Raw genomic sequence first — 144,179 nt, forward strand, 5'->3', positions numbered from 1 at the left:
TGCACTTTAAGGGATTTGTAGCATTAAAGGGGAATTCTGTGTCCCTCTATCCCCGGGCCATTAGTCCATTCAAACAGGAGTCCAAAATTTACCTTGGTTTGTTTTTCCCTCAACCGTAAAGCCTAGACATCAAATGACTAAGTTACAAATAATTCACTGTAATATACAACAGCTAGGATAAATCCACCACTAATGACGCAACTTCAGTCTCAAGTAATTCTCGTTGAGCGCTTTATTGTTCAGACACACTTTTAAGGACCTCTGTCTTCCTAAATAATATTCATATAAAATCAATGCGGTTAAAATGTTCAAGGAGGATTTTAACACCATAAGGATGAATTAGACATTCAGAAACTCTATTAATTTCAGCAGTACACGCCGTCATATTTAGATTTAATAGAAAGTTTTTAATGAAGCAGATTGGAAAAGGGATCCTCTCCTCCATTACCGGATGATGGATAGCTGAGAAAGGTTAGCAGCCACTCATTAACACTCTCTTAAATTACGAAAGTACTTGCTGCTTTTTTTTTTCACCTTTCATTTTTTCCCTTAAATGAGATAAAATAATATTGAGGGGATGGGTGTTGAATCAAGTCCAACCATAATTAAATACACTGATGGGGTGAAAGTGTTCTCCGGCGACGGTCGTGTTTGAAAATGTTGCTGTGTATTAAGATCATGTGAGGCGCAGTCTGTCTGCGCGATTTGACAGATAAGTGCGAGAATGAAAGCTGCAGATCTATCCAAGTGAAACAAATTATTGAAAAAATGATTTCCCTAACGCAGGAGACACTTTTGTTGTCAATTCATTGGCAGCGGTCTCAGGTCAATAATTTATGAGAGCTAAAAATGTTTTTTTAAATATAATTGAATGTATTAGTTGGCTTATATTGTGTGGAGACAAACAGCCTTGCATTTTTAGTTAGCAAATGCAGTCCTCTGCCCTAAGAATACTATAATATGCTGAAAAAAAAAAAAAAAACTGGAATGGGGCTTTAATGTTCTCTATTTGTAGACTTTGTGGATGTATGGCTTTGCATAAATTTTCACCTGTCAGATTTATTCTCATAGCGGGTTAAGAACCAGATACAGAAGAGGGAGACAGGGGTAACAGAGCATCTGATAAAAATAGAGGTCATAAGGTATTCTTCATTTCGCTGAGTGCTACAGAATTGGAACCACTTGGGATGTTGGTATATAGGACACCCGCTGCTAAAACACTGCCATGCAACACCATGATTACGACTTGATCCTTTCTCCACTGAAAGCTCACGCTGGCGGAAATCAAGTACCCCGAGGCTTACAGCGCCCGGCCCAAGGCCTAAAAGGTAATAGCATGAAATATAGATACGGAGGTGACAGATGTTTACAGTGCGTCGTGAGATGGCATTGAGACACAACGCGGCGAGGCAACCTCCACCGGAGAGGGGCTTGATGAGTAGTATAGTAAGGAGATGGAGTGATATAGGAGGTGCTCCGGCAGTGTTTGCAGGCAGATCATTAGGGCCCCCTCTTTAACTCAACCCCCAGTGACGATCTATTGCTCTCCTCCCCTGTCAGCGAATCATTATGGTCTGATCATTAGTGACATCGCCACATGCCCATCACTCAGGCTGGTGCCATATTGGCAGATGAACAGCCTCTGCCCCAGGCCCACTAATCTGGAGACTTCAGACAGGGAGGATGAAGGAATGTTCGCCAGGCATCAGAGAGACCGGACTCACTCTTTTGAGTCAGATCAAATGGACTTCTCACCGTCAGCTTTCATTGGAGGGGAGGATCAATTGGTATAATGCTGGCAGTTTACAGTTAAAATGAGATTCACATATTGGTTTTTGAGTTTGTCCTGAATTCTCTTGCTTCACTGATCTGTGAAAAGAGACATGGCTTTAAAAACATTTTCTGTATTATTTGTGTGATATTCTGATTTTGTCACAATATGTATGTAAAGGAGCAATATGGACAACCTCCCCATCTTTCAGTATTCTAAATGAGCATGGTTTTGCTGAAAATTTAAAACATGCTGACATTGCCTGTAGAGACACATCAGTCATCCAGGTACTTGCAGGGTTACAGGTAACTGCCTGCTACTATGCTAGTCCCTCTTTATTCATGCTAGCATTATAAAGACGTTATTAACATTTTACAGAAGAGATAGTCATATGTAGAATATATATATATATATATGTAGAAGTCAACACAGCAAGCATGAGGACGGGATAACAAAAATACCAAAGACATGTAGTAATGTAATCAAAAAATGTTTTGGGTATGTATAAGCAGCCCTGCAAGCATTATTTTACCTATCCATGTACAGTATATCTATGAATGCATGGCTCACATTCATTTAGCACTGGCTAAATATGTCTGATGTTTAAATGGCTACATGACTAAAGAACCAAACCATGCATTCCAGTTTCACCTGGTATACTACTCTCAGAACATAAAAAAAACATCTGGATAACATGGAAAAAAGGGAATTATGTTTTAAACCAAATATGCATTTTATGATTGATTTTATGAGGAGGAATTCTCGAGACACACGTATCCTTTTGAGATGATGATGCAACGAGAGCAGAAATGCATGGCCTCTGCTCTGTGACCTGTAAATAATTGATAAATCAATTTTCTTGACTAGAACACCAAATAATGAAGCAATGCAATTCTTATCAATTACATTTTTGTCTTAATTGTTGACTTCACTTAGCACAAAGCAGCACAGCGAAACACCATGCCATTTTTCAATTAAAAGGTCCAGATGTTTTTGGAGGCTTCAGTAGACACAGGCAGTTGTGAGAAATGCTTTATCTGCATTGTAATAATCACTACAACATCAGCTCCAGGCTGCATTTACATACTCATGTTTTATTCCAGCCCTCTTTCTAATGCACCGCTTAATTATACTGAGCGCAGACAATGTCAGACCCCCATAGCCCCAAATTTATTATTGCACTGTGTGAAGCAGCAACCATCAAACCTAGTGCCGCTCATCGCAACATACCACACTGCTCACTGCTCCACACTCTAAAATAGATGTCTTGCTTACAGTATTGTACGCATATCAAATACTCTGATTTTATTCATACAAATCATAAATACAGTTATTACCCATAGGACGGCAAAATTCAAAATGAGATCACACTTAAATCCCATTTTTCTTCTCCTAGATGCAACTGAGATCTCTTTAAGTCTCACAAATTCTGTTACAGGATATAGGATAAATAACAACATGTAATCTCACATTGTTCTTATATGTACAGTATTGGAGATTTCTTTATTCTCAGAGATATGTCTTATTCAAGTCTCCAGTTAGGATCATTTGTCTGCATCAGCAAACATTTAAATACATTTAGGCACATGGAGAGATATTATTGTTTTGCCATGCTTCTTAGATAGTTCAGAGATGGCAGTCCCCAATTAGGACAATTTGTCTCACACATTCCTCAAACATGTTCTCGTTTATATCATTTGTATGTGTTTATGTGTAATTTTCATTTTGTTGTATTGTAGTATGTATTTGTGTTTCAAGGACCCACTTGAAAATGAGATGATTCATCTCAAGGGGTTTATCCTTTCAATAAAGTTCATATTATTTATTGACACAAACATACAAAAAGTGAGAGCTGTTTTAAATGGGGCTTGAGGCTTCTATGGGATCACCTCACCTTCCCCTACAGTTAGTGTCATAAAGTGATGGAAAGAGTACTGGAATGTCCTACTCAAGTAGAAGTACTGCAACTTTGCTGATATCTTACTTAAGTAGGAGTAAAAGTACTGGTCTAAAAGTCTATTTAAGTAAAAGTAAAAAGTTGCTCATTTAAAATGCACTCAAAGTAAAAGTTACTAAGTTGCAAAATTTGTACACTGTAATGAATCTGATCAAAAAAGAAATACTGAAGTAAAAGTAAAATTTAATACTTAAAAAAGTACACAAAAAAGCTACTCATTTACACTAACATGACGAAGTGTAATGAGTTACTTCCACTATGGTGTTATGTGAGGAACTGTGTAACAAGGCAATCTCTACAGTAACTGTGTAACTGTATGCTCACTAATGCTGAGATGTGTAAAATCATTTCCTGCTATTGAGATTTGTGTTAATTGCTTTTCACAAGAAAGATTAGCAGAGAAACACAATATCAATGAGATCCGAGGGATACAAAGATGAGATCTCATTACTTCCTTTTGATGACCAGATATTTCTCAAATAATAGTCTGTTACAAGGATTGTCTCACAGAAGCCTCAAAACTGTCTTGTCATTTATTTGGCTCATTTGCTTCTATGGAGGTTTTAGGAGAGACGATTCAGTCATCAGTGAGCGCATAGTGACACGATGCAGAGAACTTTTTGTTGTACCATTCTCCTCAGATAATTCAAATGCAATAATGTGCATCACTGCATATCACAGAAGACTGAAAAACACACTGAATGTACAAAATTAGGGACATCTCCCTGATATTGAGCTGCAGCCCTTTTTGCACAATCCATATCTCAATAGTCTCAAAGCTTAAAAATCCTTCTCTAACTGATCTGCTTCTGTTTATCTACATCTCCTCCTTTGTGATTGGTTTAGATTTAATAAGGGAAATCAATGAGGGATAATGGCTTTTACCTGGATTCACCTCACCAGTGCACTTAATGAAAAGAGTAGTGTACATTCAGTGTATTTTCTTTTTATTCACAATTTAAAAAGAGGTGAGCAACTGACTAAAAAATCTAAACTTAAAAAAGAAAAACCTCTCCTCTGGCTATACTGTACATGCACTTGAACGGTGGATTGTTGGTTTTGGTTATAGTATATGCTGGCAACTCCTATTTTGGGATAAAAGAGCCATTCTAAGTGCATAGTACACTGAAAATCACTTCTCATACAATACAAGCAGATGTCTACAGTATGGTAAGGTCACAAGTTCCGTTACAGCGAGCAGAAAGTGGAAACCCCTCGCACATCCAGCAACTCAACCCTGGCGCACTCCAATCCTTCTGAGGACAGCGAAGCATGGAAGAAATATTCTTATTTAGATGAGGGCTCTGTGAGGGGCATAGTATGGCATAGTAGAAGAAGAATACAATGTATTGTGGCGTGCATTGAGAATAACCCGAATACAGTCCGCTTTACAGAAGGCAATCAAATCTGGTAGTCATGTGTAAAGATACTTATCTGCCTGGAGAGGATTTCAACACCATATTTCTGGGAGAAATGGAAATCAATGCTGACAGCAGCTTGTCAGTGTTATATATTCAGAACATCTGATCTCAATAGAGAAACTTTGTCGGGAAAAAAAAAGGAAATAATGAAGAGACGTTTTACATTGAAAGGTCAATCCTACATTGAGGAGAAAGTTAAAACATAGTGCAGGCTCCAAAGATTTTACTCCTGCTGTAAGTATTCAATTTCTTGATAAGGATAGATATTTCCAGAAACACTGATCTTAGCAGCATGCTGTTACCTACTCTACATTCCATATTGCCTCAGGCGTGTTCTTGCTTTTGTTTGAAATTTGGCACATTACATTGCTTGAACAAATGAGATCTAACGCATTTCTGAATTCATAAACAAATAGCTTTCCTCTGATATTGTTTTTGAGCTCTGTTTTCCAAGCCTATGCTGTATTCCCTTGACATATCTATAAATTCAATGTCAATACCAGACACAATGTCACCTTCCTGGGACACATGAAATATGACAATACTCCATTAAAGGGAGAATTTGGCATGGACAAAAGCACTTTATGAGTTGGTATACCAGCAAGTGTGGAGTTATCACCCAACCAGCAAAACGAGTTCACAATTCCAGCAAGCGGTGTTAATCAGATTTTCCCACCAGAGCTGTAGTTCATTGTCATTGCTAATGGAGCCTCCTCTGCAGGTTGTTGCTCTTCAGTAAATTAGTGTGAAGTCTTCTCCCAAAAACATTGACTAATACTGCACTTAATCTTGGAAACACTCAACTCCCATGAAAAATCTCATCTGGAATGACACTGATGCATCGGAGCATTGCCCTGCATTGCATTCATCATGTTCCTGACAAAATTAATCTTGATAGACTGAAACCAAATTACACCTAAGTTCACACCCATTGCTCACCAGGAGGACTGAATAAATATTTATTGATGATATGTGTGATTTCTTCTCTGCATGGTGAGGCTGTTTAACTCTGTTGATAAGGAAAATAAAGATGAAATAAGAGTTGAAACTCTCAAAAGAAAAAAAGAGAATATTTGCTGCTGTTTGAACTCACATACAAAAGTACAAAAGCGCCAAAGGCAATTCTACTGGGTGGAAAACTGAAAAGCCTTTATTAAAGGGTTGCTATTGACACAATTAGAAACTCCAACAAATTGCAGGATGGTGCCATAAAGAGGAAGTGAAAGGTGAGAGAGTTAAAGGCACCACAGCCTGACTGAAGCAGAGTTCAAAATTATTACAAGACAGTTTGTTTGTTTGCTTTTTCATTGTTTTTCTTTTTTTTTAAATCCCTAAGATTTGCTTTGATGAACCAACCATTTTTTCAGTATCTGAAAAAATTGGGAAAAACCTAAGAACATTTTAAAAACATTTCAGAAGAAACCTTCTGAAATGTTTTTAAAATGTTCTTAGGTTTTTCCCAATTTTTTCAGATACTGAAAGCGCAAACTAACAAACACACTTCCCATTGATAAATGCAGCTCAATGGCAATACAAAAGTCAGCAAAATGTCTACAGTCTGACATTTTCATATCACTCTGAGGGGAGCCATTAATTAACATTTTAATCAAGTAGCATAGCACATGATTACAGTGCACACATTGAGAATTGTTTTGATAAATCCCATCTACAAACATTACTATTTTATTAATTGTTCACTGTATAGATGAATATTATTTGAAAGGATTATCAAGCCATCATAAGCTTGATTTTGCTATCACTGAAAAAACAAAAAAAAACAACAACATTTGCATTAACTAGCTTTGTGAGCTATGCAAATTGAGCTTCTCCCTTCTCTAGCAGAATGGGGTGAAAAACACCCATCTTTAGCCCTGCCAACTAAAAACAGACATGCACAGCCCACGTTATTTATCTTCCAAATGAACTCATTTTTCACTACTAATTAAAACATGTTGAGATGAGGAGGAACATAGGAGAAGGAAAGCATTTGTTTGAGAACTGCACAGTCATTCATTTAGACATGTATGTTTGGCTTCTGTTTAAAGAAACCAAAGTGATGTACGAACAGAGAGCAAGTTGTTGTCACTAATAGCCAGAGAGAATCGTTTGTATTGTTGCCGTAATGCTGACACACCAAGTGGATTGACAGGGCCTAAAAATATTGGGAGGTTTGCCAACCTTTTCAGGCGCCACGTTTTAAAATAGATCATCACGTCGCTTCTTTAATGTACCATAATCTATTAGGCGCACTGCAAACTAACAAGAATATTTTTAGATGATGGGTTTTATGGCTTTGTGTTCATGATTAATTGAATAAAAAGATGGCATTTCACAAATCATCCCTTTAATTAGTCTGCGAGCGTCAGAGTGACGCCGCCGCCTCTGTCTGCGGACGTGGAGACGGGGGCGGGGGGTACCAGCCAGAGCTCCAGCAGGGTGCTGGGGGGGTGTCAGGGGTTGGGTGGGGGTGGGAGGGCGGTGCAGGGGAGGTGGGGGAGACCCAGTGCAGCCCCAGGCAGCCTGTGCTGCACACCCAGGTGCTGCTGTCAGCTGGAGTCCTGCTCCAGCTGCTCGCCAAAAGATTGATTTAATTATTTCCATTCCCTCTGTCCCCCGATTTCTTTAATTCTTTGTCTCCCTTACCTTGTTGTCTTTTGGCTTCTCTCTCCATCTTCACTCGATGATGACATGGAATTCCTTCATAGGAAACTGTGTAACGCTGAAGGATTTTGTAGAATAACACCACAGTATCTAATGTTGTTAAAACCAATATAATACTCCCTATATATTCAAACCTACTGTATACATGTGAGGTATTTGGTTCCATGTAAATGTGTAGTTTGCCACAAAAAAATACAGATTCACAGCAACAGCAGATAGGTTGAAAAACTGGAACACTTGCTAACTCACATTTTCTTTTGCCAAATTTTGACACACATATCACTTAATCTACTTCCTTTCATTCGGTTCATTTTCACACATAATGAGACAGATTCATTTTATAATTACAGATGTACTGTATTGTTACAGTCCATAAGTGCTGAAGGAGATTTCTGCTCCACTCGCTGACTTTGAGGTCGTAGGACTTGTGTTATCAATTCTCAATGATTGAAATTACTGAAGTTCTTTTTCTCTTATCTGATCTTTTAAAGGGCAATGAAAAGGCCCATCTTTTCACTGAAACCCATCCTCAATCACTGTTAATGTTAACTTCATGTACACATAAGAGGGCTGATAAAGAATCATTAGTCTCGTTAATGGAATCACAGGTCCAATCCCTCCATCCTTTTCTATTGAAAAGCGCTCTTCATTTCAAAGTTGTTCTGCTTTATTAAAGCTCATTACCATTTCTCTTTTAATAAGCACTCTTTAAAGTCATTACCTGCAGTGGAGTTAAAGGCTCAGCTATTAAAAGGTTACTTTAATGTGAATAATGGCCTCCCGATATACTCAAGTTAATTACTATTGGATACTGGTTCTAGTTTAATCTAATGCTTAAACCTTAATGAAAGATATGTCACAGTAGAATGAAATGACAAAAAATTGTTCACAATCAACAGAACTATTTGTGCTATCTCTCCTCACACAGGCAGCGTCCCTCCATCTCCAGCTCCAAAGGAGCTTTCCAGTGGATTGAAGTGCACACTCAACGCACACTGTGTTCCCAGAGTATCAATAGACGCATGGTGAGCATAGTTAATTATAATTGAACTTAATCTTATTAACTTTCTCTTCATTAATCACATTCCTTTTCTAACACTATTTTGCAGCCTGTTACAGTATTTTCCTGGTATTCCTCTGCAACAACTCTGCTCTTACAGTTTCATTTTGTCATGTTAATACCAAACAAACTTCAAATGGAGACTCATAGTGCCTTGCTCAAAATCACAAGTGTAATAGTTGGTGTCTGTGTCGTTATACCAGCTGCCCTCTGTTTTCAAGCTCGTTCCAAGCAGAAGATTTTTGTCAGCCTGACCTGAAGCGGTGTCCCTGCTCTCTCTCTCTGAGCTCGGGGCATCGTTCAAGGCAACAAATTAGTGTAAAACTTAAGGCCAGTCAAGCTTGCCAAATGTGTGCACACATTCGCAAGAAAAATGGTCAAAACGCAAAGCGGGCGCGTCAAATTATACACCGCTCACAATTCACTGTTATCCCACCCTTGTATTATGACACTTTTGAACTTTATGTTATGTGCTTCTTTGAGGGTGCAGGGTCAGATGATAAAAGCTGACCTCTTCATCTCAAACAGTTTTAATTCACCAGTGAAAAGCCTAATTGCGGCGATCTGCACAAAAGGCCAGAGGTAAAGGCTCCTGAGAAGCATTAACCTTGAGAGCTCGGCGCAATACACTTTCCAAAGAACTCTGCGCTCCAAGTTGGGCAGAGAACGGAGAATGGAGTGGAGATATAATGTTAGACACGTTTTATTATCCAGACACAACAAGGTAGGTGCTGCTGTAGCCCTTGTTGCCAGTATAAACACACACACAACCTTAACGTCGATCCTCTCGCACGCCCACTAACCTTTCGCCGCCCCTCTGGGAGACTGACATGCAGATATACAGTAATTACTGAATTTTAAGATGCTCTCGCTACACCGCAAAGCTCTCAAATCAGCAATTTTCCCTCATTCGCATCTCATCGGAAGAAAAATAATTATAGCCGTGATGATATCATCAGTTAACAAATTACACATAGTCCTAATTGCTAAAGTGGAGATTTCCTTAATGTTTGAGATAGGGAGAAGAACACATCATTCTCGAGCTCCATTTTTATTTTTCCAAGACTGAAATATGTATCGCGATCGCGTTCGGAATTAATGTGCGCCGAATGCACCGCATTAGCATTTTCCGGCGATATGTTTCCCTCTCTCTTAAGGTTGTGTGACTTTAACTGGAGGCTTAAGTAAGACTCATGTACGTCCGTGTGACCCGTTGCATAAATCCCATCGCCTCTGCAGTGAGATAGTGGATACTAAATGTCACAAACCAGTGGGTCATCCAATCCCTTTTTCTACAACAAATTGCATTAAAACAATGATGAGGAACAAGCAGCGGTTGTGTTGGAGGGCCCGCCGCGCTAAGATACTCTCATGACAAAACCCATTTTCCATCATGTCAACAGCAAACTGTGTATTCATGAAAAGGTTTGTTGAGATGTTGTGGATGGATGTTGTTGTAGTCGTTGGTCTTCATGGCTGACAGATTATTTGCAGAACTTCAATGTATCTTTGAAGCCCAAGGGTCGCCCACTGCCAGCCAAACAGATATGGCACTGTCAGGGAAAGGATGGACAGCCGACTTCCAGCAAAGAACGACATGATGAAAAGACACAACGTAGGCATGGTTTCTTGATCAAGAGCAGGAGGCATCTATTGAGCACTGGCTTTTAAGATCAAATATTTCAGTGGAAAATTGGCTGCAGCGCGGACCGTATGGTGGTGTACTTCATAAATATTATCTAGGTTTCACATTAATGCCTTCCTAACGAGACACACTGATTATACTGACAGACATATTCACCTAAAGTTGTTTGAAGAAAGCTGACAATAAAAAGTATAATCTTGTGACTGTTGATAGAAGCTAAAAATAAAGAATTTTGCTTTTAGCATTTATTAGAATGCACCTGATTACACAAACCTGTCTGACTGCTGAGATGCACCTGATCTCTCTCTTGCTTTCTTTTTGTTTTCATATTTTCCTTTCTTTGAGCTCTCCATACAGGACACTTGAAAGACTAGACAAGTATTGGTGAGTGTGGTCATAGTCACACCAAGACTTGTCAGCACTCCAACATAAATCAACTCACTCTTGAGTTGTTAGATACAGTACAAGGCTTATTTTCTATCTGACATATTTTCAGGAGAGATGATGAGGGATAAATGTTTGAAAAAAACAAAAAAACATGGAACTTTAATCTATTTTATATTAATATGGGAGACCAGTAGAAATCTTAGATAAATGCTGCCAGGTCTGGTGCAAACAACAAACTACACTTTTAAGACATGTGATCTTACAACATGTCAAAATGTAACACTAATAGAGTAAACCGCTTTAAAATTAATTTTTAAGCTTGTAGTTTAGGCAGTTGTAGGCATTTGTATAGTGTGTTTAAAAATATATGTTGTTTTTTTTAACTACCTCAGAATCATTTGATTGGTGTCGACATCTAGTTTTTAGCTGCGACCAGCAGCTCTATAGCTCGCTCTGTTGGTCGGTCGGTCGGTCGGTTGCTCCACAAAAATTTCCCCACGCGTGTATGCATGCATGTACGTGGTTGCAGCTATTGTGAATTTGCGCTTGTTATGTTATAAAAGTGCCTGTGTCATGTGAAATGTAGAAATGGAGACTTTTCAGTGTTTAAATACTGCCTCGTAGCACCTATGTCCTGTTGGACCAGAACTTCGCTTTATAGCACTTACTCTCGTTGTTCTCTCCTAACTAGAACCGTGCTTGTGTTGTATGAAAATCTCATGTGTAAGTCGCTTTGGATAAAAGCGTCTGCCAAATGTGAAATTGTAATTGTAATTGTAAATAGCAACTATTTCTCACATGCAAAATACGCAAGAGAAAAAAATACATGCATAAACAAATACGCTTAGTTTGGCAATGCAATCATACAAACTGTAATGATAATTTCTCTGGTAAGCAAGGGAATTATGGGAAAGATCTATTGCATTTTTTTTAAGCCAAAATGTGATGTTTGTTTGCACACTACTGTTCTCTTATGCACCTCAACTACTCTCCATGTCAAATCTGTCTCAGATACTGTATGTGTCTGCATGCACATCCCAGTTGAAAAAGCATCAGTATTCACAATCCAAAAACCTTCTTTATGATGATTATTTCAGATAAAAACAAAACCATTTCTGAACCATGCACACTTTAGTGTTTTGGTCACACCACACACTTTCCCAGTATTGAGGGAAAAGATGGTAACACTGCACCTCCCTAAGAAAGGCATAAAAGATAATGAAACTTTGATGCCAACCGCTCTTCCCTCCTCCATGCCAAACCCAGCAACACCAGATTTGTACTGTATGTCGACAAAGCAACAAAGTCATCACTATCTGCAGCGAGTGCTTGCATTATGCTGATGAATGGAGAGGCCTGCCAGATTACTTGATTTGATAAGCACTACAACCCATCGGTAACATAACACATCACAAATTGTTTTGTCAACAATTTATGATACCATTTATCAAATGACCATCGCAGTGGGCTGAGTTATGGTGTCAGAGCTGGCATAATGTCAATACTCAAGTTGAGTTGAGGGCAGCCTGGCCACAGTGATTTAGACACGCCACACTGTGACCTCTTTGGAAATTTTCTGTTCATTAGCAGACAAATTGATGTTGACGGGGAGAAAAAAAAGTAAAAAAATATAAAGTTTTAATCTTTAAAGTTAAAAAAATGGAAGGGGATACAGTAAGAGAGACAAGATTCAAATGATTTGTAATTGAAACACTTAATGTCACATTTACTATAATTGTCAGTGTATTGTAGACATGCTGTAGCAATTGAGCTACAATTTAGATATAGTTGTTTTTCTTTCATATTCTTTGAGCAGCTCATTCTCAAGAGAAAATTACATTAGCCACTACAAATTGAACAAAAGTAGATATTTATAGTATGAATGACACATTTCTGTTTTTGTCTCAATATCATCATGTACAAGGTCTTAGAAATCTTTCAAGTGAATGTGAGTGTTGCATTGAAAGCAATCAAGGTCTGATTTCATTCTACTCATGGGAATCAATTTAGCCTGTAGCATGGCTGACAATTAAAACGTAAGGCCCTAAAAATCCTTTTCAAGTCAAAGTGCGTCTGGTATTGAACGCGATATATGGCCCGTGTCCAAGCCACCACCGCTGGCCAATCTTAAAGGTTACTGCAACCACTACATGTACCCACATTAACAGGACACTCACCTCTCTGGGTTTATGGCCTGTGTAATAATTTTAAGCAAAGAGAGTAGCGCATTCAGTGGAGACAGTGTAACAGCCAGAGTCGAGGGAGGACAAGTATAGTATGATTGATCATGGCGAGCAGTATAGCTGTGTACCTCTCACCTTCCCCTCCTGATTACTGCCTGCCCCTGATCTCTCACATCTGTCTTGACTTCCAAAAGAAACTGTTTCCTTGGATGTGATACTTTTCGCTGTTGGGATTATAATGAAATAAATGTCATTTTTCCAGGCAAAGTTGACTGAAACCAGAGGCTTTTTTTCAGCAATGTCCTGCACAGTTGCACACATTCACATCTAGGAGCTTCCCAGTATAACCAGTTTGATGGTGAGAGAGGGAGAGTGTTCCTTATTGAAGTTATTGGAGAGAGAGTAAAACCACAAACAAATTGCAAACTTGGCATCAAAAATGACTCCAGTCCAAATATGTAATATATACATCAACATGCTTATTGTGCATTTAACAATCTGAGTGGTTTGCTAGTTTACCTCCCACACTAACACTTCACTTGAAATTACATAATAACCATAGGGGGAGTTAACAACACATAACAACAGATACAATATTTCCTACATAGTTATCTACCTTTCAAGCACCAACTGTATGTGCCATACATGCTGCTTGATCTTTTGAACTTGCACAATAGCTCTCACCCATACATATGATTTTGTTTAAAGGCAAAGATTTAAAGGATATTTGTCCACTAAAACTGGGAGCAGATTCAATACATATTCAGGCTGCCTCTCTCTGCTTCCACATGCGCAGCAGTAATGAAGACGAAGCGCACGCATGCCGGTGATAAATACCAGGAAATAAATAAGAATAAAGTATCCAAACCAAATGAAAGACTGTTGGTAATTGGTTTAGTAATGTCTCTGGCACCGTCTGCTCGCTCATTTCCTCTGATCTCCCTGAGCAACAGGGGATCACACAGGCGACACTCAGACCAGGAGGTATCTCACTGCCTTCCTACCGCCGTGTGACGTGTTGCTTTTTACCGGCATTCTTTGACCATGACATCATTAACACCCTTTCTGATAAAAAAAATACATAAAGAAAGACAAGCATCATTCTCTGGTGTAAAATCAGCAGTGATTTCACAAATCCTTTTTATGATTTGTGACCCCTTTGTGGACAGCAGAATTGTGAAATCATACACCCATAACTTCTCACTTAATCTGTATTACTCTCATCACAACAGAGCAAGCCACTCTATCAGTAAATGCTAATCTCCTAATTAACAAGCTAATTAGGCAATTACAGCTTTGCAGAAGGATGCCTAAATGAAATATGACAACACAGTCACTTTCTACAGCACCTGTGGGTCTTTTCAGATGTCACAATGAGAAGCATGATGACAAAGTGTTGTCTCTACGCTCGTAGGTGCTTATTCCTACGCCGCGCTTACCTCATTCAAAATCATATTGTCATTTTATTTAACCTAACGTACATATGGAGACATCTTGTCAAATTACAGAGAATAAATTTCAGTATTGTCTTCAAAGAAATTGGCATGCATCATTTTTAGTTCGCAGCAATGTGGCTTTAGAAAGAAAGCGCGAGAAAAAAAATGTTATAAACAGCGGATAGCATAACCCCTTGGTTATGTAAACATGGTGTTGTGAACTAGTAGTGCCACAGTGTCTTATTCGAAGGGGCTGTCACATACGGAAATGAATTATGTTGACATATGGCTGAAAACAATGGTGAATAGGCCTGCTATGCAATGCAATGAAGAATCATGCACTGCAACAGAGGAGAGGAGCCGGAGCTGTACCTTTGAGCCCTTCTTGACAGGTATGTAGTGTGACTTGACAGCTCAGTATTTCAATGATAAATGCAGTAGTCCTGGGACTCCCATTCACTAAACTCAAGAGTGTGTTGCTCCTATACTTCAAGGTCAAGTGAATGAGCCGAACCACACAGCCCGCTAAAGACAATCTGTTTTTTTCACGTGTTGAAATCTTATACTATTAAAATTTCCAACTTCGGAATTTAACGCGTACGATCATTTGAGCTTTAAGACATTTCATTACTTGAACAATGTCAATTATGTCCCAGAAATGGTACTTAATGGTGACACGTTTGACACTTTCATTCAGATATCTAATGCAGAGCTTGTCAAGGTTTTTCTTCATGGCCAAGAGCCGCCAAATAGAACAACGGATAGATTGATTTTTGAGACATCCTCAAAAATTCCCTGGTAGTTCCTGGACTGCAAATTGAGAGCCGCTGTAGTCTCACGCGTGATGAGCAAGGCAGGGCGGTGCGCACTTCCTCCTCTAGAAAGACAGTCAAAAGTTGGACAGGTTTTTAAGTAATGACTCACTGTTTCCTGGCCTCAATTGAAATGTCTTTGGGTGCAATTGTTCCCAACTTTTCTAATGATTTATCCATTCACTCAGTAGTGAATCATGGAGGTGAATCATATCCTGTGGCCACATAGTCCATAGTAGAATATCCACTGCTTTGTTCTAATCATACAGCACACAAGGATGAAGATGTTTGTCATCACATTGTTGTTTCTACTGAATGGTTAATCTCATCATCAACCACTTTTACATCCAGACTTTGAATTGGGGGTTATATTAATAAGTAAGCCAGTGTCTCAGATGAATAATTATTTAAAAGTGCAACGCGTAGCATTTTAAAAACATCAATATGTCATTGTCAAATTAATTGTGATAACTTGGTATAATTACCGTAAAAAATATTAGACCATGGTGGAGATGATTGGTAGCCTCTATCTCTCACCAGTGGTATCGTTAGAGTTTCTCAAAATTAAGACCACATTTCCCATAAACCCCATAAACCCCCCATCCCCTCCCTGGCATCACTCGTTTGTTTTCTTTTTCACTTTACTGAAGAGGATAAACATGTTGGAAGTGATTTTTGCATCTGCTTTTCAGTCCTTCCACCATCTGCCATTGCGAGAAATTCTGAAAGCTTTAGCTCTGTTTGCGCTGGAAGAACAGCGCCCTCTACCTGTTTGGTTCTGCAAAGCAATCTCTCTTACTGTCATAAAATAATCCAGCAGATTTCCTGCAAAATCCGACCCGGTGGCACACAACGTAAAATACAGTGTAGAGGCAATTAGAGGCTGCCAGTATTCTCGTTGATGGTCTTGTTTGTTTTTTTCAGTGTCTTAAAAATCTAAAATTAATGGCTAATGTTTAGTAAAATGCTACACATAACACCTTTAGAAATAGAAATAAGACATATAACATCCTGGCATGTTAAATACATTTTGCATACACAACCAAAATCAACACTCAAAAAGATCACCAACAACATCAAGACCTCAGAAGCACAGTGGAGAATTTTGCTTTTTTTTTTTTTTTTTTTTTAAAAGATTGAATCGCTCACCACCAACAGAATCATCACTGAATACAAAAACACCAGTTATTTCTTTCCCTGCAGTTCATGTTCCTCAGAATCAGCAGTCGGCCACAGAGCTAGAAAGAGGAGCGAAGTTTGTCCCGACTCCAAACTCTGTTTGTCTCATCAATGTAGAACTTCAGAGAGAGAAGAGTGAGAATGAATTGGAAAAAAGTGGAAAAGGTGTCTGTGACAGTTACCAGCAGGATTCTCTGGGGATAGGGACACTGCACATTTCCTGGACTGGAATTGAGAGCTCTAGTACAATATGGAGCTTATTTGGATGTTTCAGTTCAGCCAAACATTGTAAGTCTACAAGATCAGTCTCCCATTTATTGTCAGTGGGTGGCTCCAGGCTGCACAGTACATTAATATATTATTGCTTGTCTGACTCCTCGTTTTGAGAGGAATGATGTTAATAATTATTGTTTTGGTAGCTGGAGAATCTAATACTTGAGCTGGAAATGGTAGCATTAGCGCCAAACAAAAGCCCTCAGTCAAAAGTTCAACATCAAGGCCTTAGATTACACAAGGCAAAGCCCTGCATGGAAACACAACATAAAAGTGAACATAAGAAAATCAAAACTCTCTGTAAAGCCCCAGACTCCTTAAAGCACAGCTATTATGAAGTGTTTGCAAAATGGAAGCAAAACCCCGTTGTTATTTTTTTTTTTTTCAATCAATGGTCTAGATGCTTATAGTAGAAGTGTATTTGCTGCCTTGCATCCAGCTCAACAACTTGTCTGCTGCCATAGCAACTGCGGAGGAGCACCGAGCAGCGCCGCCTGCTTGTGCAATGGATGTCACTCGTAGCAACGACCAATCAGAAGTTCCCATCCTTTTGTACTAGCAGGCTGAAGATGGAGGGATGGAGTGGGTGGGCTTTCGGCATCATGCATCTGCCAGTAATAGGACACATCGGTCGTCAGTCCTAGTCATTCTTGTCGGGGATTGGTCGAGGAGCTTTACTTTCCAATAATATAAACATGTCTACTGCTTGCCTGCCTTGAACCAAGGCTTACAAGGGACTATGCAGTTCTACATCAAACTGTGTAAAAACTCTCATTATGCATTTACCTGTGTTGCTGCAAGGGTAAATCTTTATTAGAGGTAGAGAATATGCACATAGGTGCCCGTGCACGCGTGAGGAAACGAGGATATCCTGCTGCTGCTGCTGCTGCTGCAAGAAAGAGAGAGGGGACTCTGCCGTGCTTTCATCATTATAATCACCATCCTAAGTACTAGCTCTTAACATTTTGTTTTTCGGTGTTCAGGCGAGAAGTGACAAGAATATAGACCCCTCCTCTGCAGGGCGGAGCGTGCATTTTCATTTCGTATTTTGTATTTTTTTTTTTTTTTTTTTTACCCCTGTTCCCTGCTCTGACACGTCTGCACTGAGTGAGTGGCATTGGCACACTGTCAATCGCTCACTACCGCTGCCATCAAACAACATAAAACACACACAGGCAGAGGCTGGAGCTCATAAATTTCAGCAGGGCAAGATATTTTTTGCGCATCGCCTTTATACAACGTGTAGCCTAATTAATTTCTTCTCGCTGTTGCTTTTTTTCTAACAGAATTCTCCCAACTTTTTCTACATTTCATATTTTTTTATAGTCACATTTGGACACCTATGCCGCAGATTGTTTAATTTTTCTAAATATTTTCAGTTGTCGCGGGAATCATTTCTGTACATTTATAGTTGGCAACATACATGCAAGCCTACATAAGATTTTTTTCTTATTTGTTTACACGTTTCCACATTGGATATTTTGTTGCCTGCGGTTTACGAGGAGGATTTGGACATTTTGGAGAGGAAATGCGCCGGGAATCCCATGAAGAGCGCTAATAAATGAGAGATCACCAAGGAGCGTTTCTATCCACCACCCGTCAAATCACAGAGAAAAGACAAATTGGCATGAGGATTCGTACGGGATACGATGGACAACGGCTGTCAATTTTGACAAAGAAGTTTTAAAAACAAAAATTCAAACAGCCTTATGCATTTTTGGACAAACATTATCGCGCGTTTCGACACTTTGGACCGCGCGTAAAAAAGCGACAGGATAGCGAGAACTTGGACACAAGATTTAAGCTAAACCATCACTGCTCGTCTCTTATTTTAATACGTGTTTGCTCCACATCGCTGAAGAAACACACAGCCGTGCATCTTATTTTCGGCGGCACATGTTGTAGCCTCGCTGATTTTGTATATGAGTTTTTCAATTTGTGTGGCTCAGTGCACAGACTCTGTAGCGGCTACTATGGACGAACAAGCCCGGATCATGCAGTCCATCGGCGGTGTCAGTCTGGCTGGTCACTCGGTACAAGGAGGCATGGCACTGCCGCCTCCACATGGACACGATGGGACGGACGGAGACGGAAGAAAACAAGACATTGGTGACATTCTTCATCAAATAATGACCATTACTGATCAAAGTCTGGACGAGGCGCAAGCAAAGTTGGTTAATTTATATGTTTTCCTAACTTCGCCCCCCAAAACGCTGAACGCATCATTATTGAGATGTGGCCCGCTTAACTTAACTCCCCCATGCATAACAATAGGCTGGAGTGTCTTTAATGATAGCCGTGCAGAGGTAGATTTGGTGCCTCACTACCTTTAACACATTAGAAAGTTGTCACTGAGATAATAGCAGCATGTTATTTAATCAGCTTGTATCTCAACTTGAGCCTGACTGAGCTTATGGTGTTCAGAAAGTTTTAGTGCACACATGTCCCAGTTGTTCAATGATTTTACATTAGTCTGTTTTAAATCATGGTACGTAAAAACATAATTGGTATGCTGCATGATGCACGTATTGCAGCAACTTCCAAAAAAAAGGAAATTCCTAACCAACGTTAGTAAGTTCATAATGAATATAAATTGTCATAAAAATTATAACAGGGCATTATTTGTTGTAGGCTACCATAATCTAATTAGCTAAGATTTTTTTTATTATTTTTATTTTTTTGTAACTTTTAGCAAAGACTGAACTATATAGTAGGTTCCTATAGGATAACTTTTGAGAGACATGTCTGACGATCACGGTGGTTGGAACATAATTAGACATATAGTGCCGGCCAAAATTAATATCTAAATTAATCAATTTGCTTGTAAATGTATAAAAATGTGGTATTACAGTGACTATATTTCAATATTTATTTTTGTCTTATACTGAAACAGGAAACATGGACTGAACTGTCACAGAATGAAACCTGCACTCTTCAGCGTTCTCTGTGAAATCAAAGAAAAGACAGGTAAGATCCTATGAAAGTGTGAAAAGTGCACATGATAAAAACCTGAAGATACTCAAAGGGGGAAAAAAAAGAGTGGAGCCACAATACAATAGCACACCGCCATCTTTACCTCCCAGTGATCCGGTGGCAGCCTGCATCCAGGTTATGGGGCAACTTTACCCAAATCAATCAATCAGTCAGTCAGTCAGTCATTTTTTTTTAACTGTCCTGTGTCTTTGTGCAATAGGAAAACTCCTATGGTTCCAGAAACGGCTTAGGTTGGTTTATCATTAAAGACACCACGCTCGTGTTTCTGCAGGAGCATCTTGTCCAATACTGGCTGCGTGGATTTAAGCAGAAAGTGCGCTCCAGCTTTCACCCTCAGCACCCTGGCACTTAACAGGATGGGGAATTCCCGTAGCATATGCTCTAAATTGCCGGGATCACACACAATTCATGGTTTATAGCACCAACAATTACCACGTTTTCAACATATGAAGGCAACTCTACTTTACAATCAATAGTAATTGAATCCTAATTGAATCCACACTTCTTTAATAAAACTAGCAGTAGCCTACAAATTAGGAGAGTCAGTAATTAAGCTTGACAGTGCAAATGATACATGGCATCAGCATGTAAAAAGTACTGGGAAATTTAGAATTTTGCAAAAAAAAGTGTGTAGAAAATATTTTTATTGCTCTACTAAACAGGCATATGACATAGTGGCTCTTTATAATCAACACGGCTGTAGGAATCAGCTTTTAGACATCCATGGTTGAAAAACTTAAAATGTGTGTGTGCCTGTGTGTGTGTGCGCAGACACACACATGAGCAAGAGAGATGAATTTATTGCTATAGTGTTTTCTTGTCTTATAACTTTTCTTATAACTCATACTTTACTATAGTATGTTTTAGAAAGGTCACCTTTGTAAAGACAGATTGCAGTTTAGAGCCTATGCTATACTGTACTTTCTGCACTTTTTCCCAGTACTCATGCAACACATGTAATAGTCTGCAGCACTTTATATTCTTAAATGATAACATACTGTTTTTTTTTCTCATTTACATGATAGGCTTTTACAGACAGCATTTACTGTGCTGAATATTTATGTGATTGCTCTGGAAAAAAGTGCTAATGAACAGATTGCTTCAATACAATTCAAACTACTGTGTGACCATTCATCGACCACATAATGTGCATATTTCCCCAGTCAAAGACAAAAAAAAAAAAAAAAAAAGAATAGAGCAGGAGAATGATGTGGATTTTGTTTAATTTGGCAAACATGACGGTTTGCCAGATTTGTGACCTTTGTGTGGTTTATGAGGAAATTGACTTGGGGGAGATCATAAAACTTTATGAACTTCCCCAACACAGGTGGCGTCCAGAGGGGCAGGCAAAGGGTCCACTAGTCTACCCGAGGTGATCTATACGCCTGTTGAGTTCACACAATGCAAGTGATAGAAAAAGAGAAAAGAGAGGACATTGATTACACACAGTGCCATCTTATATTTTACATGCAATCATGGATTTGATGTGAAAGCGTCTTCCACTAGTGCAGTCGTATCGGTCCACCTGTAGAACTCAGACCTCGATGGAAAAAATATCGGATTTGGTTTCACAATTTCAAACTTGAGTTACATTTTTAACGTATTGAAATATGTATGTGTCGCTCTGCTAATTACTGTAATGAGATTGTTTACCAGTTTATTTGTTGGAAGCCCTATGATGGATATGGTTGTAATGTTTTAAGTGGTTTAATTCACTCGCTCAAAATAACATGTAAACAATATGAGGATAAAGGATAAAAAAAAACAACATGAAAATGACAACAACTGAACTTAGAATAATTATATATAGATTTGTGTGTGAACAGTGAATATGCTTGGGAACGTGGGTGTGTGAGAGACAGAGAAGAGATAGAGGGGGGAGAGTGAGAAAGAGCTTGTGTGTGTGTGTGTGTGTCTGTGTGTGTGTGTGTGTGTGGTTAACCTGTGGTTTAGAGTCACAGCCTCCCCCTCTTAGCCATTGACAGAGCTCAGCTGGTCTGGTGGCCTTGTTGACCGGCCTGTTTTTCTAGCACACAGTGAGCCATTCACTGGCTCCTGCAGCATCGTACAGAGGGCTTCCTTGGCCCTTTCATGTCCGCTCAAATGGCACAGAGGCCGGTGTCTTTTAGCCATGGGATCGGCCATTTGGCGAAAATGACTTTTAATAACGAATCTGAAAGCGGTCCAGCAGTCATCGGCGTAATTGCTGCACGCATGTATCATGTTATCGAGAAGTATTGTCCAGTGTGCAGAGAGTAAGAGATGAATAGTGCGTCCAAGGAATGGCGTAAAGCCTTTAGAAGTGTTATAACACATATGGGGGAAAAGGCTGTTTGAATCTGAGCAGCTACATCAGCATTGTAATTTTGTGATCAATGGCGAGGTGGCAGAGTTGTTTATAGTTAAAAGAAGTACCATCATACTAATCTTGGTATTCTCTGTTTTGTCGGAAGGAGTTCATGTTCTCGGAATAGAGAGATATTCTGAAGACTTTTCAGAGTGTTTAGAAGTTTCTGGCACTCCTGCAACTCTTATTGTAGAGCTACAGCATATTTCTGCATTGCTAATGCCCTAGAAGTATTAATTCACTTTGATATGCTAATTAGAGTGCATTATGCAAGAAATGAGATTAAGTGGCAGCATGAAGTCATTTGCCTGTCAGTAAATTGAGTGTTTTTAGCAGGAGGGTTTTTTCCCCCCAAATTTTCTTGGTTTTGCATTTAGATAAGCTGAATGTGAGATTCTGTAGGCAAGTGCTGCTCTTTGTCCTTTAGTCTGTGATGTGGTTTTTCTTTTGCTCTTACATTTACTACATGCATACAACAGCAATTAATGTTTTATTCTTGAACATTTTTCATGTCAGGACAACAGAAACATTGAAGTAGATACATTTTTATAAAAAGAAAAAAAGCAGATGCTGTGTTTATGCTGTACCTTTTTTCCCTTGGCTTCTGTGAGAAGACAATGAACACATTCAGCTGGAAATGCCTGCGATTCAGATGAGTTTTGCAGTGATTCCTCTATGCTAGGTTTGTTTTATCCTGCTGGCTACTCCCTTGTCTTGCTCTCATGCTGGAAGAGGGGCTCGCAGCAGCAGCAGCAGCGGGAGCGGCAAGAATAACAAAGGTGAAAGATTACCTCCATATGGTATTTCTGACCAGGAAAAGAGAGGTTCTGTAGCAAGACTCCTCTTTGATGTGAGGTTTAATCAATAGAAAGAGATTACAGAAAACTATTACAGGCTAAATCACGGTGTGCCACAGAGAGGCTTAGCCCTCTCCACAGCTCTCTCAGCTGCATAGCGCTCCTTTTGGCTGCGTATTGACTTGTTGTTTTCCTGACCTTTGACTCGTCAGGTTCAGAAACGGGGGGTCTGGAGAGGTAGGAGAGAGAGTGCAGCAGATTCAGGCTGATAAATGCTCAGATCCAGTGTTTAAAGCAGTGGATTAGGGAGAGACTGCACGAACAGTCCAAGCCAATGTCAGTGCTGCGTTGGACACGTTTGCTGTGCCTTTTGCAAACTGCTAAACATACTCTAGTGTATGTTTATTTGTTCATCTGGGCTATATGTGTTGTTCAGCTAGGAACACCGCGTGAGCTAAATACTGCTCAGGATGAGCCTGTAATTAACCACATGCAAGGCTGACTAAAAGCATTACCTGGAGTAAATAGAGTTAGGACTGAGGAGGTAAGCATTTCCGAAATCTATAGGGAACATTAATTTCAATGCTTCCTGACAAACAGTTAATGAGCCTTCTCATTCCAAATGGCTGTTTACTGTTATTGTTATTATTATTATTACCATTATTATAATTAGTATTATTGCTACAGCAGATGTCAAAGTCATTGCATCTTTTTTTTCCATGCCAGCCAGGGATCAAAAATCAGCATTTGTTACATCTTGGCTGTTTTTTTGTTTTTTTTTACCCTATGGTTTTATTAGTGCTGAAAATGCCCCAGTAAATGTATGACAGAGAACAGAAAGCTATTCAGCAGGAGAGACAATTGACTTTGGCTGCTTTTTGTTTCAGAGTGCCCTAGTGATGCGGCTGCAGTGACTAGATAGTGTTGTGCAGAATGGCTCGCTCACAGCTGGGTTCCTGACTGGCTCAATGGCAGGGCCACTAGTGCTTCCTCCTCTATAGCATGCAGGGGGATTGGGGAAGATGTGGCTATTATCTAAGTAGCTCCCAAATACGCTCCTTTTTTCCCATCAGCAAAGATGAAAAGAAAGAGAGCCAGACAAAGAGAGAGAAAAAAAAAGAAAAACAAAGAATACATATCAGGTTCATTTGGAAGGGAAAATGGTCTTGTGCAGCAGAGATAGATGCCTCTGTATCGGTGCTGCCTGGTATCTGCACAACTCCTGGCCTGCACACATTCAAAGCTGGTTTTTGTACGATGATTCAGTGCTGTTGATGCCCCTCCATCTGCACACGCGAGCACCCATCTCGCACATGTCTCTCCCGCTCCCCCCTCCATAGCTCCGAGCGTTTTCCGTGGGCTCCTGTGCGATCAACAGCTCATAATTGTTTTTTGCACATACGTTATGCAAATGAGTCTTTATGGCAACTGGCATAACAATTAGCATCCTCCAACAATATTTTAGTAGGTTAATTGCGAAATTTCTAAATTGTACATCTGAGTTGTTAATTAGGCATGACAGAGGTGGTGAAATAGTTATCTTCAGGCGGTGGCAGCCAGCAGAGGCTGCTTGGGATGCAAAAAGGAAGGATTGATTGAAATTAGTTTACAGCAGTAGGAGTGTGTGGCTGTTGGAGACTCTTTGCATGCCCCGTCCTTTTTGTGGTATTGTGGTCTCTCTGTCTCTGGATGGAAGATATCGCCGTACCTGAGCCAGCCAGGGAGGAGCTAGTGGAGACGATAACCCCCCGCAGAAATAGATGGCACATTTGTGTTTATTTGAAGAAATGTTTGAAGTACGTACAAATAGGAATGAGGTGACTTGTGACTTGTCTTGTCAGGGCTCCGGCATGAGTTATCAAGGCGTCTCTTTTTTTTTTTTTTTTTTCTCCCGAATGTATCACCGCAGCTGTACTCTCGTCAAAGCAAGAAAGAGACCTTTGACCTGTCAGATGTACTTAAACCAAATTGCACTGTGTGTTCAATCATGAGATTTCCAAAAGTAAATAATAAATGCAGCAAACAGTGCGATATGGGAGTTTTCACTGCTCTTAAAAAAAAAACATTAAAAAAAAAGGTAATGCCAGCAACAGCTCCTTTCAATATTTCACACTTTTCCTCTGACATGCGTTTACAAAATAAGTTCAATTTGTGCTGCCTCAGTAATTTTTGTCAGCACGCACCAAAAGTTAAAAAGCTGTCAACCTGCCACTGGCTTTCTGAAACACACTGAAGTAAAATATAAAATGACCCTTGCTGATTGTGGTCATGCTTACTTTTCATGTGATAATGATGATCAGAAACAAATGTCTTATTGTGTATTTTTGAATTATGAATCAAAGTGCATGATGTAGCAGAGCAGAGCACCTTTCAGGATTGTATTTATCTACTGCAGTAATCAACTACAAAATGAACTCATGATTTTTTTTTAAACATGAACATTTCTGTGAGTTACTTGATCTGCATCTGACCCTGTGTCTTAATGTTCAGTACTGTATCATTAGATATCGAGCTACAGTGTGTATTGCCATAGAGCGGTTATTAGTGTAAAAAGGGTTAGACGGAAAGACTGGTGCAAAGCAAGTCCTCTCTCAGTAATGATACTGCTATTTATAGGTCCCTATTTCATTAGCTCTAGTGTTTCAGGGAAGAGTTTTCCTCATGGGACAATAGATACCATGATGTTCATTTACTCTGTACACATTATATGTGGACAACTAAATGACCTATCATTTGTGAGTGCAAGTACACTGAAAATAATCCGGTATTTATCACTATTTTTTGCTTTTGCTCATTTAACCCTTTCTTTATTTAAACTATTTGATAAATATATACTGTTAATTAACTGTTTGTAGGTAGTTAAACCCCCGCTTTTTAGAGGGTATTGTAGTACAGAGGAGGGTGTGTTACTCCTACAGGTGATGGATTTCTGTACATAAAGAGATGCTGGAATTAGAAGCACTGGCAGAAGTTAGTTACATTTTTTTAATCAGTTGTAGTATTGTGACACCCCAGTGACAGTATGTGGCTTGTTATCAGTGTCAGCTGACAGACATAGAGCAATACCATGTTGTCACCTTTCTTTTCTTTACATGAGATTGTTTTCAAGAAAAGGGAATCTGTGCCGTCTTTCTCCTCATTTGCAAGCTCGAAATTAAGCCCCCCTCTTCCCATTGTTCCATATGCCATTGTTCCACATGTTTCATACATTAGAATGATATATTGAAGGCAGAAATGGGAAAAAGACTGCAATGCAATGAAAATTTAATCAGCGTCTTCTGCTGCTTTAATAAGGCAAATAATTCTTATTGGCTGCTGTGTTAAGATTTCTAATATTTAATTCATAACAAACCTTGCATTATTCTGTTTTAGCCCTAAGACAAGCTCCTCTCTGCTGCCTGCCAAAAGGCAACTATGGAAAAAAAAAAAAAAAAAGATGTAAAAGCAACTACATACTGAGATTTTCTCAACATCAATTGTGGCATAATACTATTATATTTTGTCAGGTATTGTCTGTCAATTTGAATATATATTTAAATGAAATGAAATGAAATTAACCTTGCCATTGGCACTAAAGGCAGAGAAACTGTATTGACTGATGAAGATTCACTGCTGGTGCTCAACGCACAAAGACTGAAATCCCTCTTATAATTTTGCCAGCGGTCGGTATTGTGTGATCACGCTCCAAATATACCATCTTTTTATTTTTCTTAAGTCCTTGAAGTTCATTTTTGTGTCTGAAGTAATGGAAAGATGGCGAGGGGCCAGCAGCTAGGTGCTGGCTCATGTTACAGTGAAACGGCGGGCCCTGTTTTCGTCTCTCGGTGAAATGGCTTAATTGGTGTCAGAGCCCCAGGGATAAAGGCCTCTTGCTCTGAAACACAGCCACACAGGCCCTGTCTTCCCTCAACCAGGAGGAACGGCTAGCGTCTGCTGGTGAATGAGGACTAAGCCGTGCCATAACAATACCAAATGATGTTTGGGATGACAGAAATTAATATGCGCTTGCTCCCAGAAAGCTATGATTAATGACGGCGAGCAGGGGAATGCTGTCCCTCCTTTTGCTCCTCTTTGATGGGGATTGAAAAGCAAAAAAAAAAAAAAAAGGCTGGTTTCTCCTCTCTTTAGAAAGTGGAGGTCATCCAGAGTACATTACTGCTATTCTTCTCTCGCTTTTTCCCCAAGCTGAAGGCAGGAAAGGACTGAGCAGTTGTAATGAATTTTGGAATGATTCGCTATCATTGTGAGCTGCTGTGACGCCCCTTGGCATGTGGCTGCAGCGTTCAAAGAGACACATGTAGTATACACAGACTAGTCAGAAATAGTTTTATTTGTAATAATTTAGTCTGAATATCGGGGAGAATTACAGCCATATTTTCCAAGATATTTTGCAATGATGGATTTGAATAAATTAAGACGCAGTTCTAATTTTCATGATGGGGTTAATACTGATGTTCTGGCAGTGCCTTCCTTTCTTATGGAGCTTATAAACACATTGATTCAGAGGCAAATGTGTGAACAAAATGGTGGTGTGCTGTTGCCATGATAATGATCTGTATCTGTTGTGTCCTAGGAGGAGACACATGAATATTTAATTGTGTCTGCTAGAGAGATCCCCAGACCCTTCTGTTCATTTCTTACTTTCTCTAATGTGTTTTCTACCTTCCCAGGTACTTCCTTTCTAAGTAATGGAGAATTAAAGCACGCATTAAAATGATATAAATTGCCATGTAAGGGATTTCTAAGGACATTTGTCTCTGCACAGTGCAGTGGAAATTCAAATGGCAAGTTTTGACAATGGACATTCTGCTGACACAGTGTATTTGCCTCACGTTGGCTCCTCAAATAAGCATTTCGTCTGTCAAAATGATTGATACGTATTAAGCATGCACTTTTTACATCACGACGCTCTGGAAGATGATGTGGGTGCAAAGATATGAGTTTTAAACAGTGAATGAGTTCCCCTTTATATTGATCTATTTGTGCTCTCCGAGTGGCAGGTGCTATACGAAGAGTGTGTCAGCTTTGATTGTTTGTGTCAGTGATCCGAGCCGACACTGAGCTCTCTTACTGTTCCTCGCTGCACTTGCTTCCTCTTGATGAATGGCAGCGCACTGCACAGATCCTCAAAAAACTCCCGTCTCCACTGTCTCGCAAAGCCTGTGAATCAGCATCGGTCCTCGCTCGGAGATATTATTTATCGCTCATGCACCCCCCCTTAAGATTTTGAAGGCACGTGCCAAATTGCGGGACACACCGGCATTCTTCACAGTAAAACGTCCCGAGGGTTTGTTTAATACAATTATGTAAAGTGAAAGGCTTTTTGCACGCGAACGCGAACATCAGTTGGTGAGGACAGAAGGCGTGGTTCCACTCCTTCTCTAAATAATGAAGAATAGTTCTTAACCTGCGCATGTGTGTGTGTGTGTGTGTGTGTGTGTGTCGGCAGGCCTGCCAGGCTGTGGCGTGAAGGTGAGGTGCGTGATGCTCGGTGCCTCTGTAAGTATGCAGAGCACGGCGGGGCCTCTCGCGGGCGCTGAAGGAGAGCATGGAGTGGCAGAGTTAATTTATTTAATGACTGAGCGTCTTATATCTCCCCAGCCCTGATTAGAATCCATGCTTGATGAGGGAAGCGATAGAGGGGTGTGCACTACCCCGAGGCCCTAGCACGTACGTTCACGGTTTTCTTTCTCCGGTCCTTTTCTTCCCTTCCCCTAAATCCATTGGGTTTTTTGAAAAAGGGAAAAAAAAAAAAAAACCGCACCATAGAACAGGATATTATCCCATTATATGTGATTGTGTGTGTACATGTGATTATTTCATTGATGGGAAATGTGGCTTTGTGGCTGATGAGATATGTGTGTGTTTGTGTGTGTGTGTGTGTGTGTGTGTGTGTGTGTGTGTGGCGTGGTCCGTGATAAAGACGAAGTGCCATGGAGCTCTATGAACGTGGGAAAGCCAAACAGAGTGTGTCACTTTGGCAGCAGTGGCTGTCAGCATCGGGGAGCTGCAGTTGTAAAAACCATGACCTTCCTCTTTGCCAGCATGTCTCTCGCGGAGCCAAAGCACTGCCCCGTAGATCTGGGCAGGCTGTGGGAGGGGAATACAAACACACAGAGAGAGAGAGAGAGAGGGAGAGAGGGAGAGGGGACAGACAGTGGAAAAAACTGGTAAGAGCCATAATTGTGAAAGGGGGGGGTGGGGGTTGAAGTAATGAAATACTTCTTGGAGCTATCATGACTGAGAAGGTGAGGGAGGGAGAGCGAGAGGACCGGCGAAGAGGGAAAAAATACTCCTCGGCTTCTAACATTTCCATGAGCCATCATCAGTAATGCCGCGGCAGCCTCACAAACCAGAAATTATTTCTTCAGGCGTCGCTGTCAAGTGTTATTCAAATAACACCAGCCTCACATTTGAATAACAGCCGACATTTTGAATTAATTAATCAGACAAGATAGTCTGGGCCTTTTCTCATTAGTCTACAGGTCAGGCTGGGGAAGATATATGCGCTGGTGATGATATACTTGTCTTTAATAGTGATTTATGGAGATTTTGGATTGTACTCGATTTGTCAAAGGCCCTGGTAGCAGAAAAATAGGACAGTGCATATTTCATTACCTAATCTCTGATACATTCCATGATGCTAAAAGATACACTCCTGTTGTTTAGATGCTTAGGAATCCCTTTTTTTTTATTCACTCGTCTTGAGTGAATAAGCACACACGCGTGCACACACACACACACACACACACGTGCGTGCGTGAGCACGCACACACACATTTAATCTCCTCTCATAGACCTTTCCCATTTTACTTTTCCTATGCAATTAAGCGAGGGCTGTAAATTATAACTGTGCCGTACTTTAATTATCATGGTGTAAAAATAGAGTTCCTGTCTTTGAGAGGATTTCATTAACTTACTCAATATTCCATGTCAGCTCAAAGAATCCCAAGATTGTATTAAGGTTTTTATTTAACGTGCATAGAGTGCAGTGTGTCACTGGTATTTACTAACACAAGTTATTTTTACGTTTGATAAGTAAAATATATTTGTGGATGCACCTTAGTATAGCCTGCTTAAATCATTTACAGACTGTTGTGACATTTTATTTTGTGTTCATGCAGGGTGGAGTATATAGCCACGATAGTGTAAAAGAAAATGTATATTTCTGTAAGGAGTGCAGCGTTAATGATGTGGTCTCACCTGTTTTATAGGGTGTTGAATATTAATGAACACATTCAAACGGTTTGCACACGTTCTACCTATTTTTTTTGTGTGTGTGTGAGCCATACATAGGTTTTAATTGCCCAAAGTAGACATGCAGTACATGCAGTATGCATCTGTTTGTGCTAGACTGTGTGTGTATGTGTGTGTGCGTGTGTGTGTGTGTGTGTGTGTGTATTTTCCTGGTGCACAAGTGTCAGAAAGCTACGAGCTGTTGCCATTCCGGTGAGCAGCCCACACAAAATGCACCAACACCAGTGTGACAAAACATTCAAATAAATTGCTGTCAGGCTGCCGAAACACCAAGTGCAGCGATTTTTATCTGACATGTGGAAGACCCAGACATGCAGTCCTGACAAGTAACGCCGGAGCACCTGTGAGAGACGGGCGATAAAAATCAGGATATGCCTGATCCTCGGCATAACAATACCTATCATTACTTGATATTATTACTCTTCTTTAAGAGAGAGCTCAAGATAGAAAGATAGTATGAACGTGGGGGCTTTTTTAAAGCCTGGATAATAAATGATCTTAGGGTCTCTTTTGCGTAGCCGCAGTTTTACAATTTACAGTGGAATTATATTATGCAGTCTGGTGGCATATCAACAAGTACTGGATTGGCTTTACACACATGCAGCACTGTTTATTATACAGAGCAAACCGCTATGTTTTTTGTGTGTGCATGTTCATTGTAAACAAAGACCAAGGTTAGGACAGTTGTTTATTCTTGCCCAATCCAGCATCTTGATTCATCGGCTTATTATTTACTCAATATATTTAACAATCAAATGCATGATATGTATCAATTTTTGAAACATTTTAATTAATCAAAATCATGTTGTTTTTTTTTACATTGCACTGCTAGAAAGAAAAAAGCAAAAACCTACAATGATGGATTCCACTTTTTTGTGCACAGTTCTTTGCAGTTTGAATATAATTCAATGCATGGTCAGTCAGATTGATGGCAATGACTGGACTTGACTTTTTTTATTTTTTTTACTTTTCAAAGCAACATGGGGGGGCGAGCAAATATTAAGAAGCTCTGTGCTGCTTCACTTATATTCATTGAGTCTACAAAATTGGCTCAATAATGCTTAAATCCAATTGAGAAGCGGAAAAAAAAATTGCTTTTCAGAAAATCAGAGACAAAGGACTCACTGTGGAATGCGCCATCCATTCTCTACTGTATTGTTATTTTCTCCCTTATAGGTTACTAATGAGGAATAGGCCCTCATTATGATTTTAAGGATGAGAGAGGAAAGCTTTTAATTAATGATATGTAAATGGTTCTGAATTGATTATGTTAGAATATCAAGAGAGATGGGTAGAAGCTGTGGTGTAATATATTTTAATTAAGAATTAATTAAAAATGATGGCAATTTTATAGAGGCTCACAGAAAATAGTGGAATTTATTCTCTGTCACAAGTAAATCAGCCTTTGATTAAATAAACGGACACATACTGTATTCATTGAAGAGTTATATTTATACTTTGCCAGGAAGAATTATTCAGTTTATAAAAAAAATGATCAGTGCGGGATGTCAGTGGTCGACCACAAGCTGGGTTCTCTGGGGTTAATGGTGATTTATCTCATTCCTAATTCATGAGATCCTCCTGGTCTGTGTTAGCTGGATCAATAAAGCTGTGTTTCCTTTTGAATTCAATGTCTACAATTAGATTTGCTATGCGGAACACAATTATAAGTAAGACATGAATGCGCGTTTTTATCACTTGTGGCAAGTGAATGTGCGCCGCAAAGATATCAATCTGTTTATGAGGTAAAAAGATTTGTGTGAAAAAGATGAGTTGTGACTAGATGTGGACCCTAGTTAACCTTTTTAATTGCTATCTGCTTTCTTTCATTCATTGTTCAGGGGAGAGGGAGGCATAGGAGACGCTAGCTGCATTAACGGCGCGCGCCACTATTAAAGGGAGAGAGGTCTTTGTTTTCTGCTAACAGTGGCATGCATGCTCTGTGCTAAACTCTGCGATCAATGGCAGAGAGGCTGCTATCACAGCACTCGGAGCAGGCGTAGCTCAGGGGGGGGAGGGGAGGGGAGGAGGGGGGGGGGTCCCTGGTGGTTCATTTTGATTGGAGCGCAGAGTTTTGTGTTGAAAGGCGAGGGAGAGACAGGCTGTTGGAAGCAAATCCCCCCGGATCAGTTAGAGCTTTGCAACAAAAACACCTTGATATTCCTGGGAACATTTGCTTAGGAAAAGAATGAATTTAAATAAACGGGCAACGGGAGAACGCAATGATCTAAAGCATTTCTGAAGGTTTGTGTGTTTAGAGAACGCTCGTGTATCCTAGGTTTAGAATTAATTTAGCATCCGCACGGCAAATCAGAGTAAATCACTCCAATATGAAAGAGGTGGGGGGGCAAAAAAAATCACTTGTAACGGTAATGTAATAATGTAACTATATTTTGTTGATACCTTGAACCTCAATTGTGAGGAGCTTTGTTTTTTTGAATGAATGAAAATGTATAGTAGAGTATGTAGGGTTGTTGAAGATGGGGTGAATGTGATGATGCTATAGGCTGAGGAGCAGGCAGAGGCAGAGGGTGAGTCTATGGCAGAGGAGGGTTTTTATGGGCGTACCAATCTGTTATGGGAGGCAGGGAGGATGTGCTACTTGAGAGGGAGGCAACGTTGAATGGATTATTAGTCCGAGTACCCCCATACCAAGTCACATGTAAAGGCTTAGAGGCACCGTAAACAGTCTCATACATACAGTATGCATTCACATGTACACACACACACACACACACAGATACACATAGACAGACGCGTGTGCACAAACACGCATGCACACAGCGCATGCACACCAATGGCTGGCAAAGCATCTTCTCTTTGACACCTGCAACTAGTTGCAATACATCACTGTCAGGATCGCTTTCCCCACCTATCTGCATTTGCACGTTAGTTATCCATGGAGGCCTTCGTCAAAAAGTTGAGCAGTCTTGACACCCGCTCCCCAGTGGGAACAGGAAAGGTGAAGTTGTGTTGGGAGGTGCCACGCCGCGTGTCATCGCCGGCTGCACTCTCTGCACCCAACAGCACTCTAATGACAACTGAAGGGAGAAATGATGGTTCAACATACAAATATTATGCCACAATTAATTCCTTAATTGACACTTGAAGTGAAATTCCGAACAGCAAATGCAAATATCTAGTTTTTTTTGCTAATCTTTGCTATCTTTACTTAGAAAGATAACTGCATAGTGCACTAAATTTGTCTGTGCGTTACATTTATGAGATAAACGCATAAGAATGAGAACATAGAAGGCCGCGCTGAGGTTTATTCTCAATTGTTTTGGGCCTCTTGTGTTGCATGTATGGTTGCGTAACTGACTGTACGGCTGTTGAGGAGGAAGTGAGGGCATGGCGCCTCCTGTGTGAGCTCACTGTGGAGATGAGGAGAGTCTGCCAGTGGCACTGCTAGCGGTGAGCACCACCAGCTCCGGCCACGGTGGAGGGGGATGGGGGGGTGGGGGGTGGGGGGTGGTGTTGGGGGGGGGGGGGGGGGGGTCAGCGTCTGAACTGGCTGATGGGAGCCAGAACATGAAACAATGCCGGGGGAACGTCTGGTGGGTTCGCTGCACAGAATTACAAGCGAGGGAGCAGGCCTGCTGAGGCAATTACAGCTTAATGGGGTCATTTGGAAGGCAATTGCCAGGGGTTAATGTAGTATGGAGAGATGAGGTGAGATTGAAGTGAAATTTTTGGCTAGAAAATGTGTTCAAATGAAAAGGGAGCAGGCAGACAAGTCGTGCACTGATGGGGTGGGAGGTTGGATGGGGGAACTGGAACGCAGGCTTTCACTGCCACACAGATGGACACGAGCACCCATCGCTCACTCTTACGTACACCGGCGCACGTGCACGCCCACACAGGTGCGTACGTACACACATGCTGTACATATCATACACTGCTGTGCCACTTCCTCTCTCTCAAGACATCCTCTTCTTCCTCTTCCTCTTCCCCTCTATTTCTTCATCCTAGCCCATACGCACTTTTCTTGGCCTCTCCTTGTTGGCTGAACCCTGAACAAGGGCTGCAGTGTTCCACTCCTGCTGCTGAACGCTGTCTGGAAGGAAGTGTTGTTTTACGCACACAGACATGACCAACAGTGTTTTCTTTTGTCTTGGATTACTTGTGATATCATTTCCTGTATTAGAAGGGAGGACACCGACAACCGGGATAGTCTCAGTTTAACACTACCTTCCAAGATAGAAAGCACGAACCTCCCAGTGCAAGTGCAAGTTGTCTGCTTTTTTTTTAAGTGATAGAGAGGTAGATGTGTCAGGGAAAGTAGAAGAGGCACCTCAGAGAGTGGGGATAAAAAGGATCATTATGCGCTGTTACGTTAGCCAGTTCATTACCTTAATTGCCCAACATAATCCGGTGTTGGAAGGGTGCGCTGGAGCTTTGGGAAGGGGTCTTTGCCAGGACCTCCTAGCCCAGGTCTCGTCTCCCTGATCCCCTGATCTGTAGCAAGCAGCCCAATCATGCTAACGCTAAACTTTGATCAAAGCCAAACTTACTTAAGGTCAGCCATGTGAAATCCCCTGGGAGCCACTGTGTGCGCCGAAGCGGACTGCGGTATAGGAGGTACTACAGCACTGTGCCTTGCTGCTGCTGCCTGTGACCGTGCTGGATCACTGGACAGCAATAGCATTATCATCAGCCCTTTCAAGTCTTCAGCATTTTTACGCGATTATGCTCAACACTGGAACTTAACATCATCCATGGGTGAAGATTCCTTGAGAGTTCTTTCTCTCTCTCTCTCTCTCTTTCTCTCTCTCTCTCTCTGTCTCGCTCTCTCTCTCTCTCTCTCCCAGCCCCTGGCTCATACTCTCCTGCCATCTCTGTGAAGTCTGTGCTTCCCCTCCCCTCCCCTTCCCCTCTACACAGGGTTTTTGGCCAAGAGCCGGCCACTTCACTGAGGCAGATTTTCCCAGGCTCCCCGAAGGCTATTTTACCAGGATTCCCATTAGGTCTTAACCCATTACCAATGTTCCAAATCATTTACAGAAGAATCTATTTACTTTATGTGGTAATGGATTCATTTGACATGGCTTGCTTTAAAGGAAGTCACTTTCCACCCATTTCATCTGTTCCTGTATATGTTTTCAATTGTCATATTTCCTGTTTCAGCAGTGATTGTCACATATACTCCTTGGAATCCTCCCCACACTATGTTCTCCATCACAGTACGGTATTGCACAATGTAGAGGTGGTGGAGGATTGTGTCAGTGCTTCAGGAAAAACAAGTGTGATGCAACTCTGTTGTCATTTTAGAGTGACAAATAGACAGTGGCAGACCATCAGAAAGGGGGAGAGAAGGGAATGGTGTCGCTGACAAACTGCCATGACCTCTTGGTCCGTTGGCCTCCAGAGCACAAGGCACATATTTACCTCAGGTCAGCAGTGGTGTGAACATGTTGGTCCCCCATGGATAAAAGCCCAGCCTATTACACTTATCACATATAAATAATCAAATAAAAATCAATCAAGCGATCAAACCTTTACTCAATCTAGAATATGTGTCTGGTATGAAATAAGAAGAGGATACAGCCTGTATATCTTTATTGTTGCCATCTTGTTACATTTAAAAATACCATTACTTGCCCATACTAAATCCTGCTTAATTCAAAAACTGCCCACAAAGCAAAGCCTTTACAACGGCGAGAGAGAAAGAGATGCGGGGCGCCTAAAGCTAGTGAGCACTTCTCTCGCCCTTATTCCATGTCACCAAAGCATCCCATCAAAGCCTGCCTCCTTCCTGTTGTAAGGTAGGAGAAAAATCAATGCTGCAATCTTTTCTTTTTGCCTCCTCCAATCCGTAATTGAAATGGAAAATCAAATGAACGGCAAGCAGATAATTGTTTTATCAATATTCCCTGCCTGCCCTACAAGGGTCAGTGCAGAATGATCATGAGTCGGGGATATGACGAGGACAAAATGTGAAATTGAACAGCTAGGAGGCAATAAATCAGCCTTGACAACTAAGAGTGACCAGCATGTAGCTGCAGCAGGCAGCTCTCCCTTCAGAATTTGTCCTAAAGCTGTCCACACTAAATAGGGAATATTCATCTCATTACTGTTGCACTTAATATTGCTATCAAATATTATTCTTAGAGTCCAGACGGCAAGTCAAGGTCACTTTTGCTATTATTGTTGTCATTGTTAGCGTGATATTGAGAATATAATAGAGGGCGAACCCATATGGTATAGAAGGCTTATGAAGAGACAAAGAATAAATTCAGTCATTTGTTGAGAGTTGAAGTAAGAAGGGGTCGGCTGTTTGGTTTGCTTTTGACATGTTCATGATTATATTACTGCTTCCTAGAAATAGCTTTTTAATTTTGAAAAACAAAGCAAAACCCCTACAATCACCACTACCATCATCATCAGTAGCAACATTTTCTGTTTTTTCAATGCATCTACCAGCCATTTTTGGTACTGACATTAGAAAGTGGATGCAATTGTCAGGTTTTGCTGTCAAATTGTTGATGTTTACTGCATAGTATGTTAGCTTCAGTCAGAAAAAAATCATAGTGGGACACACAAGGATTCAGATATAATGAATAAATTGATTAATAATATGCATTGTAACTGTTAACAAATACCTGATAACATGCATGCTGTAGACATTTTTTCAGAAAATGCAGTGTTTTTTCTTAAGATAGTTTGTATCTTTTTGACTATAACCATGAAAATGTTGAACAATAACAACACACTCCATCTCACTACACATTTTTCGCACAGAATTTAGACGTGAGTGATGCTGCCAAGGAAATGTGTTTCATACTAGAATGCTATCACCGGTGAGTCTTTCATGCTCGGCAAATGTTCCCCCAAACTGAACTTTGATTATCACTGACTAAATCCTGTAAACATTTGTTTGGAGGTGGAAGTGGCTTTTTGTAAACTATAATGCATGACAGCATATTTTCTCTTCCTCCCCATTATATGTCTTTAAATGAACACATCGTGCCAGCTTTCTAAGTCTTGTAAAAACTGCAGATAAAACTGTTGCCAGGATATCGACTTCCTAAATCATGTGACGTCCCTTTCCATCTGAATCCAGTTGCAAGGCATTGACAAAAATATGAAATTGATTTGGTTGAAGGGTGTTAAAGAGCCGACAGGAGAATGTCACAAACAATGAATGGTCGCAGCTTGGAGGAAAATCAATGACAGAGGTTGAAGCCAGTCTAGAGTGCTACTTGGCAGCGTTACACTGTTCCTGGAAAAGATCTGTCTTCTGGCCTTGGTTGTCTGATCAAAAGGAAAACTTGATAGGTTTAATGAAGGAGGGTACTATAAAACTGACAACTGAAATATAGATATTGCAGCACAGAACGTTTGGCTTCAGAGTAGGTGGCAGCTATACGGCCTGATTGAAATTCGTCTTAATATGCTATAGGGAAGTAGGATGACTGTTTTTCATAGGTATATGGTTGGTTGTAAGTGCAGAATCACAGACTCTCTGGTAGCTTGTAGGACATCAGCAGTCTCCTTGCAAAGCCTATTGTATGTACTGTAATGTGTGACATATGATTATAGTGTTTACAGTGCAATTTTACATTTTGGAGATATGTAATTGCATAGCTCTGTAGATCGTATTGGCCTAGAGTCAACAGATGACAAAAAAAAAAATGTCTCTGTAGCTTTCACTAGTTATGTAAATTTCACTGTGTAGATTATGATCCTTGAAAGGAGAAAAAATGAATTGGCAGAGTATCTTTCAAGTGGACATAGTGATGAAAATCCCCCCTACTTTGTTGGGATTGCAGTTGTAAGCTTTGCACCATATGCTACTTTCCTCTTTAGCTGGGATTATGCCATCATTATTGCTGATAAAAGCTGTTTACTGCCTTGGCTCCAAATCGATGCTCGGGGCGCTCTGAAACTGGCATTCCCTCTCCAGAAGAGTTCATTCCATGCCAGCTGCTCAGGATTCAACCCCTTTGTTCAAGATTTCACAGTTTTTGTAATGTTTATTTTCTATTTAGTTTTTTTCCCCCCTCACACATGAGGTTTTCCTGCATTACCATATGTTTGGAATAATTTGACATTTACATTTGATTTGCTTACAGCAGATTGAAGGTGTCTGAGACAAGGTTACAGTATTCTTAGAGCTACCTATTTAACATTGAAGAGACAGTGAAATATATATAATAACGGGTGGTTTTTTTTAGCATTTTTTTTTCAGTAGCCTACCAAAATAAGAGTAGCAATCATGGCACTCTGAAATGGCTGTGAATTCGGAGCAATATCCTAAAGGCTCTCCTCTCACTGTGTTACCAATCAATGGCATAATCAGTCAATTCAGATTCAGCTCGACAGCTGTGTTAAGATAACAACTGGTTCTCATGACTATAACAGCCCCAATGACCTTGTGTGCCTCAAATTAATAATGTAAAATCAACACAAGACAACCACCCCCCTGGTTCCCATGCAGGCAATGATGAACTACCTTTTCGCCTTACCATCAAAGGCCACTCAGACGAAGTCATGTTTCAAGGCACAGCCCATAACGTCACTTTTTTTTCTTTCTTTCTTTTTTTTTTTTTTTTACTTAGGCTCCATGTCCCTTAAATAATGTCTCTCACTCTTCCTCCACAGCTCCCTAGTACCCAGGGAAATCATACTGATCAATATTTCCCATTTTAGAGGAACTGCAGCAAACATTCACACAGGATTTACTGTAGCCCACTCTTAGACTTTAATCAAGCTATAATTAAATCCAACAAACAAAAGGTTCTGTTGAAAATAAATGGAAAATGAGACTGTTTGCAATTGTATGGATTTAGCCTTTTATCAGGTTTATTACATTAGAATTTTTTAACATCATGGTTCTTTCTTTCTTTCTTTCTTTCTTTCTTTCTTTCTTTCTTTCTTTCTTTCTATCTATCTATCTATCTATCTATCTATCTATCTATCTTTTACATTTATTTATTTATCTATGAGCAACTGTGTTTGTTGGTGTTCATGCATGTGCCTGCATGCATTCATAATGTCTTCACAGGGCATAAATCAGAACATGCTATCTCAGTACTTCTTTATATTGGTCAAGGGCCATTGAGCAAAACAGCTTAATGCGCCCTTAACCATTTCGGTCGTGGCAGGGACTGGAAAGACTGCTGACTGGCTGACACGGGGGCTGAGTCCCTCGGCAGTCTGTTTACTGTTTAATCATAAACTGTGTCTAATTTTCTAAAAAGTGCTTCACAATAGAAATTGTTCAGGAATTTACAATGACACTGGACAGAAATGAGAAGGTTATATTTTTAGCTAGCTAGTCATTTTAGCTAGCTAGCCTACTTTGCTAATCTGATAGGACATGAGCGTAGGGCTGGGGTACATTTTAGGTTTGTAATTCAACTAGTCGGGTTATGGTAAGCGTTAGGTTTAGGTAATGTGACAACAATAAATTAGCTAAAGTTAGCCTGGGTCAGAAAATTTAGTCTAAGGTTTGGACTTTTGTATAAGGCAAAAATTGTTCCCTCTTCCATGTGCATTTTCCATGCTTTGCTTCTTATAATTCTTCTTCAAAACATTTTAAGAACATTGCCAGCGAGGAAATCAAACTCAATTGTGGGATTTTCATCACATCAAGGGTCAGTTTTATGTCTGAAATATCAACATATTTTTGACAGTATGCTCTTTTCCTTGTGGACCACCTGATCATTCTACTGTTTTCAAATCACAGGGTTAAATGTCTATACGTTGGGTCTTGACCTGCAAAAAAAGAAAATGGCCCCAAGAAAAAAATAAGACTAAATGAAATGTTTATCTAGTCTTCTAATGCCAAGGTTTTGGCTGTTGATATTCCTTTCATACCTCTTGGGTATTGTGTAGCAGTTTCTCATTCATGCATGACTGTCTGCACACAAAATCAAGCTTAACCCCATCCAGGGAGCACTCCCAGAGCTCCTGAAGGCTTGGCAAGCTCAGGCAGGATCTAGAGGAGTGTGTGGAGCTGAGGCAAATCCATACTGAATCTACAGTCGCACCCGGCCGAACTGTGACACACAACACAAACTTTGCGCTGAATCCAAAAAATAAATATTTATTGCATCAATAAGGCCTCAGTTTGCGCAACCATTATGATATTGGCAATTATCTCAAAGAGTTAATGGGATGTGAGGGGGATTTGAGATGGGTATGGGGGTAACTTTTCAAATTCGCACTGTGCCCTCACATTTGGACTCGTGAAATCGTTACAAATATGGTTATATGTCAGTAAAAGGTATTTCTGATTGATATGGGGTACAAGACGTTTGGGTGTACGTTCATAAGATTCCCGCTTGAACTTGATGGTAACTGGGTGATCATAGAGTGCAGACTGCAGTCAGACTGTTCTCCATGGCAGGTGGTGACAGAGCATGTGTGGTCCCCATCACAGGTGTGTGCAATTAGCCTGACAGCTAATCCTGGATAGCCATGAAATAGGACCCTCTACTGTGTGTGTGTGTGTGTGTGTGTGTGTGTGTTTGGGTGTCTGCCTGTGTAAATGTGTGAATGCGTGCGTGCACACATGCACGCTTAGTAGTTACCAGCAATCATAACCTATTCCCATGAAAACCTTTGAACAGTGCACCATGCTACAGTTACATGACGCTGTAGATCCAAGCCACAGGCTGGGTCTTGTTGCGAGGTTGGAGAATCTGTATGTCATTTATTCAGCCTCCTGTAATGGGGAATGGACTTGGAAGAGAAGAGAGGGTAATGTATTGGAAAATCTCCCTTTCAGCACCTCAGCATTACTTGTCATAGGTCAGGCTTAAAACGTAGCTTGATACAGTTATTAACTGTAATCCGGGCATAAACACAAATCCTCAAGCACCAGCCCAATTAATAATTTGCATAATTAACATGCATTTTAAATAGAGGCTGGTCTTGTCGTTGCCAAAGCAGGGATGGGGGTAATTAGGGCTAACGGAGCAGTGCCTAGGGCCCTTACCCGCGGACGTGCTGCAGTCATTTCCAGCGGAGGGATTGACAACTGCAAGACAAGCTCTCTCGGCTTAGAGCGAAACCCCCTTTGACAGAATTAATAGTTGACAAACTGCTCCTAAAGCCCTGGCATTGTTTCTGTCAGTTGTTTGGTTTGATGTCACTGTTAGACATTATAAATCAATAGTGTCAGGATTTAGTAATGTTTATAGCCAGCCATGGTTTATTATTTCATGTGACTGTCATGGACAAATAGTATTTATCATAGCTGTCTATAAATTACTGCAGACAGACTGACTGTTGGTTTACCCAAACCCACTCTGCTCTTACAGGGCCCATTCCGACGTCCACTTACATATTTAGAGTAATTTATTTTCTCAGCCGTAGGCCCACATTAACCCTCTGCTTTCTCACACTCCTGTGAGACTTATTGTGGCTTGATTACTGCGCCTCTGCTGACACATTAACACATCAAAAAAGCTGATCAAAGCTCATTCAAACTGGCCTGTCACATCTATTTCAGACTCAACATATTTTACGAGCTATCTGTGGAGTTTTGTTTTCAGAAGGTCTTAAATAGTGATAAACAAAATTGACAGCCACCTCCTTTCATGCTTTTACAGTATACCGTCGTTGGCTCCTCTTAGACAGAAACGGTGATTATATTTAGTTTGTTTGGTCGCGGTAGATATTCAGAAATAAGTCATAAGTGTTCAGGTAGGTGCGGACCAGCCACTGCTACTTCATCAGAACGATGCTTTTATGTGACAAATTCATACAGCATTCATTCACCCAGCCTGCTTTCAATATAACAAAAGGGCCTTAACCTTTGCATCACTGCTACACTCATCAAAAACAATTAGAATCATCAGTTTTAATGAGGTGATTGATTAGTCAGCTCACACAACAATTTGTCACTACAGAACAAGAACACAATTGCCGCATTCGGTGATTGATGCTATCAAGTAACATTACTTACATTAACACATGGATTGTCTTGTTTACATTTTCCATCTAGAATAATGAGTACACAACAAAGAGATATTATTGACCAGTGCGCTTTGTGTTCAGCAGTCCCAATTCAGCAGTTTTCACAGGTTTTGCGGCTGTCTCTCATTCAGGTATATGGTAATGCTTGTGAATTCTATGATAACATTTTTGTGTAGACTGTGTCTTTAATGTGTCTTCCACGGCTGTGAAAAGATTTCAGCAAAAACTAAAAAGAGACAAGAAAGGCTAAGCTGAGCTGAAGCTGCGGTATTGATCAGCTGTGCCATCGACTATCAGGTCCACTTTCAGCAGGGAGGTCATTAGTTACTCCCGTGCGCTAATTCATCCCCGGGTTGAGGCGTATCCGTTAGAATGCTAATTCACTACTATGATCTGACAGCTGGGGTAAAGAAAGGGGCAAGCAGGCTGCCTCAGAGAGGCTGTGGGAGGGAGAGGAGGGGGCTGCAGCGGCCTACTGGTCTGGTCTTGTGCTCGGGGAAAGAGGAGGACTTCAGTACATGGGATGTGGCAGAGTGTGCATGGAAAAAGGGGTGCGGAACTGACCCCTGCTGTCTTTGCCCCCTAGCAGTAATGATGTAAAAGAAAGATGACATTTGGTGTCCACATTTAACTTGCATTTGCAGTCCACTTGAGAGGTCCAGTATGCGTGACCTACCTTGATTAAGCCCGGGGCTGCCTAGGACTGTACCCTTTAGACTGAAACAAAAAGTGGAAGCTCAGAGGAGAAAGCTGAGCCTGTATAATTGGGCCAAGTAGAGCGGCGGGAGGCAGCCAGTCTCCGCTTTGCCTTTTGTATATTCATGACCCCCCCGACTTGATTGATGGAAGGATAGCATTTGGTGACACTGTCATTTGCAAGTTGAAAAGGTAGTGCAGTGGCTGGAGCGGCGCTGTGGCTGTGCCTTAGAAGGGCCGGCGAGAGGAGGCTCATTTCTATGCTGATGATATCCAGCCCCCTCTCATTTTCTTTGTCTCCGTTAGAAGGACATCTGCTGACAACACAGAGTTTAAAAAGAACCAAGTTGAAAATGAAAAGGGGGGAAAGAAACATCCATCTGTGTGTTTGCATGTGAAAAGCACATGCTCAAGCCACAATTTTAATCAGTGTAAAAGTTTGCTACTTGATATCTGCATAATTGTGTTAGATATTTGTGAGGTTTAGCATTTTTAAGCAGATGGCTTTATAAATGTATTATAATAGTTTTCATTTAGAATATAGTAATAGGAGGACTCTCACAGAGACTGTTTTTGATGTTTTTGCTTTGTACATCTCACTGCTATTTTTTTTCTTTCAAGTAGACACACCTCTACTGTTGAGCACCCTTCCCTCCATAAAAACATGAGCCCTCTATCCTATTTTAGTTGTTTTAATTGTATTTTTGTCTTGTGCACGCCTTTATTACAAGGCTGTATTACAGTTAAGATTATTGATGAATGTTGTTGCTTATGTTTCCACTTATTGTATGTTGCTTTGCATAAGAATCTAAGCTAAAAGTAACCACCTGTACTGCCTGTGCCAGGGACATTTTAGGCGTTCATGTAGTTGACTTTCTTATTCAGAGTGACTTAGTGGAGTAAGTCAGTATTCATGATTGCAATTTTCATTCACTTTCCACATGATTATACCCACTGATGTTCATTTTGAAAAACTATTTTAAAGATTGTACCTCTAACACTAAACAATACAGCGCTGAAGGCCAGTGAATTTACTTTGACAAATTATGCTCGCTTGCTGCGCAAGTGATTGCTCATTGTTACAATTTTTAGGTGCACCTAACTGCACCTGGTTCAGATGTGCTCTCACCCTCTCATATCATGTACTGAAGTGTAAGGTGTCACTTTTACTTTTACTTTACTGTTCATGACAGTAGCTTGTTGTAGTGTGAATGTGCTGGTTATCGTTCTGGGTAAAGAGCTGGTAAAGAGAAGTCAAGGAGAAATTGTGGCTAACAGTTGTTTATTTTTGGAATTATTTCCTGTTTCTGATCATCATTTTCAAGAAATAAATTATTATTATATTATTATTATTATTATTATTATTATTATTATTATTATCATTATTAGTATTAGTATTATTAGTATTATTATTATTATTATTATAGATACGTAGGGCAGCTAATGTTAGGGGTTATAGTAATCTTTACTGTTCATCCTGATCATGCAGTAACAAATCTACAACGCAGAAACATCACCCAGTTGTTGATATCTTATTTTCAGGTTTTCTTCGTGTCTGTGCTACAATGTATTTGCATTTCATTGCATCCGAATGAGAATTCTGGAGACTGCAGTCTGCTGTAAAATAACTATTGTACAGTGTAGAAGAGTCAAACCATCATGTTCTTACTACAGATAAAGAGTACTGGAAATTAAGATCTCACGATTCTGGTGATATTTTTACATTGGAGACTTCTAGAAGTAATTGCATACTCAGAATTTTTGAATACATACTAAAATCGCTATTGTATTTAATCGGTTCAAATAGTTTTGGCACCTTGAAATGCAGGACCATACTGTCATCTGATGCAGAATGGATGAAAATACCCTCATACTGAAGTTGACAATTTGGACTTTAAACTCATAGTCACTGTGTCATTTGAAAATATGTGTTAGCGATCCAGATATTTTTCAAGTTCGCTGTAGTCTTTGCTTTGGAAGTTTAAGGAAGAGGCTAGTGACAGAAATGTTAGTTTCCTAGAGACACTTGTGCTGTCCCTTCAGCACCACAACCCACACTTATCAGAGCCACAATTTATAGCTGCAGTGTGAAATGTTCGCCTGCAACTCCCATCTTTGTATTTACACCAATTAGCACATAAACTCTAATTACCGAGATCAAGGCAGTCGGGAGTCCATAAATGCAAAGCGACACGGCGAACTAAGCCAGCTGACAAAGAGGGAAGGTGACAATAAATAGGGAAGTATCAATTAGGCATCAATGACGCGATGATGCATGTGTGTGCTGGGAGGTGTCAAGCAGAGGGAGGTGGGAGTGTGAAATGTGTGGGGGCAGAAGGGTCCACAGATAGTTGCACAGGCTGTGGGGTCTTGTAACTCACATGCTGACACACTGCGCAGTGACACGTTGACTGCACAACACATACCTATATTAACACCACAGTACACTCAGGCACTTCTTCTATCAGTGAAAAGTAGTATTTACCACAGCAGTGCAATGCTTAGGTAACAATTAACGCGTTCTCATTGAAGGGGCACATTCTCAGGTCACAGGTATGAAACTAACTTCACAATAAGTAGAAATTAATATGGTTTAGCAAGGGGTCATTAGAGAACCATCATAATTGGAAGACAGATTTGACAGTTTATACTTGTTTTTAATTAGAAGGACTGGAAACTCAATCGCAAATGGAGAAAATAGAGGCTTCTTATAATGACTTGAAATGGATCATAGAACACGCTTGAACCTCAGGTTAATCCCAATAAATTGAACTTGATCAAAGACCACAGCTATAAAAAAGTATGGCTCCGCACATTAATCTAACAAACGCATAAAACAGGACTGGCTCAGCTCTATAAATTAAACTCTGGCTGCAATAATGCTGATCGGGGGAATTTCTGCCAGCATTGGCTCAAGCCGCCTCTGTATGTCTGAAGTCTTGTTATCCCCTTGTCCTGATCTGGAATGGTGTTATCTGCTCCCTCTTCCTGTGCAGCTTGGATTTTGCTGGGATGCGGGATGGCCAAATGATGGATTTGCGAAGAAGTTGTTTACAAGAGTGTGTAAAGCATTAAAGAGCTGCCAGAAGGTCCATTAACATAAATGTTTAAATCAGACACACAAACTTATGTGCCCAAATGAAAATGTTTCCTGCATTAATCTGCCACAGCTGCCTTTAGCCTAACAATTAGTGCCCTCTCCCCCTCCCTCCACCTCCAGCCCCACCCCTCGCTCGCTGACTGGTGTTTATAGAGCGGAGACCTGGGGCAGCAGATATGGTGTGCTGTGTCACTGCGGAGACAGCGGCTTTTCCAGACACCACTCCAGGATTCAGAAAATAATTGTCAGTCTTGTATATTGTGACGGAGTTTGTCGTGCTGCTGTGAGGTCTCGCAGACCCGGCCTGAAGGACTAGACAGTTTACTTCTCTTTTTTCTCCCTTTCAACACGCGGAAGGCTTGGGCCCAACTGCTGATTTAAAGCCTTGTAAAAGTGTCTGATTTTAAATACTGTTTGCATGCGGCCCCCCCCTGGAAGACATTTCATACTCAGCAGATTTACATTATAGCCATTATTATGATTTTATGAAGCCGGAGCTTTAAAAACTATTGCCCCAAAAGTGCTTGGGAATTGTCAAAGTATTGGCAAGTGTAAATATTTGTCTACACTTGGTCTGAGTTTCTCTCCCACCAAAAGCTGGTCCCAGACTTTGTTGTCACGGATAAAAGCTTCTCCCAAAGGGGGGTAAGAACAAATTTCTCCTTGACCAAAAAAATCAATCCCTCAATCTTTTGTGGACTTCCTGAGACTTAAACAAAAAGGAAAATAATGTGCCACATCAATATATTTTCTACCAGTTTTCAGGGAATGACCTTAATCATGACAGATTGGCGTAAAATTTTACCAGAGTTTCACCTCTTTGCCATGATAGCAGATAGAATGGACCGCTTCTTACGCTGTTGACATCGGGGATAAGATGACAGGAGTAGATTAAAGTAGAATTAACCTTTACTTATCTTTATCCCTCACGCAGCTTCATTTCCTTCCCTTATCTTAGGCCTGTGTTTCGAATCATCATACCTATTTCATTTTTTTTTTAATCAAAAGTTATTGTTCACTGCACACTAGACATTTCATAGACATTTTTCTCTATCTGCTTGGTGTCTCGGACATTGTGGAAGCACTATTTGGAAATAAGTGAACGTAGCTGGGACAAATAAAGCATGTGGATTGATTCCTCTGTCACCTGGATAGGCTGTTGATTTTGGGGAGAGTTATCGCTGTTTTCCTAAGTGTGGCGTGGAGATTTGCTGGAGGGCTGAGTGATCGATTCAGCAGCCTGGAGCATCCTAGTGTGTTTATACATGGCTTGTATGGCAGCTTTCATAAGACATTTACCCCATGATTTGCGATGAGCTTATGTGTGAATAATTAATGGCAATTAATCCTTAATTACAGTAATTAGGCAAGTCACAGGAAATTAGGCTGCAGCTGGAGAAGCCTGTGCCTAGGAAAGGGAGGACTGGGGCTGAGAGAACGTGCCATTTAGTGACAGTGGAGCCGTGCTACAATGACTGTGTGGCAGGCTCTTGCCAGCAGAGACAAGAGTGTGTGGAGACGCAGATGCTCCTGGCCAGCGAGCCTCTCACCGGAAAGCCGGTCCCGCTCGGCAAGCACAAGGACAAGCCACAGAGCGCGCGCACACACACACACCCAATAAAACCTACCTATAAAAGTCCTAGTAAGGCGACCCTTGGCCTCAACACCACTTAACTTTCCCAGCTTTTTTCAAAAATAAGTGCGCTAAGAGGTGGTGAGCCACTCCAACAGGTTGTGACTGATGAGCTAACAGTGACTGGTTAATGCTGCAGATCGATCCGCTATTTTCTCGCTTTTATAAAACTGGATTTACCACTTATTGGAGCCCTCAGGCAACAAACTTTAGCACCGCATTTGCTGTTAACACTTACTTTATGAATCTGCTGTGGCTGGAAGGAGAGACAGTCCAGCGGTTATTTATTTGTATTTCGAATAAAATAATTAGCGCCCCTTAGAATTATTGAGGGAAACTACAGAAGGCAAATAGTTGTTTGGTTGCTGATTTCATTGTTTGGTAATGGTAAGAGAGATTAGGTGGCTCTGTTCTTTGCAAAGACAGAGCAGAAGAATAGAGGAGAGGCTCTCTGTGTTTCGCGTGGAACTCATTTGTGCTTTTCCATGCTTGCCTTGATGAATTTCCGCTTCTTTCTGCTCCTGTTGCTTTCAATTACACTCTTATTCACAATCCTAATTGATATGCCAGTCTCAGTAGATGAACCATGGATTTTTTTTTACAGTCCATTTTTCTATTCTTAGTCTAACATTTTCCTACGACCACCAAAATGATATCACAGTCATGAATTTAATTCTTATGTTTTCTTCAGACCTTACTACCTCCATCTTGTAACATTGTAATACTTTATTGTGTGACTGAAATATTTGAATATACCTTTGTTATCTTTTTAATCTCAATTTTTTTGTTGTTGAATATAGTTGGACTCTTTCGTTCACTTTTCAAGTTAGCACATATATTCATTTTTTGTGCACAAAAGGACTTTTAAACTAATAGGGAGTGTAAGTGAGTTGAGGAGGCATCCAACTGTGATATTACATTAACCCATAGTGCTTGGCCATGTCTGTCAGTGACTGCGGAATAAAGAGAACATGCTCTGCTCTACTCTTTAGCCTTCAAAAGTGCTATTAGAAATAATGAGGATTTATAGTAAGATAAAAGATGCTCTTCTTGCTCCTGAATTCTGAATAGCCGGTCATATTCCACCACCAAAAGCTAAATAAGGCTCATTGGTGAGGCATAAAGGACCATAGTAATAAGATTAGTGTATGCTCTAGATCAGATATTACAGTGCCTCTCATTTCTCTTACATTCAGAAACCAGCATGTCTAAGCTGGATGTTCAGAATCATATATTGCCCTTTGCTATGATATGTTCTCATATATGTAATGAAATCTTTTAAGCAGAGCTCAATGGGCATGCTATCTTGCTTTACAGCAGAGTTCGGCCATTCCAAAGCCCTCAATAAGCAACTGTTCTGCTGTCATACTCCAAGGCCCTTAGTTTCTCCTTTATGTATAACACGGGCAGGAAGCCACTGAGTGGTTGGGTAACAGTACCTGAACAGCAGCAGGCTCCTCACTAGCACAGGGAGATGCCGCTACAGTGACAAGGTCAGCATGTTCTACAGGGCTTGCACATACATTTCTCACTATAAGTAATATAAATGAGGTTGTGTTAGCCGTAAACTCACAGCATGTTGCCTGTAAGCTAAAGGGTAACTGTACAAGAGCAACGCCTCCAAATCTCCTCTTGAGCAGGTCTGACTATACATGGGGTCTGCAGAATGAAAGATGGACCCACCTGCCCTAACTGCATGTCTGCTGCTCGGCGGATTTGCACGTTTTACTGCATTGAGAAAGTCACGGTCATTGTAAATATACTTTGCCAAACATGGCGAGAGTCTACTTAAATTGCAAGGCTGAATAGATGCATATAAGCTGCTGCTAGCAATCTCCATGATGAGTGTGGCAGAATACAGTTTATATACAACATTAGCATGTTTCCACAAACTCAACCAAATTTGTTGAGCGTATGGCTTTAAGTGGGAACAGGAGAGTTTGTGTTGTTAGGGGCATTCTTGTATCTACAGTGGTGTTTACTCACATTGGCTATTAATTATTAATGCAGAAGCACTGAGAGGTTACAGCGATATGGCGCTCAGGCTTTCCAAGCACTGTCTATATATGAACAGTCAACATAGTGAGAGCTTCAAAGAAGCCCTCTGAAGCGCTTCAGACTCTCATGGAGAAAGCTTATTACAGTTGAAATGTTTTTCTAGGAGCCCCAGATATTCTTTGTGAATGCTATTGCCTAGAAAATATGGGGTATTTTTGTTTGTCTATATCAAGAGGCATGTAAACAAAGAGACAGTCGGCACTTGCAGCTTACTTGGTTTGAGTGCTGCAGTTCATAAACAAGAACTTGTTTGTGGAAAAATTGTTTGTGAAAAATTGTGAACATTTTATACACAGAACAAAAATGTAGGATTTCATTTACCAATCTAAAATATATATATATGTATTTTTTAATACAACTCATCACACATCACATGTGTGCACAGTGCAGGACTAATCGATTTCTCCCATTAATTTCTGAGGATCATATGTCTAAGTGGGCTGAGGCTGTGAAGGTATTAATAATGAGTCCACAGATAAACATCAATTGGCAGCCTGGTGTGTTTGAGGCCTGGGCCTCCGTCTCGCCGGCAGAGCCCTGCTGATGACACCTCTGCCGATCTGCTAATGGAGGAGGACCTGTAAGGCTATCCCCTGGCCTTTGTCTGACCCCTTTGTGGAGCTGAATTCCTCAGATGTTTGCAGGATCGAGTCACTTAATCTGTAGCACAGACTAGGGCCAGAAACAGAGGACAGGCAGAGCAGGGGAGAGGGAGGAGGGGAAAAGGTAGCGAGACGGGAGCAGACAAGCGCCTCACTCTGTTGGAAGGCAAAGCATTCGATGTGCAGGGTAAAGAACTGCAAATGTCTGCCTGTTCTGTTATGCACCATTGTTTTATACAGAGCTAGAAATAGACAGGAACAGTGTAGCAGCCCTGCTCTGGCAGGCAGTGCAGTTTTATTACTGCTAGACCGTAGACTTAGACATTAGTGAATATGGCTCATTAAATGGCATGGAATGTTACCATTTTACATAATTCCTCCTGTATCGTTGTTGTAAATGAAATCCTGTTTCTGTCTCTGACTGCACTCCAGTCACTCAACAGCCATTACAGCTTTCCCATCAGGCCCAAGCACTCCTTGAAAGCAGCTATCTATAATTTCAGGTCTGTGTCACACACAGAAAGCGCACTCGGCAAGCCTAATGGTTTGGCGTGGTTGATGTGAAAAGGATATAGCGCAAATAGGGGGAAATCTGAAGAAATATTTGAGAATTAGGCGATGATGTATTCAGATGGCTGGAGAGACTAGGGTGGGCAACAAATATAAATAATGTATGTGGCAGGGCTCCTAAACATAAGCTGGAATTTGCTCCAGTACTTTCTTGTTCTCAATCACCTTGATGAAACAATCCTGAAGCAGTGCCTTCGATGGTGATGTGAATGAGACCACTGACAAGCTGATTTTCCACCCCTGGCATGAGGCTGCTTTCTCCACTTAATGTTCTTCGATAAAGTGTTGCACAGAAGTAAACTAGAAGAGCCTCCGCTCCTGACACATGTGACAGTATTTGCATCAATTATGTAGTCTGCGGCTGCGGCAGGAGGGAGCGGGGGAGAGGGGAGGAGAAAGGAGAGAAAAGGGTTTGTGACAAGATGCAGAGGCAGAAATGAGAATTTCTTTTTAAAATGCATTCTTTAGAAAATAACATTCAAGATCATTTACATGAAAGCGGCTGCAGCGGTAAACTCGACAAAGCAGCAAGGAAGTCTGTGGAGCGTTTTGACACTAAAGACTTTGGCAAACAGAGTACAGTATAATGGATAGTTCTTTGTCTCCTCTGTATTCACTGTACGCTGAATATCTACTGGAGGAGTACTGGAAGAGACAGGGAAATCAGGAGAGAGACTGGGCTAGAGCTGAGAGTAAATCTCGAGTCCCTTAAGGAGCAGATTCCCACAGTCTGGTGTGCAAGGCCAAATAAGCCGCATTAATGATCAGTGCACTGCAAACGCTGGACTTTGACTGACTGACTGAATACACACTCAGTGGAATGACCTTGGATAGATTTTAGAAAGTGTCAAGAAAGTGTCCATATACAGTAAGAAAGGGAATATGTTTGTTGAAATAATGTGCTAGGATTGGATTTGAAGATTCCACACTGTGCCCAGCTGACTACAATGTGCAGAAATGTGTGAGATGTACAATATTTGCACATCCATGCGGTTGTGATCCCCTTCAAACCAGAAGCAGAGCGCTCCTGCAGTCCTGCCCCTGTACAAAGGGAGATGCCCCTTTGCAGTGTGCCCACACTCTTTGGCAGAGGGGATAACTTTTAAACCGTGTCCCAGTTTCAACAGACTCCGGCGCAGCATTTTATTTCACTGTGTCCAACCCTATTTCACATCCTAGTTAAGTACACTTACAAATCTGCTGTGCCATGGTTTCTAACTTCGCACACACACACACGTGAATCCCCTATGCGCGGCCGCACACTGGCATACAGACGCACACGCACACACACACGCACACACCCAGAGTCACATCACTAGGCCTGTCACTGCCTTTTATCCATCGTCAACCTTCAACTGTATGGTTTATCCGTAGTGACACTATAGCAAAGTGCTTGACTGCTTTTTGCCAACAGACTGCAACACTTTAACTGTACTTAGTCATGCATCATTATGGCAGACTCAAAGCGGTGTGTCTGGGAACGCCTGCAGATGGTGGAGGCTGAACCATTTGGAAGGGAAGGCTCTGTGACAATGATGCTTATTGCATGAGTAAGTGTGTATGGACACAAGGCTGTATCTGAGTAACTCGCACTGAATAGAGAAACTAGCAAACAACGATAATAAAATACGTTTGCACTGTGCTTAGGTGCTAATTCAACATGCCCGAGAAAGCACACTCTGCACCGCATACATTGTGTCCAGACAGTCTGTTTTTGAGATATGATATATGAAATCTACATGTAAGTCTTTGTTAGAAGGAGCCTTTTATGTGTGTATTGATCAGTCATTGTTTACCTCGATCGATGGTGTCTTGGTGAAATGCAACTCCCCTCTGCTCTTTATAAAGATTAAACCCGTTTGCATTACATTTTACCACTTTGTTCTCTTCTTCAAATCTCCCTCTGCTGAAAATGTGATAGCATTACTGTCACTTGTCACTTTCCCTTTATTTCAACAGATGAGAAAGCTTTTACATTCAGCATTCTGTTCCACACATGGGTATTTTCAACAGATCTCTTCTGCTATTGAAAGATAAATGCTGTTAACTTCATTCCATAGAAACTCATTCAAGGTTCATACAAAGCCGGCTTCTTTATTCTTTAAGGAAATGAAGAAACCATTAGCAAAATATTCACTCACGGAGAAAGAGAATCTTATCTTTATTCCGCATGACCATGCAGAGCCATATTCCTTTTGACATCATTATGTAAAACCAATTTCTCTTTCATATCATTTCCGCTGTGCTGCATTACCACGTCTATATACTCGCTATTCTTTATTACAAAGTAGGTGGCCTAGAGGAAAATATATGCATTCATTCCCTATGGCATAAAATATGCATATAGGTTCCTCATTTCATCTCCAATCTGTGTTATTCCTTTAAAAATTCACCACTGCCTGCAGTCCCCCTTTAATATTTAATTTGACAACTTTTTAATCTGTCTTTATGCCATGATGAAGTAATCGTCAGCTGTCGCAAAAATGATTGAATTATACAGTGCTGAACAATAGGGATTGAAGTGACTCAAAGGTTGTGGGCTTTATTATTTGTTTTGCATCAGCGATAACGTGAGCTAGAGGGAAAGAATATCCTTTGTTCACATACTAATTTATCTTCTATCTTTATTCATCTTCTTTCCCATGCCCCCACACACACAAAGCATAACTATGATGTGTCTTTTAATAACATTCATACTGTACAGCTCTTTGTTTACAAGCTTTTAGTTTGTGCTGTGGACAGCTTAATGAAGGAAGCAACTCAAAATATTTAGGAGCGCTAGACCCAGGTCGTACCGTATTTAAAAGAAGCAACATTTAATTGTGTATCTGTGCCGCCAGACAGGCTGGGGTTAAAGGACGATTCTGTGTGTTTGCTTGTTTACTGCCGTGCCATTTTGAATAGACTCTCCAAAGTCCTTCACTTATTAGAGGGAACCGCAGAGCAATGATAATTACTGCCCATCTTTTCTTAGCTCTTCTGATCTTTAATGATCACAGATTATCCATCAAGCCAGATAAATAATTAGCAGGAATGTCTCATGAACAAGCCACCAACAGATGCTCTGTCTCCACCAAGGTGAACGTGGGTGCAATTTCTCCTCCGCTCGGGCCAGAAAAAGAATCATTTGGAAAACAAAACAAATAGATAATGGAGCAACTTAAATGAATGTTGCGGCGGGCTCAGATGAATGAGCAGCTCCCACCAACTCTGTAGCAGCACCTCTGCTGGCCTCTCTGGCAATCTGGCCATGTTGGGCCCCCACTGTGGAGCAGCATGGCACTGGGAGTTGTGGAAGCCAGTCCCCCCATAGCCCCAGGCTGCCTCTACCTTTGCTATGCTACTCAAGGTTAAAGGGATCCCAGTTGGGTGTTTAACACTGCGTTGTGTTCGGACTCGGATGACTTTTTTTTTTTTTTTTTTTGTGAACACTATCTCCACCATCGAGAGAGGTGTGAACCTAGAGGAACAGAGGAATAGCCTCTTCCTTTATAGGGGCGAACTATCCTGAACTGTTCTTTTTTGAATAAGTGTAGATTTTTATACTGTACAGTACACAGCGATGTTGATGCTGTCGTCCAGCTATCTCGCTATTCTGTCTCCACTATTTCTATAGCAGACCTTTAAATCCCTACACTGCTGTAATACTCTTATAAAGTAGCAGCGGTAAGTGATTTGAAGCGTTTTACTGTGAGGATCTGCTGTTTGCCATACACGTGCAGCTTTTGCTGACATTCATTTTGAAACCACTCGGAGCACTTGCGACTCAGAGTAACAATGCTGGGGGAAAGTGCCTGCTGAGCTCTACAGTGAATATACCTCTGACCCAGACCGAGGAAAGGGAGATTTATGAAATCCACATGTTTAATACATTTCATTTTGTCCAAGGGATTTGTATCGCTTACCACAGTATTTTAGGGTTGAAACATTCTGTATAGTCACCGCTTGTATCGTCTGAGGAGAATAAACCCTGTCCAGCTCTGGCTGCTTAAGATTTGTTTTGCAGCACCTCCCTTTTCTCACACACATCAGCCATGCGCTGTCTAAGGTATTGCATTTTGTTGTGCTGAGGTGTTAAGGTACACACACCCTTAATCTTTAATGCATAATCCCTTGAAAATCCGCAACATAAATGGAAAAGATAACCCCGCATATCAGTCCGGTGACAGGAAAATCAGATAGGTAGGTAATTTAATAAAGGATTGACGTTGGCCCCGGTGTGATATGGCGCATGACCTCTGTGTATTCATTGTGTAGGATAGAGCAGGCGATCCACTGTAGCCTGTTTGCAGAGGAGTTCCTCCTATTCTGAAAACCCATCCTGGGAGCGTAACATCTGTGGCGACAAACAGAATGCACCATATGGATTCAAGCGCAGGGAGGGTAGTCACTGAAATATTTGCTTTCCCAAAGTGTTGACACAGTATGACAAAAAGGAGAACCATGGCTTTGCTTTCACCTGTAATCAGGTAGCAGTTATCACAGTGAAGTGTTTGCCTACCTAATGGTGTTTCCATTTTACGTGAGTCTGTGTCATCGGCTTCCCATTTGGAGTGCAGGCAGGAAAGATCTGCCTTCCCCTAAGTGCTATATGTAGCCTACCGGGGCTTAGCGAATAATACTTCTGCTTTTTTTCTGTCTGGGAGAATATACAAAAAGACAAATAGATGAACTGAGTGAGACAGAGAAGAAAAAAAAAAATCAAAAGCTTGGTCAGTCACTGCTGCAGGAAGCATTTAGTGCATTTAGCAACCGCCCACATCCAGTCATAAATACTCTTTTCAAGGAATACGGACGCTTGTTTTACATCTAAAATGCACTTGAGTGTAACGTTGACAGATATAGCTTGTGACGAGTGATAGTCAGAATGTATGAAGGCCCATAATGCCGCTGTCAACCTCTGGTGCCAGACTGAAAATAAGCAGTTCACCTCTGTTTTCATTCAGGAGAGTGCAGCAGACAGCACCGGCTTCTCCGCTGTATTTATTGACTTGTTTTACTAGCCTGAAACAGGGTGCTTTTATACGGGCCTGCTCAGTCTTAAGACTCTCCAGACATTTACATTATTCCTGACTGAGTTACACACACGTATAAAGGAGCACGTCCGCAGGCTAGGTTAGATATATATGCTTTTTCTTCACCCCCCTCCTCTCTCTCTCTCTCTCTCTCTCTCTCATTCATACACACACACATACACACGCACCATTTTATTGCCCCACCATTTTAGATATTGTTACACTGTACATTTTCCCCATTACCACTGCACATTGCCAACACTGAAAGATTTTTTTGGTTGGATTTCAGAAGCGTTTTGTATTTATTTAGGCTAATTAATTGGCTTTCTCTGTATTAAATGTATATGAAAAAAAATCACAGCATACTGTACTTCAAGGCTTGAATAAATTCTGTGTATTTGGATACTGCTAAAAAAAACAACTTTTTTTTTTCTATTTATACCAAAGCTGATTCAGTATTATAAAAGCATAGATTTCACGAGGCTCTAAAAATCATCTTTCGCTGACTAATCTGCACAACTGCAGTGGAAGATAATGAATACCAACACCAGAGTCACAGCCGATGCTATGATCCTCCACCCAGTCTAAACCTCCAGCAGTATTTACATGATATTTCATTTTTGAATAAACCTCTTTTCTCTCCCACTGTGAAGATATTGAACTCTTTCACACAGATGTCATCTTAACCAAAGCTTATTAAAAAGATGGACATCAAAGTTGTGGGTGCCCATTTATCTTATAGCACTCTAATTGGCCACCACAGGCAAGAGAACAACTAACTCCAAAATAGGAGGCGTCGAGCGGTTGGGCTAAAGAAGAGGATGTCTAAAGACCTCTCAGTGGATTCATTGCCAATAAATCCTCTGGAATGAAAGCAGGGCTTTTCTAGGGAGTATGGAATTTCACAAATACATTATGAAATGTGATACGCTGAATTAAGTGAACACTTATGGCCGAGGGGTTTGGTTTCTTTGTTCTGGAGTGTTTTTGCGAGTACAATGTCCCGTACCTGACCTGCAACTTAAATGTCTGCTTGCCGTCTTTGGGGTTTTTAACATCATGAGTGGCGACATGAGGCAATACACTTTGAAAAGGTCATACAGTATGGTAGCCATGAGCGACTGAGATTACGTTTCGCTAAATCCATATGCACTGTAGTGTTTTGAATTCGCCATTCACCACAATGAATGAACATTATTCTTTAGCTAGGGTCACTGCTACTCCATCACAACACCACACACAAGCCTGAGGTGAATAATGTATTATGTTTTCCACTCAAGTGGGCAATAAAAACACAAAAACAAAGTCATTAATTGCCCACATACAGTAACCAAATGCCATCAAGAGCCTGTGCTCTCATTAACCTGGCACCTAATTATCTGCCTCCAGTCTGAGTCCTGACAAGCCCCACCGTCTGAACCCTCAGCTTGGTTGTGTTGTGTTGTGTCAGCACTCGCCAACCACGGCCCAGCCAGTCAGCCAAGGCACCATTAGGTACAGAGAAGACAAAAGCCTCGTGCAGCAAAGGTTCCCTCTGCACGCGCCGCCACAATGTTCCTCCTGTTAATACCTTCCCTTCCAATTAAATCTGCAACTGTTAATTATTGTAATTATGAGAGTGAGCTCCCAGCTCTACAACCCCCCCCTCCCCCCTTTTGCCGGTGCGCGGAGACGCTACGGGAGCTGTTGTGTTGCTTCAGTGGCGCCTCGTCTCTGCTCCAGTGAAGCCCTAGCAGGGAATTGAATGCGGAGGGGGACTCGGTACACATGACAGGGGTGACGTGAGGGAGATTGCACGGTTCATCTTGGATAACTGGGCGAGGAAGTCACAGCCAATGGCCACGCCTCCAGTCTAACTCATTAAATGGTGTGTAAAGTACATGCTGGGAATAATTAGCACCGAATAACCTTTTTTTTGTTACCTTGTTCACCGAGTATCACAACAAAAAGGTGCAGTATCATCTGTAGGTGTACAATAAAACTATTCAGCTGGTCAAATGAAATGAGGGAGATGATATTCTCCTAGCAATCATTCACTCATTTGCTGTGAAAATGCAATACGTCCTCCACAGTCATTTTACTCCTTTCTTACAGCAATGTGAAACCCATGTTTTTGGGGGGATGCTTGCGATGGATCTGAAGTGATGTGTTGAGTATAAGGGGAGCTGATAAAGAGTGGATGGCAGGCCGGCTGCCTGTTAGTCTCTGCGTGTCTCCACATCCTCTTTGGCCTGCTTCTGTCACAAGCTGTTTTTTGGCCTGGACCTGATCCGCCCAGCTACTCATTGCACTGCTCTCTGCAGACCCAGCAGCAACCTGCAGCATCAGGCACAGGATGCCTCCTGAAACAGTGCTGATGTTCAGGTGCGTGCGACTTAACAAACTGGATGTGCATCCATTTTTGTGAGCTTTATCATTTCTCACTAAGGAAGAGTACGAATCAGTGCGTCAAGCGCACTCTTACTCCAATGGCGCAACCTCGCTTGCCTTGTAACAGAGTCCTTATACGCAAGCACAGCTAGGGAGGGATTCTGGCTTTATAATTTGGAACCAAATTCTCTCCTATAAAAGACACTGAAGGAAAGAGCAGCTCCTTCTGCTTCAGGCAATGCAGCCTTTTCGTGGATACACTGCAAAATCTAAATGATGGACTGTCAACTCTCTTGCAGAAATGCCACTGCAAAGAATAATCTCTCTGGCAGTGGATCATGGTTGGCTGTATGCTACCAATGCCGTTTCTTTGTTTATGCGAGCATGTAGCCTTCACACGCACACATGCAGACATGAGCGTATGCACACACACAGATACACACATGCACACACACACGTATGCATGCATGCATGCATGAGTGCACACACACACACACACACACACACACACACACACACACAAATACAGTACACATACACAAAATGCTTCAAGCCTAAATCCTTTCTTTGGAAGCATACAGTGAAATATATGGGATTAATAACCTGAATAGCATTATTTTTTCACCTCTAGCCTTTAAAATAATGCATGTTTGGCTTGATGTGTGGATGAAGTTTTGCCTGTATATTTGCCTGGTTGTCGGTGTGTACAAGACCTGCTGTGTGACCTGGTTTCATGCAATCTCCATCTTCTAATTAGGAGGCTGCAGAAAGGCTGGAACGAGAGGAGGAGTGATTAGTTGCCTTTGGGTATTTCATAAGTGGCTTTCAGTGCCACATTTGCATTATTTGCTTGGGGTCTGAATAACAAATCAGCCTACCTTTGCAGCAAATTGAGGCTAGCAGCTAAAGACCATCAATACATGAAATATAAAATGAAATTGGAGAAAAAAAAAAAAGCACAACATGCTAACACAGTATACGGGGAATACAATTAAATATTGAAACACAACACACAATAACTGTCTCAGAAGTCAAAACTAAGCCTGCCAATAGTGCGGACACTAGGATGTATTTTTTTTTTGACTTACCTATTGAGTATATTTTGCATCATGTTCAGCGTAGGTACGGGACATCTCACTGGATAAACACACACCAGTGTCTTAGTGATTGCTACTCATTCTGTGACTAGCAGACCATGTGAACCATGTGAGCCCTATGTTGGAGCCCCATGCTGTATGTGTCCTGTAGGGTCAGTCAGTGTGCTGATCTGTAGCGGAGGTCCTGTCCACTCATTTGGCCAGTCTCCCCAACCGCTGCGTGCGGCCGCCACAGCCAGGCCTGGTCAGCCATCACTACACCACTTGGCCGTTTGCCCACATCGAGTCTTAGAGGGCAGGAAACAAACGCGGGCACGCACACATCCACATACAAACACGCACGCACGCACGCACACACACACACACACACACTCGCAGCGAGTGACAGTGGCTCTTGTTTACCCGGCCCTCCCACCCTCCCCTCAGTCTCCTTTCATCCTCTCCCTCTAGTCTGTCATGTTGTGTGTCACTTCCCACAAATGTCAGCGCCACCGTGGGACAGTGATTAATTTTGGTGCGCTCGGCAAAATGTCTTCAAGATGTTTGTTTGGGTTGTCTTTTCCCACCCCTTGCCCACCCCCACCCCCATGTCTTTGAGTCGTGGGTTGAAAGTGGCGACCAACCCCCCCCCACCCGTCTCACCCTTCACCCCCTCTGTCAGAGCCTCCTCTTTGGGGGGAGGTGGAGGGGGAGCGCGTCATCATTGAGGGACAAAGGCTACCTGAACTGACAGAGATCTTCTTCTCTGACCGGAGCCACTTTTTGTCACTTCTCCACCCCCCACCCCCCACCCCACCCCACACACCCCTCACACCCCCCACACCCCTCCACCCCCACTCCATGCGCTGTCTGTTTAGAGTGTGCTGGTGGTGTATGATGGGAGAAGTCTTGACCCAGCACTGGGGGGCTGTAACACTTCACTGTCAGCGCGGCTGATTAGCTTATCACTCACCGCACTGGGAGGAAATACATCATCATTCTAGACAGGGATTCCCCAGTTTAGGGCCCATTCCCTGCCTCCTTTTACTCCGCATTTAATCACCACACTCGCACTCGCCATCCCCTCCAGTATTTCAGCCTCACCTCTAAAGCCAGTCCTCGGCGGTTTGCAAGGAGAACTTCCTCCGTTCAAGTGTCATTTCATAAAGATAGAATAGTCACATAATGTGTGCAGAGGTACCCCTTGCTGTTTGGAGAGGCTTCGCTACTTTGCATCCACAGGAGTGTGTGTTGGAACTGTCAAAAGTAGCTTTTTCCTGTCTGGGGGGGGGGAGAAGAATGAGTTATCCCCTGAATTAGACAGTATTCTTTTCAGCTCACTCAAGACAGAAAGTGAAACACAAAGTGGCAAATGTGCTTTGGCTTCCCCACAGTGTGGTATCAGGTATGGTAATTACTCTGCCATTAACATTGGGAATAGCTAATGTGTATTAATGTGTTAATGGCATGTTAATTACTGTACATGCTTGAGAGAGCCCGCAGGCATTCTCTCAGATTCTTTGTGCCATGTGGATGTAGGCCAAGCTTAAAAAAGACTTTAAGAACATCAATGAAAGAGGATCCTTATGTTTCATTTGTCAGAACAAAAGATTTTCAATGGTAATTTGATCCAGCTCCCTGCTTCTGGAGCTGAAAGTCACTGATCCAGGCGCCATGACAAAGGAGATGATATGAAGTCAAAGGAGATGTGGAACGAGGCTGTAGTGACACTGGCCTCTTTGTGAAATGGATACTCTAAGCCCTCTGTAGTCTCTAGTGTGTTGCTTTGGCAGCGGGTTCTAATAACACGGTGGATTAGGAGCCTTGGATGTCGAGTGCCAAGCCGGAGTTAAGGCTCACCTTGGAAGAGCCTCGGTAACAGGCTGGATGCCACAGCCGCTCTTGCACTCGCACTGTCTACTCTACGGCTTTAAGGGAGATGACCTTTGCAAATATTGACAGAAAATAAATTCTGTTTCGATTAGTTAGCTTTGGGAGACCTTCGTGGATCAATGCAATTAGATGAACAGGGTGTCGATACGTGGCTGGAGCCGTTCACTGGAGGCACTGGGTAGGAGAGGAACTGCAGGAGGTCAGGGTTACGTGTATTGAACAGGATGTTTTGGAAACAGCGGTGGAAGCAACAGAGTCACAGTGTGTATCGTCAAACACAGTTAAGCACACGGGCATGGATCAACAAGAGCAATTTACTGTAACACACATCCTGCTTGCAGCACTGCGCATTTTACCTATCTCAAAACAGCGCTGAGTTACTGCAAAATCAGTGGCATGTGGGGGGAAAAAAAACAAAAAAAAACACCACGAAAAGACTAACTTATATTACACCAAAAATAATCTGTGGCTTTGTCTGCGAGGTGCGCTGCTCTTCGCGTGTATTGTCTCGCATCTGACAGTGCAGTGCAGTAGAATGAGGTGGAGAGAAGCCCAGAGCCGCCCCTTCCTCTTCAGCAGGCCACATTAACCCAGCAGGGCTCTGCCTTTATGGCTCTCCTGCTCACACTTCAGTGATGAGAGTAAACAAGCAGCGGGCCAAAGGTCAGCTAAGCCCACAGAATAAAAGAGGGCACAGGGGGAAAGAGGTGGGAGGAAAAGGAGAGCGGCCCGAGGCAGTGCTCAGATCACTGTCAGGGCTTCAAGCAGGGAATGATGTACGAGACAACGGCCCAAAACCGGAAATGATTATAAACAGAGAACAGGGAGAGTATATGTGGGAAAGGGGCCGCATTGTCTTTATCTGTCAAATTTGTTATTTCCTCGGATCAGATACCGACAGTGAAACCTGTAAAAAATGAAAAGGAGAACCACCCCTGACTGATAGGGATGGATTAATCACAGTGTCTCCTTTGTCTCAGCTATAGAGGAGAAATGAGGAACAATCACATAGGCAGCTCCTTTTTCCCAGCTACTCTACCTGTATTGTTGAATGACAAATGATGCAGATTAAGGACATGTTGCATTATTATTAGAATTTCAGATTTATTTTTTTTTAGATTATATGCGTTCTGGTAATTAAGTGCACCAGCATCATGAAAGATACATGAAATAACTAGACCATATATAGATTTTTCATTCTCAAGTTTCTATCGCTAGCAGGCTTTACCAAGGTGACACTACACCACACTTTTCCCTTGCACTGAGATTAATCCCACTCTGACTGTGGAGGTGGATTAGAGCTAACTCGGGTGCCCAAACTTGTTTTAATACCCATATCATCAGACAAAAACAGGATAAAGATTTGAGAAGGCAAGCAGCATTGCAGTGCTAGAATGTGACTGTGGCTTTGGAAGTTACTATACAGATTTGTCAACCGCACAGCAAATTAAAGATATTATCTCGCTCAAGCCTATTTTGTGGAAGTTGTGTGATGATGCTGAGCTTAGACAGTGAATCCACAATCTTCCGCTCCTCCAACAAAGGTATTTGATACGACGAACGAGAGAGAGAGAGAGAGAGAGAGAGAGAGACAGAGAGACAGAGATACATTGCACTCTTTAAAATGTGTTTTTCCTATATATTTGTAGTTTTGTATTTCTTTCGTTTCCAGTAGTTGAGTATGAGACGCATCACGTTACGGGATTTAATACGGAATCGATCGCATTTTTTTTTTATAGAACCACTCATGCTCTCACTGGTAACTTCAGTTGTGAAAATAATGTGGCATCGCTCGTAGCGCCTTCTCAGTTTAAACAGGTACAGAGGGGCAGCGCCTCCCAACATGTTTGTTATGAATGGCCAGCCGTAGCTGCTGTGGCACAAATACACCCTGGTGGACTCCTGCAGGGCCGTCTGCTTCTCGGGGCAGCGGAGTAATCATTTTTATCCCGCTGATTTCCCAAATAGAAATGGACACGTATGATAAAAATGTCACGGCCACTCCACATGTCAGCGGCCTAACAGGATTACATGTCACTTTCTAATGTCTCGCTCTGTTTTCCTTTGCTGTGAATGGCCGCATTATTGCACACAGGAACTTTGTGGTAATATATGGTAAGAGACAAGTAGCTCTTTATGGCCTGTGATTATTTAGTTTGAATGAAACCAGTGATTTATGCCCATTTAGCTGAAAAGCCCTGTAAATTCCCTCAGCTGCATTTCCCCTGGATATAGAGTGAGTGGAGTGAAAGTGACAACTGGGTTTGGTGTGGAAATGTACGCTGCGTCCCAGAGTTATATTTAATATACCTGACATGAAAAACGTGCCTACCTACTTACCACCACCCGCAGCACAAAGGAAAGTGCAGCCTGCTGAGCTTGTGTTGAATCAAAGAGTGGGCGTAAATACTGAATTAGGAAAATATGAACCGTAGTGGCAGACAAACCACCAGCTATTAGAGCATGTTGAGATATGTGGCCAGGCATCTGGTCAGTCAACATTTGAATCATGTGCCGTTTTGTTTCATGCTGCAGAAACTGGAATAGAAAGAGCCGAGCCCGTCCAGAACGAGAGCTTTGGGTGGAGTTGTGCCGACACAGTGTGATGTGGATGAGGGTTAGTGGAGCAGTGGCATATTGTCCACATGGATGGCTTGGCTCTGCAAGCCTGATGGAGCCTTGTCCAGCATCTCAATGTCTCCAACACAAATAGCCACATTCATCCACTCCTCTCACACCATTACACCTAAAAGACTCAAAGCCAGCCGATCCATAAATAGAGGCAAATTTGTTTTTCAGTGGCACCGCAGTTGAACAGCAACAGGGATGGGAGAGGAGGAGGCATCAGAGAAGTGGCCAAAATATGATGTGTTTCCTCATTTTTTCATTCAGGATTGTGTTGAGAAGGAAGAGACAGAGAGAGAGGAAGAAAGGGAACGTTTTGTTCCTGTAGTATTTACTGCTATGGCTGGTGTGCGGGGTCAGTCGGGCAGAGCGTGGTAAAAGGGCCTCTCTGATTGCATGGCTACTGGCTGACACAATAGTGCCACTAATCTTCTTATTTAGAATCCAGAGGCTGGCCATATCTTAATGAAGCTGTAATGAGCTGTTGAAAATCCCTGAATTGCGGGAGGGATTATTGAATTGAAACAACCCTGGTAATCATAACGTTCGAGTGGCCACTCAGTATTTACTGCCCATTGAGCCACATTTTTATCCATTTATTGGACTGAATTGCTTGAGCTTGTTTTTGTTGTAATTTTGACCTGCGGTGTTTTGCTTTTTTTTTTTCTTTTTTTTTTCTATTCTTTGTGAAGTCTGGCTTCGTGGTTACATTGTCAGTGCATGCAGGTGTGCACGCACGCTAACTGGTGGCTGATTACGACTTGCTGACAGACTGGCTCGACAGAAAACCAGAGGACATAAACAGCAGGGTCCGATAAGAAAAGCAGAAGTCACGACTGAGCAATTTACATACAATTTATTCTGCGCTCATTTGGAGTCGTCTGAGCACCACTTTTATTCTCATCAGCACTATTATTTCTTATATGGTAAATGCTCTAAAATCAAGAGTGCAGAATAATACCGAATTCAGATCTTGAGAGTGAAGAGAAATCAAGTGAAAAATGTAGACTTTTCTAGAGTTCCTAGTGTTCACTGTGTCAAAGATGGAGACACTTACTAGAGGTATAGTTTTCTGTTTAGCATCCTTTCACAGAGTAGAAGTGCCACTTCACCATTGAGCATTTGTCAGTTTATGGATGTTGCTGTCATGTCAGCCTCCCCGTACACACAGTGTGCAGCGCAGTGTGTAAATAAAAGAGAACAGGCCTAGACATGGGCGACAGGAACACAGCACATACACAGAAGGTACCCAGCACATGCCTGTAGGGGACTCCTCATACTATAGCACACTCTCTAACTGTAAATGTAACGTTTGTAATTGGCCTTAACAATCCGGGCTCTACAGTTCGATTGCATTTGTGAGTTTAACCTAATGATGGAGGCTACTGTATTATTATGGTGCTCTGTTTTATTTTTCACCGTTTTAAGAGTAATTCAACCTGCCATGGCATGGTAGGCTTGAAAGAGTGTGTCCAGGTGTGACGTATGTCCATGCCAAAGAGAAGAAAGAAGGAAATTGGGAAAACTGAATGATATTTATTCCAGTTGCCATTGAGAAGTTTACCCTAAATACTACGGTCCTGTAATCAAACCCTCTTTAAGATAAGCCTGACATCTTAAAGATCTGATCATTATGTGATTTCGACTCAAGATTAAAAGTGATCAGGCTTTTGCTATTAGGACTGTGGAATGACCTGCCAGAAGAACTTACAAAATCAGTACCATCCTTTAAATCAATTTGGATAACAGTTTATAGACATGATTTAATGTTTTTATGATATTACATGGCTGTTTATGAGTATGTGTATGTGTTTTTTTATTTTTTATTTATTTAATTCCATTCTTCTATTTAATTAATGTTTATTACTATTACATCTTGCTCTTCAGGAATTCTAAATCCTTTCTATAAATTGTTATTATTATTATGGATGGCATTAATTGATCCTCTGCTCCCGTCTGTGTGCTACTGCAGGTCTCAGCATCCGCGGTGCCCAGGAGGAGGACCCCCCGGACCCCCAGCTCATGCGTTTAGACAACATGCTTCTGGCAGAGGGCGTGTCGGGACCGGAGAAAGGTGGCGGATCCGCCGCCGCCGCAGCTGCGGCCGCGGCCTCGGGCGGGGCGGCCGACAACTCCATCGAACATTCCGACTACAGAGCCAAACTGACCCAGATCAGACAGATCTACCACACAGAGCTGGAGAAATACGAACAGGTGAGGATCTCCGCGTCCGAGGTTGGGATCTCCCCAGCAGAACAGCTTCAGGATTCCTCTGCTATATTATCTGCCGCTGAGCTGCATGGAACAACACACTACCTCCTGCACTGTTGCTCCACATCCAAGAATAGCAACTCAAATTTTGTACCTATTCAGTTCTACTGCACATCATACTGCACTTCCACAGTGTTTCAGAGCAGGCTGAAGTACTAATGCAGGAGAAATGCAGGCGATATGCATGATGGAGGACAATGTGTTATCAGCGTGGAAAATAATTGCAGCATTACTCACTGCGTTGTAGTTGATTATAGAGATCCAAGGAGTGCCTTAGTCATCGGTGTTAAATGAAAGTATGATCAGCTCCTTCACCCAGCACTTTGAGCCTGCCATTAAACACAGAGGCATTATGGGCGAAAATAGAAGGTGTAACAGTGATGCCTCAGCAAGCCAGTGAGGTAAATTAGACTAATTTACTCTGTGCACTTTGAGAGAGGAGGGTACGCGGGGGCACACAACACTTCGCCTGGAGTGAATGCATCTTTCTTTAGGGTGTTTCCAGGTTTTAATTATCTAAATGTAAATACTTAACGAATTTTACTCAGAGTAATGAGCTAAAGTGTGCACTACGTAAATGAGTTATTCTAATTAATCATGTATGAACTACTGGTTTAACGAAAAGCTGTTTAAATTCTCTCCGCATTAGGCCCAAGCCAAATTGCAAATCGGCATTTGTATTCATAGATGACTTCACCTATTATGTCATCAAAGTAATATATAAACACCACACTCTGTAGACGCTTTTAACAAAGAGAGCAAGCATGTAATGAACTCATTGCCCATGTGAAAAAAAAAAATGTATCCCACCCTAGGATAATAGTCAAACCATGAGCTTTTAAGAAGTTATAAAATGCTTGCTACTGTGACTTGGAACATTAACAGGACTGGGTTTGGCTGGTTTTCTCCCTCTGTCTCTTGGCAGGCATGTAACGAATTCACTACCCATGTGATGAACCTGCTGAGGGAACAGTCTCGCACGCGGCCCATCTCACCCAAAGAGATAGAGCGCATGGTGGGAATCATCCACCGCAAGTTCAGCTCCATCCAGATGCAGCTGAAACAGAGCACCTGTGAGGCTGTCATGATCCTGCGCTCTAGATTCCTTGATGCCAGGTCCGTGGATCGTGTGTGTACTGTATATGTGTGTTTATGCATGTGTTTGTGTGCGTGTGTGTGTGTGTGACTAGGTACCTAAAAACTTTTATTACTTCCATATGACCCATATAAACAAATCCAGTGGGCAAGGTCATTTTTAGACTGTGTGCAGGTCTTTTTTTTGGCACACCACACAGTATGAGCACTGCAGAGATGCATGATTTTAATTATGTCCATGTTCCATGCATTATCCATTTTCAAGACAATCATGCCCTCACACCTGAGAGCAGTTAAGACCAAATGAAACGGGGACCAAGTCATGTGTAATGGATGGAGGGGAGGTCATCAGCAGGTGTTGTGGATTACTCTAATCACTAACAGTGTGGCGCAGCGGAGCTCTGCGGAGAGCGGGACAAGTTCGGGCCAAACAACCCAAGTGGAAGCACATTTGCTGCCCACTGCCCGTGTGAAGTGCGGTAAACAAGGCAAAATAAGCAAATGCTCAACAACATGATAAGTAGTGCCCTTGGGAGGGAAGGGGACCCAGATCTAGTTAGAGTTTGCTTGTTTCTACTGGAGATCCCTGGGGCTGTGGCACTTCAGGAACGATGCTCAACTGTGCATGCCGTGATTTCTATAATGTACCGAGATGCACTCCGACTGGGCTTTGCGCTCCATCACGAAGCCCACCCATCCGCTGCACTAAACTCCACACATTACACGCTTGGACTGGAGATTGGAGACCAACAGACCAAATTAAACATTGTATGTGTTTTGTGCGTGTGTATGTATGTGTATGTGCTTGTCAGTTCATCGGTCGAAGTATGGTCTTTTTGTGTGTTGATGAGACTCTCGGAGCAGGACACAAATATTCTGCCCCTGAGGGCCCTTAGAGCCCATTCCTCATTATTTTCACCATTTATGTGTGAGATTGATTGTGCAATTTGTCCGATCCAAATGGATGAGTTAATGCTGGTCCCGCTAATAAGCTTGCTTTGGCCTTTTCTCTCGTTTTGTTCACCACTCAGGCGGAAAAGAAGAAACTTCAGCAAGCAGGCGACGGAAATTTTGAACGAATACTTCTACTCGCACCTCAGCAACCCGTATCCGAGCGAAGAAGCTAAGGAGGAGTTGGCCAAGAAGTGCAGCATCACAGTTTCCCAGGTGGGTAGCGCTCATCTAACAGTGGCTGGTGGGTAATCAGGGTGGAAAAGGCCAAAGCCTAGAGGGATAGCTACCACAGGTCACACCACCAAGACACAATGTCCTTACCTAACCTTGACATTGTGACTGCCTAATGATGCTTCAGTCAAGGCTGGTCCCAGTCAGTCAGAGCAGGGCCACAGGGAGGGGAGGTCTATATCATCTTGGCCTCAATCAAAGCACTATGCTGTCCTTCCTTAGCTGCCCACGCTGGGTCCCCTGCCATTTTCTCTCTCATCCCCATCCACCATGTGTGCTCTCTCTGTTGCCCGGTCAGTCGCTTAGGTCAATTAAGCTCTGAAGAGTAAAAAAAAAATTGCATCATCCATTACTGTGAGAAAAGTCTGGTGCTTCAAAACACCGGATGATACTGGGCATTTATTTTTTGAAGTATGAACCTGAGTGTATGTTTGCTGTTTAAGGCATATTTATGGCCACAAGTGACCTTGCAGGACTCTGCTAATTCACAGCATATGCTTTGACTTCTACAAAAACACTCAAAAGATGTGACTTTCCCACTTAATATACAATATAGCCTCCTTGTTGGGTAAACCTGAAGGCAATATCTCTCACACCCAACCCCCACATCCAAAGTATTATTATCTTGTGCTACTTTTTTCTGCTATTATTGTGACTACTATCTAGATTTTTTTTAATACTCTATTGTTCTATGGTTGTCCTCATGGGACACAATATCAAGAGAAACGTTAATCTATACAATAACGATTAATCTACAGTGTTCTTTTTTGTGTGGGGAGGGGGTGTTGAGGGGTATATTGAGTGTAGTCATGAAGAGTCAGATACTGTAAAAGCCCATTCTTTTTTGCCTTCAGGGGGTGGGAAGCACCATCACAGTATCACAGGTATGTCATAACTTCTCCTGATCCACTGTTGTTTTCATTCTTTGTACCTCCTTTTGTTTATGTATGTACAACCTCACACTTTCCACTGCACAGAACCCCCTCCTCTCCTCCCCCACACTAATGGATCAATGCTAATGTTATCAAAGCATACAGCTTTAAGTTTGAATTTACGCTAAAAAGACTGGATAAGAATGTTTTTCTGCATTTACATTACACCTTTAGCACACCAGCTATTTTTGATTATACCATATGTTTTTAGACGACACCCATGTCACCATATTATGTGTGTACAAATGTGTCACATTGTATAATTTTTTACTTTTTTTTTTCTATGATTTACCACATTCGGCGTTATTTTTTTGTTTGTTGTAGAGCGTCTACTAGTTGTGTCCTCTCTTGAATCTTGAACTACGCTCTGTGTTTATTTATTTATTTATTCCCCCCCCTCTCTCGTTCAGTGTGTGCTTTATGGTGGTTTAAGAAATGGGCACTGACCCTCACAAATGGAGCTCCACTCTCTGTTCTCTGAGTGCCTCGCTAAACAGGCCACTGTATGAGTTCCCATGAGAACAAATCAGTCTATGCAGAAATTAGAGGGCTTTTAAAAATTCACTTGAACTCATCTCAAGCCCCATTAGTGGCATACTCCTCGAAGAGCGGAGGCCACGGCAGACATTCTTATTGACTTATTCTTAGTGCTTTGGCTCATTTTAAGTGAGTAACAAAGTCGGAGGCTCAACGTGATGCCAAGCGCACCGTAAGTGTGTTATCCCTCACTGTACCACAGTCTTTTAGAGTGAGAGGCCACTCACTGTAGCTATTCTGAGCATCCAGCTAAGTAGTTTTTCAAACACCCCAAACTCTTTTGTGAGCTTTGGTGATTAAACAAGCGGTTCATTAAGTAAAAACCATCCAGTAGTGAATGTTATGCCAATATCAATCCACAGCCTTGCTCAATGCATCATCACTGATGAAACGCCCTGCATCGTTTTAACAGGGATCATTTAAAATGCAAGTGAAGCACAGTAGTCTCTTCCCTGAGACTGAGCAAAACCCAAATCCCTCCCTTGGTCAGGGGGAGATTCCTCCATGGGTGACTGGTACTGGAGATGTTTGCTTTCCTGTGCTGGCACACTATCACTGACTGAGAGCCACTATATTTCCCCCTTTAACTGACTGCATGGAAGACCACAGTTCAAATCCAGCTTTTTTTCCCCAAAGCCCTTGAAAAATGCTGCAGTGATAACCTTGAATGAACAAAAAGATAAATTAGGATTTCTTGAATGTATAGATTCAGTTGGCTGTTCTTTTTTATTATTATTATCTGACCATTTTAATGTGTCTGATTTGATTACTAATATGACAAACGGCATATTTCACCCAAGGCCAGTGTGCTTGTTTATAGCGACTCAGTGAAGTGCAAGGAGCTAACGGTGTTGTTGAGATTACCTCACTACATCAGGCGATGGCCCTCTAAATGCAGGATGCAGCCTTATTATTTCCCTCTGTCATGTTGCATGTGCCACGTTGGGCTCCTAAATGAAGGCACGGGATTGGACGGCTGTGGTTCGTGTCAGGGTTTATGGATGTGTCAGAGACCATAATTGATATAATCTCCAGACAGGGTTGTGGGAAAGGGACACTCTGTTCGTAGGGCATTAGGCCTCTAGACCGACTGTAAGGGCAGATCCCCAATGCAGAGATGAATTTGCATTACAATCTAATGTTACCTGATTCACTGGCATTGTTCTTCTAAGTGAGTGACACTTTTCAATATTTCACATCATTATGGATTTAGAGAAACGAAGCCTTGAGTTTTTATTCATTATTAATGTGGCCTGTATAATTGATATCACAGCTAGGGAAACCACCTTTGTATTTAAAGCAAAGTTTGAGGGTTTGGGGCATTTTAACCTCAGCCATATTGAGACCTTAGACCTCATGCATTGCCTTTCATTGACAAGAGAAGTGTATTGACCTGAAATAGGGTGGAATTGTTTGAATTATTAACTACAGTTCCATAGCCTCTCTGGTGGGTAGCGAAGAAGGAAACGGTGTCGTGTTCTTGCAAGGAGGCTGCATGGTCATTATACAATCGCTGCCTTTGAGGCTGCTGAGGTCAGGTAATTCAGTCTCACAACCTGGTTCTCACTACACGGAGGAGTCAATTGAATGCACAGCCTGCCACAAGATAAAAGGGAATTAGTTCTGTAGATTGGGTTGTGGTCCCCACCTTACAGTGCCGTGCGTTTGCTCAATGTTTAGCTGAACCTGAGAATCACTAAAGCCAGAGTTCAGTGGGCAGGAGAGAAGTGTGTGCAGGATGGAGACGGGGTGCTGTGGTACCCAGGGTATTTGATGCCAACACTGCTGAGTCTGCCCAGGCTTGCAACACCATACAGTGGCAGAATACAGTCATAACAACCTTCCTTCATAACAAAGTACACTGCCAGATCGAACCAATCAAAAGTTGATGTTTCAACTACTTCCTCATCAAATGATTAGCCCATTACATTTTATTACAGTAAGTTGTAACACTTAATTACATCACCACCATATTGGTTAAAGCAATATGGTGTGGTAAAAAATAAACTAGTGTGTAGTCTGTCAATGTCATCCATCACACTCACTACTGTAAAATACATGTGTGAACAACACTACTGATGTTTTTCAAGAATTTAGTTCTGCTTATTACAATGTTTGTATGACAACATTGTACTACTTGGAATTAAATTGACTGATTAGGCTAGGAAAATATTTTCTATCTTTCCCAGTGCTTTGTGAGCACTTTGTGAGCTGACTGAAAGAGGGAGACTATTGCATCCTCTTTGGCTCTCGAATCCTCCATAAGCAGGTTAAGTAAAAAGGATGATGGCCAGGGCTTTCATTGCTTCCAATTAAACCTTGCTTGTTAGTTTAACCTCTAGGTAAACCCATCAAACAATTGATGTCAAGGAAACCCTGCCAACAGTGGGGCTCGCCTGAATGGTCATTAATTTTAATTGCCTAGATATTAAAGATTTAGAGCACAGAGACATGCAGGATAGAAATGATCTGATGTCCTGCAAATCCAGTCAGTTTTTGCGCCACAGCATTGGCGGGCTGCTGGGGATATTAAAATTTAAGCACATGGGTGGAAATTAAATAAAGCGTCATTAGGGGCAGCTGCTCTTTGGCTGGTCCAGCCGTGGGCTGCAGGGCCTGAGAGGGGGGCAGCAGCACAGCGACAAGACACTCTAATTTATAGGACCATTAAAAACAACCATCATCTCATTATTATTCCACTGTTATTGCAGAGCCAGCATTCACACTCAGGGTTTACCCCTCATACAACTTTTCAGTCTCTGACTCTGATGTTGGATGTCATAATTTCAATTCAACATAATTAGCTTTTCCAACTAATCTGAATATAAATATGCCCGGTTTCATACATTCATTTGAACTCAAGACTTCCTCCAGCCTTTAGAGTAATATTTCACTTTGGTAGAATATTTTCTTTTTTAACATGATATGAATTAATGTTGGCTGCCCCAATAATCTGTGGTCACCGCTGTCCGCAGGCCTTTTCTCTCCAACTCTTGTTTTTGATAATTACAAACAAGGAAAATTGCTTCTTGAATTGTTCAGCACGCGCACACACACACACACACACACAATTGCCACATTGCCATAGTTCATAGTTGGCAGAAGTACTGTATTAATTTTTGGTCTTTTGATTTTCAAAAGGAAAATGAGCAAGTACCATCATTATGGATACTCAAACTAGGCCGACCAATATCAGTGGTTAATGAGCTCATAAGCGGGCACGCAAAATATGAGCATTTAACAATTTCATATTTTTAGCATTCCATTGTCATGATTATGCTGTCTTACTGAGTTGATGTCAAGTAAATATTTAGTAGCACAAAGAGAATGTGCAGTATTTCATACTATAAACTATATATAGCTCTGTTTGTCCTATGATATTTCACTGGCTTACTTGCCTGACAGTATGTGCAAGTTTACATTACATACATTTTTTATATAAGTTGTCATTCACCTTGAATTATTTGCCTGAATCAGACAGTATTCCTTCAGAGGGTGAAAAGTGCACACATTTCACTGAGTTTCCTGACAGGATTTGTATCCTTAATAGCAGCCATGGTCATGATATGAAATTATGAAAACTTTAGTGCCTGTGCACTGGGAGACGAGGGCCCCCAGTGTGTTGGTTTTGTCAGGAGACAAACAGAGAGCATGTCATGCTCCCATCCATGAGAAGACACAAGTGATTCCTGATTATGGCTTAATTAGCTTGTGTACCCAGTGGACATTACTGCAGGGGCTGGGAATTGGGTACTTGATGGACCCAAACATGACATCTTGAAACAATCACACTGCTCAGTGCACTGTGCTGTGGCTGCTTGACGTCTGACTCCTCCGCGTCTCCTCTGCTCTCCCCCACAGGTATCCAACTGGTTCGGCAACAAAAGGATCCGGTACAAGAAGAATATCGGCAAGTTCCAGGAAGAAGCCAACCTGTACGCTGCCAAGACTGCTGTAACGGCGGCGCACGCCGCAGCCGCTGCAGTGCAGAACAGCCAGACCAGCTCCCCCACCACACCTAACTCCGGTAGGCACTCCAGCATATAGACAAACACTCTGCCCTCCACCTCAGCCCTTAACCCACTGCCTACCTGCCTCACTCTCTCATGCACCGTTCACACAGGCAAGAGTGACAGGCTCTGCTCCCAGCTTGGGGATCACAGTGTCTCCTGTCTATAAGACAGTTGATGCCAAGCAAACTCATGCATAAAGAGAGCGTTCCTGACTTGTGAACCGAGAACACATGTATTTTTGGCAAAAAAAAAAAAAGTCAAGAATTCAGAATGATGCCAGTGGGATTTGTTTTCCCTTGACTTTCCGTCAACTTCCTGTCATTTGTCATGTAATGGTATGTAGTTCCACTGAATGGTAGCGCTTTTTACCTAAATAAAAGGGAAAGTAATTGCTGGGAGCATTTTACCTAACAGTATGATATCAAAAGGGCAATATATGCAATTCATATTGAATAGGATTCATATGAAAATGCAAAGCCTACAAGGGCATGTTTAGTCCGGTAAAAATGAGTTGTGTAATGCTGAGTTTGGACTAGGTTGACCTGCGTCGGGATGTGGTAAGCTTATGAAGTGGTCCCTTTTTCTTGCACCCAGGATTCCAGATGAAAGATGAAGAGTTTCAGCTGGATTCTGCAGAGAGCAAAAACACTCTTTTAACCAACATGTTTACTGGTACTGGTCTTTTCATAAGCTTCTTATTGTCCTTGTCATTTACCATGTGATACCTCCCCACCAACGTTAGATTGGAAGTAGGTGATGTGGAACAATTGGGCGCTTAAGCGACCAACCACATATTAGAACCGGTCCCTTGTGTCATGTGATTTTCATTTCGTTTGTGTCCACCCCCTTTGTGAAACAGATCCGTATACCCTCTTCAGTCTTAGCGCATCGTCCTCTTCTGTTCTTTGCTTTCCTTCCTTCCCTACTTCACCCTTGTAGTTGCTTGCTTTCTGGGAGTCTTACTTCAATGTATCTGTCTCTGTTTGAGTTGGGTCTGTGTATGCAGACGCGTGAGTGCTGTGTATTTGTGTGTGTGTGTGTGCGTGCGTGTGTCTGTGCCTTCCCTTATAGCCCTCTCATATATTCAGCTACTTACATCTTCCCTTTCCAGGTTCTTCAGGTTCTTTTAACCTCCCAAACTCTGGGGACATGTTCTTGAGCATGCAGAGTCTGAATGGGGATTCTTACCAAGGGGCACAAGTCGGAGCCAATGTACAGTCACAGGTAGGATCAACAATCAGGGACAGGTCCTGAGTACCAGTGCAGAGAGCCGTCCTTGTCTTGCCTGTGTACTGAGCCATCCACAGTGCAGTCTGAAGTACAGTAAAAAAACAAAACAAAAACAAAGCATGCTGCTCATTTGAGGGCAGTTCAAATTACCACAGTGAGGCCTCCGACACAAAAGCGCGCCACACTGGGTGTTAGCCTTCCTGATTGAGCTGAACACAGTGCTTACTGACTCTAATTCGCTTTGGATGGAATATTCTGGCAGCAAAAATATAATCCCACCCCATTGCTATCATGACAAAAAGCAATTTCCTGGTAATCGGTTATGTCTAATGTCTGCAACAGACTACCATTTAAGTAAACATTTTGTGAATGCATTTGGCTTTGACTTGAGCTCTTGGGTCGGTATTGGGTTTATGGTACTGTGTTTTCCCCTTTTTTTCTGTATCCTATATTACTGTCTTTCCTGTCTCATCTTGTTATTGTTTGTTGTTGATGTCTTCCATTATGTAAGTTTAATTCAGCCACACAATAGACACGCCATCATTACCATTATGTAAAAATGTTATGCTATTCATGAGTAAGGTAAAATAAAAAGAGCATTAAGAACTTTAGTGTATGTCTTACATTCTTGTCGCTTATATTACCCTTTTGTTTGTGAACCCCAATTTTAATTTTGTTTTCCGTAACTGAATTCCATTACTTTCTTAAAAATGTGTTAAAGCTTAAACCATAACCAATGAAGAAAATGAATGGATATGAGCATACTATTAACATAATACAGTATGCCTATTATTATTTTATTTATTTATTTTAGACAATCTATTAACCATGTTACAACATGGGTTAACATCTGGTTAGTATGTTTTATGTCGTGGGAGCCCCTTCCACATGTTGTAGGCCCTTTTTTTTTTATATGTTGCAGTGTCACCCTAGTCAGTATCTGTTGTTCCATTGAGCATGTTTACAGTCAGTGTTAGCCTGCCGTGAGACACTGAGTTGACCAGCTTGTCCACCTTGTCTGTCCCCTCAGGTGGATACCCTGCGCCATGTTATCAGTCAGACGGCAGGATACAATGATGCTCTGGGGGGCAACACGATGTATAGTCCACATGGCTTGAATGTAAGTAGAGATTTTTCCTGTTTCACATGTGGGATAGGGGAGACAAAAGCACTATAAAGGGAGCTACTGCTATTGTCTATCATCCAAATTCACTGCACTTGTGTATTATTGATTATTGAGTAATTATTTAATTTGCAGTAACTTGGGGAACATTACTTCAAATGTTTTCTTCATTCTGTGCAAAACATTATTTCAGTGTGTTTTTTTTGTTTTTTCAGTAATGAAGGTACACTGTATTGTATCAGATGCACAGACCTTGGCAAGAACCCACACTGAACACTGCCTTGGCTTGTGCTTTAGCTTCTTAAAGGCGCCAGTGAGCATGTGGCGTAAAATATTAGACATTGTAGACATCTTGGCACATTGTCACTGGATATGGATAAAAGTTGCATTTAATAAAGCACATTGCAGGGCAGGGGAATAAAACCACGCTTAGAAACCTCCAGCTTTACTTTAATAAACATCTTTTAATACTTCATATGACTCGCACCAAAATGAGATGAAAAGGCTCTCGCTGTACTGTATCTGTTTCATTTAGCTGTTTTGAAATGCTTCACAGAATTTGCCATAGCCTTATCTCCATGATAAAATATGAACACGTGACCGCCTCCAGCCCTTTCCAGACGTGAATTCCATCTTCCTTGATGAGGTTTGATATGGAGCCTTCTTGTAAAGCAGCGCATAATCTGAAGCTATCAGAGTAAAGATTAATTTAGTTGATGAGAGAGGATGAAGAGAGAGGGAGGGAAAGAGAGAAATAGTATCAGACAGCTTTCTCTCCACTCTATCAGAACAACATTAGAATTTGCCGTCTTTATATTGTTATGCCTGCTGGCGCAATGCAAAGATATTCAAATTCTGAAAACATTCAAAGCTTAAACATCGTAAATATTGAAGCACAGACCAGGTATGACAATTTAGAACAATGTTACTTGAAATTAAAAAAAATGGAAATGATATGAAAATCATTCAGAGAAAACCCTGTAATATGTAAACAGAAAGGATGGGGGCTGTTGCCAGCATTCAGAGCTCTTGGTGTCATTTTGGCTTTGTTGAAGCCTTATTGCTATAAGCTCTTTAGAAGTGTCAACTCCTAGTAGGATCAAGTGTTTTGCACTTTCTCACAAGGTTTCTCACTTCCATGTGCAGCGGAGGCCTGTGCATGCCGGGTCACCAGAGCACAGTGTGATCCCTGCTAAAACAGCAGCACATTTAACACTAGCATTTGGGAAGAAAACCTGAACACAAGTATTAGAGCGGGCTACAAAAGCGATGATTCTTGATGAAGTCGAATCTTGTCTTTACAGTCTTTACAGAGGATTTCATGTTACTGAGGAATCTACAGTAAATCTTAATACCAATCCCAGCCCACGATGAGCCGTAGCTCCTAGTTTATAGCAACGGCCGGGGAAGTGCCTTATAGATGAATTAGCATACACTAACCTTTAGCTTTGTTGACGGTGACGTAGGGCGATCCAGTAAAGGCTAGGTCATGCCTCAAGCAAAGCAAAGTCAGGCCGGCTAAGACTGGCTCTCTTGGAGAGGCCCTGCCCCGTCACTTCCACTCAGCTCTCCCCACCTCACCCGGCCCCAGCCCTCCCTCTTCTTGACTGACAGGAGAATATGTAGCGACAAGCTGTCTGCTGCTGCCGAAATCTGCTTAGACACTGATTTCAGGGATCGCTCCCATTGGTTGGGACACGAGACAAATTTGTTTCCAAGAGTCTCTTTGCTGATGCTACTGAAAAGCAAAGAATGCTCTGAGTCTGGGCTAATCGCACGGCCTCGTTGAAAACACAACGTTTTTGAATCAGCTGACAAATTGGTGCAACCAAAAGCCACTTTTTACATGAGTGAAGTCTCATTTGCATTTTTTTGAATGTTTTGGCCCATATATTTTGGGTATAAATCTGTTTTTTTGATCACCGATGGAACTTAATATACATCATCATCATTGGGCTCATATTGCAGAGAATGTGATTGTAATCGCTACCCTTACTGTTTGTGTTTTAGGCTAATGGGGGATGGCAAGATGCAACGACTCCATCTTCTGTAATATCTCCGACAGAAGGACCTGGAAGCGTGCACTCCGATACCTCGAATTGATCTGCTATTACTGCATCTTAGCCCCGAGCTGGGCATGGACTCTTACTGGCTGACCAACTGCAGAGGATATACAAAACCTTTTCACAGCTAATTCTTTCCTGTACCTTGAAATCCCCATCACCATGCCACACACATACAATGACATTGTCCATTATGAACACCCAGTGTTTCTTGATCGTTCAGTGTTTTCTCTCTATCGTCATAAATCTCACCGACTGTATTCGCCATGCTCTTATTTGTTGTTTGTCGTAGGGGTAAGCACACATATGTACAAATATGAAACAGCCCTCAGATCTTGCTCATTTTGAATTGCGGACAAGGACAGAATTCTTTGCCCTGAACTTAAAAGTACTGGATGACACTGTCACGTGTATTTCAAAGACATTTTAAATGGCCATTTGTTTGTCTTGATTTAATTAGTATTTTCTATTTTGATAATTGGTTTCTCTTTACAATAGCGTTTGGTCTTTACAATCCATAGATTAAAGCAGCTGTTTCTTTGACTGTAATGTGTTTGCAATCTTGTCCAGCAACTCAACAATGCTACTGTTGACAGCTCAATGGCAGCTTTGTAGTTACTTTCAAGATTTATTTTGCCTTACAGCCATATGTTCTCAGTACATTAGTACAAGGAAATTACTATTCAAACTCTGGAATATAAAGAAGTGTAATTGATTGCTTGACTATAACATGACACCATTCCATATTTTATAATTTGATGTTAAGTATGTACATATGTAAACATGTTTTTTTTTTTTTTTTTTTTGTACTACTTATGGAAATCAACAAATCCCCTACAGTACAGCACTTCCTTTTGGCACACAAGAGTACAGCCCCCATCACACAGGAGAAGTTGTACATAATATAGCTTAAGAGTAATTATACATCCCACCAATCAATACACAGCTTTATTACCTCATTCAAATTCATAGAAACCAATAATTTTCAACATTTCTGTAGCTTAGAGTGCTCACTTACTACCTCTAAACAATATCACCATCATAGTTTTTTTTGCCCTTATTTAACGTTTTTATGTAGTTATTTTGATGACATCTTGTAACATTGTAAACTCTTCATTCTCCATGTAATCTAATGTATATTTTAATCTTTTAATAAAATACAGTTGCTGTATTGCAACTTAAAATGACAAAAAACAAAAAATGGAAATGATAACAATAATATTAATACCATGAAAAATGGGGGGAAAAAATGAAAACAAAGTTGTTGGTCTGTGGCTTTTACGAGGGGGAGCGATGAACATTGTTGATAAATTAACACCAAACAGTAAAACTGTTGTAAATACTGAAGAACATTTTGAATGTTGCTCATCTTGTTACTAAATCATGCAAAAAAAGAAAAAATCACTATAAAAACTGTAATGCATAGAGGTTTCAGTATTCAGAACTGTAAATTTCCGGCTCTGTTCAACAGGGTTCAAACTTCTTTTCTCTTTTTTCTATTGTATGTGATTCTGAAACTGAAAGTCATGACAAATGATTTGTGGCAGTGATTCTAATGTATTAAAGATGTTTAGTGTTTCTTTCTAACCAGACTACACCCTGGACTGAAAAGTCTTCCTTGTGGTAGTTGTGTAATTTCAAACATGAATAAACCTTTTGCTTTCATGACGGGAAGCTGTGCTTTTCTTTTGATATTTGTCGAGTTTATATGAGACGAGTCCATAGGGATTAACAGGCTTGTCAACTTGTCCATTAAAAACTGATAATAAGGGATGCGTTTTAATGGAGGGAGTGTTACACCTGTTAATTATTATGGACTTGCAACCCATTGAAGGTAGTATTTCTGCTCCCATTGCACAAACTTTTCCTCCTTCATCATTGATAAAACAACAGCCTTGCTGATCCTAAACTGAACTGCAATCTTGAATGTTCATTTATTTAAGTGAGCATTAGTCAAAAGCTAATTAATTCAAGTATTTGCAGGTAATTTGCATGCAATGCTCCTTGCACATAAACTCTGTACATGGCCTTTGTTCTCATTTCATATAGTGGGTAGAAGGTGAAGACTTAACAAAAGCTGGTTTGCAGCTACTGCGGAGCTGACATGGTTAGTGCAATTAACTGAAATGTCAGGCGCTTCTAATTCAGGTTATTTTGTCTGTCTGTTGTGGAAAGGCTGCCTTAATGGATCATTGGTTACCAATTCCACATGGAAATTGACATCCATTTATTCTCATTTTCTCAGCATAGTTCTTCATTTTCGTGTTGCTCCTTGTGTCCGGTGTTGGTGTCTCTTAGTCACCGAGTTTGTTGGATTCTTCACAGTGTAAATATGGAAGAAACGTAGTGTGTTTGTACATTGGAGCAAATAGAGCACAAGTACAACTTATGATGTACAGTTCATTTGAACACATTTTTTTTTTCTTGTACTGGAGAATCAGTCACCTTGAGTATTTGGTTTGATTTCAACATAATGCAGTGAAGACAGACAGGAGAAGAGGAGAGAGATGTAACAGCAGAGCAGGAGCTTGATTCAAACCCATGCAAGCGCAATGCACAGACGGTTTCCCGGGAGAGCATATTTGTCCACTCAACCACTGCAGAACCTCATTGAATACCTTTCTCAGGAAATCATATCTTTATCCTGATATTATAAAGACATTAACCCATGCCACTTCAAGATTTCCAAAAAAAAGATGATCATTTTATTTAAATGTGGAATAAAAACTTATGTCTTTGAAGTAAACCAAAAAATGAACCCTTGAGGTTTTCAAAACTGCTTTGCATACAGCAAAATTAACATTTAAGCTTGCTTTAGGGACATTTCAGAGCATTTCAGTGGTGTTTTATTTAACATTTAGAGCGTCCATTCAACTGTAAGTGTCTCTGTGACCATTAGTTCTCTTCATAATCATGGTGTTTAAAACCACTGTATTCTAACACTAAAATGGGGTTTGCACATGCATACGTTTTCCCTCTCACCGGAATTATAAATGCATTTGCAGTTTGAAGTACAGTACTGCTGCACCCTGCCATTTACATTACAATCTATTTGCTCATTCTACCTTTACAAATAGATACATTTGCTTCCTCAAGAGTTTAACTATTGGATTTTAAGTACTGCACTCAGCAAAATTGGCCTCAGAACCTTTATAAATAAAGAAGTTACATTTTCTGAGATTATGCCTATTAGAGCTTTGTCTAAGGTTCATTAAAGACGACATTTTCTAAGTAAAATTCACCATGAAAAGCATGCATCATTAAATATGGAAATCCTGAATTATATTAGCAATATGCACGATCCGAGCTGGTGCCAATTAAATTAAAGAAAGATATCATTTATTTTATTAAGGTAGAGTTCATATTATGTTAAATGTGAAATGTAATTTTTTTCATGGTTTGATTTATTGCTGATAGTGCATTGTTCAAAGACCCATGTTATATTTCAATAAAGGAACTGTTTATATATTAAAATGTAAAAAGCGGTAATTGCATCACACTACTGGTGCCAAATTAAATTGGTATAGTTTGAAACATAAATTCATAAGCTGCCATACATCTAATTCTCCACTTTAAATGTGGCTTTATACACAGAGTGGTGTACACACAAACCACCAACAAAAAAACATCTGCAACAAATGTGTTTGTTCATTTTTGATTTGATGGAATAATTTACTAGTTTCAGTAAGCCTTAAGAATATAATATCTGAGAGTAAGACAGGACTGAGACAAGTCAGTCTAGGCTGAGTCCAGGACAGTACTGAGACCATGTGTGTTTGGTCTTGAAGCCTAAAACACTGGTAAAGACACAAGTTACACGTTTTTTTTTTTATAAGTATGAGAAAACATACTAATATGTTGAATCTGGGGGCAGACATCAGGCTATAATAAAGTGTTCCTGCTTTGTTAGAGCTCACTTCATGAGATGCTAATAAAGCCAATGACTTGAGCTTGAGTCGTGTACAGTAGTTTGATTTATTGAGTAGGAGTATAATGGACCAGAGACAGCCTGTACTGAAGAGATCAGCAGCACTGATTTCTATTAAGAGATGAGTCCTGGGTGGCCTTTGAGCTTAAAACAGTTCAGTTAATTAACATTTGATCCCACCTATCCTTACATCTTTAGGAGTTCATTTTCAATTTCATTTCAAAGACCACTGCATCCAATCCATCCATTCCAACTAGGAGTGGAGCTTGAAGATTGCTTTAAGATCACATGTAGCCTCGTCTCTGAACTGATGGTGGCTTATCATACCTTGTTGGGCAACGGCAGGCATGTGAAGGCTCGTGACAGGAGACAGATGTTTGCCTTACCTCTTAGCAGACGCATGTCAGCAAGCAAGGGCTGCCTTTGTGCTGCTCAGATATACTGACATCAAGTCACAACAACATAGAAAAGAGTGGAAAAAGGACAGTAGTTTCTCTCTCTTCCTTTCTCTTTCTCTCTCTCTCATCACACCATAAAAATTGTCATCAGGTCAAGTCATCTAACTTTGTTAAATGAATGAATGGAGAAGTTTCAACCTTTCAATTTGGCGTCATTAATAGTCGTACAAGAAACTCAACATTCACAAAACTGTACAACTCACAAAACAAGTGGAAATTACCAAGGCAATTGATTGTGATAGATTTAACATACAGTATAGAGCATGGTTTCATATAGAGTTTAGTAAAAAACCCAAAAGTCCACAGACTTATTTCCATTGTGGTCCTTGTTGGTGCAGTAAATGAAAGGTTCTAGTTACACAAAGCAGTTTGTGGTGGTACTGTACTGTAGTATTACCTGTGGAGCTGTTATTTGTACTCCACTATGGCTCTTCAGTGGCTCATTGATGGCTCTTCAATCCATGAGATCTCTAATAGAGGTGCAGCATCTGCCTCAGATTGAAATTGGCCCTCCATGGCCTAAACCCTGCTTGAACTCCCCCTGTTGTTTTACTAAATTAATATGTTAATAGACATGTTATTAACATAAAATAGTAAACATGTTGCCCCCCACTAATGACGCAGTCTCTGTTTGGGCCAATCAAGAACCAACATGTCTCCTTGTTTTGACCTGGACCAATTGGACCAATTAGTGTTTGAAAATGCTGAAAGACAGTGGTGAGATGCATCATGCCCCCAAGTTTCATCAAAATCTGACCAGTGGTGTCTGAAATATCGTGCAACACGACAAACAAGTAAACAAACGTTATCCGAGGTATTGTGTGTGACATACAAACGCCCCCATTAGGCCAATCAGTGTAAATTTGAATGGAACAGAGCAATGACACGCATCATTCCCCGAAATTTTGTCAAAATCTAGTCAGTGCCGTCCGAAATGTTGTGCGTGACAGATGGACAAACCAGACCGATCCATAATCCCTCACCCGATTTCATTGTGGGGGAAAAAATAGGAATTAAGAACCATGGTAGGTTATATAAAGGACAATGTGAACTTGGCTCCATATAGCACCTCAAAAAGCTAACCATACACACATTTGTTTATTGCCCAGTTGAATTCAATGCATTGCATCTCACTGTCTCATATTAGAGCTGCAATAACGAACTATACCTTCACATAAATAATTATATAATAATATAATAATAATTATAATTTCAATGGCAGTAGGTGCACTACGTTTTGCTTATTCTACTTTGAGTGAAGTTATTTTTCAGAAACTTAGTTGATTCTTAGCAGGTCATACTTGTATATGCTAGCTAGCACTGTGAAAAACACGCTAACAGTGATGACAGAGTGGAGGATGACAACACTACTATCCAATAATCACTTCAAGATTTATAGTGATAGAGATTATAACAATTTATGCCATATCAATTTAAAAGAAAATTTGGAATAACAGAAAACAACTTTATAAAATGAAATGATACTTGAACTGAAATTATTTGTAACTTAATGAGCAGATCACAGCATGTATGCACTTCATTTTGATTTTGATATCCTCAAAGAACCGAACAGTGCCTATCGCTCTGAGCATTGCCTATGTGGACAAATGTTTGCCTGTATTGTTTTGTCTGATATGCATCTGTGAAATTAACTTGTTTTGAGTTTCTCTTTGACTTTACAGTGCCATTCCATCTATGCAGGCAGTAAATTTACACATTCACGCACAGGCATTTGTGGAAGCCTAAAACAGAAACCAGGACTAGTCTATCTCAAACACTGAGCGATGCATTTTTCATGCTCACGTTTTTGTAAAGTGTGTTCTCCTAAAGAAAACTCAGGGAGAACATTCTCCCCAAGGCCGTTAGTATTGACTTTGAATTATTTTTATTGGTGCATAGTATGTCAACTAAGAGCTGGCAGGGCTTGCCCACGGATGATTGCAGACTGATATGGCAGATGGAAAACGTTGATTAGATTGGCAGGGCAAGTTAAAATGCCTGTTGAATCAAGGATACTCCAAATTTGTGCTTGGGCAGTTGCTAGGGCAATAAGAATGTGCCTATGACTCATGAGAATGAGATACACAAATATCTGTGTATTGACACAGTGCCTACTGCAAAAAATAATGTGGAAACAGGTGATCGGGGGATTTGACTTCTACTGTCTTCATTTCTAAAAACAGTTTCTCTTTCTAGAAAAAATCTAATTTACACAATCTACACTGTATTTTATGTATTTGTTTGTTTTTGAAGGACAATACAGTAACGAATGGCATATAATGGTAAAATCTCATCCATTCTCTCTCCGTCTCTTTGCCTCTTTGTCTCTCCCTAGGTATCTAGACTGACATCTCGAGACAAAAGAGCTTGTTGTCAACTTCTGGAAAAAGATAGAGCTTTTGAATCAATTTGTTATACAGGATTAGGCAGTCGGGTCATTGAATAAATACTGTAGACAACAGACTAAATAAAAAAAAGCATAATAAAGTGACAAGTCTACTTAAAGTGACAGCATGTTTGTGACTACATGTCTCTGATCTTTTTTTTTCCAAATAAACAACAAGCAAACGGCTGGTAAGTGTCCTCTGCTGTACCCTCATATGATGAAGGCGGGATGATTCAAAAGAGGATGACAATTATCACTATTCAGTGCAATCTTGGGTCACTGAAGGAAGTGTACAGTAAGAGAGTCATACCTAAAGTTTATATCATGGATGGACGATATTGCTAACCCACTTCACAGTTTACTGATGCAACACAGGAGTTGTTTCAGCAATAGGTTTACACTTCCAAGACGTCTACAGAGAGGTGGGAACAGTCATTTATTCTTAGTGCGATGAGACTCTGACGTGAGCACACCGCGGAGTTGTACCTAACCCATTTTCGTAGTGTGGCTTCCCAGTAGCACAGGTACTGATATTGCTATTATTAATATGATTCTATTAATGGGATGTTTCTATATGATTGCGCTTTGTTCCGTGTAGAGCGTCACCTGTGGTATCATGCAATAACGTACTACTACTGGTACGACTACCATAAATTAATTTACCTGTAAAGAGCTTGAAGATACTTAATCACTGATACTAGTCACTGAATAGAAATGAGACTTTCTCAAAGCTGATCTACATTATTCTGTATTATGCATTACATTCTGTTGATGAACTCATGCTGCGACGAACCCCAACTGAGACAATAAGTTGCATAAATTGTAAATAAATTGTATCTTTACACTGTGATGGCTTGACTGAGATGCTCTAGTTGTGAAATACTTGATGAACAATGAAATGTCGACTTGGCACTCTACTGCATTTCATGGCAAATTTCAATGGTGAAATGGTGAAATGTTAATTTTACTGAAATTGTTCTAAAACTGAAATCCACAGCCCAGCTGGTTTACTTCTGGTAATTAGCTGGAATAACAACACATTTTTACAGCGCATTTTCCCTCCTCCATGTACTATCTAGTGCAATGTGGCTATAGGCTACATTGTGTAATGGGAAGTCATTAGCTTTTGGTCTGATGCGGTTTGTTCTCAATCCCTCGCTGCTACATTTATATTTCATATCTCATGTTTCACACTGTATTAACAGCTGTGGCTTGTTTTTGCCATCTGCAGACAATTACTTTAGTTTACTTGGCTTTGTAATAATAACATGTTTTCTTCTTGCAACTCTCTCAATAGACAACATACTGCAAATTCTTGACAGGTGCTGAGGCATTTGCTCGGGAGACATGGTGAGGAGGATTATTACTGCATTATTTAGTTCTCCTGAAATAAACAAACACAATCTCTTACTGGCATCATGTGCGACTACCAAGTCAGCATTGTGTTTTGCATCGCTCCGGCTCCGAGCAGCCAATTATGATTTACGTCGACTACCAAGAACCCCGATGCCCCTTTTCACCTCCAACAAGACCCACTTAGTGTAGAATATTTTCCCCTCCATACCCTCTCATTTGCTCACTATCTCCTCCTTTTCTGACCTTTTTACATTCACCTTGCCTTGTTTCACCTACTTCCTATCACCAGAGTGGCTCAGGTTCCGCTCCACAGTCTAGTTTCAGTATAATAACTTGACACTTCACATTGCATTAGTCTTAGTCCCGACAACAAGGTTATGTGACCTATAGTGTCAGAGAGCATACACCATACTTGCCTGGAGTAGCTATTTATCAAGACAGCTTTGGGCCACCTATGATTCAGAGCAGAACAAATACAGATGTGAGGCGGTTATACTGAGGACATATTTGTCCAGCAACTAGAGCTTTAGCTAGCAAACACCATAACAGAGGTTTTCTCTCGCAGGGGTAAACCTTGTAATGGGACATTTCATCTTATACAAGTCACCAGGATGCATGCCAATGTGTATTTAACATTACAAATGAATACTTAGCATTGTAAATGTTGTGAAATGTATTTGAAAATCTCTAACAGCAGCGTATAAGATTATTGTGTAAATAAAAATATTTAAATAGCATAAATTCTAATGGATTATCTGCATCTATCCCCAATTAATGATTAAGAGCAATGAGCAGCAGGCTAGCCCATGTTGGGCCAAGTGTTCAGCTGCCCATGTTGGGCCATGCAGTGGGTGGAGGGGGAGACCCTGGGCTGCGGAGAAGGAGGCCGGCTGTGAACCCTGAGGAAGTCATTAGGAGACCAGTGACCTCACTGGTGCAGAGCTCAAAAAAGCTGCCCACTGGCATGATGTCATATTTTGCACGCCATCAGTCATTCCACCACCCCTGGCCACCGAATCTGACAAGCATATAGATACCGGGAATATTCTCATGACGAGGAAACGTGTTGAGCTGAAATTTGATGGAAGTGATGACAGCAGTTGTAAGTTGACTCAATGGTTTGTTACGACCACAACGGATTTCTGATCACGACTTTAGAGCTTCAGCATGTTTTGGCATACAGTAAATCCTTTAATGCAGTGATGTGCAAACAGCGGCCCTTGGGCTGCAGCCTCCACCACGCTCCTTACATCTGGCCCTCGCAAGCTCTCACAACATGAGTGAAGTTAAAGTGCTGCCACATAAACTGACTTTAAAGTGACATTTGGGTCCTTATGAATCTGTAGTATGTATACATTTAATATCGTTCATTGTATTCGACCCTTTGACCACGCCTAAAACAATATGTTTGCTTTAGGTTTACTAAGATCTCTAGTAATATCACAGGAAAGACATTTTAGCGTTATGCTTTTATCATAAATGCATAATTAAACTCACGACCCTGATGCTTTACTCTTCTCAGTGCAAAATTTATATTATAGGTAACATGAATACTTAATTTCCATGAGAGTGGTATGTATATCCAACCTTCTGTGACATCTATTTTAGATGAATTGTAATGTAGAGGATGGGAATCTATTAATGCTCAATTCGTCCATATTGGATATTCACATTAGGGAGACTTTATTTTGTGTATTACAGGTTTGTTACAGTACATGATATGAGTTGATGAATTATATAAGCGTACAAGTTGTGTGACTAATGCTGCACACTAACACACACTTCCTCTGATCCCCTCATGGTGATTACACAGATGTAAGGTTTAATTTTGACCCCTCAGCCCTCAAAGTTGCCCGTTTCCTGCTGTAATCTAAAACCCCCTTGGGAAAGGAGTTAGCTGGCATTAGAGGAATGTTTGGATTATTGAAATACTTTGAAATGTTACTGCAAACTGTATTCAAAATCAAACTGAACCATGCATGTACATATGTTCCAAAAGGCCTGTTACAAATTAACTTGCTGCTGAAATTATTTCAGTTGCTTGTATTTGCTGCTTGTATTTGCAAGGGAAAAGGGAAAAGTTGTATCTCATAAGATCCTAAGCGGTCTTTGCTGTGGTGTTTCTGCACTTCCCAGAGATCATTTGCCAATCAAGTAGTGTCTATTACTGTGACACCTTTTTCCTTGGATCTTCTGTTGATGCAGTTTGAGTTTCTGTAGGTGGCGCTCTTTTCTTTGTGTGTTCAGCCATGGTGGCTATCACTGCTCATGTTAACTACCCAGTTCTTCTTCTATTTATTTCAATCAAACCACTGTTGCTGCAGCCAGAAACGTAAAACGCATCACAGGTTATGTTGAATTTACCCTCCCTACTGTATTTCGTTTTGAAATAGACCTTTATGTTTTGTTTTCTGATTAACATTTCTCTGTGCATTGGTCCTCCTGATGTAACAAAATCAGACAAGGGTCGCCAACCATAATCCAAGATTAAACTTAATTTGTAGCCAGAGTCGCCTACCTTATGAACAGCGGTGCAAAGCAATATAGCAGCCCCTTTGACCGAGGGACACCGACTTATCATGATAAACAAGGCAGAGAAATACTGTAAGCTTACTGGTAAACCAGGCAATGGCATTCAAACAAACTGTACACAGTTGCAGTCATCTAAATCCCTTGAGACATTTTGCATTTCTCTGCATAATGCTTCAACCTGCCTCCAGAAGCCCTTAAGAAGCCCAGTGTAACCAGTGTGGCTATATGTTGATCTGTGCCACAATCTGCACCACTGTGCTGCATAATTTATTTTATTTTGCACCAGAAGTAAACCCTTATCACTCTTCCACACAACTGCTACCTTAATAATTGTGTTTATCTTGTTTTCTCTCTCGCTCTCTCTCTCTGTCCCTCTCTCTCTCTGTCCCCCTCTCTCTCTCTCTGACCGCTGGGTCTCTGGGGTCTGTGCGGCCCCTGTCTGCTTCCTGGTGGTGTCTGGGAGCCCAGGTCTATGAGGCACCAGGATCATTTTCCCTCTGTAGCTGTTGTCACTAGCATGGACCCAGCTAATTCATCTTGCTAATGGCAGGTGGGTCAGTTGAGCGCTATAATTGTGATTTCCTTTTTTTTCCCTTCTCCTTCTTTGTGGCTGCAGTTTCTTGATCTAATAAAATTAGCAAAAGCAGACGTAAAGGAAGACAGCTCTGCCTGCCATCAACATGTTTACTCTCTTATTTTACCATATTATTTACCAGACATTAAATTGTGTGGTACTGAGATTAAATTGATTTAATGGTTTAACTCAAGAGCAAAGCATAACAAATGGTCAAGATTTAGAGTTCAATGTTTTCTTATCACGCCAAGCAGATTTGGGATTTGGTTGAACTGGTTACTTTGATTGAATATGGAGAGATTCATTCCAAATTGAGATATACACTGTTTGAAAAAAGTGACAGCTTCTCTTACAAAATGAATAATGGCACAAAATGAAAACAAATTATGATGCTTTTTAAAGGATTGTAGGTAATTTAAGCCCCTTGGCTGACAAACGTTTACCGACCGGATCGTCTGAATTTCAGAGAACTGATGATCGTCAGTTAAAAGATAAAGGTTGCTTTTTTTTTTAAAAACTGGATATAATGAACTCTTCATATGCTTTTTTTTTTAAAGAACAGAATAAAGAGTTAATAGAATGAAGTCAGCAGTCAGTTGGAGTCACTGGGGCATGAATCCCCAGAGAGCGGTGGACATGGAATGAGCCCAGGCTGATTTCAGTCAGGAGGAAGGTCGTCACCACACAAATGAAAAACATGAGAAGTGGTTCAAGGTCTAATCAAGTCCTCAGACTGCACTCACTGGGAGCAATTAAGTTCCTCCCTCTTCCTCAACATAGGTAACCAGATCTTCCTATTGACATTCTCAATAAAAGGTCATTTATAGTATGGATAAAATAATCAGCCTCCATAGCCTAAGAACCTTACAGGATAAAACGAACTTGAAAATTGTGGTCGGAGCCATGACCAAAAAAATAGCGAATGTTATTTGCGAAATCGACAAGGGCATAAAATCAAAGAATCGATTCACATGGAAGAACAAGAGGAATGCATTTAAGAAGTGGTTCAACAATAAATGATTGCGCTGTGTGTGTGGAATCTAAATGCGGGATCTTCATCGCATGAATTTCAAAACCTTGGCATCGAGTCCAACCCGACCACAGGAATTCATTACCATCATTGCTAGTCTGACACAAATTAAGTCCTGGTACTTTCTGTCTTGCCTCTCAGACCACAATACTTCATCATAAGTCATCCTTAATTTGTATGGTTGTCGCAGGCGCTTGTTGTCAAGTCTGTTAGCTCGCAGCTCCCTTTGTCAAAGCTTGTCAGGACTGCACAGACTAGTTGGGAGAAAGCGGCATGATTTTCACACTCTGATCCCTCACTTGACTTTTCCCACCTAGACTATCTTCTGTATAGGACAGAACTCTCATTTGCCTTTGAGCCAAAAATGTAAAACACAGTCCTTGCCAGTCCTTGCTGTACTGTCTCCTTTCACCTCTACACTTTTTTTTTTTTTTTTTCCAGGAAGTGTGAAGTCATAGGGGGAGGAAAGTAAGTACACACCACTAAGTATATCATACCGCATTAATACAGACAGAATTTCACCCGATCCGAACTCTCAGCTGAGGGGGTTTTGGCATCCCAACTCCATTTCAAAACAGCATCTTACTGATGGTGAGAACACATTTCCCTTCTCCGTCTTTCACCCCCCAGGAGGAATCAAACCTGTCTGTTTCTTCTCGGAGCATCTGCGTTTTACAACACATCCCTGTTCAATTTAAATGAAACTTTTGACGCTTTATTAGAAAATACCCACTACAACTGAACAAGAGATGAACATTCTTATGAAAATAATCAGTATCTTTATGTACAGTATATGTTCGACATATATTGGCCAAAGAAAATACAAGGATATTTCTGCTGCTTTTTGATGTACACAGATTTAAGCGTGACTTATAAGACAGAGGCTGTCTTTTACTTTTGCAAGGGCAGTAATGATCAGATATAAATTCTCTTAAGCGTGTCTAGATCATCTTAAGCTCTAACACAGTGAAACTGAGCAGTACATATAATAGCTTTTCTCGTGGGCTGCTATTGAGGGTTAATGGCCTTATGTCCCCAGTCAAGCACACATAATGGAAATGGGATGAGAGGGTTGGGAAATCTACCCCCTCTGCATTCTGACCAAAAAACTGATAGAGTCAACACTAAACATCTGAGAATATTACCCAAAGAGTCCAATGAACCAGCACAGTGGAATCTTAGGGAAAAAAAAAAGCTTTACACTTCATAAGCGATCGTCGCCAGGATGTCCTGCACTCCAAAAAAGAATTAACAAGAATCACTGACATTAGCAGCATAGAAGAAAAATTGAAGTGTCTGATAGTGGGGAGTCGGCCTTCATTTAGCTTGAAAATCTTTTGCTGCCACCCCTCCATCTCCGTTAATTACTTCCACGGCAATACACAAATTCCCCTGGGCTCTTTACCAAAAAGCAATAAACATTGTATCACACTGACTCACCAATTGGCAAATGACTGCAAGAGAAACAAGAATACAAGTAACCAATTAAACAGAAAATCCATTTGCCCAGATTAGTAAAGCGTATAAATTTTCTGATTTCACTTGACCTCAAGACACCATATAAATGCTATACAGCCTTCATTTTCAGATTACTAAAATAGTACCAGTTTATGAAAAAAGGGCTTTTATTTAGTATCCATTAAGTGATTCAAATTTTGCTAAAATTCTGTATTACAGTACCTGTTCACTTATGATGCATTCATAGCACATCTATAAACATTACAGGTCTATATACAAATACCTCTATTTGGCACATTCTTTACATGTTTATAACATATCAATAGATTCAATAGATGCTTGCTATTATGACTTTGCTACAGATGAGCAAGAACTGGCATGTGACTTTTATATGTGGAACCCTGGTGGCTGCCTACGCTTACAACTCTGCCAAAAAGAGAATTCCCCAGTTCATTCTCAATGTACAAATGGTGTTTGTTCCCTTGCAATGACTTCTCTTCCTGCAACATATTAGCAGTCTGACATTTCATACTGTAATCATTAGGCATGCAACCAAATCCAAATTCTACAGAGATACAGATTTCACCTGAAGATGATCCACAATTTTCAGGTTTTAGATTATCCTGTTTCTTCAAAGTTTAGGGATGCTGTTTTGTTTTAAATGTATTTAATTCAATATGGTGGCACTAGAGAAAACATGAGATTCAGTTATTATTGGGCAGTGCACATTCTGACACTCGCTGACTTGAATGGAACCTGCAAGGGGTTTTATACGTATACTGAAATGAAATACACATTCAAACAAATGAAATAACTCAGAAAGCATCACTTTCAATGTTCAATGTTGAATCTACTTTATGAGCTTTTAATTTTTTAAATAACTTACTATTTTACATTTAAGTTATTTGTGAACATTTTAAATAAATGATTCACCACAAATACGGCTGAATACATGCATGTTTTATTCACGATAACCAAGTAGTCTAGTCAGAATTGTTTGGGAATGAAAGCCCAATAAGAGAAGAGAAAAACAATAAAGCACAAACTGAAGGTGTACTGTGCCAGAGAACAAAACCCATAGAAAACCATATAGCAGAGAGCGGTTTACTGTGTCTATTAACCTTTAGACTATAAGCCTGTGGTATAACCGTATCTTCATCTGCAATATGTGTGTATTCACTTATGGTTTAATTTATCGCAAGTCTGTGGCTTATTTCAAGCCTTCATATAGACTTATTATGTATTCTATATGAAGTTTTATGGTAGCTTAAACCTTATATGGTTGTGTATTGTATCTCCACATAGCACATGACACTGTATTGTAATTCAAACTAAGAATAACTACATATATGACAGCTACACTATGCATTTCATGCAGCTGACATGCCAGAGTAATTATAGAGAGAAACAGTTGGTTGTAGAAAAGTGAGAAAATCCTTACAAATGGAATTTATAAGATAATTTTTTACTGAAATAGTTTTGAATGGAAGACTTCCCTTATGCACCAGTTCAGTTGAACTGGTACAGTAGGAAAGGCTGCAGGCTTTGAAATGAAAGCACACCGGCTTGGACTAAGGCAGTATTGTAATTGTAAGCCATAAGTGTGAGTGCACATTTTCACATTGTTTTCTACAACTTCAAAGTGTAACCAGCAGTCCTCCAACGTTGGGAGTATTACAGAGCATATTGTGCATTTTTGGTCTGTTGGTGAATCTGGTCCAACTTAAACATGCAACATGCCGTGCTCTGGCTGGGTTTTCTGTGGTAGCAGAGAAAAAATTGCCAAGTAGTCAGCTTACTAGTTAGCACTCCGGTGTTCCCCACATTTGCAATGATTCCAATTTAATCACCGTTTAAGAGCGTGCTGATTATGTGTGTACGTTGCGGGGGAAGACGGGTTATAATGGAGTCATAATGACCATAATATCCTATAACACTTTTGTGATGTTAATAGTGTACCTATTACCAGTATGAGCAATAATCATGCATCAAAAAGTGTTCAGTTAATGTAAAGTTTTACCAAGCATTTTCTTATGCAACTCTCTGAGACATTTTGAAAAGCAGCTACTTTATTTAACAGGGTTTATAAGTATCAATATCAATATACTGTGACTCTTCTAGTGTGTGGTGCCTTTGATTCAGCCACAGAAACAAGCTGGCTGAGTCTTATGAATAAGAGACGGTATTACTAAGACATTCACGTTGGTACTATTAGCAATGAATCATGGAACCGGTGAAGGGCTGCATTTATTTGAGAACAGGACAAGGGACAGAAATGTGTAATCAACAGTTTCACACATTCAATGCTTCTTTTGAAGTGAGCTGCACCATGAAGAAATAACAGCTAATAAGAGCAACACTTGGTAAAGAAGGCAAAACAAGGCAAGACAAGGTGGCAAAACCATCACACTGTAGTTATTTATGCAGTGGTGCATTCACACTAATTATGCAGGTATTGCTATACAATTGTTGACGAAATAAGCAAGGTCTTCATATGGATGATTGCCTGTGTCAACTTTGGCCCTGTTTCGTTCCAAATGACTTAAATGGAAAAGCACATTTCAGCAAAAGGTGTCACGCCAATACAACTTGTCATGTGTTAATACTGCCTACTTGCAAAGTGCCATTCTTATTCATGTCAGAGTGGGCATATGCCACACAAAGGACACCTCACACTGAGTGAATACAGTCACTGTGAGCCTATACAGTACGTAGGAGTGAAGTCGCTGTGCTGATGCATCGACATGACATCAAAGCCGACCTCAACAGCAAGACAGAGCCGGCTATCTTTGGAAAGTGATGATGATCTTAGCTGTGCCGCTCATCAACACTGAGAAAGATTGCAATGTACAGCTGTCTGCGTGCTGCATCCATTTGACATGTTGACACAGTAGGTCCTTAAAAGTGCATGTGTCAGGAACTTGGAACTAATAGCGTAATGTCTAACTTCAGAAGATTAGCCAAGCAATGACATAAGCTGTGGCTGCCCCGGTGTTTTGAAGCCCCTTTTTGAAAAATGTGTTTAGCACTCGTACGTGAGGAGAGAGAAATGAAGGTAAGAGGAGAGGCTCTGCAAGAGTGGAAAATAAGTGAAATGTAAGTCATAGGTAGCAATATTTTGATAAAGTAATCATGCTTCAGGAGCAAACCTCGGACTCCGATATCAGCCTTTTGGTGATTCCGCGGAGCTCCTCCGAACATGGCAGCATCAGATTTACAAATTGAAAATCATTAATAATTCTAACCAGGATGTGATAAATCTGGAATCACTCTCGATGAACCTGGACACACTTTCATAAATCAAAAAGATTACTTGGAAATTTTTTAAAATCTGACGTCAAAGTGTCAGGCTTACTAATGGTTTTTGTAGATCCCTTACCGTGATATATCATTAATCTGAGATACATTTGAAGTGTGTCACCGGGGCAATATGTGATCCCTCTAATATTAGGAATATGCTGGTCTGTGTCAATACGGGAGATAGGAGGGATCAGGAAAGGGGGAGGTGTGGGAGAGAAAGTTGCCGTGGCTTACATTTTGATAGGGGTGTTCAATGAATATTTTTACTCTTCAAATCACCATACGGACCAGGAACTGAATATCCCTATATTTTAATGTAACAAAAGTGGTGGTGGTGTGTGGCGATGATGATGATGATGATAACACAGTTTTGGGCATTCAAAACAGAAACATAACCTACAGTAGAAATGCTAACTGTAGCCCCCTCTCTCCAACTTAAATGCAGTGCCAGTGTTTTCCTCCACCATCCCTTCTAAATCCTGAGAATATCCACCCAGTAAATGCTGCATCCCCTCAAATCCACATCACTGGTGAAATGCCTTCTTTATTCTGCGCGCGCCGTTGCCGAGACTTAGGAGTGCTATTGTGGAGAAGGAGGTATTGACCGTGGTGGTGAACAGGGCACCTCTGTAATCTAAATGTCATTCACTGAAAAGCATCTCCCACAAACCCAATGGCTTTCATCTGAATGTGCCTCCAAAAGATTCAATTACTTTTTCTCTCTTTCTATTTCTTTCACCTTCTGATCCCCTCCCTCTTTCCCATGCACTAGTTGCTTATCTGCTGTGATTATAGTCATTATGAACCAGCCGTGTCTGTAGTGAGATTTCATCAGAGTCAGACATGCTCAGCCAGCTGCCTCTGCAGCCAGGCCCCCTTCAGTAAAGGAGCTGCACACAGAGCCGGCTGGCCATTCACCAGTCTGTTTCCACTGCACGCCTTGGCTCACCAGAGACTTGTAATCAAGGAAAAATAGGACAATAAATTACAAATAATTATGTATTCTGTATCATATATTCTGGTAAACTCTATTCACGTTAATTTGAGTGGTTCTACTCTGCAAAAAAAAAAAAGTCCATCTTAACAAGTCATTTAGTCTCATATTTAGCCTTCAGATCTTATTTTTCTTAAAGCAAGAGAAAAATTCTGCTGGTGAGGTGAGATAAATCTCAGTTTCCAGTGCAGCTTCACTTGTTTCAGGAATTTTCTAGAAATGAGTGTAAATATCTTGAACCAGATAATAAGGCAGAGAATAAGGCAGATCACTGTGCTACTATCAAAAAAATGACACTGTATTATGGCCGTGTGGTGTAGCAGCATGCACCTTATCCCTCTTGTACTGTGGCAGGGGGAGAAGCATGGCTGCCGTAGGACAGAGGGCTATATCAGACAACACAGCTGCTCTTTTCATGTTCAAAATCTGTTTCTTGCACGTCTCCGTCTAGGTTTCAGTGGAGGAGGCGGAGTTTAAATGTGATGGAACAAAACTCATTCTTTGACAATGGCATCAAAGGAGATGGCTGCTTTTGTGTTTGAAGTGGAGCATGTTTGAAGTGTTCTGAAGATAGTGGAGTGGTAGGGCAAGTTCATTGTTGCTTCGCTCTGGGGATGATTATCAGCTGCTATCGGCGCAGATCTCTGAAACAACTGTCAGCATGAAGTGTGAATAATGATCTCCCTTATTCACCTGCTGAAGCCTAACCAACTCTGACACCCAAATACATACTCCCAGAGTTCATGGATTAATTTCTTTGGCTGCAATTACACCAGACAATTTTTGGAAAACTTACTCACAAACTTCCGTAATGTATTTATGTTTATTCAACATATTTGCTAAGGATATCCATCTTATTCTTTCTTATTTCTTTCTTATTCAATCTTATTATCTACATATACATACTTGCAGGTAGCATGTTTTCTTCTCTTTGAGGATATTCTGAGTCAGAGTGTAATGGCAGACAGTGTCCTTAAATATAAACTAGCCTCTATAGACACACTGCGGAGCACGTCATACTTCCAAAGCCACGCCCTCCGTGGGGGAAAACAATATCGCTAACAAACTGGCAAAAGTGGCGATCGGGAGGAAATCTTAACTGATATGGACAGCCTGACAAGGTTTTTCCTGTTTTCGAGTAGACAAGTCTGTCAAAGAATTATTTCAGCACATTGCCTCCAACAGAGAGGAGAAGGTAAACTGAAAAAATGAACTTAATTGGCCTCCATCAATGTCCTTTTTCAATAAAGCTGGATAAATGATCCCACACATTGGCCTGAAGTGAAATACTTCGACATTTACCACTACTTAATTTAATCACCAGGTAAGATAAGTTGACTGTGAATAATTTCACTTCATATTTAAAAATTGGAAATACAACTATGCTTTTCAGACTATATGCGCGACGCTGACGTGACATTGGTTACTAAAGTGGATTGTTGCTAAGTTAACTATCTTATGTTAGCTAACAAGTCAGTGAGATTTCTCATTACTTTTGCACCCTGGACTGACAGTCAATACAGAGCAAACTATCCTGAGACCCACACATGAACACAACTCATCTGTTGTATAGAAAGGAACTGGCTCAGTAATGTTAGCTTAGTAGCAGCCTAATGTTAGAACAGCATGGTAGCATTTAAACACATTTTAACATTCAGGTTATCTTACAAGAATATAACTAGATAATTACTGGTAAGTTACTGACCAGTGACAAAATACTGGCCACATTATAAGTGTACTTAGTCTCAGGGTCCCAAAGTTTCCCCCTCTTCTACCATGTACCAATGTCAGCGCCTCTCTCCTTACAGCCTAGATCCCCATTTTTCTTCTCAACGGCTCCTTTGTTTTACTCGGGAGCCCAAAAAACTGTAATTCACAGTTTTTAAGTTTGTTGGCTGTGAGCTTTTAGGCATGTTTAATTTGGGGAATAATGCCAATGATGTGCATTCAGTCACACAAGGTGAATGGAAAGCAGTGCAGCGGTTTCCCCCACGATGGGCGTAGCCTATATGCACCGTCTCTATAGTGGCTCCTACCATATACCTGCGTGGCCTTAATGGTTACATTAACCTAGCAAAACAGACAAGTTAACAGTTCTCCCAATACGTGTAGTGAGCTCGAGATTTAGTTGGGCCTCTAAAATCCTCCTCCACTAACTATTATTGTACATGGGTTGGCAGTCTATAGTCCAGCCTGTAAAATCTTTCAGGAAGGGTCATTAAGGATATTTCATTATCTCCATATTGCCAAGGTCAGGTTGTCCATATATCCACTTTACGGCTGCTAGGGGAATATGCTGCGACTGTAGTATAATAGACCAGAAAATGTCCACACCAGGAATGATGGGAAATCAATATTGGGCCCAGCTCATCAATACAAACCCCATTTTCACAAGCAGGAAGAAGGTACTCGGGGAAAAAAATGTTGAGGAAAATAGATTGAATCAGAGAGGGAAAATAAAATAAAACAATATTTCATTGTTTATAAAATGTTTGTTTTTTGGTATACAATATGTTGGACGACTCTTCACAAAAGAGGTTTAAACCGGTTTGGCTTGATTTTGTTTTAATCTGCCAGCACTGGATCAAGCAGTCCATAAATGTCCCGGCACAGTCATGTAACCACGTTAAAGGAGAAAGAAACATGGGTTGTGACAATGATTTGCTCCATTTGTTACAGCAGTGGCAGCCAGGGGCCTCAATCTGCCTTTGGTTTGTTAGAAGAATGTTGATGCCTTCTGTTTATTGCAGGGTAATAGCAATAAGGAATGTAGGATCGCGACAAACAAAGGAACATTTATATCATTACTAGTTTGGCAGGATGTGAAACATTCAATCATTACTAAAACAATTCCACTATCACAGTTAGAGGAAATCTGACATGTTTTCGATTAATTAAGGAGACCGCAAACATACAACATACACTGTCAAATCAACTCTCTCCAAAATAAACTTTTCTAACGTGCAAGGTGTAAATATTGTAAAGTGAAATTGTCAATAGGCTATTTGTTAAATAAACATAGCAGAGCGTGTTGTGGTTCAACAAGGAATTTACAATGTGCTATGGTGGAGAAAAGACAAAACAGCCTGTGGTTGTTTAACCAGCCAGTGGTAGCCTTGGGCGTTGTTTGTTTATGCAGCACAGCTTCCAACAAATGAATATCACACTGGCAAACTGATGTTGGAAAAAGGACGCTGCATACAAAAGCTTCTCCCTTCCATTAGAGACGACCACCAGCATCAAAACAATCCAAAATGCTTCGTGTGTTGGTCGAACAGAAATGCTGCACACAAGATCGTGGATACTGTGAGTTCTACATGTATTGTATGTTAATATTCATTCTGTGTTGTATGGGCACAAACACTGACTCACTACTGTAACTGTAGATACACTGTCTCTGTGTGAACATTACACATTGTCTGCTGCATGTTAATGGCTTATTGACCATGTATGGTGTAATGAGACCTTGGGTGCAGGGGCAGCCATGATATATGAGGGTGAAAATTGGCCTCTGCTGCACTGATGACCTAATTTCAATATTCAGGGACTTGGGGATGGAAATGACACTTTTCACGTTTAAGTGCTTTGTATTAGCCCCTGGGTTACTGTACCTCTGCCTAATCCCAGGCCACAGACAGATCCACACAGCACTGAGAGAGCATGACTGGCGCGGACCCTCCAAATTACAACCATTCATTGTGGACACAGCGAGGTGTACAAGCCTACAACCACCGCCAGGATGCATGGAGAGAGAAAGGATTTGACTCGTTCTAGAAGTCACCTTCATCTTTTCCGTTCAGCTGACTTGATGCATGCATTCAAGAAAATAAAGCAGAGGCAGATTCCAAAAGGGCTCTGTCTTCAGAGATAACCTTGAGGATGTATGGCATTTAGCATTCCGCTCAACCCCGGTCATGGCTTCCCTAAAGCACATATTTTGATCCCTAGCTTTACATACTGAAACATTAATACCTTTTCATGCTAAATGGAAGAGTTGCCTATATTTTTCTCAGGGAAGTGGCTTCAAACGGAAATTTAAAGACTGTCATCGCACGTTAGGGCAAAAGGGGGATGAAGCTCAATGACCTATTTGCATTTCTGTCTAGGAGAGGAGAAGAACACGAGGGTGGGGTAGTGGAAGGTTGTGAAAACGCAAGCCTTATTTATCATTCATCTTTTATTTCGCTTGTATTAGTGAGTGGAGGTGTCATGTTTGGCACATCGAAACTCTGTGTTCTGCCAAAGAGATGGGACGCCAAGAGAAATAGGTGTTGTTTTAACCTTGAGCCTGATTTAAGCAAACATGAATATATTACAAGCAGTATCCCTCATCCCCCATCCAACGTGCTCACACTGCATTCATGCTATGCTACTGTATATTAAGTGCAGTTTTTACTGCAGACAGGAATATAAGCTGTCAGGTTCTGCACAAAGGACAGGTGAACCATAAGTGTGGCAGCTTGGCTTTCTTCCTTGACAAGGAACCACTGACAAAAATCAGTATTGTCTCCTGAAAGATACAATATCTGCTACAATATCAAGAAAAGATTTATTAGTGTTTACGTTTTCAAAAGTAAATATACAGGTAATTTTTTTTTCCTTCAGGTGATGCCATACAAGAGCAGATGTGACAGCGCCTGGCCACAGCCACTGCTATAAAGAGAGAGAGTGTTTGCAGTGTCTGCGACTCAGTGTGTGTGTGAGTGTGTGTGTGTGTGTGTGTGTGTGTGTGTGAGTGCGTGCCATGGGGACAGTGCAGTAGCTCATGGTGCTCCGACAGGTCCACTGTGTGTGGTGTTCTGCAGCATCAGCACCCGGACAGGGGCCAGACGGTGGATTTATGATGCCAGGGAACGGAAATGACCTGCTTCTGTCATTGGGTGTGTGCCCCATCACGAGAGGCCCTAAACTATATTGGCACAGCACTGACAGACATGTTTGTCATCTAGTCAATTTTGAAGATACCAAGCAAGGGGTATTACTCCTTTGACAAGCCCCCCCAACTCCATCTGCGTGCATGCTGTGTCGGGTCTTTTCAACCCTCACCACTCTTTCTCTGGGTTCTGCGGTTGTTTTACATAGGTTATGTGGTTATGGGGGCTAAATCAAACATATAAGGTAAAGCATGTATGCAATTAGAGCCATTTGTAGCCAAAACCAAAGTAATTTAGAAATAACTATTTCAAAATAGCTTAGAAGTTGTCACATTATATCCCCAGAAATAAAGAATTGAACTTCTTTTACTAATCCTCCATAAAACAAAATTAAAATGATAATCTTTTAGTTGTAATTGTATTTGTTTTAAAGTAAGATACTTCTTTAGCATGTAGTTGGTTCAATTCCAAATAATGCATGACTAGCTTTTTCAACAGAATATTTTTCTGTTTTCTAGTTTTACCAAATGTAATTCATACTGAGGAATTTATGCACAACAGTCTGCACAAACTTCACCAGGAGGCTGCTCTCAACTTCCCTAGATTCATTGTGGAAGTGTTGCATGAACAGTGACACCTTCTGGCATTCTGAAAAGCCCAAGCATGGCTGCAGTTAAAAGTTCAAACAGCCACTGCCAAATCTATTTCAGCTTCAAAACATAAACACAGTAACCACATATACGTACCACAATTCACAGTATGCATTAGGAGTACAAAGTAATAATTATCACTGAATACATTAGACCTACATTCCCTGGAAGATGATCTGACCAGCTATTACAATTCAATCATTCATATGTAAATGTGATTCCTTGATTTCTAATAATGACTAGAAACTATGAACACATTTGAACACAATTATTACCCAGTTAAGGCACATTAAGGCGGGACAATGTCGGACATTGAAATCAATTCATGATCCTGTCTGTTTCCAAATTGAAAATGTGCAAGAGTGAACTTTAAAATTTGGGCAATCTGGTCATATGAATTTGCTATCAGCATTCAGGGACAGTCTTAGGATTTAGGACTTTGGAGGTTGTTATAAGGCAAAATTAATTTAATGATCTAGAATAGTCAAATGGAAATGATTTTGGACTAAAAGAAACATATTTATCAGCCATATAAATATGAACAGAAGGATGTAGATATTGTTATAGATAGTTTAGGCTGTACCATCAGTACCTTGCTTCACCATCAATTCCTATTACATCTTATCATCCACAATTATAATATACTGTAGGCTTATGTTTACCTTTTCCTGTCTCCAGATTTTCAGTGATGGACCTGCATTCCCATGCTAGTAAAAACAGCATGCTCTCCTAAGAGGGCACTAGATAATTGCCTTGGCTTTTGTGCTTTAAAACCTCATTACTCACCATTCATTTTGTGGGCCAATTATCAAATCAACAAACTGTATTGAGCCCAATTTTCTAATTTATTATTTATACAGTACATGATACAACTTAAATGCAAGCTCATAGCAGGCCAGAGGTGGGAGTAAAGAGTAGCATGTTGTTATAAGTGGTATAATAGAGTTTTATGTAATTGTGAATTTATGATCATAGCAGAAATATCACCAAACAGATACTTACACTTTCAGAATATAGAGGAGCTCCCAACTACCATTTATAGGCAACACACAGCCCAGACTGCCAATTGTGGGGGAATAATGGATCCAAAGGTAATTTAATCATGGCAACACTTTAAATTAATCTTTTGTCAGGGTGAAATGGGAGAAACATACCAAAAGCCACCTCTGTCTGAAGCTGATCCACAACAGCTCACTAAATTAGTGGATTAGCTCATTTACTAGATGCACACCATTTTATTTATGAGAGGCTAAAAAAAGCACTGCTTCACCAAATACTTCGGTCCATACCTTTGAGATGGATGCACAATTACAACTGATTCTGAGCAATTTTGTTGGCGTGAACATTTCTGACCTACTTATCTGATTTGTACAGTGTACACCAAATTCAGCTTCCATCCACTTGAACTTCTAAAGATTTCCTCCATCACCAAGCAACCATCTACAGAGCGCTGCCTCACCCAACCACTCCGATGAATATTTTATAAAGATGCAAAGATTTCCTCCTTCTCAGTGTGTAATCAAATGCACACAGTGCTGCAGGGATGTTAAAGAAGAGATATAAAGTCACATCTTAAGGAAAAAATCCATTTTTCTCTGCCCTTGCATTCATTTAGGAATCAATGCGCCTCTCAAGAGACTGGCTATTTGAAACACACACACACACACACACACACACACACACACACAATTGGAAACCTTTTTATTATTATTCTGATCTTCTGAGCTTCAAATGCTTTTAGAGGGCACAGCAATACAGGCATTAATGGACTGCAGGCACTAGAAATGAACTTAGTAATCAGAATGCTATCACATTATGGTGCTGAATCGTTACAGACATGTTTTATAAAGAGAAAAGACAAGGTCAAAGCAGTGGGTAAAACAAAGTGCTCTTTGACTGTATTACTGTATCTATATATGCATTGATACTGCATAGGTAACGGTTTTCATAAAACTGTGGATTATAAAGTGCTTTGTTCCATACAGTTTGGATTTAGTATTGTTATCCATCTAACATCAAAACAGACTCGTTCCATTTGTCAAACATGTTCACATAATACAGAGTCATTCCAGACTTTATACAGTGAGGTAGCAGGCAAAGGAAAATGGCATCTGGGTTTCAAGTGACTAATATAATAATATATCTATTCCTTAACTTGAGATTTCTGCTCAGAGCTGATGTTTATGATTGACCCTTACAATAGCTTATTTGAACTTTTCAGACGCCCCTCAATCATATAAATATCAGTAACGCATGTGCTTTGAAACAAGGAAAATACTGAGCCATAACATATAATTTAATGCCATTTTTTTTTTGCTTTTTTTTACGGAAAAACCCATAAACTATTGCTCATTGTCCATGATCTGCTCAGCCGTATTGTCATTACAGGGAGCTGAATGCCCCTCGTATCTGATACAGTGTTTTCCTAGGAACTATTGGCACAGTGTGCAATCCATTTGGGGCATCTTGTTATTTTTATTGTCATGTTTGAAAAGCTGTAATGCTGAACTGTTTTAATTAGTACTCTGCACTTTATGGAGATCATTGTTCACGCTTGCCTAATTATGTTTAGATGGCCCAAATCTCCATCAAAGGAAACCATTATCCTGCGTCGATGGTGAAGCAACGGGATTCCATCTTCACCCTCTAGACAAGGCTATTACTGCTCTGCCTTGGCTTGGACACGCTAAATAAACACATCAATTTCATAGGTCTGGAAAGTTAGAGATTGAGGAGAGATTGTACTTATCAGCTGCATATGGTTGATGATACAGATACTGTACTGTACATCACAAGCGTTTTTGCACTGGCGAGATCGACCAGCGCAGGCTTGTGCTCTGCAATTTCTTTAACCTCTATTTAACCACAGACTCACTTCCACCTACTGTCTAATGGGAAACCGATAGATAGAAATCAAACTGTATACTTCCATATTCCTTTGTAATTCCTTCCTAATGGTGGTATTTAAGAGCAGTGGGGGATGGGTGTATGATTGGTGATGTAGGCAGTGGGGTTTTTTTCCGTTTGTTTTTTGCATGCATCCTTGCCTGAGAGCCAAGTGAATGTGATGGTTTCAGATTTGATTAGGCAGCCCACGGGCCTCAGCAGTCCAGCCCTGCGACGGGCCGGCAGGGGCCTTGTACAGGCGTCTCATTGCTCACCATGCCTCAGTGGTGATGTACACATCGAGTGTGACCGCCCGCTTGATTTAAACAGCAGTCCGCCCTCGATCTGGGAGTGCGCTCACTCAGTGCAATATTGTGGCCCATTCATCCAGCAACCGCTGGACATCGGTCTCAGCCAAATACATTTGGGTTGCCACCACATTTGTGTTTGGACTTAAGTGAGTCGATGTTGTACGAGTACCATGAGACCGCACATTTGTGTGCCATGTTCCCTAAACTCTAGACTAAACAAATTTTCAGACGAACGTCAACAAGAACAGATTCTGTGCAGTCCCACAGTGTTATAGAGACCCAATTAATTTTATTATTTTACAGTTTATTTGAATATGATCTCAGCTCTCTGGCTCCCTAATTGATAAGCTGCCTTCATCTCTTCAATGGAGAATACAGTAAGGTTAGGCTGCCTAGCTTGGTAGTTAACATTAGCAACTGAACCGTTAGCAAACATAGCATATAGCAAATTACTGTCAATACATAAACTATTATACATACATGCACTGCTTACCCAACAATGAACTTTAATATAAAATGCCAGAGAATGTGTTGTTTTATGATCATAAAAAGATTTAGCTACGTATATATCGCCATACATCTCTGTATCCCAACAGTCAGTGCAAACTAATCAACAAAGAATCTGAAACAAAGTTCTGGAGTCGTGGGATCTCATACTAATTTTTGCAAATGAGAAGATGAGGATTGTGGGAGTCCATTTTACAACACTGCAACTTAAATTTCCCTTTATTAATTAGTTACTACTCAGTAAAGTACAAACATGACTTGTAGAAAATGATTTTGCAGAGTGTGATGAAGTTTGACAGTGCACAGTTATTAGAAGCCTGAATTTGCCTCTTGAAAACAACAGTATCATGGTAAATAAAAGGTAAAATGAGGATTCAGAAGGAGGATGGTGAGATTCTAAAAAACACCCACTATATGTGCTTACTAGATACATCCAAAGGATTCAAACAACTCAAACAAGGTTGGGGTGAGGTTTGGGATTACTCATGCTCATACAGTAGCAGAGCACATCTCACATCCATACTCATGCAAAATAGCTTGCATTCTGCCCACGAAAGACTAACGAGGAAACGCACAATTAATTTTTCGGATGTTTTGATTTAAATCGCTTATTCATTGCTGTGCACAAAACAATCATTCTATTTGCAATTTAGTGGCTGTGTAAACTAGCCCATCACAAGGTTTCTTTATATGAGGGCATAGCAGCCTGTGAGCAGTGAAGTTATATTTAGAAATTCAATTCTTTACTCAGACCCTCAGCCTAAAGGCCTTTGCTTTACACAAAATGAGCAAAGTTATTTTCATTTCCTAATGGTCACCACAGCCAAGCAGTAATGAGCAGGGCCAAGGAGGATTGTTATTTTCTTAAGGACCAAATTAAAAAAAAAAGAAATCCTGAGTAGTTCCATCATTACAAAGGGAAGCCTAGAGGAGAGTTTGCAGTTCATTAGTCTACACGCTTGGTCCTCCTGGTCCTACAGGGTGGGGGAATATGGGTGATAAATTGTGCATCCATTCACTTCCACAGTGCAAGTTGTCATTAAAGGCCCAATCTGGAATTGGAATATAGTGCCACCTTTGAGATCCACCTGCTGCTGTAGCTGTGTTTGTATTTATTTTGTAGGGTTGGAGACTTTTATAGCTCCCAAGGAGAATGGCTGGGTTCATGAAATAAGGACTACCAGGTATGTAATAGCTTTTAAATGTATTTTGAAGTTGTAAATGATTTATGTTTGTACAGTTTATAAACACTGGGAAAAAAATGGACCTGGATTTTTTTTAGTAATGCTATGGATATGACAGCAGCAGACAGATTACCTTGTATCATCCAGTTGTACCACTCAAGAAATCCTGTGTATTTTTGTGCTATGCTACAACAAAATATATATCCTTGGGCTTTAATGAGGACTTTCTGTACACTCATAGCCTATGCTAATGTGCTGTCCATTTTAGGAACTTATCTCTGCATTCCACTGCCTTGTTACTTATTCTGGTTCACTGCAGTATTGTTCACTGATACTCTTTGTGGATAGATGTTGCCCATCCGTTTGATTCATAGGGGAGGCTGGTGCTGTGCATCAAATGGAGACAAGGTAACGCTACCAGGTACATAATTTAGTTTTCACAGTTTTGGACGATTCACTGTGTGGCAGTGATGAGGGCTGACATGTGAAGTATGACATCATGCCAGTGGGCAGCTTTTTTGAGCTCTGCACCAGTGAGGTCACTGGTCTCCTAATGACTTCCTCAGGGTTCACAGACGGCCTCCTTCTCCGCAGCCCAGGGTCTCCCCCTCCACCCACTGCATGGCCCAACATGGGCAGCTGAACGCTTGGCTAGCCTCCTGCTCATTGTTCTTAATCAAGAAATGGAGGCATAAAGATGCAGCAAGTCAGTTCATGCATGCCCAGTGGGCTCCTTGTTTTCAGACAGGCAGATGAAGCAGAGTGGAAAAAGCCTCTTATGTCTACGCACGCACACATACACACGCACACACACACACACCGACCAATTATGCTAGGCAATGATGGTTACTACTGGTTGGACTGGATGCGAGACAATCACATACCATATTCAGTTTACATGAGCATGATCTTGTGCACAGGATCTATTATTAGATACAGCAGTTGCTCACTGTGATACTACAACATTATGTCCTCAGATCTTCAAAGCAATGCATTTTCAGCATACTATATATTTCCCATGGTCAAAGTAATGGACCACAGACCTAGAGTGATTATTTTTTTTATTTTTTTTACTGCTAGTGCATCTAAAGGCAGGATGAGAGGCATGTAAATCAGCCAGCCCATGTACTTCTTTAATATTTAACATAGGTTATTAGACAGGGCAAAGATTTGACCCCCGAGCGCTTCTGCACATCACATGAATAACTAATGTTGGCTGATTATGTTAATCAGTAGCACTAGGCAGTGATGACCAGGAATGTAGCACCACTGCTGCAGGAGAGGCTATAATCACAGACGCATCACAAAAACACAGCCCGAGCCCATCATTAGCTCTGAAACAGCCACTGCATACTGTGTGCTGCACCGGGTGATTTACACTTCATATGCTCAGCTTGAATTTTCCTTTAATATGTATACTGGAGATAAACATGCTGCATTTGTGAGGCTGCTAGCTGTGATCTCCCCTAACAGATAATCAAATATTTGCATAATGATAAGAACATTGAAGCTACTGTAGGCAACTTTGCACACTGATGGCTCCAAATGGCAGTGAGAGGTAACTGTTTGAAAAATCTGAACATCAACACACAGAAATCATGTAACGTGACTTCAGTAAACTGCACACAGCTCACTTAATGTTTACCAACCCAGCCGCTCTGTGATGCTGCGGTCTGTGAGGATAAAAAAAGGACAAGAGAAGCAAAAGATCTAACATTTGTGAGTCCAAGTTTCTCTGGATGGAGCGCTCACTCTCTGCTATTTGGGAGACAGACTGTATTCCGCTCTTAAGTTTCGATTCGTCACTTTCTGTGGGTGGAAAAGTGTACATAACGGACACAAGAATTTCATTTGGGCAAATAGGGTGAATGTAATAGTCTCAATAAGGAGGGATGGGACGCTCTTCTCTATTGCAGCCCCACTTTATGATTTAGACAGATGGGTGTATTTTTACCTAAAAATCTGGCCTAGTGCAGCTGTAAGTGCAGGACAACACTTGCTACAGTAGATCTGAGATAGCCTCATCAAACTGACCCCGTTTAGGATTATTTTTAACCTACTGCTTGGTACTATTAACAGTGGCCATACTGTAGAAAAGTTCTGCAGGGTGTGCGTGTGTGTGCGTGTGTGTGTGTGTGCGTGCATTCAGTGGCCACGTCAGCCCTGACATTTTTATCATATGAGTGAGTGAACTTTAGGGACACTCTCAGAAAATGCCTGGATTCTTCAAAGACGACAGTGCTGATTTTAAAAGCTTATTGCTGCATCATAAAGCAAGTACCTGTCCTCTCTCCTGTTTGTTTTGAGCCAAAGATAAAAACATACTCTTGGAAAGCCATTTAGAGGTAGAAGGGGTTGAACGTGGCTATATTCCATCCCCATCACCGGAGTTCTTTGGCCTCCACCATAAAGAATTCCAACGAGACAATTTTGCGCGGTGTGGGGTGAGCTGACAGGGAGTGTTATTAAAGCGCAGGGTGCTGACCGCTCTCAAAGTTATTAAAGTGCTGTGAGATTGTGTCTGTGATAGCCCTGCCGGTCGGGATGTCCTTCACACACACAGGTACATTACAGTGGGGATGCGGTCATCGCGGGGAGGGGGGTGGTAGGTAGGGGTGGGGGTGGGGGGAGGTAGAGCGGGGGGACTGGGGGGTACAGATAGACACACCGGGGCCCCGCTATGGAGCCCTGTCATTTTCTTCATTCATCCATTAACGATAATCATAGTTAACCTCTGGCCGAAGATTCCCTCTACTATCAGTGTAAATAATACAGAGTAATGCTGTCCATTCAGAAGTTGAAAAGTAATGGAATGGAGCTGCATGGCTGTACAGGAAACATTGTTAATCACATGGCATCTACTCCAGTGTACTGTATACAAATTTGAAACTGGTTCTGATGAGTGTTGTTGTTTTGAATAAGCTTTATCCCAGTGTTTGTGTGCTTTTTGACATTGGAAACAAAAAAAAATGTTTATCGACAAGGGCGCTTTTTGGCATTATTGTTGGATGTTTTCTCAGAAATATTACATTGGTAATCTGCAAGATCCTATTTTTTTCCATGTTGACCACATCTATGGTAATAAGCGGTGGTGTTTTTTGCACTGCACTTCCTTCAGATCACTTGCATATTAAACAGTCTGGGCAGTACTGTGTTGTCTTTTTCCTTGCGTTTTCTGTTGAAAATTGAGTTTCTATAGGTGGCGCTCTTTTCTTAGCCCGTTCAGCCATGGTGGCTATTGCTGCTCATGCTAACTACCCAGTTCCTCTTTTATTTATTCCAAACAAACTGCTGTTGCTGCTCCCGGAAACATAAAAAACACACAATATCCGGTGTGCCAGAGGATTTTTCCCAGGAAAGACCTACCAGACACCACAAATTACAGCAAATGTACATTTTTTCATGAACTGGCTACATGTGGAGTCACTATTGTGTTATATCAATCTGCAATTATTACTATCATTTTAAATTTGCAAAACTAAAAAAAAATAATGTTCATAAGAACTAAACTAAGAAACGTGAAGCATAACTGGTCTGCTGTATCCCTGTCTTTCAGCCCCTAGGTGAGTCTCAGATTTGAATGTGGAGGCAGCTGCCTGTGTAAAATGATAGGCAAATGGGAGGAGGGCTAATGGACTGATTCTGTGGGTTTTAGAGAAGAGGGAAGAAGCCTGGAACATCAATCTGCTGTCTGCTCCCTCTCAATCTGTTTCAGCTCCACCCTGACATGACAGCATGGGGGACTACAGCCCTCGATTCATCACCGGGTCTGGAAATAACAGGACACCTCCAGTTTGTCATACTAGATTAGTCTGTGGCCCGTAACCACTGTCCTTAATAGAGTCTCCAGCGTTTCATCTGAGGTGTCCACTAGACCACCACTGTAGACCTCGGGGGGAACACAGAGGGTGTATCGACATGCCTTGTACTGGCTTACGTGGAGAGACTGCTACAGTGCATTCCACTTTCAGCAGCACAGTGACCTATAATCGAAGATGAAGGACCAAAGCCATTCACAGTTTCTGCCCTTGGACAAAAAGAAATAAAATCTTTTTTTACCCTGAAAATTTGGAAGATGCTGTCACAAGCAGTTTTGGTCTTTAATAAAAAGCTTTACATGGGTCATCAACCCGCGAGACTGACCTGCATGCAGGACATTCAGCCTGCAGAGAAACTCTGATGCTTCTGCTCAAGTCTCCGGGGCCCATCAGCCCAGATCCTGCACTTAAAATCAATTGATTGTAATCCATAATATTTCTTAATTGGTGATTAGCTGTTACTTTGTGGATCACAGGTCCTGGCAGTGAAATTAGCCTTGGTCTTTAATAAGTGCTTGACCAGCCAGTGGAGAAGTGTAATGGACAGTGCAGGGTTAGGCCAGGAACGTGATAGCTCCTAACCGCTTCTCCTCTTGACCTTGACTGGCAGTATGGCTCTTTGAAAATCTAAGTGCCCATCTTACAGTATGCCTGAGGCAATTTAGGAGTCCATGTACATTCATATAAGTCGTACTTATCGATTCCTTTGTGCATGTTCACACACAGTATGGCAATGTAGACTTTAAATTATCGCTATGTGGCCTGCCACAGTCTAGGAAAAATGTGATATATAGCTAAGGAATCTGAAAGTTTGCAGAAGATATACAGTATATACTGTATATTAAAAAAAAAAAAATCTATGAAACATCAGATTGCACCCGCAAGTATTGTACAAAAAATTGTTTCAAACACCTCTTTGACTTCCATGAAATAATGAAAAAAATGGCTTGTAACTATTTATAAACCCAAGAGATGTCCAGGCACCTACACAATGGACATAAAGAAAACCTCCTATCTCCCAGGGCAATGCTCACATGTCAGAAGAAATTGAACTAAACCCAAACTGGACACAAAGGTGCCAAACATCCGCTAAAACTCACTGATTTGTTTATGTAACACACAATCAATTTTGCCTGGAGACAGAGATGGGGCTATTGGCAACAGAGTCAAGGCCCCTCACAGAAATAGGGCTGTTTGGGGGGCGCTTATTTAGTCTGGGATGATGTGTGGTGTCTGTGGCTCCAGAGGCTGCCCTCTTCCTGTTTACCTGGGAGTCCTTTGGGGTGAGGTTGAGCTGAAAAGCCCAGTTGGAGCCAGTCAAAGGGAGCGTGGCGCAGTCCTGACCCTGGCGCTCCACTCATTGTGTAGTGCAGCGGTGTAATGAGGCCCTGTGTGGATATTGATATGACAGAACAAAAGGCCAAGGTGCAGTAAGGACAGCAATCCACACGTTTCACACCATTTGTTTTTCACACCGTATCCATCACATTAATGGGTCACCTTTCTGTGACAGCTCATGATTACCTGCTTACCCATGGAGAGAAAAGGGGGAGAGAGAGAGAGAGAGAGAGGGGGAGAGAGAGAGAGAGAGGGAGAGAGAGAGAAAGAGAGAGAGAGGGGGGAGAGAGAGGGAGAGAGACAAAGGGGGGTAAGTGCAAAGAGAGATAGGCAGAAAGATAGGGAGCGAGGGTGCTCCAGTTGTGAGGGTAAAGGGTGAGTTGGGGGTGGAAGGGGGCTCAGGGAGTGGGGGGATGGGGAAGCTAGTGCCATTTTTTTATTCTTTCATGAAGATTGGCTCCGGCCCTGTCATCATCCCCACAGAGTGAATTTATGACAGGTCAGCTCTCCATGTAGTCACCTGATGGATGGAGAACATCCAAGTTTATTTGGGGCAGAGTGGAAATGGTCGGACAATTCCCTAAAGCACAGACAGATTTTTTTTTCTTTTTTTAGCAGGGGGAACACTTGCATTCTCCAATACATTTACAAACACACATGATTTACGGTAGACTGCGACTCTAACAAAAAAAAAAAAAAAAATTAAAAAAAGACACATTTGTAGACGCTAACAGATTAGCTTATAATTTTTTCCTATTCTATCTGCCTACCTTTTAAATTGTCCTGTTTATACATAGTTATGAGAGTATAATGCATCCATTGCGCTAGGTGGTTGAATAATTACTGGCATATGAGTACTAGAGAGCAAAAGTTTCTCTCCCATTGATCACATATCTTGATATGAGGGTGTATACTTGTGATGTATTTTCTCTATCACTCTGTTGATTATTGCCCATGCATGGCTCATTAGTATTATGCCCAGCTTCTCAAATGCTGAACCTGTTGGCTTGGATGCATTTTATTGCTGCATCAATGAGTCTGTTGCTAATACTTTGGAAAGAAGAGGTAAATTGAGTATCAGTTTTTTCTAATGAAAACTATTCTGACGCTCGTTCAAGCCTCACTTGGACCTTTCACAGTACTGGAGAGGTCTATTTGGTTTTTGATTTCCAATATCAGTTTGGCTTTAAAAAAGTCAGATATTAACAGCAGCATAAATTGAATACAGCACAGCATGCCTTTGTGTTCACTAACTCCCAATATTTTACTGGATCTTCCCTTGTTCCTCTGCTTGGAAGCCTGCAAATGGTTTATGTTCACGTGTTCTGCTTAGCTCAACAGCTATTGATGTCTTCCATTCCCAAAGCACCACCGAGTGTCATCTGTGAAATCTTAAGTCACTTAAGATGAGCATTTCAACTTCCAGTCATTGCGAGGAGTAGAAATGGCAAGATCCCATTTTATGATAAAATTAGACTACGGCTATGTATCTTTGGAAAGGCCTTAGCTCAGCATATCAGGTGAGAGGCAGGGGAGGATGAAAGAGGAGGGAGAGAGAGATCACTTTGTCCCAAATTAAAAGTCAGAGTGTCATCCTTCGGTCTAATTGCCTGGAACCATTATTGGACACTGCAAAAAATAGTGTCTGCATGTGCATTTATTTGGTAATCCATTGATGTACCTCACTGTATGGGTCGTCTATGGAGACCAAACTCCAGGCATGCAAACATGCCCTCATTGTATGAATGGGGGAAGGATTGCAGCCTATACTGCAGAGAGACAGTTTGCCATATGTCATAGCACCCAGTAGATATGAGGTGATGGTGTCAATACATCTTGCGTCTGCCCAGTGGAGGCTTACTCTGCATTACACTAAAACATGAATTATATGAGTGGAACAACACTGTGTTGGGCTGGGACGTAAATCAGAAGGGAGAGAAATTGCTGACAAGTTTTGCTATTAAAAGATAATTGTAATCAAGGTGCAAGACGAGCAATGAAGTGGTGATAGCAGATAGATGGACAGCTGCAAAAGATGGATTGTTTTAATTTGCACCAATTAAATTGAAGTTCACTGGATCATCTTCTTCAATCTTCATGAATACTTGATTTTCTGGCCGCTACAAAGCTATTAAAAAGAGTGATTGGACTCGAAGACTTGGTATACCATATTTTATGCTATACTATCATTAACCCTTTGAAACACCTTTTTCACAGAGGGTCTAAAATACACACCTGTGTACAGTATGTACATTATGTACCGTTAATGGATATTTGCTTATCTATAAATGCATCATTTCATGACAACAGCAATTGTTGGATCTGAATATTCTTTTGAATTTGGCCACTGTATGCAATGTATGTGTCTACAGCATACATTTTGGTTTTGTATGAATGTTATTACTACTTCATTTATATTTCATGAATAAAGTTGTGAAAAGTTACTGCCAAATGATCACCTGTAAATATACTTTTGTTGAAAGACTCCATGAGCCATTGCGCTGTTTTACAAAAAACAACACTACTTCTGCATTCTCAGGTGAGATGGTCAGACAGGTAGATGTGATTGATTTTGCCAGAAATGTAGGCTCTTAACATTGAGCAGGTTTAGTATGTCAAGGTTTGTTTGTTTTCTTTCTTACCTGTAAACATATTGAACAAATTACAAACCTCATTGGTTGTTAGGAACATTGCCAGAGGGTGAACTCAAGTGGCCATTATAATACCTTCCTTATGGCAACTGATGTTTATCCCATGGATGAGAAGAGAACAGCTTAATGGTCATTTGTCCACATGTGTATGCATACGGGCGTTTGTGCACATACACACACACACACACATACAGGGATATTTCATATTACATGGATACATATGACAACCATGTGCTCTTCACCATTCTCAAAATACTACAACCATTCTGTTGCTACTCAGACTCTGAACTTTTCTGAACTTCTAAAAGAGAGCAACACATCAGTCTGAATACATTTTTCTCTTCTCCAAATGCCAATCCTTTTATTCTGGATGAGTAAAATATCAGGGCTTTTTTCATGCTCAATTTGAAAATAATATAAACAAAGCGATTGATATGTGCATTTTCCAGTCTGAAATGTTTCAGTGTTAATTGTTGTTGAACCTCTGTTAATGGTAATGTCGCAATTTTCAAAGGTCAGCGATCTTGATATTTATCTGATTCTAAGTCTGATACATACACTTACATACTTGTTTCGCAGGGAAACAGCCTAAGAGGGAAAACACAGACCCTCTAGAGCAGAAACTTCATGTATTTAAGGAAAGGTTATTTGGTATTGGCAGATGTAAATTGATGTAGTAAATCACAATTTCATACACAGGAAAGGCACGGAGAGCGGTTGTGAGAGTGGCGAGGCATTGCAGTAGGGGCTGGGAGCAATGTTCCACAGTGTTTGCTTCTGAGCCAGACTAGCTCCAAGGCAAGGGTGATTAGTGCTTGTCGGTAATTTGGCAACCTTGACCACGTAACCTTGCTAAAGCTGGATTAACATTTTACCCCGGAAAAGCCGGAGATGCCTTAAAACATGTTCCATTTTCCTGCTGCTTACGAGACAACAGCCTACAGAGGCTATTCAAATAAGTGCCCATAGTACGCTGCATGAGCACTCAAGGAGAAACTCTTATTAATCTTAAGCATGCTAAGTGTCAAAAAAATGTTGACATAACCATCTGATCTTTCATTGAAATCATCACATGCACACCACTTTACATATTGTGAGCACATGAATCCCAGGATTTAATAACCAGAGCAAAAACATAATTCAGAAAACAATTTAGAACAGAACAGAAATCAGATTTGCTGCAATATGCTTGTATTGACACCAAAGTGCTCTACGGTCTTTATGGGTATTAATAACAAAAACACTTTCTGTTACAATTCTCTAAGACAAAAGTAGGTTTTTTTAATCTTATTTTATTATTTGTTGTTGTTTTTTGTCAAATGGCCAATTTGGTGTAACATCAGTGTAGCTGAAGTAGGTGCTGCTGCGTTGGCCTCCTACAAAAAAGCTCTGGCCTATTATTGAGCCTCTTTATCTTTACTGTAGCTAAGTTGTTAATTAGCTAGACCTTGAATTAGATTATTTGCATGTCTGAACAAGGGCTAAGGTATTAATGCTCCCTTAGGACACACTGTAATAACCTCTTCGGTGGCTCCGAGATCCCTGTGGAGGGGGCCGTGTGGACGCCAGCCCCTGGAAGGAGGGAGAGTGCACAGCCATTTCATCCAATTAGCTGTGGATTATACTGCTCCTCTCCCTTTGAATCCTATTTGCTGTGATAAGGTGTTCTCCTACAGGGACAGAGCTGAGCTCTGCTATCAGGAAAAATGATTAATTCACAACCCAATATTAAAATGCAGTGCCTTCCATTTCACACTGTCTGACATAGGAGGAAGAAACAGCTCAGAAATCAATACAGGCACTAAACAACCACACAGGAGAAGGAGAGGTTGGGCACGTAAGAAAATACCCCTAAGAATCTCAGAATCAAGCTGCATTTCATCCTACACATCACATGTATACTGCTCTCCATGGTATGGTATGTCCTTGAATTATTCAGAACCTGCTAAACCGTGGGAATGGTTTTAAGACTAATGTGGCACAATATCATGGACGCTATTGTTATTGCATTGTACTGTGCAATTTTCTCAAATATTTATCTCTTTCTTCTGATCTTCCCAAGGGCATGTATTTTAATTTTACAATTCCATGCTCCTTGCACTTCTTTGAATAACCAACATGGTCACATGTAGGATGGAGCCAGAGAGACATTTTAACATGTTTTTTTTGTCTTTCCTAGTCAATAACTAGGTGTAGAGAATCCAGAGTCCAGATTTATATTTTCCAAGCCCTCCGACGCCACACAAATGATGTTTAAAACACCCAGCACCTAGGGTTTAATTAAGTCCCTCTAATCGTGTTCCAATCAGAAGCTTGGACTGATGGGCTGGAATTCCTGATGTGCATTTCTGTCAGTCTTAATTGGATAATTGATTGCCAATTTGAACCTGGCCACACACTGCATACACAATAAAGCGCCTGGCCATGTTCCTTGAGGATTCATTTTCCGTCCGAATAAAGATGCTGCTTCGATAGGCAGAAGTCCAACTATTGGTCTTGCCGATGTAGACTGGGAGTCCACTTATGAATGCCTTTTGAATTTTTACACTAGGAACACAATTTTTGTTTGTATCAATGCCTTTTGTCTTCAGTCTCTTTGTACTGTCTTCAATCACACTGCGTAAGTAAGGAAGCGGGCCGGGTTGAAAGAGCTCTTATATTTTGTGGCTGTGCATCCAGTAATCCAGAAATTTGCTCAAGTGTTACTGTAATTGTTGTCTCCTAACTGTTTGACTGCAGTGACTTTTCATTCAAAAAAAATAAAAAATAAAATAAAAGTTGCAAATCTGTAACACACTGCATTAGTTTTTCTCAACTGTTTACACACTAACACTGCAACATGAGACACAATGAGAAAAACCTGACACTCACATATCAAACCCTTGAACCAATTCTGCAAAAATACAAACACATTTTCTGCTTTTCACTCAGACTGCAACTCTAAAAATTCTAAAATCTCTTGTGTTCACATGGAAAGCACTGACATTCAAAATCTTCAACTGAAATTACCAATTGGCCACATTGACTATTCACAGGTGCAAAAACTGGTTGCTTAAGTGTCAGAGCAGAGGGTGAAAGGTGAGCTCTCCTGTTTTGGAGATGAATGGATGGCAATATTGCAGAGAGAGGTAGAGAGAGAAGAAGGGTGAGGGCAAGAGGAAGAGGACAAGGAAGAGGAAGAGCATCCAGGGCTGGATCCGTCATGCCAGGCCATATTTCCCTGCTGTTTAGTCAGGGAGAACTGCCATGTGGACGAGATCCTCTGGCCAGACAGAAACCTGAAATTGGATGTAGCCTTTGTTTTTTGTTGTTGTTGTTGTTGTTGTTGTTGTTGTTGTTGTTGTTGTTTTTTTAACAGTAGACAGTAGTCCTATTCTCTATATTTTCTTGCATTGGTTGTTCTGTATTTTTTTAATTGTTTTTGTGTGTTTGGCTAATACAGCAATGGCTTGGAAACAATAGGCAAGCTGCTCAGGAGGCACAAAAAAAGCCAAGAACAAAGACAATATTCAAAACAGGGAAGGCAGCCACCAGTAATGCTAAAATATCAATATTTATTGAGCACCTGAAAACACATGTGGAGTCCCAATTTAACGTGTTTTTGTTAAATTGGGACTCCAAATGTTTTCAGGTAGCCAATAAATATTGGCATTTTAGAATTACTGGTTTACAACCGGCTATGCACATAATAAGTGATAAGTGTAATGCAGAAAATTAAGTAGGCATAAGTAAAGATATTCATAGTAGCGTTTTTCATTGAGGACATCAGTGTGCAATTGGTTCTATTCACATGATACTGTGTGTGTATCATTTCAACGCAAAATTTAATACTGAGAAGATATAACATGGTTTTGAATATAATATTTCCTTTTGCAAGAGAATTGTGGAGTTTTGCATTGTTTTGCATGTCTGTTTTTGTTTTGTATTTCGAGTTTTGAGAAAATGAGGTATAATTTCAGAAAACATGTAAACAATTGTGAAAAAAACAACTAATTTGCAGTAAATGTTTGACAAAAGGCAAAAAAAAAATCCATATTGCTAAAATTGTGTCACTGCAAAATTACAAATTGATGGAGAGATGGGTCTATGTGCAGACACACTCAGGGTGAAATAACACATTTGGGTTATGAGTATAGAACAACAGTCGGCTATGCATGCATGACGGTGGAAGGATAATTGATAACAGATTTCTAAACATTATAATGCAATTATAACACAGTTTCCTTGTCAGAGAATCTTTCTTTCTTTTCTCTCTGAATCTGAACCACCACAGTTTGATGGGAAACAGATTTGAGGAGTCACTGCAGCGCTGAGCTGATCTCCTCTGATCTTACTGATCAATGACCACATGGTGTTCTCCTGAGACAACTTTGCATTTGGTTCCATTTATACTTGCCTTCTGAAATGCATGTTTGATGGTGTCCTTAGCTATCAAAGTGTCACCAAACACACCACAATTTGCCAATTTGTAAAAATAACATTTTCTCAGCTTGTTCCTCCAGATTGAAAGTGTGTAAGTTAGAGGTGCCACAATGTTTTGAGATGCCAAGCCAAAACCCTCCTGAGACCTAATTTTGCACAGACAGCCACGCTTGTCTGAAAGTCCCAGTTTGGGTAGCCTTGCACTAAGTTATCATACTCTCATCTACTCTACATTTTCTGTAATGTTTTCTCACAAGAAATTGTTTTTTTTCCCCTCTAAATAAGAATTCTTCCAAAGAGTTAAATGGTAAAAAGAGAATTCTCCTATTATAAATGGCCTTTCTCAGTCCTGTAACCTCCCTACAAGTTTTAGCACTAAAGTGCAACCCTTGGTGGGATTAGATATTTTGGCCACCATTTGTACAGAGTGAAGTTTCTTTGGAGTCTCCTTGAGACAAGTGACCAGTGCAGGGCAAAGTGAAGGCCTTATCAGTCACCCCACAATGGTGCCACCCCATGAATTATATTAGGGACGGATGTGGCTCGCCAAGCCACTGCATTGTGGACCATCTGGGTGACAATAAACATGTCCCCGCATGGTTTCCTCCATCATTCAAGTCTAGATAGCAGATCTGGACCTTAACTATAGCTCACTATCTCCTGGATCTCGGCGTGACCTGTTAGAGAGATGGAGGTGAGGCTCAAGGATATCTCTCAGAGAGTCTGCCCCAACACCAGGAGGTTATTATAGCCATCCTGGGGGGAAGGCAGTCCGTCTGTCTAGTGTGCTGAGTTTCTGTGTGTGTGTGTGTGTGTGTGTGTGTGTGTGTGTGTGTGTCTATATGTTACACAGAGAGGGAGGGTTAGAAAAAGAGGAATGATAAGGGAAAAAAAAACACATGCAAACAGGATCTCAATATACAAAAGCAACGTTTGCTGATGAATGGAAAAGGTTTGAAAAGGTGTGGGGTTTGAAATGCACGACTTGCGGCTTGATTCTCCTAAATCAATTTGATATTCACAGTGATGAAGTGATGAGGCCCATATGTAGGCCGGAGACAGGTCGATGGCCCTGCTACTCTATGGACAGATTGGTGTCTTCCCTCCCTGAGCTGACAGTTTCACTTCATCCACGTACAATATGCTGATGCAAACTGATCTTGTTCAATGAATATCAGCAATTAAGGTGCTGTTGATGGAAAACACGATCAATCAGAGGTGTGGCTATTGAGTCCAACAAAGAGGGTCAGCCTGAGAGCATCTAAACACACAGTATGCTAGCACTTCAAACACAAAGTATAACCATGAATAAATACTCCATACTGTATATAAAAAAAGGATATATCTAGTTCAGCACTGATTGTTGGATCAGATGATTACATCCATCAAATTGTGTTCATCAGGTAATTCATTTAAGTATGAAATTGTATTTTGGACATTTTGACATTTATTTATGGTGGATTAGGTTTTTCTCTAAGCATTTCCACCATGGAAAAACAGGCACATTGTGAGAGATAGTGTTTATGTTTTTCAAAGATTATTGGTCTTTGCATTTAGAGATTTTACATAAAAGTGCACTTTGATTAAATATTTTCTAATCTGCAATCATCTCCTGTAAAATTAAATAGTGTTTGGTCACCACTGTGATGGAGTGTAGCTGTAAATGTTTGTTTGATTTTGGTCCAAGGTGCATTTGACTTAACTCTATCAGCCCACCAGTGTGGCTGTCTTGAGCCACACATTAAAAAATATTGGTGTAGGTCCTCATTCTCCCTCTGCTCTAAAGCTTGTCACCAGTGAGCCAACAATTGGATTGTTCTGCAGGCTTAAATGAAAAGAAACTTTATTAGTAAAGGTTTTCAATGTGGTAAATCCACCTGCTTCAGCCACTGCTGGGTTACTGAAACTAGTTATTTTCTGTTGTTGATACTGATAGGTCCATGAGAGCCACACAAATTAATCATCCACGAGCAAAAGTATTCAGTGGACTGAAAAGTAAAAAAAAGCAAGGTCCTACAAATCTGGCATGAGGAAAAATTGGCTAATTTGACTTAACATGCTAATGCCTTGATGATGAAAGCTGGAGTGAGACTCAAATGAACCGTACTAAGTGCAGGCAACAAAAACAGCAAACCAAAACGGAAGGCCAGCGAGGAAGTGAAAAGTGAAGCATAAACAATGGCATTTAATACAATTTCATAAAACCACTTATAGCACATGACAGGGGTTCACATGTAATCACTGTAAGTGGAGACAAGGACGGGGGCTGCGGTGCCATCGTCACGATGCCAAAACACTTCTCCATGACACGTCCCCTGCTTCTTCTCATTAATCCCCTAAGCTACATTCATTAACGGTCACTCCCTCCATTCTGCGAGCCTGCACACCCTAGTTCAGTCACACTAGCCATCACAAAAATGAACTTGGCGTTGAAATGCAATATGCTAATTTGTTATAGCTTTCCAATCTTAGTATTTCCGTTTCAATTAATTAATGAACATAGTTACTGTATTCATTATTCTAAGATTTAAATAGAAAAGCGTCCTACACATGGGTTGGAGCCCAGGGAATTCAGAGCACTCGGATTGAGACAAGTTGGGAAAATGCTGGGAAAGAAACTCAGTCACTGTATTTCACCAAACAAACTGTGAAATCCAGCTAACAGCTGACACTGAAGGGCAGTTGTGTAAGGGTGGCAGTGAGGGGGGAGAGGTACAAGAGGAGATGATAAATACAAGTGATTTACAGGTCCTGGGAGTGTCAGATGCACTGTGGAAATAGTGCTGGGTGTGCTGTTATCTAGATGGGCCAGTTAGTGGCTTTTGGAGGATCCCCTGCTCTGAATAGGGCTGCAGTTTCGGAGGGCAGCCTTTATGGCCCACCAGTGCACTGACCACAGCCCATTAACTCAAAGAGCCTCCACAGGAGCAGTGGAGCAGGGAGAGGGGCCGTGACCTGCCCGAGACCATCTTATTACTTTAACACATTATGTCTCCCACTGCGATCTTTTTATTTAAGTGACTTCAGCAGAACGCATCATCTCGGGCCAAGTCGGGGACAGACAGGGGCTTCTGGACAAGAGGCAAGAGGAGGGGTCAAATGATTTATTGGAAACGTCTGCTATTGGGTGCTCCAGAAAGGGAGTGCAAGGATGGACAGTGAACAAAAGTGGGGGAGAAAACAGTTAGTGATGAACCTGACTGCAATGGGAGCTGTTTATGGTGTGGAGAGGCCGAGCTGACCCCAGTACAGCTCCTAGGAGGATTCTCAAGTTCTCGCTGATGAGCTGTTGCAGCCTTCTGATGGCTGGATGGCCTAGACGGTGAGGAGCAGGGGGGGCGGGCGGTTGGGGGGGTGATTTATTTTACCGCCACGTCACTCTTTATAGGCTGCACCACTAGAGATGGCCTCAAATGTTACTGTCCTCAGGAGGAAGATCAGTACAATAAGTGAAGCGCTTTCCCTGGTAAGTATTACAGCAGAACAGACAGTCTTACTTAATGTGTGCTCCTTCTGGCTTTGTATATTTGCATCACCCTGCGTCAATCTGCGTCTCAGAGATGGCCAAAAGAAGTCAAAGGTTGAATTACAGCATTGCGAGTTTATCTTGAGAGCATATTTTGTCATTACAAAAACTGCTTTCATTGAGAGGTGACAGAAATCGGACTGGTAATGTGACAATTTTCTCTCAAATTCTTAATGAAGTTACTTGTGTCAGTAATGGTTTGTTTCTCCCTTGTTAATTCTGCTGCTAATAGGAACTGATATCGCAAATTTATATAGCACAAGCATGGAGAGAAAACCTAATGTGCGCTGAAATGGGACGCCTTCTTTGATATCAGAGAGCATATTTAGACCAGTTTCTTTCTCATTATGGATTTCACTGCCGTCTACGTACTCACTAAACAGTCCAGGAAACATTCTCCTTTTGCTGTTCAGGTTCCTGCAAGGCCCCTTCGGTTCATGGCAAGGGTCATGAACATTCCACTATAGCTGATTTATTTCAACCCATTAGGTTTACAGAGACAAATCCACAATCCTCCCATTTTCGGGGGAAGTCCCCTCTTTTTCACCCTGCCTCCCCCAGCAACCCCACACTTCACAGCTACCATTACGTTCTTGTTAGTTCACACCGTCGATTAGAGAAGGGTAGCATAGTTTCATGCCAAGGGCTAAATGTGTTTATTCTAATTCCTCCCCCGTCTCTGCTTTGTCAGAGACAGACGCCCACAAACACGGACCATCTGAATGGTTCCAACAGCTCACGTCAGAAGACTCGATTCTTCAGAAAGTGGAAGTAACCGATTAGATTATGTCATTGCCACAATCTGTTACGGAAAAAATAAACACTGGGCCTTTTCATTAACCTAATGAAGACGAAGCACGTTGATGAGCTCTTAAGTCAATTAACGATATTTAAAAACAGGCGGTGCAGCCCCAAGGTAAATTAGCATGCAGAGAGTGAGGAGGACCCAGGTTCAAACAAATTGTGCGTGGAACCCTCTGGTTCAAGCCGCTTGACTCTCTCCCCTAATGTACACCCCTCCTCTTCTGCTCAAACAAGCTTTCATTAGCCATAATTAACTGCATGCTTTCTGTCTTTCCAATACCAAGAGAGTTCAAGTTGAGATTGAGAGTAAGGATGCTGAGGAGAGAATGCAAACGTGCATGGGGATCCTCGTCTAGCTGTTATTCTGTTGACCACTCCTATTACTTTGTCTTCAAACTTTCTATAGTATAATGGTATGATAAGAAAATGATGCAGTAATCTATAAAAGCACAAAGAAAGCGCAGCATTGTTGAAATAATACGCAAAGCATCTTCGCTCACAAGCCTGGTTGCTTTGTTTTCATGGCCTTTCATGGCCTCTCTTTGGTTGCTCTCTCTTTTTCAGTAAACTTATTTGGAATCCTCATGGGTTTTAAATCTCTCTCTCTCCCCCTCTCCCTCACTCTCTCTCATTCGGTCTCTTGGCTGCAACAAGGTCTGAAAAGATTGCAGTTCATTTCGACCCACAGTGGATGGAGGCCTCATTTACTGGCTTGCTGGCAACTCAATCAGCCTGCCTCACACTGATGAGTGAGTGACTACTTTCAGAGCACCAGTCAATATGTGTCTGCCGTGATAGAATGTCAGCATCCATGCCCTGTGTTCTCCTGACCCAATGTTATGGCTTTTTTATTTTGTCTAATCAATGATATATGAAACAACACAGACACATTTCACCAATATATCTTTTTTTTTTTTTTTTTCACACAAACCCATGCCCAGTACAATTTCTGTTCATCCAGCTGCTGTGATGGTAGCGATTAAATAAGGTGTTTACATTTTTTGCTACTTTTTCTTGACTGTCTTGATTCAGACAGAATTCAATATAGATGGAAAACAAGCAGTAAACAACCTACCTAGAGTGGTCAAATTAAATGAAACACTCGCCTTCTTTCACTAGACTTCCTTCGGCGGCGGTGGCTCTGAAATGTGAGTGCCTGCTTCAGCATGGCTTTGGCCCACTCATCTCCTAGCAGACAAGGTCAATGTTAACCGACTATAACCTAATGATTCTGAATGATTATCGGGGCCCTCCATCTTTATGATGGTGGTGAAAAATGCCGTTGGAGACACCGTTACAGAATGTACTATAATATTGGGATCATATGTAGTTATCCAGAAGGCGTTGGTGTATGGCAAAAATTGTTGTCATGCCGTTCAAGCCATTGGAGGATCACTTGTGCCTTGGAGATAATGACATGAACTGATCCCAACAGGAAAGAAATGCATTATGGGATGAAAGTCGTGGATGAAAGTGATCAGTCAGAATTCTTATGTCCCTCTTTAGAATGATTTGTTTGATTCTAAAGCAGGATGACGATGCTGATTTTTATTATTATTACTAAAATTGACTTATACCATGAGTGCTTACATTTTCAGTATGAGTGGCCCCAATGGGCTTCAAACCCCTAACCAAGGCAGTGCTAGTGTCATCCTCTAGCCAGTTAAATACAATGTGTAGATATTCTCTTCTCAGGTTTGTTTATAGTGTTTTCTGTGGCGCGAGTGAAGAACAGCCTATATTCTGAGGCTGGTCAGACGAGCCGGGCTCACTGTCCCCTGTGTCCTTTATTTCACACACCCCGCTGCACAAGCTCTGCAGTCTGCCGACCTCTTGACCTGCCTGTCACTGTGATGGCCTCTGCTATCTGGAAGTAGTTATTTCATATAGATGGTCTTTTTGGTTGCTGCTGGTCTTTTATTGAAAATAATCATTAAATTGATTACCCCAGCAGGAATCACTCAATGGTCTTTAAAGCAATATTTTACTTTACATTTACACTTCTTATTATCCAAACCTCCATATGAGTCTATAAACAGCCAACAGCCAACCTGGGCTGCCCCAGGTTTCTCTAAGTGTTGTCACTGGCTCATTTGCTTTCATTTTGAAAGCCTTGTTTTAAAATCATATCATTATCACAGATATGAACTTCAGCCATGTGATTTTCCAAATATTAATTTCCTTGCTTACTTATTCCTATTTAGTGTCACAGGGAGCTGGAGCCTATCCCAGCACATATTGAACAAAAGGCTGAGAAGAACTCTGGACAGGTCGCTGGTCCATCACAACGCTAAAATTAATGTCATGTTAAATATTTAAAATATTCATTTTTGTGGCAACGATCAAAGTAATTCCTGTTTGCAATTACTATGAAGCAGGGTCAGCAAAAACAAAAACAAACAAACAAAGAAAAACTACAAAAACACCATTGCAGCGGTGATGACTACAGCTTCCCGGGGCAGCCGATGTTGAGGTTGACTGTTCATGACTCATACGGAGGTACAGTATGCTTGTTTTGCAAGCATACTCGAACCAGTTGAACCTGGTTGGGATAGACTGGCAGTTACATCAGGGTAACATGAAAGCAAATTCATGATTTGGCACAAATGAGACAAAAAGCCTACATTTCTTTTTGTCTTTTTTTATGCAATGTGTTCAACTGCAAATTGTATTATCTACTAAAGCATGTATAGTAAGTTCATATAAGTTAGAAACAATGACAAAAAAAAGAGCAGCATATAAATCAGATTCATATACCAAAGGTTGCTGAGAAACAGATCTAGGTTAACTGCAGAATGGTGGAGTTATTGGCGAGAACAGGGTGACACTGCTTTTACCAGAGATCAAAGAAATTTATAAGTTGTTGAAGAATTTATATAGGCCATTAAAGATGTGGCTTGAATTTATGTGAGGAAGAGGTGGAAATTACATAATTGGGGCTCAAATATTTTTTCCAGTCTGATTCATCTTGTAGACCTTTAGCTTTAATTGGGTGCTTCCAGTGCATAGGAAGCAATGATGACTACAGACATCCAGGATAAATCAGAATAAGAGGTCAAAGGTCAGGAACTTGCATGAGCCAGACAAATGTATAGGAAGAAAGCAGCCTACCAGTGAAACTGCCATCCTCATAAAGGTCTAGCAAAATCATGAGGTTACAGTAGCTTTAGACATTGTTGGCATTAGATAAATGTAAATTACTGAATGCAGACAGTTTGGCTTCTAGTCTGTGTATGAAAAATATACTATAGATACTCGTCCTTAGGGAGCAATCATGTATATTCTTATTTTAAAATGTATGTTAATTATATGCTATGTAAATTATGTATACTGTATCAATGTGTGTGTGTGAACTGGCTAGTTACAGTATTAAGAAGAAGAAAAAATACTAATAGATGGTAAATCAATCAACTTCCAGAGTCTTCCAAGGCTATTTTATGGATGTCCCGCCTTCCCTGCCAGTCTCCTTTAGTAATTCTATCACCAGATGCATTCAGCAGAGATTTTCAATTTATTTCTAATCAAGCTTTATCTAATATTCTCCCGACAGGCAATTAAAAATTCAAACTACCCTGAAAAGCCATTGCTCACTTTTTACTCTCTCCCAGTGTTCATTTAAGGATGTTATTTCATTAAAAGCTCTTGTTGATGAGTTTGAGGTAATTTGCAAGCACATTTGATTACCATATTCTGCATCCTCGATTACCATATTCCATGGCTATTCTTGTTAAGGTTTTTTTTGTGGTAAACTTTTCTTTGTCATCTCTGTGTATTGCAAGGGAGCTGAACAACTCCAGCGAACTGCTTCAAAGGGCACTACAACAATATGTGCAGTGCAAGTCAGAATGTGCTTTCAACAGCGCTGGTGTCCTGCGTGCGCCATTTCATTTGTCAGCAATGTTGCCATTAGAGAGTATATCACCATCTAGCCTGGTGCACTAGCTCGCCTGGTTTATGGCCAGCCTTGCGCAAACTGAATTCTCTCTCCACAAGATAGCATTGAAATGGCAGCAAATAATTGGAAAGGGTGAATTTGTCATTACGAGTCATAATGAGATTCTCCTGGTGAGAGGCATTGTTTTGTGGTGTGAGAAGCCGCTCGGTTTTAAAGCCTCATAAACAAATGCCACAATGTGCTTTTCTCTTCCTAAAGGATCAGCCGCACACTTTTATTCTATACATCATTCCGACTTGTTTATTTAAAGAATAATTGTGTCCTTGTTTATCCTCTCAGGAGTGAAATAATGTGGCTGCAATTAAATTAACAATAACTCCAGAGTTAGTTTGGATTCATGTGGAGCAATCATCTGATGTTAGACCTTGTTAAACTCCTGGGTTTAACCAAGATGACAATGTTAATGTGTGCTTTTTGTTTTTTTGTTACGATTTAATTAAATGCCAGTGAGGGTTTGCAAATGTCCATGTGGGAAATGTTGCTGAAAACAAAATAAATAAACAGGAAGATATAGACAGACAGACAGATAGACAAAGGCACTTGACATTATGAGAATAAGTTGATCAGAAATATGGATCAGAGAGACAAGGCTTGGGCTTCTATCTACTGCCTCTGTGAGGTCTGCCTAGAATCAAACAGCCTTGCCACTCAAGGCCGAAGTTGCTTAATCACTCGGCTTCTTTGATTTTCACGCACTGCTACATTTGACTGTGATGTTGATGGGGAACAGGGGCATGCAGGGCCTACAGCTAATGTGAAATACATGCCTTGGAGGGCCTTGATCAGTATGTGCTGGAGGTGTTTGGAAGAAAAAAAAAAAAAAGCACATGGAAAACAAACCACCCTTGAGTGCTGCACGCTCTTCGCCTATTTAGGGCAGCCATGTCCAGCAGTGGATTTGAATATGCATGAATATCCCAGCTACCCTTGCAGCACAACTCTGTGTCCAGGCACCAGCATTTTCACAGAAAGAATACACATGCATCTCATTTGAATATCTTACAGTGCCCTGTCATAGCCAATAAAAAAAATATCCATAAAAAGGACTACATAATTTGGTAACTGGATGGTGAAATATCCCAAAAGAGTTGTTGGGGCACAGAAGAGTACAATGTTTATGATGCCCTTAACTATGATTTGAGGGTTGCACCTTAAGGTAAATCTTGTATTCCAACTACTTCACCGAAAATGTTGAAAGCGTTGTTATAAGTGTATTGCCATCGATCTAATGCTTTTCATCTTTTGAGAGATTACTTCATAAAGTCATTATTGAACCGCAGGCTAAACAAGTATCAATATCAGCATTGCAATTAACTCTGAAGTAAAGCATCTTGCATCAGTCAATTTCTTTCTTTCTCTCAAATCAACATTTCTTTGAACCATTTGTTTCCATTTTGTGTTCATTTGTGAACTGATCATTTCTATTTGATTGAGGTCATGACGTTGATGGGCATGTGAGCACGTCAGCGGCCTCATATCCCGCTGAGACTCACAAACATCAGGTAAAGATGCAACTGCATGTTAGCAATAGACTGATCTGAGACAAGCTGCACACTGTACAGCACAGCCACAGGGTTGTTGCAGACTATCAGGTTCCATGCCAAGCAACAAGTATTATCATAATCCACTACTTGTAAGCCAGGGAGCAGGAGGCCTCCAGTTTACATCTTGTAGACTTGGAAGGTGGCAACATAGTGAATGTGAGGCTATCTTCCTTGGTCCCTGTGCTAGACTGGCTAATTAAATACTAAGGAAGGAATAAAATCTTAATGAGAAACACAAGCTTGTTGTGGTGTTTGGCACTGACCAGCTCCCTCTTATTAGGTGTACTTGCCCATATGTGCTTGGGTGAAGTGCCCATTAGAGCCTTCCCTAATGGATCTTCATCCATGGCACTGAGATGCCAGTGCAATGTACATTTCGGCAATTTCCAAACTTGGCAGATGAGTGGGCCCTGCTATGAAATTTCTTAGCCTCAATAAATATTTTATGCAAATTAAAATTAAATTCTTTGCTTAGTTTAAGCAATTTCTCCTGTAAGTAGTGTATCTGTGAAGGAGATTACAACATTTGCTGGTTTGTTTATAATTTAATTTTTTATGTTGTGGCTGGCGGTGGGGAAAGACAGAACACCTGTGAGTGTTTATAATGTCCCATCTCCCTCACAGCTGCTCCTTTTCAAAACACCTCACTGGTGCAATAATTTCATAAAATTTCATGATTTACCATCTGGTAGACTGAGCTATAAGCACATGCAATAAGCATTTGTATGGCGCCGGTCCCAGAAAGGTACAATAACTGTATATTTTAACTTAATGGCTTTTCGGGGCATGCAAATTTCCACAGAGCAGATTGCAGAGATGCTACAATGTAAGTCTGGTCCCGTCTGTCTGCCTCTGTCTCTCCCTCCCTCTCTCCCTCACGTTTCCTCCTATACAGTACATGCCTCCCCTATCATGTGCTATAAAACATCCACACACAGCAGCCCTCTATTGCCACTGTCTTTGACTGTGAAGCAGCCCATGTCAGAATCTAGATATCAAACTCTGGAGAATGAGAGACACAGTAGGAGGTACAAGCAGATTATTTTCCTTTTAGCGTCTAATGTCTCTGCATTTGGGTAATTAAAATGATTACTACAACAATTACACCAAGTAATTAGAAACTAATTACACTGGCATTTTTTGTGATTACAGGAGCAGATGAAAATAGTGTTCAAAATTAAATTCATTGCATATTCATGGAAATGAAATTAAATAGTGCTGGGTGGATGAGATAATAGAAGCTCAGAGAATGGTGTTCTGAGGGGTTTGGGGAACAGTCTGTGGCTAATGCTCTGAACAGACATTTGGTTAAATCAGTGATAATCTTTTAATGGCCTTAAAAGAAGTTCATATTTGGAATACTGTCAAATGCACTAAAGGGTGTGAGTTTTTTTTTGCCTCTTCTCTCTGGCTCTGGGAATGATTAAACCTTCCAGCTGTATAGCACAATAGAAAACATTTAATCATTATCTACTCGAATGAAGGAAGAAGCAAGACTCTTTATGCCTCCTTTATGTTGCTTCATGCACAATGATTAAATTAAAGAATATCCATTCCTGAATTCATTTTTTTTTCTCTGTGCATCATCTTCTTTCTGCCCTTCCTTTCTCTCTCTCTCTTCCCCCCTACCTCCCATCTATCGACAATAGCCAAGGCTTTAGCTGCTGCCATGATCGTGTAATGAGATTCTTCAGATTAAATAGATTTCCTGTTAAACTTGGGGCTTGGTAGATAGGGTGTCAGGAATGAATGGTTATTAACATTTAAATATATCACAGAATAAGAGAGAGCGGGGAGAGAGTGAGTGAGAGAGAGAGAGAGAGAGGGAGAGAGGGAGAGAGACAGAGAGAGATGGGAAAAAAACAACAATATGAATTTTTCATTGTTATCGAGCATGGATTTTCCTCTTCACCAGATTTCTGTAGGACCTGATGAAACCAAAGTAATTAGAGAGACACAAGTGGGGCATACCCACCTAAGAGCCATTACAGTGAAGAGAGCCTGTTATTTATGGTGTAAAGCCAACACACCTCCATGTGTTTGAAGTAGGGAGTCCATCCTTGTTTTATCTGCTTTCCCATGCCTGTGCCGTAGATTATTACATGATATTAATAATGTAAATTTCACTGACTGGCTTGCTTGTGAAGAGACTCATCATGAAATTGATGGTCTTGCAATCCATCACCATCTTCTCAGCCTTGTCTTTTTTCATTTTTCACTATTCTTCAAAGGGACGGACCTGGAGGAGGGAAGCCAGTGTGATTGTACTTGGAAAAGAGATCAAATGCTGCCTTAGTATCAAAACTTGACTATGATGGAGAATACTCTAAAATGGCAGCATTTGTCTTTGATAATTTTTCTTGGCATATTCCAATAGAGCCATAGTGGCATGCTAATAGAAATTATTACCGCTATACAGAGCATGGTTATTATTCTGTATTGCCACTAGAGGCAAAGTGTTGCACTGTAGGTCACGACTGTGTCAATCATAATAAGAACTATAATAGGTACCAGGATGGTTGACGTGTTGATGGAAAGTTAAAGGGGAAATAGCATCAAGGATTAATATTAACTATAAGATAATGATTCAAGAAATTACATTTATTTTTACTAAACCAGGAAAATAACATTGGTGTTTGAGTCTCAAAACACAAACTCCTTTATTTTCGGTTGATTTAACAAATAATCTCACAGATGGCACAAAATGGTGAGCTTATATTTCAAATAAACGGCAGATTTTTCCGTAAGCCAGACATGTCAATGGGCAGACAGGTGTGCTATTTACATAACACTGTGACTTGCTGGCGAGCAATCTCTGTAAGTAAATGTCACATATCCGGTCTCACTTGAAATCTAGCAGTTCCAACTGACATCCATCAAAATTTAGTCCAGTCCAGTCTGTGATGTGTCTGGGTTCGTTGACATTGCTCACTGAGTAAATAGCAGGTTTGGTATTTGTTCCAAAAGGGTCGAAAGTAAATATTGCCTCTCATATCCCCCACTGTCATTCTGGGGAATAAGTTGGATAGACCACTTGGATACATTTTGCCATGTGTAGGAGCTATGTATGAGAAGTTTTTTTTATATATATATTTTTTTTTTCCATGTGTAGCTAACAAACTTAAGACCTGATTTATCCCCCCCTGTCATTCTGGGGAATGACATGTAGAGACCATGATGATTTGTTTTTCTGTGTAGAAACTATATGAGGAGCTGTATGCTTTTCCATGTTAAAGTACAGTGACAAATTTAAGGCTTGATAGGATAGATTGAGTGAGGTAGTCGCAGCTTTCAAAAGATGATCAGTCATTGTGTGCGTGTGCAGGCGCACACATGAGACAAAACTCTTTAGACAGGAGAAAAAAAAACTATTCATCTTCTTTGCCATGTCTGACCTGGTGCTGGTATCTGATACTCTCCACACACTGGGAAAATAAAAAAAAAAGGCCCAATCCATAATTGTTGTAGTGTGGCACCCACTGTTGAAACATTATTTACCTACTTCAGTCTTTGTTTACACAGTGGACAGAACATTTTTCACTCTGAAAATCATAGTCTGAGCTATACAGACTGACAGCAGATAAACAGCTAAATGTGGGCATTATAATGCATTTAAGGCTGGACTGTATATCAGTGTATGTTTATGTAATGCAAGGTTGTAAGGATTAAGGTTTGTATACTTTTGTAGTGTTTGCAAACACTAGAGATTTCAGATATGATGCCCTCATAAAGTTTCAAAAAGTATTTTTTGCGTAAGTCTTCAAGAACCTATTGTATGTCGATATACCCAAAACTGAGATGGCCAAATAAATTGAATTGTATCTTTAATGTTGGCTACTGATATTAGCTACAGTAGCAGCTACAGTAGTATACTGTAAACCAAATGCAGATTACTGAATAATGATGCTTTTGGCTCTTAATGGGGAATTGTATTGCAGTCTATGAAACTCCTTATTAAAGTCCTGCGCTTGTTTTACTGATGGGACTATGATGATGACAAAGCTGTAAAATCCTGCTCTTTTTGTGGTCCTGAGCCGTAGACTGTTGTCAGAAGTACTCTTGAATTATCGAACAAACATGACAGGGGAGCCGGGTTGCTTTCCCTGGAGTTCAGAGCACTAAATTCATCCTTCATGCTAGGCCAGCCTGGCTCCGTGAGTGTGGAAGCAGGTGTGGTGGCAGGACAGTGGAAGGCCTCTCTCCGGCTTTGCCTTCACCGCTGCCCACTTGTTAATGACTGGGCTGTGGGAAGCTGGTCCTTTGTGTACACTGTTATAAAGCACTCAAAGCCTCCAGGATGGCAGCAAGCTCACTCCTCAGCCCCAGGGCACTCTATGGAGAATAAGACGCACCTCATGCTTTGTTTTCCTGCTCCACAGGATCCCACACCAGAGGAGAGCCGGAGTATAAAAGGAGGAGCGGTCTCAGTTCTTTCTATTAAAAGTATACCTCTAGTTACACAATCTCTCAGGTAAAGGAACTTTTTTTTTCCAACGCAGTTTCTGAAGTCTGAAATACTTCATATTTTTCATATGAAGTATTATATATTATTTTTCATATTAAGTAATTTAGTTTTGTTTTTTTTGGAAAATGTGTTTATGTAACTTTTAGGATCATTTCTAATGATTGTTCTCTGTATGTTTAGATTGGCTCTGACAGGTCACTTACAGATTAATCATACATACAGTCTAATAGATTTCTCTAATCTCTATTCTCTTTTTGCTCATCACAGAAATCAAAGAAAGTCAGGTAGTACAGATTGTAGTTTGTATCGCACAGTTAATCTGAGTCATATTTTAACATTAAGAATGAGCTCTGCAGGGTGATTACTTCCATCAGTTCCCCACAGTTGTATTATAATGCATGCAGTTATATTAATTTCTCTAATACAACATGCACAAGAAGCACCTTCTCCCATGCCCTTTCCCATCACTCCTCCTGTCGTCTGAACATGTCTCTGGATGTCATCTGCTCATTCGTATAAAATATTTACTAAAGCTAGAGCCTTAATAACACATGTTAGGGAATGCCATCTCATAAACTACGTTCAGATCCTAATGGTGTATGGCACCAATTTGTAAAAGGTGTGATCTCATACGACGCACAAAGTGTATGTCCCTCTCAAATTTTCTCATTTTCTATGGATCAATAACAGTTGCTGTACATGTTCATCAAGTACAGCACTGTACAGTGTGGTTCAATTTGTTAACGTTCTGTTTTTCATCGCAGACTACCTTTCCAGGTTTTATTCAATTTATATTTAGACTCTCAGAATTACACCCATACATTCATTTGACATTGTTATCAATATTTATCGCATTTATCGTGCAAACATACAGGATTTCACTGGTCAGTTACAGAGACAATAAGACTGCAGACCAAGCACTCATAATATTTTGGTTCCAATTACTATTGATTTTACAATTGGTTTGCAGCAGGATGTTGTTTTATTACTAATATATTTAATGTGCAAATCAATAGGAACACTTGCTTGGCTCATTCATAGGAAGGCCGTAAAAATCAAAGATGTGAGCTTCAGATAGCTGTGGACGCTTTCTGATCCATACAGTAAATGACTGCAGCAGATGCTCTAACACAGTGGTTAAGGACTTGTGTTGCTAGGAATCCTGAATAAAAACAGCAAGGAAGACAATAATTTAACCATTCTCTCATAAGAAAAAAATGCACTCCAGCCCCTTAATCTTTAAATGCCTAATCTTTACACTTTACACACAGCAGGCCAAAGACGTGCATTTGGCTTGAGGTTGATAAGTTGTCACACGTTTAAGAGGACTATGATTGTATTGGCCTGTAGCAGGGGCTAACCGAAAGCCAGCTGTGGGGTTTATCTCCACAAAAGACCGTCAAATGTAAGCGCAATTACTGCCACAAGCAATAAAACAGCCACTGCATTCCATAGCAACGGTGAGAGGGCGCCCAAGAACCTAAGAGATACGCTGGCCTTCCCGTGTGGGCCTCAGTTTGAGTGATGACGGCACAACATGATGGAGTAAGCCATAGAGAACCAGACCGTCTGGAGTACATTTATAATCTGTAATTGATAATGTAATAAAGGCTGTGAATAGGCTCAGAGTGACTTCTCTCCGTTTGCAGTCACTGTCATGGCAGGCTTGTATTTTTCATGCCTGAATGGAGGTTGCTTGGTGATGTGGGTTCATTCTCCCAAAATTACCAGCTTTTCTCTCTCTGCTGCCCTGCTTTCTGTCAGCTCACTCTTTATCACAGACCACCTCTACCTCTTTTTTCGCTCTGTGGACTGTGTGACACGGAATTGACATGTAGGTTTGGAGGCAACGCAATTCTATTGAGCTGTGATGTAAAGGTAGCTACCAGGCTTCCTAAATACATCCATGCTAGAGCAGACATGAAACGGGGGAGCGGGCAGGCCTCACCGCTGGGTTTAGCTCAGCTGTAGGCCTGTTAGATCAAATGAACCGCTGGACGTTTCTACGCCAGCAAGGTCAAGCTGGGGATCGGTAGTGTAGAAGGTCATGTGACCAAGAGGGATTTGAGGCTGCTGAGATGGAAGTCAACATTTATGAAAGTTGACACTGATTAACCACATAGGGCTGTTTTCACATAGAACTGGAAATATGGACTTTCAAAGGGTCCACTGGATTGGTGCAGGAGTATGTGGCGCTGTTATGTAATGGGAGACATTTGGATAAAATGCCAGAGATATACAAATGATCATTAAAAGTAACCATTAAAAGTAACTGTGCACAGCTGTGTGAGTGAGTGGCATGCATTGCCAATGGACTCTTCAGAGGCTGCTTGCTACTCGACAGTATGTCTTACTAAAGTGTCGAGGTTGGGGGTGTTGGATGTAGGGCTCTAAAGTGAGATGGAGGTGCACACTGGTCAAATAGAAGGGTAAAGTGGTAGCTTTGGCTGCACTCCTTCCTAATGCCCTACGGCACCTCCACCATTAGCATTCCCCACTGCGACTTGAGTTCATAAGACTAATGGAGTTGCTACCTGGGGACATTAATTGTGCGTGACACCACTCGGGGGCTTTTGTGCACTCACACTAATATCACTGCGCCTGCCTGACAAAGCGCCCGAAAAGATTACAAACAAACCCCAAATAACTGCCAGTGTTGTGTTGCTGTTTGACGGGAGAGTATGTGTGAGCGTGGTGTGTGTATGTGTGTGTGAGTGTGGTGTGTGTGTGTTTTGGGGGTCGGGGAGGCTCAGGTTCACTTACAGGATGATAGCAGTTGGCAATGCAGCGTGTTGTACAACCTGAGGAGCCAAATGGTGTCTTAAAAAAAAAAAAAAAGTGTCTCGCTCAAATGTAAGGATGACTTCATCATCACAGGACAACCCACTGACAGCGTTATGGCTCACATCAAACTTCTACACATGCATGACATCAGACAATAAAAATGCAGACCTGGCCCCAAGCACAGGCTGTATGGGAAGCCCCCATGGGTGTCTTCAATTAAGTCAGAAGAGTGGTGCTGTGTCTGCAAAAGTTATTTTAAAGTAAGCAAAAGGCAAACATATTCATTTATTCAACTCTTAACCACGAGCAACCACTGTTAAACGGATATTAGGGACGTTTGAAATCCCCCCCAAAAAATACAATATACAATGAAACACAGTAAAAAAGGAGAATGTTTGCATTAAATATCTCAAAAATGTGCTTTGTGCTTTGAAAATATTCTATGTAGTGAAACATGTATTTAATTGCAGGGTAATCCATTTTCATTTTTCTTATTTATACAGCATATCATCTTTCTGTAGGGAAATTATCTGCTAGTTTGGCTATATGTGCACTCACAAGACAACAAATACAACATTGTACTACATTGACTACAGTTTAGTTTAGTTTTTCTCTTTAAAAGCCTGTTTTCCTGGCTTTTGCACATGCAGGGTTGAGAGGTGGGTCAGAGTCGGGCTACCTTAGATCCTCTTTCAGATCCTCTTCACACAGAGATCAAAGCTACTAAGAAGTGTCCCTGTGAAGTGTAAGTGCAGAGAGTAAAGACAGGATTAAATTATAGTGCACAGTCTTCAGTGTTTAGAGCCTAACACATGTTCATGTTTGGTGCTCCACTGATATTAGTATTCTGAAATTGTTCAAAAGAATAAAATGGCTATAGAATACCATCTAAAGTGTTTATTGTAACTTAGTGTGTGTCTTTTAACACAAATGTTCGACATTAGAACACTTGATGAGACATCTGAATGCCTAATATTTAGATTTAAACATGTCACATGTTCTGTAAATGTATTGTGTAGAAAGGGGTAAAGGGTAGTGCCCTTTCTTCACAGAGTCAAACCAATTTACACTTCCATAATTGCATTTGTATTTACATTAGGACACTGAAAGTTTGATTTGTCGTTTGTGATCCTTTTTTTTTTCTTTCCCGTGTCCATTCTCCCCACCGTGGGCTGGAAAATCATTATCCTCTTTTGTCATAGCATGTACTAGCAAGCCACAATAAAGCAAGAGTCATGTAATGAATGTCAAAACTATTTCCATCAGATATTGTGAAATATGGGTTCAGAAGACCCATTCAAAGAGATAATATGATAATTTGATTTCTCAGATAGGCTGAACGGAAATGCCTTGTCTGGACATTTTGAAAAGCAGAATCCATTACTTATTCTTAATTCACCCTGGCATAAATTAAAGGATTTCTGCAGGCCATTAACTCATCCATTAATACCCAGGGTCAAGATTATTGAAGCCCAGGGTAAGGCAATATGGAGGGCTATTTCTTCAAGATGTGTCATCTAATGATTACAGTAGGGTTCTGAATCCTCTGCCATTAATTGTAAAATTATCTTCTCCTTTTACTTCAGATAAACAGCAGGGAAAGATAATAGTCACACGGGTAGATAATCCTGTTGCAAAAAATTAATTTCCATTTCATTTGTTTTGTTATGTTTCAGGCAATTTCAAGGCAGCGGCTGATTGTTCCAGAGGATATGAAGTGTAAGAACAGGGGAAACTACTGAAAGGAGGTGTAAAATTAGGTTTGTGTCAGCACAAAATTGAAACCCGCTGAGCTATTTTTAATTTAGCGTGTTGGAGTGTATGATGAAGGTGGCTCCAAATGCAGAGGAGTATGAAGAGATAAAAACACAGGGTGCAGAGGCTCTGCATGTGCGCAAATTGTTGTTCCTGTTGCCACCGTACACATAATGTATACTCATCCTAATTTGCTTCATATGTCCCTGCAGGGAAACACAATTGTCACACAATGCGCTTCTCACTTCAGTATACTGAAAGCTAAGAGTAAATCCACACATCCACATGTGCTCAGCAGCTCTCTACTGACTTGGGACCTGCATAAAAAGAAGATGAAATTAAGGGAAATAAAAATCATATTAAAGAATATTACAGCCTAACAGCCATTAGTCTACAGCTTCCTGTCAGCTTTTGATGGATTCCTCACTTAGTTCAATGAATGGTCTAACGACGTTGATAAAATCACTAGCAACCAAATAGAAAGCCAGGGTATTCCACTGATGCACGTATGCTACATATAAAGAGAGTAAACTCATTTAAAATGTTGTTGTTGTTCTGACACTGGTTAACAATTAATTCATGCTTCCCAAATCTTTACACAACTTTTACATCTTAAGAGACAATATAACGACAACAGCCCCACAGAAAGAGAAACCCTGTGTAATGAGCTAGCATATATCTCCCCACTAACTCCCAGTAACTTGAGCCACTCTCTGACATACTAAGGGGAATTAATTTTACAAGCAGGGAGTTCCTCCTTATTGCTTTTTGGTGCTGCCTAGCCGTCTGGGTTCAAAAGCGATTCTGACATACACATGCACAATAGATGAGCTGTATGGATGCTCACAGCCTATGAATACAAAGCTGGACCTGCAGCCGGTGGAGTTGAGTGGACTGGAAATCCTTCAGTATTCACTGACCTCTTTGCTATTTCATCCTCCCTCAACTATTTTTCTAGTTTGGGGAAAACACTTTCTATCACTGTCAGGTTGGGCAAGGATAAAAACTCTCTACTAGCGGATTAGCTGTCTGCCTGCTCCGCCGCTGTACTGCAGCAATAAAACACAGACATGCACGTTCTAGCACAACTCCCTCACCTTTAGTTTGAAAGCTGAATTGGGAATTGGATTTATTTTCTTTCATAATTTCAGTAGACAATGACTCTCACTGTAATAGAATATCAAATTGTGACCAAGCAGGTTTCACAGATACACAGAGGATTCACAATAGTTGCTCAAAAATGATTGCCAAAAAAGTAAACATTTCTATATTTTTTGTGGAAGCTTAAAATACAGAAATCTTATGAATAATCTTTCTTTCCCTTACATGACTATAAATTATCCCTTAATGAGTTCTCAATCCGTATTTGTTTTTAAAAAGTTGCATTGAAATGTATAAATATGATGGCATATTTCTCTGCACCCTGCAACGTGACAGTGCAAAAAGATATGAAACCGTTCAATCTATTTAATTAAGACAGCTTAGTAGTGGCACCCGGTTGCAGGGTGTTTAAGCTAATTACAGTATTAATTACAACATTAATTAAATGACATAATTGCCTTTCAAAACAATGACTCCTGTATCCCTGGTAAGGTAAAGGGTTAATTTACTGTGGAACCAGGCATGCATTATTTACATGCTTGGATGAATAATACATTTAAGAAGTGGGCTTATAAATTTACTGGCACAAAGAAAAGCAAAGCTTAGGAGCTAAGCAAGGCTGATTTAAATATCTGTCTCAAATGAATATTTCTCTGAGTTATGGTCACACCACAGTGGGGTAAATCTGTTTCTTTGGTATCTCTGGAATACTCAGGGGAATAAACATCCCTGTGTAAAGAAATCAAATGTGTAACTTCATTATTCTCCACTCTATATAGACATGCTGTGTTGTATGATAAATTAAAATATTGTTTGCAAATTTAATCACAGGCATAACTTATGTGTTTGAACAGCAATTGATACTATTTGATTATCTTCTGATGAGGCATCATCATCTTTGTCTTGACCACATCTTATGCTCCTTTTCTCTGCCCAGTATGACTTAAAATAATTAATGCCATTCACAATCCATCTAGCGAGTCACTGCAGCTCTCAGTGTTCAGTCAACTTTTAAGTCTTCTGCATTTGCAGCTTCTTATAGAGAGCAGCAAGTCTTTGGGATGAACAATACAAATTGTGTGTGTGTGTGTTTAGATGTGTTTGTGTAGGTGTGAGTGAGTGCATTTGCATGTTAATCTCATTGTTCATGTATATTTTTGTATGTGGAGTATTTTTTAATCACGAAAGAACGAGGAGGAAAACGCACAAAAAAATATGAAAAATAGTAAAAGGTAGAGCTGAGAAGAAACCACGCTGTGCCAAAAACACTTTCAATTTCCCCGGACCAGACATATGAAGAAAAAAAATTACATCTCAGTCTGACGAGTGACTAATCAAGGCGAGCGAAATGGTGCTGCAATAAATTACTCCACTGTGAAATAAACCACACAAACAGACTGATGATAATAAATGTAAATTATTTCTGGGGAGAAATTTTCCTGGTACATGAGTAATATGAACCATCAGGAAGGAGTCTTCCTTAACATTAATTACAGAAAATGACAAGTGAGCTGACAAGTAGGAAGGCTCATTATCTGAAAACATATTCACAACTTCGCAATTTGCGCAAGATGGACTCCAGCTAAATTAATCTCCTTTCTTTGCATGAGCCCCTTCTAATTTTCATGTTATTAACAGGTTTGCAGTATCACTCAGTGCTTGTCACCCTAATCAGGTTTTTCGGCGTGTTCGGGAAACCGTGGTGTCATTTGAAAAGGATCAGGCCTCATAATGTGCTCTCCATCACGTGTCTGAATCTACAAGGTTGCTTTTAATAAGGTTCCTTAATCATTTCTCTTTTTTGCTCAACTTTTGGCCTGGTTGGCTTCTATTATCACTCTTTTTATGGAGAGGGACCATTAAAAGAAGGGGTGGCTTATCTAGGAAAGAGAAGCATGGAAAAAGAAATTCAGTGGGTCATAACGTTATTGAAATTCCACATAACCTCCTATAACCTGCATGTAAATGTGATCACATATGATTTTCTTATGATCTTAAACAGTTTGAAAAAAAATGTGAACGGCTCGACCCAAAAACTATAAACAAGAGAAGCTCGTCTCTATTCTATTCTGTCTTCAAGAGACAAATCCTGAAGCTGAATCCTTGAACAATGACATTCAGATAGACCTTATGGAATCATATAATGATTGTTTACTCTTTCACCTCCAAATGAACAGCTACAAACCATAAAAATGTGCCAATATCCCATAAAATCATCCTGGGTGCTGTCATTGTGTTCACACATACAGTCTCCCATTCACTGTCTATGTACATGTGTGATATTTAGGATTTGTGTCTTGACTGCATCATCAAAAGACTCTTAGTTCTCTGGTTTCTCAAATAAGTAGAGAGTAGAATCACAGATCTAGGCTGAACTATATAGGATTATTATATGTGAAATCCATTATCAATTGGATTTTCCATTTAAGATGCCCATGCGCTATTACATATTACTTTGATAACAACACAATCAATTCAACTCTATGCAAGTGCCATTCCAAAACAAAAACTGAAGCTTTTATCAAAACCACGTTGACGCACGCTGGTCTTACAACAAAGATACCAATACAGAGGCAGCTGTATTTTAGCATTACATTAACAATGTTACCTGAACGTTTGACTGATCAAATTATTGTGTGTGAGGGACTTCATGAAACACCTGGAAATGTCTACAGTTATCATATGCATTAGCGAGAAAGAAGTTAAATTATGGTGCATGTGTTACAAGTGCGCTCATAAATTCTTCCATTCATTTTCAGAATTCTCTCATGAATCCATGTGTGTATCCATCATATCCTAACGCTCCTTTCTCTTCTGTATTCATGTAATACCATACACATCAAGATGCACGGGGCCCCAGCAATAACAATTGTAAGTGATGTTGTGAGTTTTGTCTTGCTTGAATTAATAAATCACAGAAAATATGAGATATCTGCATGTCCAAAATGTAATCTGGAAATTTGCTGTATCGCAAACCCAGTTTAATTCACAGGTAGCCTCATGATAGCTGAAGCAGAAATGCAATATGTCATGCAAAATTAGTTCAGAGAGAATAAGTTTCAGGGGGAAGCAAAATGTTATGAGGGAGTCTGTAATGGCAGAGGCAGCTTTATCTGTGCTGCTCTCTCACACACTCTCTAATTACATTTCACAGATTGTACTACAATAGCTGCTGGTAACCTTTAGTGGATGGGCTTTTCAATAATGCAAAGTACACATTTTCATATCTATTTTTCCCACTGTGCTTCCCATTTATTAATTTGCTGAACACAATAAAACAAAGACGAGACGTAATGTGCTCCTTTTGCTCAAAAGGCACCCAACAAGATAAAAATACAATGCCATCTCTCTGTAATGAAGAATGGGCTTGCATGCAAACCAACAGCATAACGCCTGACGTTTCCCATTTGAAAGCCCATTTAGCTAGTAACATTCTTTTGTTTCTAAAACTTGCGTTTTCTATTTATCTACCTGTATCCTTTACCACAGTTTAGCATTGCCACAGCATCATATACCCATACAGTATATGCAAATGTAAACCTTTCAGGAACTAAGAAAACCTACCTTGTTGTTAGCTTGATGACCGTGCATTTTTCAGTTTATCAATGGGTTCTGAAGGGTTTTCATAAGCCCAAGGGTGGTTGAATTTTCTCAGCCACACAGGACCATGTAATCCTTCAATTTAAGTTAAAACATGAAAATCAACATTGGAATTAGGAGGTTTTCACCCGACAGCGACAACTATATTGTTACACTCTTACTTGTTTGTTTGGTTGTTTGTTTGCCCGTCAGTTTGTAATTTAAACGGACACACATTGGTTGGAAGGAACTCAGCTGACACATTTCCTGGAGAGCTGGTGAGCTGACAGTGTTGTCTAGAGGCAACTGGACACATCTGGCTATTGCACCAGAGATCAGAGGCAGGGTGAGGAGTCAGTGGTTATACACAAGATATGTGTCCAGTCTGACTTCATATAACAGCTTTCACCAGAATTCAACACCACTGCATGTGCCACACTTTGCATGTATACTACATGTGTGAACTTTGGAGATTTAGTAATACAGACATACAGTATATTGGAGGCAGAAATAATCTTATTGTTTGAGTTAAACCTCAGTGGGAGTAGCCAAAGAACCATTTTTTGTTTTGTTTTATTTTGAACAAAAGTTAGCTAACTGGCAAACCTGAATGGCACAGAATGATCTCTGGTCAAAATTAAAAAATACAAAAGGTAATGACTTCTTTTGTCAATTATTCATGACCATGGCATTCATGATCCTGGAAGGTCAGCAGGCTAGCTAACTAGCTTACCTAGATAGCTATTCATAGTATTCTGTTCCATCACCACACGACCATCTTGGCAGCAAAATAACAGGTGATTGTAATAAATTAACATATGATTATAATCAAATGACAGCCACAGCCAATGAGCTGTGTATATGGTAAAGCACCATACTGGTAGGAAATGCATGTGACATCATGGGAATATGAATAGGCTAATATGGCTAGTTTAGTAGCAATATAGAGCTATGCCTCATAATATTAGCTACCTCCTCTCTTATACCTTACACCAATGGGCTTCACTAATTTAGGTTTAAGTCAACCAATAAGATTATTTCTGCCTCCAGAGCAGCTCTGCTGTCAAGAAATGTTTGTAACTAAAACTCCAATCTGCAACACAATTATTATTTATCTCACATGCAGATAATAGCATAAGCCTAGCAGTGCAGTAATAGTTCACTGCAAAGTGAGGAGGAAAAATCAGCAGTTATGGGAGGATTAGTGTAGCATATTTCAGGTAGAAAAAAGTATTGAAATTTTCTGGTAAGAAATTAAGCAAAGGATTATTCTGGAAAGACATCAGATGAAATAAAATGATGCAATAGACACATAGAAATGTATACATATGACACTCCAGAAAGATCTGGATGGTGGCCCTTGGTCAAACAGTTTGCCTCATACCACAAATAAAATGTTCTGTTGATCCAAATCGAGTATGGCAGCTGCTACAAGGGATTTTTAATTGAATGATTATTGTATTAAATAGTTGCTTTTAATGGAGCGTGCACCTCTGCAATTATTTCCGCTTTAAGAACCTGAACCCTGGGCAGGTCTTTACAGCCACAGGCATTTGGTTAGCTTCCAAATGAGTGGCTACTGTTGGTGTGAAGTCTGCCCTTCACCTGCACAAATAGAAACATACAGTAAGGCCAACCTAATATGCAAACATGCATTTCTTTATATAATAATTTTAAGATTTAAAGCACATAATCACAGTAAAGAATGTCCTTTTGAGTATTATTGCTGTATTATCCTTGTATAAGAATAGGAATAGTCTAATAACTACTAACATAATAACAAATCTTCCTTAATCCTGTGACATATTTTTTTT

The 144,179-nt window shown here is 40.7% G+C and overlaps 1 protein-coding gene across 7 annotated transcripts; it reads left to right on the top strand.

Moving 5' to 3' along the window:
* The first annotated feature begins 18,758 nt into the window (after positions 1-18,758).
* pbx3b (pre-B-cell leukemia homeobox 3b) lies at positions 18,759-78,235 on the top strand. Of its 7 annotated transcripts, none has more exons than XM_071535325.1 (10): positions 18,759-18,955; positions 19,679-19,752; positions 65,719-65,960; positions 66,943-67,133; positions 68,144-68,279; positions 72,033-72,035; positions 73,628-73,793; positions 74,891-75,003; positions 76,040-76,129; positions 78,143-78,235. In XM_071535325.1, exons 1-10 carry the CDS (start codon positions 18,759-18,761, stop codon positions 78,233-78,235), a joined length of 1,305 nt encoding a protein of 434 aa, XP_071391426.1. The 7 variants fall into 7 exon arrangements, with proteins under 7 accessions (XP_071391426.1, XP_071391427.1, XP_071391424.1 ...); XM_071535326.1 differs by lacking the exon at positions 72,033-72,035 and adding an exon at positions 77,279-77,287; XM_071535323.1 differs by lacking the exon at positions 72,033-72,035.
* The last annotated feature ends 65,944 nt before the right edge of the window (positions 78,236-144,179 follow it).

Source organism: Centroberyx affinis, unplaced genomic scaffold, assembly GCF_046629955.1.
Source record: "Centroberyx affinis isolate AG114_WGS23_722 - 3 ecotype Tasmania unplaced genomic scaffold, CSIRO-AGI_Caff_v1 ptg002689l_1, whole genome shotgun sequence".
NCBI classification, from domain to species: Eukaryota; Metazoa; Chordata; class Actinopteri; order Beryciformes; family Berycidae; genus Centroberyx; species Centroberyx affinis.

Excerpts from the sequence above, each read along its gene's own strand:
- pbx3b (XM_071535326.1), top strand. The coding sequence starts at position 18,759 with ATGGACGAACAAGCCCGGATCATGCAGTCCATCGGCGGTGTCAGTCTG. Across the intron at positions 68,280-73,627 it reads GCAGCATCACAGTTTCCCAG|GTATCCAACTGGTTCGGCAA; the intron begins GTGGGTAGCGCT and ends TCTCCCCCACAG. Across the intron at positions 73,794-74,890 it reads CCCCACCACACCTAACTCCG|GTTCTTCAGGTTCTTTTAAC; the intron begins GTAGGCACTCCA and ends TTCCCTTTCCAG.